General features: G+C 46.8%; 1 pseudogene; it reads right to left on the minus strand.

Moving 5' to 3' along the window:
• Positions 1–24,765: 24,765 nt before the first annotated feature.
• Positions 24,766–108,197, minus strand: LOC138551230 (zinc finger protein 268-like; annotated as a pseudogene).
• Between the last annotated feature and the right edge of the window lie 499 nt (positions 108,198–108,696).

The raw sequence follows: 108,696 nt of genomic DNA on the forward strand, positions 1-108,696 counted from the left end.
CTACTGGAGACCCACCTCCAGTCACTAGAGTTGCGGCATGACTTGAGGCCAGCTTCTTCTTTGCCCTGCGCTTTAGGTCATTCCAGCGCTTGTAGCAATCATTGGCTGTGCGCCTCACGATTCCAAGGGCACTTACGATGTCCGCAACGGTCTGCCAGTGTGCCTGGCGTTGTGCAGGTGTGGTCTTTGATCCTGCAACAATGACCATCTCGTTATCATGTCCGGACACATACTCGACAAGTGCATTCAGTTCGTCATCCGTGAAGCTGGGCTTCCTCGACGGACCGGACTGTGTAGCCGTGTCTGGGGCATCAGCCTGTGCCGGACGAGCACTCTTCCTCTTCCGCTTGGAAGGTGGTGGTGATCCTGAGTGTCCTGCGCCGCTCTGGACACTAGGGGCAGGAGCCCTGGTGGGCTCTGTATCAGGTGTGTGGGATTGCACACTCAGCATGGGAGTTGGTGCAGGCATTGGCTCAAGTGTAATGGTGTCATGGGGGATGTCAGCAGAATGGACTAGGACGGACACTGTCCTGGCTGGGTGTGTGAGAGCTGGGGTGGATGGAGCCGCAGCTGCCCCTGCAGCCTCTCCGCCCTGCCTACTTGGGGCAGCAGATGACCTTGCTGCCCCAGATCCACGTGGCATGATGGCATCAACGTGCACCAGCGCACGTGTGGTAGCCCTGCTGACCTGGAAGTCAGCCATGGAGTCAGCCAGGTGTGGTGCCACAATGGGCTGGTCCAACAAGGGCTGAGCATGGATGGTGTCAGCCACATCAGCCTCAACGGGAGGGGGGGAGGGGGGGGATAATGGGTGCCCTTGACTGGTCCTCCGCACATGGGGGGACAGGCTCACCCTGCAAGTTACGACCACGTCCCCTACCGGATCCACCACGGCCACCACTTGTGGCTCTTCCACCTTTGCCACCCTTACGGAATCCTCGGCTCCCAGCCATGGCACTGATATTAATGTGCGTATGGGAGTGGCTGTAGACTATAGTCCTGGGCAATTGGGGGTCAGAGGGGTTGGGTACCAGATGGTAATTGTACCCTAGTGCTCTAGCAAGGCTGATTGTAACCCCTGGGGAAAGATGACGGGTCACACAACGCACAGGAGGCCCAAAAAAGGGAGATGACGTGCACGCAACCCCTCCTAGACCACGTGTGCAGAAAGAAAAACCTGCACTACGCTGTGGCACCCAGTAACACAAGAATGAAAGTATGCGTGTCACACGCAGCCTAGAATGACCTCTGAAGGGGTAGGCTACACACGGGGCAAGCACAGAAGTTAGATACGTGCGTGACTCACCGTCTGCCAGGTAAAAGAGCGTGAAAAATGAGCGCGTTTGGTTGGCAACACCCCCGCCAAAAGAAGATATGTACACTGTCTGAGGAGACAGGACAACAGTAGAAGGGGACACTGTTTGAGGGAACAGGCCCAGGTAAACCAGTACGAGAGAAAAAAGAGAAAAAGCTGTCAGAGGTAACAGCGAGTACGAACTGGAAACGCCGTGAAGTAAATCGCGTGTGAAACGACAAGAAGTACAGAATTCACCCACTCGCTCTCCACAAAAAGCACGTACAAGGAAATGGTGTTCTACACGTACCTTATATACAGGCCCACACGTACAGCGTCACTTACGCGGCGTGTACGTGCTAGGCCCATTTTCACCAATCACACGCTTTGTCACTTCTGCATGTAGATCCATTTTCACCAATCACACGCTTTGTCACTTCTGCGTGTAGGTCCATTTTAACCATTTACACGCTTTGTGACTTCTGCGTGTAGGTCTATTTTCTCCAATCACACGCTTTGACACTCGGACGTGTCACGCAACATTTTCCTGCACGTGCACGTGACTTCATGGACACGCATATGCTGTTGATGGGTTTACGCGCTAAGGGCCTTTCTTCGATTCACATGCAGACGTGTGGGATTTTCACGTGCAAAATCACTCCCTATCAGGCTGTCCACGCGTTCACACACGAAAGACCACGCTCCTGCCCAGGAGGCCAAATTACTGCCCCCCAGAGCCCTGAGCACGCTCCCACCTGCCATCTGCTGCTGCCTGACTGCCTGCTGGCCACGTGCCCTGCCATTTGCTGCCTGCACATCAGCCAGGGGTGCTGTTGCTGTGACCACCCCTGCTGGAACCAAAGGCTCCCGACTGTCACCCCACAGCCCAGCACCAGGACCCAGTTGCCCACCCACTCCTGCCTCTGGGGTTGCCATGTCGGGCACTACGACATCTGGCACCAGTGGCAACCCCCGGCCAAGGAGGCAGAGGGGCACCAGCTTCAGTGCCAGGGAAGTTGTTGTCCTGGTGGAGCATGTCGTGGGGCAGTATGATGCCCTCTTCGGAAGGTTGCGCGCCGATGGACGTCGTGACTGCCATCAACGCGGAGGAGGGGGCAGTCCGCGACTACTAATGTGTCAGGAAGCGCTGGGAGGTCTTCAGGTCCAGCACCCTCAACAAGACCCGGCGCCTCATGATGGCAGCAGATGCTAAGGGGCGGGCGAGGCCACTTGTCGGAAGATCAGATGAGGGTCCTGGAACGCATATCCCCTGCGCTCCACATCCATGTCCTTGAGAAGCAGACCCGTCTGGAGTCGAGCGGTAAGTGTACATGCATACTGATAGTAAGTTGTGCGTGTGGTGGTGTGCCAGGAGTGTGCAGGTTGAACATGTATTTTTATGTGGCCAAGTAGGGGGGGTGTACAGGGCTGTGAGGGTGACACATGCGAGGGGTCTCATGTGTGACACATGGATGGTGCTTGTGTGTGTGGGCTTGCATGGCACAGGATGTGGAGGAATGATTGTCAGGTGTGACATGGATGTCGATGGAGACACTGCGACAGTTGGCGGAGGTGTACACATGCATGCAGGTTTGGTGTTGTGTGTGCATGTGTAGTGTACTCCCTATGTTGCATGTGATGGGTGGATGACCTTTGGCTGCACATGCTGTTGTATGTGAATGGATGGTGCTGGCTGTTGCATCATGGCTGTGGTATGGCTCATGTGTGCAAGTTGAAATGACATGTGTGTTGGGGATTGTGATGCCATGTCTGAGGTTTACCTATGCCACTCATGTATAACTGTCATGTGTGTATGAGTCCATTTTACAGTGCCCTGATGCCTGTGTTTTCTTTCTCCTGTCTGCACCGTCAACTGATGAAGAGGACGGAGCAGGTGCTGTGGAGCACAGCGGCAGGGGTCGCACCACCAGCCGGAGACGCAAGGGCCAGATCCCCTCCCAAGTTGTGATCTCGTCGGGGAGTGAGGAGTCTGGTGCCGCGTCCCAGGCCGCAGCTGGCAAGGGGAGGTCCAAGAGGCGGAGGTCGGAGTTGGACTCCTCAGCAGCAGAAGAGGCAGCTGGGACCCCACAGGGCCCAACGAGGGAAGATGGCACGGAGTCATCCAGGTTGGTGGGGTGTATGGTGGTGGGTGCCCCTGCACTGCTGGGGGGTGGGGTGGTGGGAGACATGGGTGGGGGCCTGGTGGAGGATGCCCCTGGTGGCTGGGGGGTGGGGGTGATAGGGGACATGAGTGGGGGCCTGGTGGAGGCTGCCCCTGCACTGCTGGGGGTGGGGTGGGTGGGAGACATGGGTGGGGGGCCTGGTGGAGGCTGCCCCGCACTGCTGGGGGTGGGGTGGTGGGAGACATGGGTGTGGGCCTGGTGGAGGCTGCCCCTGCACTGCTGGGGGGTGGGGTGGTGGGAGACATGAGTGGGGGCCTGGTGGAGGCTGCCCCTGCACTGCTGGGGGGTGGGGTGGTGGGAGACATGGGTGGGGTCCTGGTGGAGGCTGCCCCTGCACTGCTGGGGGGTGGGGTGGTGGGAGACATGGGTGGGGGCCTGGTGGAGGCTGCCCCTGCACTGCTGGGGGGTGGGGTGGTGGGAGACATGGGTGCGGGCCTGGTGGTGGGTGCCCCTGGTGGCTGGGGGGTGGGGGTGGTGGGAGACATGAGTGGGGGCCTGGTGGTGGGTGCCCCTGCACTGCTGGGGGGTGGGGGTGGTGGGAGACATGGGTGGGGGCCTGGTGGAGGCTGCCCCTGCACTGCTGGGGGGTGGGGTGGTGGGAGACATGGGTGCGGGCCTGGTGGAGGCTGCCCCTGCACTGCTGGGGGGTGGGGTGGTGGGAGACATGGGTGGGGGCCTGGTGGAGGCTGCCCCTGCACTGCTGGGGGGTGGGGTGGTGGGAGACATGAGTGGGGGCCTGGTGGTGGGTGCCCCTGGTGGCTGGGGGGTGGGGGTGGTGGGAGACATGAGTGGGGGCCTGGTGGTGGATGCCCCTGCACTGCTGGGGGGTGGGGGTGGTGGGAGACATGGGTGGGGGCCTGGTGGAGGCTGCCCCTGCACTGCTGGGGGGTGGGGTGGTGGGAGACATGGGTGCGGGCCTGGTGGAGGCTGCCCCTGCACTGCTGGGGGGTGGGGTGGTGGGAGACATGGGTGGGGGCCTGGTGGAGGCTGCCCCTGCACTGCTGGGGGGTGGGGTGGTGGGAGACATGGGTGCGGGCCTGGTGGAGGCTGCCCCTGCACTGCTGGGGGGTGGGGTGGTGGGAGACATGAGTGAGGGCCTGGTGGAGGCTGCCCCTGCACTGCTGGGGGGTGGGGTGGTGGGAGACATGGGTGGGGGCCTGGTGGAGGCTGCCCCTGCACTGCTGGGGGGTGGGGTGGTGGGAGACATGGGTGGGGGCCTGGTGGAGGCTGCCCCTGCACTGCTGGGGGGTGGGGTGGTGGGAGACATGGGTGCGGGCCTGGTGGTGGGTGCCCCTGGTGGCTGGGGGGTGGGCGTGGTGGGAGACATGAGTGGGGGCCTGGTGGTGGGTGCCCCTACACTGCTGGGGGGTGGGGGTGGTGGGAGACATGGGTGGGGGCCTGGTGGAGGCTGCCCCTGCACTGCTGGGGGGTGGGGTGGTGGGAGACATGGGTGCGGGCCTGGTGGAGGCTGCCCCTGCACTGCTGGGGGGTGGGGTGGTGGGAGACATGGGTGGGGGCCTGGTGGAGGCTGCCCCTGCACTGCTGGGGGGTGGAGTGGTGGGAGACATGAGTGGGGGCCTGGTGGTGGGTGCCCCTGGTGGCTGGGGGGTGGGGGTGGTGGGAGACATGAGTGGGGGCCTGGTGGTGGGTGCCCCTGCACTGCTGGGGGGTGGGGGTGGTGGGAGACATGGGTGGGGGCCTGGTGGAGGCTGCCCCTGCACTGCTGGGGGGTGGGGTGGTGGGAGACATGGGTGCGGGCCTGGTGGAGGCTGCCCCTGCACTGCTGGGGGGTGGGGTGGTGGGAGACATGGGTGGGGGCCTGGTGGAGGCTGCCCCTGCACTGCTGGGGGGTGGGGTGGTGGGAGACATGGGTGCGGGCCTGGTGGAGGCTGCCCCTGCACTGCTGGGGGGTGGGGTGGTGGGAGACATGGGTGGGGGCCTGGTGGAGGCTGCCCCTGCACTGCTGGGGGGTGGGGTGGTGGGAGACATGGGTGCGGGCCTGGTGGTGGGTGCCCCTGGTGGCTGGGGGGTGGGGGTGGTGGGAGACATGAGTGGGGGCCTGGTGGTGGGTGCCCCTGCACTGCTGGGGGGTGGGGGTGGTGGGAGACATGGGTGGGGGCCTGGTGGAGGCTGCCCCTGCACTGCTGGGGGGTGGGGTGGTGGGAGACATGGGTGCGGGCCTGGTGGAGGATGCCCCTGGTGGCTGGGGGGTGGGGGTGTTGGGAGACATGAGTGGGGGCCTGGTGGAGGCTGCCCCTGCACTGCTGGGGGGTGGGGTGGTGGGAGACATGGGTGGGGGCCTGGTGGAGGCTGCCCCTGCACTGCTGGGGGGTGGGGTGGTGGGAGACATGGGCCTGGTGGTGGGTGCCCCTGGTGGCTGGGGGGTGGGGGTGGTGGGAGACATGAGTGGGGGCCTGGTGGTGGGTGCCCCTGGTGGCTGGGGGGTGGGGGTGGTGGGAGACATGAGTGGGGGCCTGGTGGTGGGTGTCCCTGGTGGCTGGGGGGTGGGGGTGGTGGGAGACATGAGTGGGGGCCTGGTGGTGGGTGCCCCTGCACTGCTGGGGGGTGGGGGTGGTGGGAGACATGGGTGGGGGCCTGGTGGAGGATGCCCCTGGTGGCTGGGGGGTGGGGGTGATAGGGGACATGAGTGGGGGCCTGGTGGAGGCTGCCCCTGCACTGCTGGGGGTGGGGTGGTGGGAGACATGGGTGGGGGCCTGGTGGAGGGTGCCCCTGGTGGCTGGGGGGTGGGGGTGGTGGGAGACATGGGTTGGACATGGGTGGGGGCCTGGTGGAGGGTGCCCCTGGTGGCTGGGGGTGGGGGTGATAGGGGACATGAGTGGGGGCCTGGTGGAGGCTGCCCCTGCACTGCTGGGGGGTGTGGGTGGTGGGAGACCTGAGTGGGGGCCTGGTGGTGGGTGCCCCTGCACTGCTGGGGGGTGGGGGTGGTGGGAGACATGGGTGCGGGCCTGGTGGTGGGTGCCCCTGGTGGCTGGGGGGTGGGGGTGGTGGGAGACATGAGTGGGGGCCTGGTGGTGGGTGCCCCTGGTGGCTGGGGGGTGGGGGTGGTGGGAGACATGAGTGGGGGCCTGGTGGTGGGTGCCCCTGGTGGCTGGGGGGTGGGGGTGGTGGGAGACATGAGTGGGGGCCTGGTGGTGGGTGCCCCTGCACTGCTGGGGGGTGGGGGTGGTGGGAGACATGGGTGGGGGCCTGGTGGAGGATGCCCCTGGTGGCTGGGGGGTGGGGGTGATAGGGGACATGAGTGGGGGCCTGGTGGAGGCTGCCCCTGCACTGCTGGGGGGTGGGGTGGTGGGAGACATGGGTGGGGGCCTGGTGGAGGGTGCCCCTGGTGGCTGGGGGGTGGGGGTGGTGGGAGACATGGTTTGACATGGGTGGGGGCCTGGTGGAGGGTGCCCCTGGTGGCTGGGGGGTGGGGGTGATAGGGGACATGAGTGGGGGCCTGGTGGAGGCTGCCCCTGCACTGCTGGGGGGTGGGGGTGGTGGGAGACATGAGTGGGGGCCTGGTGGTGGGTGCCCCTGCACTGCTGGGGGGTGGGGGTGGTGGGAGACATGGGTGGGGGCCTGGTGGAGGCTGCCCCTGCACTGCTGGGGGGTGGGGTGGTGGGAGACATGGGTGCGGGCCTGGTGGTGGGTGCCCCTGGTGGCTGGGGGGTGGGGGTGATAGGGGACATGGGTGGGGGCCTGGTGGAGGGTGCCCCTGCACTGCTGGAGGGTGGGGGTGCAGGGGGACATGAGCAGGTGTGCAGGGTAGTCCCCTGTGGTGTGGGCGGCCTGCAGGGGCTGTGGAGGGTGTACAGGGTACACCTGTGAGGACCCACCCAGCCTAATCGCGTGTTTAACTTCCCACGCACCCCTGTAATACACGTACCCAGCCAAATTGCGTGTGATAATTCCCGCGCACCCCTGTAATACACGTACCCGGCCAAATCGTGTGTGATTATTCCCGTGCACCCCTGTAATACACGTACCCAGCCAAATCGCGTGTAAAACTTCCCGTATACCCCTGTAATACACGTACCCAGCCAAATCGCGTGTGATAATTGCCGCGTACCCCTGTAATACACGTGCCCTGGCTAATCGCATGTAAAACTTCACGCGTACCCCTGTAATACACGTACCCTGGCCAATCGCGTGTTGAACTTCCCGCGTACCCCTGTAATACACGTACCCTGGCAAATCGCGTGTAAAACTTCCCGCGTACCCCTGATATGAACGTTACCCGCTTTGCGTTCCTTGTTTGGCAGCCCTGTAAACTGGTCCAAGGTTAGCGCAGCCCTTTGCGATGATTTTGCGATTTTGATGGCTTTTCCTTGCGCGAGGGCGTTCTTGGGGGCGTTACTGGCGCTGCTGCAGGGTCGCTGCGATACTCTGCGCCACGGCTGGTTTGGGAGCCTAGAATCCATGAATACGCTGTGCGCGGAAATCGGTTTTAGCGCACGTGCCTGGCGCAGACAATCGCACGCGGACACTCTGCGCCAGACGCTTGCGACACTTTTCTGCGAAATTCTATGAATTACCCTGAAAGTCTTGCACTAAAAAGGGTAAGTTAGCCCTCTGAGGAATAGCAAGGGGCACAGGGATTCTCTGGGGCTATATGGACGGATGTAATGCTCACCTGATTCCCACGGAGGCGCGGGTCTGGGCCGGAAGCTGTCTGTGGCTCGAAAAGTGATGTGTAGGACTCGATTGGCTTCTGGGGTCGAACCTCTTCGCACTGTGTGGCGGACTCGAAGAGTGAGATTTCTGCAGGCGAAAGAATATGGGGATTAATGGTCAGGGTTGTCGGATGTCCCTCTCTCTCTCTCTCTCTCTCTCGCTTCCCAGCTTTTTCGTAGAGCCCCCTCCCCCCGGGTTAACGTGCTCACCTTATATAGGTGAATGCTGGGCTCTCCATCTGCGTCTGGTGCAGGGTGCCGTTGCCAGTTTCTTCACTGGTGTAACATAGGCCTCTTAAGTTCAGAGGATGGTTACCGTCGTTATCTTCACGAGCGGTGAGTTTCTGGACACCTTTTGTCCTTATAGTCTTTAATGCTTTTCCCCTTATGTATTGCAGGGCTCCAGAGATGGAGAATGAATTGAAGCGCCTAGAAGTTCGTAAGTATGGCTAGCGCTTTCACTGTCTTTTTCCTTGCAGCTTAGTTCGTGTTACGCAGGAGCATTCGCAGGCGTTTTATTGCGAAGGGCGAGATGGACGTAAGTAAATACCTGTTTAATGTCTTTCTTTTGTCTTGCAGATGTTGATTTGCAGCACCGGAGTTCGCGGAATACCAGTAAGTTGTTAAATATGCTTTGTATTCACAGGTGACGATGCGGAACGAAGAAATCCGGAATTTCCAGCGTGCCGGTGAGTATGACAATGCTTTTGTCTTTGCAGGTGGAGATGCGGCGTGAAGAAGCGGCCGCCGCCGATGAATCAGGTAAGTAAGCTCTGTGTGTTAAGTTCGTCTTGCTAACCTGTTATTTCTGTTCTTTACAGATGCTGATGTAGGCTGGCTTCCAAAATGGTAAGTAGAATTCTTGCAGGTTCAGGATCAGAAGATGAAGGGCCGGAGCAGACTCGGTGAGCGTTCTGCTGCAGATGCAGAATAACGCGAAGCACGCTTCATCTATCGGGTGTGGTTTAAATAGCCTAGGAGTGATGAGGCGTCTTCTTCCCCGGCCCCGCCTAGGTAAGAAAAGAGTTCCAGTTTCCAGAAGAGTTCCAGTGCTGTATCCAGGGAGTGGAGCTGCCCCACCCAGGTAAGAAAGTAGTTCCTGTTCACAGATGACTTCTAAGAGGCTGGTAAGTAAGCAGCATGGTCTGCTGCAGGTAAGTCCACCCAAGCACTCTCACACCTATTATGAGCCCGGCGCTTCCAGTGCCGGGACCCACAGTTTTGATGAGCCTGGTGCCACCGGCGCCAGGACAAGGTCCAAAAGGTCCCAGTGGGGACCGGCTGGTGCCTGGAATTAGGGTTAGTGGCCTGCTTCCAAGGACGTTGGGCTGGTCCTGGCTCCTTGGAAGCAGTGATCATGACACGGATCCTTTCACAGAACATTTGCCCATTCAGGTAGGTACCCAAGGAATAGTGTCCACTTTATTATTCTCAAAAAACGTGCCAGTAAATCTGTAAGAAAGGGATCTTCTCAGTAAATTGAATGACTATTGACAACACCAGGAATCTATCATGCTAGAGCTGTAGCTATAGGGCACACGTTGTACAGTGACAGCGCATTCCAGGGAATACCAGTGCTTCCTGATTTGTTTTTGTATGGAGCAATGATGTTGATTGGATGGGTACCGGGGATAGCAGTAAAGGCATGCAGGGCACCAGCAGAATTTGTGTTCAGGTCTCCCAGTTCACAGGATCCTGGCCCATGTCTTATTCTCACCTTGGATTTGGAAGCAGTGATTGTTCAAACGGATAAAGTGATGTTGTTGGGAACTGATGAGGAGTGGGGAGAATGGTGGACAGTCTTATGTATTGACCCCACCCTGTTCCTGAGGGAGGCGACAGATGAGCAATTGTTTGAGGACCTGGACAGTGAGGTTTAAGATCTGTATCTCCTGCCAGATAATGATTCAGCACAGAGAGGTAGTGTGTTCCTCACTAGTCATCAGGCCAGTTCCATTGTAGATGCAAGAAGACATGGCCAAAGTACCCAATGATCTATGGACAAGCCACCCCCATGATGCAGGCCACCTGAAGAGTATAGGGGCAATCCAGATAACACTAAAGCCAGGGGCAGTGTTACCCAGAGTAAGGCAGTATCTGCTGATTAAAGAAGCAGATGAGGGGATTTATGATACCATAGTAGCGCTGTGGCAACAAGGTATAATTGAAACCTCTCAATTCCCTAGCAACATGGTATATACCCAATATACCCTATAAAAAAAGGACAAGTGGCCTCATTATGAGTTTGGTGGTAGCTGTGCCTGCGATAGCCAAACTTGTGAAAATACTGGCACCCGGCAATGGGCAATTACCAGGGTATGTTGACCCCGGCGGACCCGGTAATTGCCAGGTGCCAGTAAGCATTACTCCCCATACCCATTGAGCCCCATAGGGCTCAATGGGACTGGGGATGTCGGATGCGCTGGCACCATTCATGAATGGTGCCTGTGCATCTGACGAGTTGTGCTCGCAGGTGCCGGTCTGTCCGCCAGGTCAGACCTGGCGGGCAGAATGCATCTGCAAACACAACTCATAGTTTGCTGGTCCGGAAACAACGGCACCGGCAAGCTTACTGGTGCTGTTGTTTCCAGATCGGAAATCTTGTAATGAGCCCCAAGGTTTCAATTTGGAGGATGCTCCAGGATCTCTGCCCTTTTAACAGCATAATGCAGGTGGAGTTTCTGGTTATACCAAACCCAGCTAAAATTCTATGCAATATTCCCACACAAGCTACCCACTTCACTGCCATCAACCTAAAAACGCTTTATTTTCAATTCAATACAATTCTGTTTCACCGTATCTTACCGCGTTTACCTATCGTGGGCAGCAATTTCATCACACTGGACTTCCTCAGGGGTACTGCGAGTTCCCTATTTTTAACAGTATTACACAAGGATTTAGGTAACATACACACCCAGAGCACCATCATTCAATATATGGATGACCTCCTGGTCTGTAGCTTCATGGAACAACAGTGTAGAGAAGACTGTATTACTTTAATGACCTTGTAGAAGAGAAGGGGTACAAGGAGGACACGGAAAAAATGCACTATTGTCACATCGAAGGGCTGCATTTGGGACATTTTAATATCAGTTGCGGGCAAAAAGGTCACCCAAGAAAGAGTAGCAGCAGTACAAAAATCCCCTCAGCTGACTACAGTGGAGGAGATGCAGCAGTTTTTGGACTTATGCAACTACTGTAGAGCATGGCTTTTTGACCACTTTAGACACACTAAGCCCTTGTTACAAGGCCTCGGAGGAGCACACAGGGCAAAAGGGTCTCTTACATGGACTGGAGAAATGATCACCTGTTTCAAGAACTTAAAAAGGCCATCAGTAATGCCCCTGTTCTAGAAACTACTAATTACACCAAGCAATGTTTCTTGATTTTTCAATCTAATGGTGAGTTAATGACAGCAGTGGTAACTCAAAAGACATTGTTGGGCGATAAGCCTTTGGCATATTACAGTGGGATTCCTGATTCAGTGATACAAGACCATGTTTCCATGTGAGCAGGCTTTGGCTGCAGCAGCTTTGCGATTGAGAAGTCATCCACAATTACCATGGGGTGCTCTGTAACTTTTAATATAGAGCATGCTGTTTCTGCAAGTCTGGAAAGGACTTAATCTACACTTAAGACGTACAGGGCAACTGGATACAAGGTCATATTATCCACCCCCTCGATCCACATAGTGTGATACCACACAGTCAATCCAGCTACATTTATTGCAATCCCAGTGCAGGAGAGGGAGTAGGTCATGATTGTGTGATCTATAAAGGACCTCAGGAGGTCCAGATTCATGTAAGAGAGGATGCACAAAGTGAGGGGCAAGTGGTATTTGTTCACGGGTCCTCAACCATTGATCAGGAGACAGGACAGACACACAGGAGCAGCAGTGATATGCCTCATTGATGAAGAATGAGGCTGCTGATACACTATTTGGTGCAAGCTACAGAACTAGTAGCATTGATTGAGGTGCTGAATGCATCATAGGGGGCTTCAGTAACCATCTATTCAGACTCCTCATACATCACATCGATGGTACACTCGGGGTTGAACAGATGGAGTAGGAGAGGGTTCAGGAAATCTGATGGAACGACAGTATAGCATGCAGCCTTGTTGGAAAGATTGATACGTGACCTGTCCTCCCCATCAGTAACACACTTGGGTAATGCAGTAGCAGACCAGGCTACCAAATAAGTATCATATTTAGAGCATTCAGAGGTAAATGTTTACCCCGAAGTAGCAAACCAACATTTTCAGTTAGCAGTCCCTTCAGGCAGTGACTCTTGCACAAATAATTGATTTACAAGGCCAAGCAACTCAGGAGGAGAAGGACTTGTAGGTAAAACCGAGATGTTCCCTCTCTGTGACAGACCTCATTTGGAGACAGAATAATACAGGTAAGGTTGTAATGCCACGAGAATTGCTCATGGTTGCCTTAGAGTATTTGCACTATCGGGAGAATACAACCAAACGGTATGTGGCTGCTGAATTTCAGAAGGACTGGTTTGTCCACAATTTATAGGAGTAGGTCAACAGGTTTGTCGTAAATTGTATGATGTGTCATCTTTACAGCACAGGACACAATCAGAACGTTGCGTGGCACATTGCCCAGGCTGAACGGACCATTCCAGGAGCTTCACATCGACTACGTTGACATGGTTAATAGGTGCAGTAATTATCGCCATGTTGTTGCTATGTTTCCATATTCCCATTGGGTTGAGGATGGGCCGTGTGCACAACAGGGTGCTAAATCAGCGGCTAAATCCTTAGTGCTTGAGGTATTTCCTCGATGGGGGTATGTGAGGTTTTACAATCATATAACGGACCCACTTCTATTGCTATTTATTTGAGGAAAGTGGATTCCTTCTAGGGATCAAGCAAAAGATGTGCTCGATATACGATCCCAAGCCAACGGAATAGTTGTGCCCCTAAATGGCCACTTAAAGCAGAAACTATCTACATGTTGTCATACTTTGGGGAAGAATTGGCTCCATTGACTTCCTTTGGTATAGTTTAGCTTGAGGAATCAGCTGTGCAGGGACTAGCACCTCTCCCTGCATAAAATCGAGAGAGAAGATGGTTGCACACACCTCTCAGACCTACACTCATAGAGCATCAGACATTTTGCGGGAGGAGTTTCAAGAATATTTAAAAATTTAGACAAAATGCATGGTCCTAATCTCTAAACATCTTGCTCCTAGAATAGAAAACACAGCTACCATGCCCACAATCAATACACCTCCTCTGCAACTTTATCCAGGAGATAGGATCTATGTTAGATCCTTCATGAGGCTTTGGAATGAAAGAGGATATGAAGGCCCATTTACTTGTAGTATATTCTATGGCATCTGTGGTATGGGTGTAGCAGCTGAAGTACTGGGTGCACTTGTCAGAGCAAATCCCCCATCCTTCTGAGGAGCCCAGCATGAAGTTATGCGGCCAAGGACGAAGGTAACAGCTGGCCGTGATAACTTTAATTAGTCCCAGATGCAAGGCCAGCTGAGCTGGGAAAGGAATGTGGGTCTGGAAGCTAGGAGTAGGGATGTGCCTTTTGAACATTGCAGAAATTTAGAATCACTGCTGCCCTCACCCATGGTGTGGCCATCTCATTTGAACTGCAGGCTGCTGCCTTCTGAGAACAAATGAATATAAGAAAATCAGATGCAAGAATTATGCAGCAATCACGTCATGCATAGGCATGTGGGTTCTCAGACAAATAAGGACAGGGAGTTCACCAGTGAAGTGCAGGGATTTGGGACGGAAAGAGCCAAAGGGCGATGCCAATACTTTAATGCAATGGTCAAGGAGGAAATATGTGGGTGCCGCAGTGTCTGGTATTGAGAGGGCAATTGTCCAGAACGAGCAGGGTTGGCCTCATTATATTCACTTTGATCATGCTGGGTGGGGTGGGTGCTCATCACATGACAAGATACAGAATTGAATTATTTCCTTTTTAACAAGTTATGCAATAATCAATCAGAGCTTGAGTTTCAATGGTGATGCTATAACAAGTCACATGTGTAGGGGAATGTGTTCAGATAATGCCCGATCAATAGGGCTATGGAATATAAGGAAACATTTGATTTGTAGATAGGTGATAGCCAATGAGCGTGGTGGGATGACGGTGTAACCTTAATTATGTTAATGAGAGCTTTTCTCTCCATAAATGATGTGACACACACTGTTTTCAAGGAGGTCTGTGTCAGTCGGTTCTACGGGACCATCTGAGAGTTTTTGCATGTAATAAACCTTTGTTTTCCTTGCATCTGGTGCCCCAAGCTTTTTATGGAATTGAGTTGTTTTTATTTGTTTGGGTTTTGGGAAACCACCCTACATAGTGCAAACCAAAGACACTATCAGAAGAGATACAGAGGCAGGGGTCTTAGATGGGGCAGACAGATGCAATGCTGGGGCATTCCTATATTAAATGGCCAGGTAAAAGGGGGCCTTCCAGCTTGCCCAACTTGGAGAGTGGGAATTCATAGATCTCATATAGATTCTATCTGCACCTCACATGTATTTGTGAGGCTGGTAGAGCCGTTAGAGGTGTTGCAAACTAGAAAGAATCACCATGCATGTTTGAAATGGATTTTGCAAACTGGATTTCGACCCCCTCTCTCCCTCCGCGGTGATCCAAGATTGGTAAAATGGGAAATAAATCAACAGGGAAATAGGTTTAGGAGATCGCTGGTGTTTAGAGATATTGTACATTTCTGTAGAGATGTACTGTTAAAGCTCAGCCTTGAGAAAGGCTGTTGTCTAGAGGTGTGATGCTATTATGAATCATGTGTTTACATCCAGAGATAGAGCGTTGATGATTCCGTTTTATTTTTAAAAATGCATTCCTTCAATGAAGAGGTAATGTGGCAGAAGAACCTTCTGAGGCGGGCCATTGGGTCTCACAGGAAAACAAATATGGCCCATGGTAAGGAAGCAAAAGGGTAGCTAAGACAAAAGTTCAAGAATTGGATTAAAACGTATCTAGCACAAATGTATATTGCAGATGGTCAAAGCATGTTGTCATTTTGTACTTTAACAATTAAAAACATTTTGGGAATATATTAACTTTATTTATTTGTTCTGGAGAAAGTCTCAGGCAAATCTAATCTCAGAGCAGGTTTGGATCCAAAGTTTTTTTAAAGGTAAAATGTGGACTTATTTCAACTACTAAACCTATTTATTAAACTAGGGGACCTTTCCAATTGGGATGGTTGTGTCTCTATTGAAAAGGTTGAAAGGCTTATAAGGTTTTGGAAGCATTCCTGAGCTAGTGGCCTGGATGGGTTGTCAATTTCATGTCAAAAGGAAATCCTCCCTCTGGTCTAAACTATTGTAGCCGCTTTTTGAACGGATTAAGGTAGAAAATAGACTCACTGACGGTATCAGAGCTAAATGGTTCTTATTTATAAGAACAAGGAATAGAGTGGCCCTCATTACAAGTTTGCTGATCTGGAATTAACTATGCTGGTAAAACCGTACTGGCACCGCTTTCCAGACCGGCAAACTACGAGTTCTGCGGGCAGGTGCCTGCAGACGGACGCCGAAACACCGCACTATTATGACATGGTGCCGGTGTTTCTGCAGTCCCATTCCCGTGGAGTCCCACAGGAATGTGGATTAACAGAATTGCCAGAGACAGATTTACCGGACCACCAGGGTTGCAATGCCGTGGTAAATCTAGCAAGTCCGGTGCCGGTAATTCACTACGGGTCCTACAGGTTTTAACAGCACGGCTACCACCGGACTCGTAATGAGGGCCAGTGTTTAAAAAATAAAAGGGCACACATTTGAATGGATTTTTACTGACATTATTACGAGAACAATCTAGGTCACAGCAGGGGGTTCCTCTCCATGCAGCTTTTTTAGATACTCATGCCGCTTTTGATAACATCAATAGATGTTTGCTATGGAATACATTATTAAGGTGGGGAATCCCAGAGGGTCTCTTGAAAATTATCATCATTCAGACACATGAACGCAAATCAGATTGAACATGGAAGGAAACTTAACCCAAAAAAACCGAAAGAAACTAAAGTTAGGTTAAGTCAGTTTTGCGATTTAGCTCCCTGCTCGTTTAATGTATATTTGGTTGAAGGGGTGGAGGAAATTAAGAGTATTCCCCTTAAAGTCGGACACAAACATTTCAGTTTCCATGTTTTCACAGATAATCATTTTGGATACTGCAGATATTGGTCTCCAGCACCTCAAATATGACAATTGGACTATAAATATGGGCAAAACAGCCATCAGTGTGGGGTATAATTGACATATTGAAAATAATACTTTTGCAACTTGACACCATATGACATACTTAGGGCTCCCTATGGTCAACGCCTTCAATAGAAGTGAGGTTGCAAAAAGTCTTCTTTCAAAGCTTATCTCATTATTGGCTGAAGTTAAACAAAATCAATTCTAGGGTTTTCAAATCCACCCTGATTCCATTGGTACAGTTTTATAGGCAAACACAAAGGGCCTCATTACGACCCGGGTGGTAAGGGATTACCGGTATCGGTAAGGGCACTGGTGCCGGTAATTCCTTACCGCCCAATTCCGAGTTCCCTTTGCAGGTCCTCCCTTAAAAAGACCCACAAAGGGACCTTGGAGGTAATTATGGTACCGCAATTTGGTACCATAATTACCGCCTTCCCCATTTCCATTGAGCCCTTTGGGGGCAAAAATGGGAATGGGGAAGGGCCAATGGTGAATGGGGAATTACCGCCCCGCCAACCTTGGAATGGGACGGTAATTCCACCATTCACCATGGCGGAATCCGGCGTCAACCATGGTGCTAATAGCGCCATAGTTAACGCCTGGGTCGTAATGACCCCCAAAGTGCTACCCTCCTAACTCTATGGGACAGAGAGAGTACATACACCAAATAATAAGGATCTCAATATTTTGGAAGATCTCTTTTGAAAGTGTTTACTGGGCCTGACCAAGTGTACCCCAATGTGGGTCATTCACTTGGAATTGGGGATGCAGTCATTATCACTCGTATGTACTAGGAAAGTAACGCTGCAGAATAAAATACTAGACCCACCAAAGGGTTCTCTTTATGTCTCCCTGAAAGATATTCTCCAAAGAGAAGCCTCTGGGGTACTAAATAGTTTTAGAAATGAATGAAAATCCCAGAGTTAAGCAAAATATACGTTAGTCTGACCTGGTTAAACAGTGCTAGAAAATTAAACATATACTTCCTTGAATACGTAGGTACACTAAGGAAATACGATACTTTGATGGAATATTTTAAATGTTTCCCGAATCACAAATCTTAGTTTGTATTTATGAGATTCAGAGTCAATCAATTGCATACAATGTAATTTTGGGGGCCGAGAAAAGGTTTGTTAAGAGAATGGTGTCGCTTCTGTAATATCCAAGGCATCTTGGAAACATGTAGTAACAGAGTGTGACTATACAGGAAATTTGGTTTATACATTTTTCTCAGATTTTGTTTTAGGATATGTCCTGGTGAGGGTGAATGCATTTGTGATGTCAATGAATTTTGGAAATGGTTGGTAATGGACAATTACCAAAAATGGATTTTTGCACTAGTGCACTTTAATACACGAATTTATGAGGACTGGGGAGAACTTAACTTTTGGGTAAGTTATATTTGTGAATATTACCGGTCAGAGACCAAAGCGAGTAGAGCGCTCACTGTGCCGAGCCAGCCAACACAGGTTTAAATCCCGCAAGGGCCAAACTCAGCCTTTCATCCTTCCGAGGTCAATAAATGAGCACCACACTCCGTGTGTAATAATAAGCAGCGCTCAGATGCCTGAGAGTTTGTAGCACTATATAAATGCAAAATTATTATCATGATTATTAAAGCTGTTGGGGAAATTGAGGCTACTTAAGGTTTCTAATGTGATGGTGCAATTTTAGTGTTGCTATTCTAATGTATATAAGGTTTTTCATTCTTTCAATGTGATTTAATGTAAGTAGATGTCAAGAGCTGGAAACATAAAATAATAATGTGTGTATGTTTGAAACTCCATTTTTTACATAGGCCTTACAAATATCCTATAACTAAATCAAATATAAAGGGTTTTATAGACTATATATACAATAATATATGAAATCAAACTGAAATGGAGATGGTATCCCCACTAATTAAAACAAATGAATTGCCTCTGATCCCGGAACCAGTTTACACAAAAGTGAAGGCAGAGAAAAGAGAGCGATTATACATACATATAGAGGTTAGACATGTATTGTTAATTTTAATATATAATGACAATTTCTCTACAGCTGAACATTTTCATAATCAGCTTTGTATTCAGTTTAGGAACTTAGGCCGTTAGAGGTTAATTTCGACATGTCAGCTTATCCAGGAGCAATTTCATTTGGTTAACATGTGTGTTCACTAGAATGGCTATGATATGGGTTGGCCCTCATTACATGTCTGTCGGTACAGCAAGAAGAAAGCTGGTAGCAACGTACCGGCAGACGACAACTGTGCCTGCCGGTGCCATTGTGTACGGGAGGTCTGACCTGCCGGCTGCAACGGCCGCGGTAGGCAGAGTTGTCACAAAGCACTGGCACCGTTACTAACAGTGCTAGTGCTTCCAAGTCCCTGTTCAAGAATGGGGACAAAAAAGTTCCAGCGCCAAAGACCCCGGCCCACCAGGACGTGTAATGTCCCGGTGGCACTGGGATTTCAGGCGCTGGAACCAGTGTTACAGTCCAGCGGTGACCCGCCAGTAGCACCGGTGCGCTACCGGCAGACTTGTAATGGGGCCTTTATGTCTAAATCCCTTTCATTTAAGGCAGAAATGAGCCATTTCATTTTAAAATGTACACGTTATATTGTCTCACAGTTCAGTGAAGATTTAATGCAACACTTCACATCATCTCCACTCGCCCTTCACACCAAGCAATTCTCTACAAAGTAGTGCTTTAAATGAAATAGTTCTCTGGCCTAGGGGCGGCACATGGAGGTACAATATTCTAAACATAAGCGCTGCAATAAAGACAGGCAATAGTTTTGGACACTAGTGAGGACCCTGCAATTTGCTGCAAAAGGAGAAACACTGCAGTATTGCGCTAGAAGGCATGCATGCCTTGCACATTCTGACTTCCAGAGTAATGCTGGAGATTCAAGGTTCCCCCTTGATGAACATTCCCTTTCTACGTGTATTGTGCCAAGCTTAGTCCAATGTGCTACGTGAGAATACATCCTTCTCCAATTGTATTAAAGAGGGCTCCACATAATTTGAATTTGAAAATTGTTACTCCATGTTGTGAAGTTCACATTAAAACTACTTTGTGAGCATGTAAAAATTGAATTCATTCCCATTTTATTTTACTTAAATAGAATAGTACTGCATCTAAACAAGTTCTATTTGTAATTCACACTTCTTTGCACACTGCAATTAGTGTAAAGTTAAATATGCATTTTTACTTTACAGTTTCGCTACAGTTCAGGCAGTTCTGCCTCTATAACACCTTGCAGAGGTACTGCAGCATGGCTGGCATCACTGTGCTGAACATATCAATGGAGTCGCGTGGGTGAAAGCAGGACGGCTGGCACCTGTGTGTCCATTGTTCCCACGTTTATAGTTGGGAGTATTGCTGCTTATTTGTTGGGAGTATTAGTACATTCTTGGGGAATAAATGTGGCCAGTCACCACCTGTGTGGAAAGCAGGTATTATCAGCTGCCTTCTATTATATTAAAAATAAATCATTTCCTATGGCACGTGTTCACCCAGAGGTGTAAGGGTTTGGACAGCAAGCGACCAGTAACACATAAGAGAATAGAGCAAAAATGAAGCAACGTTATGTCAAAAATGGGGGTCGGGAGCCTTCAGCAAGCATCTGACAGTCACATGATCTGTGGCTGCATGCAATCTTAGACCAAGGGCATTCCAGATATATGGAGTGAGAATCAAAAAGGCTATTCCACCTGGCTACTTCTGAAACAAGAGATTCTCATCTGGAGGGATAGAAATAAAGGAAGGACAAGCGTGGAAGGAATGTGGGACACGCAGGTAGCTGGCTAGAGCACCTAACCCAGAAGGGGTTCAGGGAAGAATTCCAAGTGCAACACAAACACCTAATATCCCAGTGTTGCCAGGGTTGGGATCAGCCAGTGAGATCATATGCACCTGCTCATGGCTGAATGACAGCTCTGAACATTAGTGATGCTTTTGCTGATCTCCAAACCAAGCCTCAGAGGATAACAGTGCCATGACAGTAGAATCTGAAGCTGAGGGAGCCTGGCCATGTGGTGTAACATAATATGTTAAGACGGGGGTTAAGAACCACAAGCCACAACAGGCAGAACCCTGGTAATGTCACATCTTTTAAGCAGAGACTGTGATATCAAATGAGGTGTCATAGACGCTTATGGTCCATTAGCCTAGAATGATTGTAAAAAGGAGTAGGTGGAGTCTCTGATGCAGGCGTCCCTTAGACTAAGTAGGATCTAATGGGCAATGGTGTCAAGGGCACCCGATAGTTCCAAGAGAATACTAAAAGATTGCCACATTCACTGATGCGGTTTTTCATGTGTATATGTTCTGTAACACCGAGTATACAATGATTATCTAGTGCTAGGCAGCCCCTTGGTAATGAATTTGCAGAACAGTACCCCCCGTATATCCAATGAGGGTCTATAGTTGCCTCAGGTTCTGGCACAAAGTGTTCCATTGAATGGGTATCTCAAAACAGAGGGTACACTCTCCCTTCAGAATATTCCAGAAAGGATGCATTTGAAACAAATGATTCAACCAATCATAACCAGCCACTATTTGTGTGCCAAAGGAAACTGTGAACCGCTTTTGTGACAAAATATCCACAGTTTTAATCAATAGACATGCTACCCTCAGCATCATTGAAAGTGTTCCCTCCACTCTGAGGCTTCAATTGCAACAGAGATTTCTCCATGGGCATGTCCTCTCTCATGACAGATCAGAACATCCTGCGTAGCAAGTATTTCCCACATTCACTACCCTGAAATGGACCCTCACAAGCATGTGCTCTCTCATGGCAGATAAGAACATCCTGAAGTGTGTCCCACATTCACTACCCTGAAATAAACCCTTGCATGCATGTCCTCTCTCATGGCAGGTGTTAGGGAGAATTCTCAGAAATGTGCTAATTCCCTTCTACCTTAGAGACCCCCAGCACTTTTGCTGAACTTTAGGACTTTTAATTTGTATCCTGGAGAGTGAGACCTTTTTCCCACTCTCATGTATTTTTATTTAATCTGATCTCTGTGTTTCTTTTGGTTTTGAAGTCTGACAAACTCCATAGGCATCATCTTTGCATTGTGCCACACAGCACCTTCAGTGCAGTGGCACAGGGAAGTCTTTCAGATTTCCCAAAGGTTTAAATACCTTCTCTTGGTTACACTACTGTTTCCAAGAGTAGTGAAGAGAAATTGACTTTACTTACATTGTAACTTTCTAGGCCCAGCACACACTATCTTACCATAGTGTGCTGAAGGGGTTACTTAGTATCCTGTTTGTCTAGTTTCTACAATTAATGGCTGGTGGCAGTGGTTTACTACCATGTGTGTTTTTACCACGGGCTGCAATTGCAGCACCAGTAAAGCACCCATGGATTCCCATTTTGGCCCTGGTCTTATTTTTCCACCATTTTTTGGGGGAAAAGTCCTTCTTGAGATGTGTTCTGCGCGCCAAACCAGGATTGGTCTCTTTGTTCCTTTTGTCTTTGGCAGGGTTCACTGCTGAAGCCCGCCTCTGGCTCCAGTGTGTCTGTCAGGGGCAGAAAGTGAAGGAAACTCCCTGTGCTTAATCTCCTAGATGTCAGGAATGCACTCCTAGGTGATTGGCTGGCTGGCTGTCCTTGGAGGACATCCACCCTGCTGGGTGACTGACAGCTAGGCTGTTAATGAATGGGAGAAGCCTGTATAAAAGGTGAGGCTTTTGGCTTGGAAGGCAGAGTCGACCACTGGAACGAAGGAATTCGAAGAACTTGGAAAAGATGCCTGCTGCAACTCCTGGACTGTTGGTTTGCCCGGTGAAGCACTGCTGCTGAGCTGAAGCTCCAAATTCGTCTCAACTAGAGAAGCCCTGCAAGGACATTTTCTCCCCTTGGGTTGGTGGGACCAATCAACCCCAAAGCAAACTCATCTGGACATCCTCTCAGAGCTGGCTGTACTTCCATTGCTGCTGCAGGAATCGATTGCTAGGGAGAGAAACACCAGAATCAACTATCTCGTTTTTAAGTCGGACCCGAGCTCCAGGAAGATCCTCCGGACTCCCATGAAGCAGGACTGACCAGGCCTGAGCCACCTCAAAAGAGTCCTGGACATCAGATGTGAGGAAAGTCCATTACGGTAGCTGAGAAATGCGGTGGTGCTATTTGTGAGAAATGCGAGGAGCTGAAACCAGGAAATGCCACTGATCTGAAGTTTGTCCATTGCTGCCGCTGACTTTCCATTCGTAGTGCAGGAGTCCCCAGATTGTTAGGCAGAATCCTGTGCAGTTCCCTTAGGGAGCACTACGGAAGATTAGGACTACAGGTGAGAGCAATAAATCCCCTTTGGTATCAGTCTGTACCACAAAGATTTAGTTGGTAGCTGTGGCTGAGCAGTGAGACTTATCTCAAGAGGGAGATGAGCAGTATTATGGGTTTACACATTAGGCCTACAGTACTATGGAACAAGGAAACACTGAACAAAGCCTTGTATTAAAAAGTAGATATATATTTATTTTATACACTTCTAATAAAACACATTTATCACAGTCATCAAGCAAGTTAAAATTATGTGAAGGCAAAATATACACACTCCCTATATAAATTGTAGACCAAGTGAACCAGAGTGAAAACTGAGCAAAACGGCACAGTGACAATTACACACAAGGGTTGCACTAACAATTTTTCAAAAGGGAGGGAAAACACAAGTTATTCAGAAATATCTTCTTACACACCCTAGCAACACTTCCCATCAGTTTGTGAACCAGTTTAAGCAAGACGGTGCATCAGTATAGACAATACTTAAATGAAAACTGAGCAAAATGGCATTTCACAAGGTTTAAAAAAGGGAAGGAAAGTGCAGCTGTAAGAAATAGGTGCACCACACATTTCTAGATGAGAATCAATCTCGAGAAGGCAGATCTAACAAATGTAGCCAGAGTCAGTAGGCCTGTGCCAGAGTCAGTGGTACAGGGCAAGGGCCCAGGAGCAAAATGTTCTTGTGGCTGCAGTCAAGTCTTTGGTTAACGATTTTGAAAAGGTGGATGCAGAAAGCGAAAGACAATGTTAAGAGAGAGGGGTGGCCAACCCAACAGGTAGGCAAAGGATTTAAAACACCTTTAGTGCTACTGCGAAGAAAGGGTGGCCTGGCGGAACAATGTACCTTAAAAATGAAGAAGTGGCTCCTGCGGAGGCAGTTGTTCCTGGTAGTTCCTGCAGTTCGGGTGATCCAGCAGAGGAAGAGAGGCTCTCGCCGTGGAGGAAGGTTCGAGTGACTGCACTACCCAGGGAAGAAACCAGCCGCAGTGCTGCCCGACGAATAAAAGGTACACTCCTTTAAATCGCGGTCCGGGTGGACTGGTGTCTGGCTATCTGGCCTCCGAGTACTGGCTACTGGCGATTCGACCAAGGCAGGTCCAGGAAGGAGATTGGCAAACTGGTTGGCCCCACCAGCTCAAGGGAAGAAGGCTCTTGCAGATGAAGATCTCCTCTTGTCGTGTGGAGAAAAGTGGTGAGACGCTGCAGCAGGGCTTCACCGGTGGTTCAGTCGTTGCAGATGTCTTTGGCTTCTCTCCTCTTCGGCTTCTTAATTCCACTGGCGACGTCTTGCTCTTCCAGTCCTCAGGACCCTGCTTTTATACAAAAAGAACCCCATTCATACAGCCTAGCTGTCACTCACACAGTGGAGTGGTCATCTTGGCGGGACACCCTCCAGCCTATCAGGATAGAGTGCGACATGGGTTGGGGAGGCAACCCTGTCCAGGGGTCCTACTCCCCCTCCCACACAATAGTCCCACCCCAGACTCAGTGGCGCCGAAAGGAGGGCTTCTTGGCAGAAACCCGTCAAAAGGACTAACAAAGGATCCCGACCTGGGTTAGGAGTTTAGAGAAAGACACGAGAAAGAATTTATATTAAAGTTCTGGCAAATAAAACCTACCGGAGTAAAGTTAATATTAAGATACACCGGCGGTATGTTAGAGGCTGTCAGAAAAAGTGGTAGCCTCGAACAATGGGAAAATCCCATAGGGAAATATTTGCGGTCGAATATTTATGGTAGTAACCACTGCCACCAGCCAGAAACCTTTGAGAGAGGGACTGTATGGTACCCTCTCGAAAATGAACATAAGGGAAAAACTATTAACCCTTCTCAGTACCTCCATAGTAAGATGGGTTGTACTGGTTAAGTTCCTAAAAATTGACTAGTAAAGTCAATGGGGACTTTACATGCCCTGGGAGACAGTAGTCAGTCCCAGGGTATGGAGTGTATGTTTGGGGGTCGCTACGACACCCCTGTGTCACTGAACTGAGGGTGCTGTGTAACACATGTGAATAAAGATGGTTCCTATGGGGTTGAGAAAATCCCATAGACATTAAACACAAAAATAGCCTAGAACACACATAGCAAAAATGCCTAAGAGTGGGAAAAAGAGTCTCACTCTTAGCAGGTAAAAAGAAACAAACCCTTCAAATCCAGCAAAGCTGCTGGGGGACTCTATAGGTAAGGGAAATTAGCCATAGTGAGAATTCTCCCTAACACAGATGTCCTCCCTCTTGTCTCCACGACTGAGGCCGAGGAACAAAGGACCTGCAAACCTACACAGGAACTTAAGCCAGCTGGATCCAGTTCTTCAAACCAAAAGGTACTGTAAAACCAAAGGGGACTTAACTCTTGTGGTGTAACCTTACTAGTGCTCAGTTGAGACGTGTTTTGGTTGCCCTTTTGCCGAGTTGCTTGCAGCTCTGCCCCTTACAAGCCTGAACAGCTTGTGGCCCTTCTGTGATTTTAGCTCCACAAACCTTTCTTTTTTTTGTTTTTTTGTTTATTGTTTGGTTTATTTTAAACCTTTACAAAAACGAAAAACATGTTTTCATCAAATTACAAGATTACAATTTAAAACAGACATATAATCTGTAATTCATCTAAACCTTTACAAAGCTAAACAAACATATTTCATCAACATTACAAAGTTTTAGATTAAAACAGACACATATAATCCATAATTCATCTTAAAAAATTCTTGAGTCTATAGGCTAATTAAGTAGCTCCGTAGTGAGCTAAAACCATAATATTCTTTAAGATTTAAAAATCAAGTTTCGGTAACTTTGGTAGTACAAGTCAGGTCCTAAGTTACAGAACATCTTCAGACAGTATCATAATTATAGCAGCAGTTGAACACAGACATTATGTTAGATTATAAATGTTTTTTAGAAAAGCAGTAACTCTTATCTTTAAATTATTTGTACTACCATGTTGCATCTGAAACCACAACAGTTCTCTGTTAACACAATGTAGATAATCAACAAATTGTTCAAGATATGTAATGCATTGGTTCAATAAGGCTGGGCAAGTTAAAAGCAAATGCTGCACTGTCTCTTCCGTACCATCCTTTCTACAAAATCGACACCAGCCCCATTTTTCATCAGACAGTTTCCACCTTTTAAGAACGTAGTTGGTTTTTAAAACATCAAATCTGAATCACATAAAACCATTTCGTAATTCATGAGTAGGATATTTCTCTAGATAAACTTCGAGTGTGGGATAGAATTTCCAGAACGAGTACATTTGATTCAATGTTTTTGATCGCATAACCGACAGCACCGTCTGTTGCCAATCGTATGCTTTAATAATTTTCTTCACTTTCGAGGGATTCGATATGAGTGTATCTAAGGATAGACCGACTTCCAGAGATATTTTTCCATAATTTCTTTTTGTTCGTTACAGTATTTATTATTTCTATAATTTCCAACTATTGGGTATAACATTTCAAGTGAATTAGTTAAGCATTTTCTCCATAGACTTAATTTCTTCCACTTTATTATCGATTTCCATGATTGCAAGCCTAACTCATATCTAATTGCCTCGATTGACACAGATTTGGGTAAAAAGAAGAGTATTCCTTTCCATATAAGGCTCTCTAAGCATTTTAAGAAAGCGGAATCCTCCAAGTCTTGGAATTCCATCCTATACATCAGGCATGGAATTCCTTTCATATTGTAGAAGTTTTTGAGTGGTACAAGAGTATATCGACAGTATTTGGTTTCAAGTTTTCGCATTTGGCGTAAGATACTATCAGCCTTTGTTCTTAGTTGTTTTTTATGATAGCCGGAGAGCTAGATCCCTGAAAGAAATATCCTAAATATTTAAAACCACTTTAGCAGCCAATACCTTTCCATGCGAAATTTAGCCATTTCTTTTTTGGTTTACCTAAGCATATGATGGTAGTCTTGGCGGCATTCATTTTTAAGTGCAAATCAGTTATAAACATGACGAAAGCATTGATCATCCTTTGTAGCCCGATTTTGGTACAGTCGAATAACAAAAAATCATCGTCGTAAGCTAGCCATTGAAATGACATTGTACCAAGCTTTGGTGCGATCAAACCTTTGTTCTTTAATGCTTTGTCAGCTTCACAGACATAGAGATTAAATTTTGTTGCTGCAAGCATACATCCCTGTCGCAAGCCATTTTGAATACATATCTCAGATGTCAGTTGACCTTCAGAGTTCAGTCTTACTTTTATTTTTGTATCTGAGTATAACTCGATAATGATACACAAAAGGTGTTTAGGTATCTTCAAATCATACAATTCTTTCCATAGCATCGGCCTGTCAACAAGGTCAAAGGCCTTGCTTAGATCCATGGCAGCTACAAAAATCGGGTTTCCATCTTTCTTTTTAGCGCCTTAGAGAGCATGCTTTTCATGATCAAACCTCCACAGTCGGTGCCTATACCTTTTTAAAGCCAATCTATTTGATGTCTAGTATATTGTTGGTCTTAATCCATTCCTGTAATTCCTCTAATACGATGGATGCGAAGATTTTCGATTCTGGGTCTGTTATGGCAATTGGTCTATAGCTATCAGGCGAAAGCCTCGATCCCTTTTTAAAAACAGGAATAACTAAAGCAAGTCTCCATGACTCAGGTATGGTTTTAGTTATTTGGTCCTTGCACTCCGGAGTTTTTAGATTTTGCAATAATACGTAAAATGTTTGAGATCGAAATATCTAAGTACCATTCACAAGCTTCATAAGTATCATTTGTTTGCGTTTCATTATTACAATCATATATTTTCAGAAAATGTTCACGCCATCTTCTCTCGCTGATTTGCGTAAATTGTATATCTTTTTGTGTCAGATCAACGTTATTGATAATTTGCCAAAAGTTAGAGATATCTTTGCCCTTAATAGCATTAAGCATTTTTTTCACCATCTTTCTGAGCTCTTATACATTTATGGCCAATCATCCAGTCTTTGTAATATTGTTACATTTTTTAAATCTGATTTGTTGTCTGGATGTTAGGGGTAATATCTCTCATAATCATGCGAATATCTTTCCTCATCTTTGATTTACGATTGTATATCTCGACATCAAACGAATGCTTATGTATCGCCTTGTGCTTCTTTGTAGAATTCTTAGAGTCTATCGCCTGTAGACTAATATGATTAATATGATTGGTAAAAGTATTTGAACCAAAGTAAAAAGTGTACTCTTCATTAGACAAATCATAAAAATCTTGAACTAAAACAGAAGTAAATCTCTTAAGTTTTGGAGTAAGTCCATCTGATACGGTTACTTTTGGGGTTAACAATCAAACCTTCAGTATATTTTGAGGTTTGTTCAGTCAGGGATATGAACATCAGTTCAGTATGTAATAGCTTGTGATCACTAGTCATCATATCAATAGTTTTTAGATCAGACATATATTTGTCAAAGCCAGTAGTCACAATTATATAGTCCGAAATTGAGGAACAGCCTCTAGCAGCCCATGTACATTCATTAGCAATTTTTGACAGTCCCATAATTTCAATAAAATTACACCGAATCGCTCTTCTAAGTTTCAGACTACCTGGATCTGTTTTGGTTTTGTTAGTTTCAGAATTGGTTGACAGAATTGAAACGTCAATCTCTTCATAATTAATATTACAATTAGCATTCAGATCTCCGGCTATAATTACTAGACCATTCGTACATATACATACGTATACATACATACATAATACTTACAGGATAAATTGCAGTGAATATACTAAGTATTTACATTTAGAAAGCTGGAGGCTACATTGGAGGTCATTATGAGTTGGAGTTGATTGATTGATTTATTTATAGAGCGCTTTAAACCAAGGCGCTGTACAATGGAACAACAGATTACAAAAAACCAACAACACTTAACAATGGGAGCAAAATTTACATCTTGAATCATTCAACAAAATAGTGCAAAGAGCAATTAACTGAGGGGGGGTTGAAAGGGTAGAGGGAAGAGGTGGGGAAAGAGAGGGAGTTGGACAGGGCGAGGGAAATTGGAAGAGGAAGGGAGAGGAGTAGGAACGGGGAGAGAGGAATCAGGTGATAGGGGAAGTTTTCAAGGGGGAGAATGGAGGAGGAGGGATTTAAGGGAAGTGCGAAATGAGGCGAAGGTCGTAGTAGAGCGGATTGTAAAAGGGAGTAAGTTCCAGTGCATAGGTGCAAGGAGTTGGAATGAGCGGAAACGGGGGGAAGCGCAGGGGGAAGGAGGAACAGTGAGGAGGAAATGGTCAGCGGAGCAAAGGGGGCGGGATGGGGAGTCGAAGGAGAGAAGGGAGGAGAGATATGGAGGAGCAAGACCATAGAGGGATTTGAAGACAAAGCAGAGAAAGTGGAATTTAAGCTGTGAGTGGAAAGGTAGCCAGCCAAGGTAAGAGAGTGAGGAAGAGATGGAGTCACGAGAGGTAAGGAGACAGAGGGTACGAACAGCAGAGTGGTATATGGATTTAAGAGGGGCAAGTTCAGATGCGGGAAGTCCAAAGATTAGAGAAGAGCAGTAGAAGAGGCGGGAGAAGATGAGAGGAAATAAGGAGTTTGGTGGCGTGGAATGTGAGGGTGGAACGGATTTTGCGTATGTTGTAGAGGTGGTATCGGCAGGTGCGGGAGGTGAGTGAAATGTGTTGAGAGAAGGTGAGAGAGGAATCAAAAAGAACACCTAGATTACGAGCTTGGGGGGAAATCGGGAGATTAGAGGGAGGAAAGTGAATGAAAGGAGGAGGGGAGGGAGGGGGAAGAGAATTAGAGGGGAAGAAAAGGACTTTGGTTTTATCGGTGTTAAGAGAGAGAAAGCGTGAGGACATCCAGTTCTTGATAGCAGTGAGGCAGGTGGAGAGTTTAAGGTGGAGGTCAGGTGTGAAGGAGAAGAAAGAGTTGAGTATCATCAGCATAGAAGTGATGGGAAATGCCAAACGAGGAGATCACGGGCAATGAGAGAGGTGTAAAGAGAGAAAAGGAAAGGACCAAGAACTGAGCCTTGAGGAACACCGTAGATAAGAGGAAAGGAAGGAGAGTACTGGCCTCCCCACGAAACAGCAAAGGAACGGGAGGAGAGGTAGGAGGATAGCCATTTTAGAACAAGGCCTTTAAATCCGAAGGAGGAAAGAGTATGGAGTAGGAGTGGATGGGCGACAGTGTCAAAAGCTGCAGAGAGATCAAGTAGAATAAGGATAGAGGATTGCTTAGCATGGAGAGCAGAGAGGAGTGAGTTAAGGATAGAGGTGAGAGCAGTTTCAGTGGAATGTTTGGGATGGAAGCCAGATTGGAAGGGAGGAAGGAGAGAGGAAGAAGTAACAAAGGATGAGAGTTGAGAGTAGGCAATGCGCTCAAGAAGCTTAGAAACGAAAGGTAGAAGAGAGATAGGTCTGTAATTAGCACTGAGAAGTGGATCGGCGGAGGGTTTCTTTAGAATAGGAATAATTGTTGCGTGTTTGAACATAGAGGGAAAGGTTGATGAGGAGAGGCATGAGTTGAAGAAGGTGGTAAGGTAAGGGATAAGAAGAGGGTAGATCTTGGGGATGAGAACAGAGGAGAGAGGGTCAGAGGGGGCGGACGTGGGGTGGGCTCTGGATAGAAGGGAGTAGACTTCAGAAGGGGAAACAGGTGAGAAGATGGACATAGTAGAAGAGGGAGGAGAGGGGGGAGGAGGAGAGGGGGAGTCAGAGAGGGAGTTCATTTTTTGCCAGAGTGTGAGGATTTTGGAGGAGAAAAAATTGGCAAAGTCAGAAGGAGAGAGTGTGGAGTTGGTCGAGGGATCAGGAGTTGGAGGAGAGAGAAGACGGGAGAGAGTTTAAAAAATCCACCGAGGGTGGGAGGCTTGAGACTGGAGAAGGTTAGAGTAGTAGGAGGATTTAGCTGCTGAGAAATGTGGTTAGCATGTCTTGATCAATAAGCCACAATTTGGCTTTACTGTTGAAGGAGTGGAAAGAGGGTTTTGATATGAGCAGATTGTGAAATTAGTTCCATAATTTGGAGGCAAGGGTTAGGAAACTGGTCCCGCCATCTTCTTGAAGCTTGATTTTAGGTATGGATAGACAATAGCTTGGGCAGCTCTCTGAGGCGGGCAAGAAGCGTGGGGTCTGAACCGGCGCACCAGATAGTTAGGGGCCTGGTTGGCAAGAGAGTTATGTGTGAGAGCAAGAGATTTGAGGGAGACTCTTTGGGCTACTGAGAGCTAATGTAGGCTGTGTCTAGTGTCAGATATGTGCTGATTTCTGGGAATATTCAGTGCTGCCCTGATGGCGTTGTTTTGGGTGACCTGAAGCTTGCTAAGATTTCGTTGGCTAGTCCCTAGGTAGAGTGCATTAAAGTAGTCGGGTTTCGACATAAGGGTTCTCGCAAGGGTGATGCATTTAGTGAGGAATGAGCGGGAGGCTGTAATAAGTTTGTACGTGTAGGCAGAAGCTGAGATTACAGCATTAGTTTGTCTGGAGAGTGATAGTGTAGAATCAAGATAGATGCCCAGTGTTTTAGTATCATTAGATACTTTGATGGTGTTGCCATGGATGAAGGATTTGAAGATGGGATCTAGCCTATTAAGTCGGTAGTGGGAACCCAGGATGAGGAGCTCCGTCTTACCGTCGTTAAGACAGAGCTCGTGTTGAGCCATCCAAGCCTGGATGACCAGATAGATATTGTTTAGGGCTATAGTGTCCAGTGTGTGGTCTCCTGTGATAGGGATGAGTATCTGTGCGTCATCTGCACAGTGTAGGTGACACCCAGACAGTCAAGAATATTGAAGAGTGGTTTCGTGAACACGTTATAGAGTGTAGGTGAAATGCAAGATCCTTGAGGGATCCCACAAGGGACTGGAGAAGGTTCAGCGGAGGCAGACGGGGAGAAGACTCTCATGGATCTATTGGCCAGGAATGAACTAATCCATATGGTAGCTTTGTCTTAAAAATGGGCTGCTGATTTTAGATGTCGGCAGAGAATTTGGTGGTTAACCAAATCAAAAGCAGCCAATAAATAAAATAATAGCAGGGGGGCCAGTTTTCTGTTGTCTTTTAAATCCTCAATTTGGGTTTTTAAATCAATGAGGGCAGTTTCAGTTCAGTGCCTAGGTCGGAAACCAGATTGTATGAGACCGAGTAGTTTTTTAGTTTCCAGGTAGTCCTGGATCTGCAGATAGGCAGCTCGGTCCAAGATTTTTAGCAAAAAGGGAACGGTGGTGATGGGACTATAATTGGTGGGTATGCTAGGGTCCAGGGTAGGTTTTTTACATGCTTATACCAAAGGTTGGGTTAACTATTGCCACAAGGACAAGGCTGGTGCAGTCACCCACAGGGTACTGCATACAATCTTGCCTAACAGCTGATACGAATATCCTGCGTTGTGAAGTATTTCCCACATTCACTACCCTGAAATGGACCCTTGCATGCATGTCCTCTCTGTTGGGAGAAAAGGACATGCTGCGTGGTATTTCCCACATTCACTACCCTGAAATGGACCCTTGCATGCATGTTTGTTTGGTGCCCATTTCGGTTATTGCTCTCACTGATCAGGTTTCTTGCCTGCATGTGTTCTTTGGTGACGAATAAGACTTCTCTTCAGTATAAAGCTCTTCTCGCATTCAGAACACTGATGAGGTTTCTCACCTGTATGTGAGAACTGATGGTAAATAAGACCTCCCTTTTGAATGAAAGCTTTCCCACATTCAGTGCACTCATAAGGTTTCTCACCTGTATGAGTTCTCTGGTGAGAAATAAGATTTCCCTTCGTAATGAAACTTTTACCACATTCAGTACACTGATGAGGTTTCTTGCCTGTATGTGAGAACTGATGGAAAAAAAGACCTCGCTTGCATCTGAAAGCTTTCCCACATTCAGTACACTGATGAGGTTTCTCACTTGTATGAGATCTCTGGTGAAAAATAAGATTTCCCTTCGTAATGAAACTTTTACCACATTCAGTACACTGATGAGGTTTTTCGCCTGTATGTGAGAACTGATGGAAAAAAAGACCTCACTTGCATCTGAAAGATTTCCCACATTCAGTACACTGATGAGGTTTCTCACCTGTATGTGAGAACTGATGGAAAATAAAACCTTGCTTGCTTCTGAAAGTTTTCCCACATTCAGTGCACTCATGAGGTTTCACACCTGTATGTGAGAACTGATGGCAAATAAGAACTTGCTTGCTTCTGAGAGCTTTCCCACATTCAGTGCACACATAAGGTTTCTCACCTGTATGAGTTCTTTGGTGACAAATAAGACGTCCCTTCTGAATAAAGCTCTTCCCACATTCAGTGCACTCATGAGGTTTCCAACCTGTATGTGAGAACTGATGGTAAATGAGACCATCCTGCCGACAGAACCTTTTCCCACATTCAGTGCACACATAAGGTTTCTCACCTGTATGAGTTCTCTGGTGAGAAATAAGACTTCCCTTCAGAATAAAGCTCTTATCGCATTCAGTGCACTGATGAGGTTTCTCACCTGTATGAGTTCTCTGGTGAGAAATAAGATTTCCCTTCGTAATGAATCTCTTTTCGCATTCAGTGCACTGATGAGGTTTTTCACCTGTATGTGAGAACTGATGGAAAAAAAGACCTCGCTTGCATCTGAAAGCTTTCCCACATTCAGTGCATTGATAAGGTTTCTCACCTGTATGTGTTCGCTGGTGGATAGTAAGCGCTCTCTTCTCAGCAAATCCTGTCCCACATTCAGTGCACGCATGAGGTTTCTCACCTGTATGTGTTCTCTGGTGACGAATAAGATCTATCTTCTTAATGAATCTCTTTTCGCATTCAGTGCACTTATGAGGTTTCTCACCTGTATGTGAGAACTGATGACAAATAAACCCTCCCTTTCGCCTGAAAGCTTTCCCACATTCAGTGCATTGATAAGGCTTCTCACCTGTATGTGTTCTCTGGTGAAGACTAAGATTCACCTTGTTAATAAACCCTTTCCCACATTCAGTGCACTTATGAGGTTTGTCACCTGTATGTGCTCTCTGGTGGCACGTCAGATTTCCCTTACTAGCAAATCCTTTCCCACATTCAGTGCACTGATAAGGTTTCTCACCTGAATGTGTTCTCTGGTGCCGAGTAAGCTTTCCCTTCTCAGAAAACCATTTACCACATTCAGTGCACTCATGAGGTTTCTCACCTGTATGAGTTCTTTGGTGACGAATAAGATCCCCCTTCATAATGAAATTCTTACCACATTCAGTGCACTCATGAGGTTTCTCACCTGTATGTGTTCTGTGGTGGCACATCAGCTTTCCCTTACTAGCAAATCCTTTCCCACATTCTGAGCACTGATAAGGTTTCTCGCCTGTATGTGTTCTCTGGTGGCAGGTAAGTTGCCCCTTCTTAGCAAACCATTTCCCACATTCAGTGCACTCATGAGGTTTCAGACCTGAATGTGTCTTCTGGGGTGAAATGGGCATATTTTTATTCCCAAATTCAGTGCATTGATAAGGTTTTTCACTGATGTTCTCACGTAGGTAATGAGTATATTCATTAGGTGACCCCTTGTCAGACATCCTGTTCATTGATAAGGTTCATCACCAGTTTATTCTGTCAGGTTGACTCGTTCCACTGAACTTTTTCCCAGATTCTCAGTGCAGATGAGCTTTCCCATGTGTAGGTCTTTTCTAGTGACAGAAAGATGTTTTTTCTGGCTGAAGATTTTAAAATATTCAGTGCATGGACACTGTTTGACCATTTACAGGTGTTTCGCAAAATCTCATAAACTAATCTCACATTCAGAACGTATATAAAATAGCACTCTCTTGTGTTTTCTCAGGAACAGGCAAGAGAAAAAGTCTTACTGCACATCAAGCTCTGTTGCTATCCTTGCTATGTAAAGCTGGATATGTATTGTAGCTCGTTGTTGCTGGATATTACACGTGTGTTGAATGGATGAAACCCATCATGTATTCTATAGGCTTCTCAATCCCTCAATAATCTAAAAAGAAATTTGGACCACACACGTGTCTGCTTCTAAGATGTTAGGAAATTGCACATTGTATCAATGAAGGTTGGCACTGCATTAGTCCAGGGAATTTAACAATCAATCTTGTGTTTGTTGGGACATCAAAATCCTATAGAAGAAAAAGGAGAAACACATGATTAGTTTCAGCATGTTCACAGTCGCAGGCATCACTAACAGGCCGACTGGTTCTCAGTTCCAATATATTTAGCAGCAGTTATATAATTCTTCAAGCACACAAATATAACATTATAAGCTTCCTGTTTTAGCATTTTTCTGCTTATTAATCGACTAGAAATAAACTGCTCTTATTTCCAAATAGTGATTTAGGTACTGATAGGTGTGGGTATTCTAGTATAACATTTATTTTTATTATTAGCATTTGGTTAAATACAAACCTTTAGCCAATTATTAATCATATGTATACAGATAATAAAAACCACATAAGAAAAATAAAAAAATCTATCACATCAAAGTTAATATCACAATATACATTGAAAACTAAATATTACAGTTACAAGTAAAAAATAAAAGTTCTTTTCCTTCTCTTTTCTTTCTTTCTACAAGGTTAAAGTTAGATTTTCTGCAGGGCCACCTTCCAAATATAGTAAGCTGCACACGTCATAACAATACACTCAGCAATGAATATCACACTCCAAAATTGTAAATATTGCTTTTTGTTTAATAACAGTAGGTTTCAGCTGTTTAGTTATCACTTCCATTATTTATTAAATGGTTTCAATTTCCAAATATCGCAGTGCTTACATCAAAGTCAATGTTCACAGTCATCCTCTTGTTTTCAAATTAATCATTTTGCTCATTTCTAAATCCACAATTGGTCCTTCTTACATCTTATATTATTAAGAAAAATGTTGCTTTCTAGACTAGTCTTTAATAAACCTCATCCTCTTTTAGTTTATTTTTCCAAAGGTTCTTATCCTTGACTTGTGTGTCGCCACAATTTTGGCTTCTAAGAAGGCCATGTATGTTACGAATGAAAAGGACATTTTTATGCCAGCGATGTAAAAGGGGGAGTACAACCCACACTTACCAATGCCTGGCTCTCAGTAGTAGTGATGTGCGTTACTTAGTTACACACAGAGGGCCTCATTACATGGATGGCGGAGAATCATGGCGCTATTAGCGCCATGGTTCATGCCGGTAAAATACCGGCACCGTCTTGGTGGAAAGGGGAATTACCGCCCCATTCCAAGGTCAGCGGGGCGGTAATTCCCCCATCCACCATTGCCCTTCCCCATTCCCATTTTTGCCCCATAGGGCATAATGGGAATGGGGAAGGCGCTAATTACGGTACCGCAAATTGCGGTACCGTAATTAGCTCCCAGGGTCTCTTTGCGGGTTGGTTTTTAACGCCTGCAAAAAGCAGGCGTTAAATTCCCCAACCCGCAAAGGGACCTCGTAGTAAGGCAGTAAGGATTTACCGGTATCGGTAAATCCTTACCGCCATCCGTGTAATGAGGCCTATAGTAACTATTAGGACTTTGAAGTGCCATCTATTGGGAAAGGCACCCTAGTAGCTGTCAGAGTAGTGGGTCTTGAAAGATAAAATATAATGCAATAGAGGTGATATGTGAATCATTTTTATATAGAACCGTTCAGTATCCAAAAGCATGTAAAAAACAAATCATACAGCCTGGGAGAAGAAAACTTTTCATGTGGATACTTTAATCATCAGGACAATGCATATACTTTTCTACCATTTTACTTCCTCACTAATGTACATGAAAGCTCCCAATTTCCCGATACAAACAATAAGGGCAGGTGTTTGACACTAGGTGAGCAGTTTTATCACCAATCAGACACCTCGCTTGACCAGTCTATTATGTCATTAGTGATGACCTCCTTGTAACCTTTGGGGCAAATGTATATTGTCCCAAACACAAATGTATAACCAAGAGCACTATTATTATTTGAAAATAAATATATTGCATACTAAGACTAAAAAAGGCATCTAGGTGCTGGAAGAATAAGAGGGCTGAATTGATATTTAAAGAAAAAACACCAGTCACTTCCCACAGTGAGAATAGCAGTACATTCAAACGTTGACTTTATACCCAAATAAACTCCAAACAAATCATTCTCCCCCAGAATTGACAGAATGATCAAGCTTGTATCAGACAGATAGAATTACATGTTTGGCAATGAGGCAACGTGTTTTAGAGATGCCCCCTCCACCCCATATCCCAACTATCGTCCCATTTCCCTTCCTAATTGTTTCCACAAACACCCTATTGCCATGCACTATAGTTAATGTGCAAAAGGGTGCCACTTGTATTGCCCTGTTCAATATATCACAGGGTAATTTTCAGTAAGGGGGTGGGGGGCTGGAACTCAGCTATATTGTTAAGGGGTGCATTTAAATGGTCATATCACTTGGCAGTTCTCCCTAACCCGATACAGGCCCCCTTCTTTTTGTGGATTCTGATAATGGGAGCCTATATTCATCCTCAACAAGCCCCTGCACCCTCAGTGCTGTGACCAAGAATTCACTGAATCTTATCCTGTGACGCACTTTAGTTACATCTCTAGTGGGGCTGTAGTCCCATCACTGCTAATATCCAAGAACTCTGACTCGTTTCACCATTTACTGATTACACAGATTATTCCTGCAGATTTAATGTGGAGAGACCCCACCCCCGCCACGCCACTTTAGGCGATTTTGCACAGCATAATCCCAAAGTCCATAATCTGAAAAGTAGATAACTCCTATGTCAGCATCTGATGAAAATGTAATGAAGTTTGTTGTGACCCATATGGCATCATATGGTGGGATAAGATATATTCCGTGGGAACAGTATGCATAGTCGGACGCCCAAGGAAGCGCACGCCATCATCCGTCCACCTGCCCGTCAGTCAGTCAGTCCTATGGTATTGGATTTGGATGCGTGTCTAGTAGCAATGATAAACAATTGCCATGTCCACAGGATATACATTTGCAACAAATAGACAAGAATTATGTACAGTAATATTTTCCCCTTGTAGTACCATATTTAGAATCATATAGTGCTGTTATGGGGTGATCTTGAACATACAATGTGGTGAGGTTAGTATACAGTGACTCAGTGTAGTTGCTCTCATTTGAATACACTTTTCAAGTCGACACTGTTGGTGTTTCCAGCATGGGTAGAATCTGTACATTTGTTACAGTAGTTTTCTAATGCTTTCCTGAGGACTGGTGGATAGGGGACTTTGGTGTTGCCTTTGTGTCCAAAACCCTGTAGGTATGCTTCTGCACAAACACTCTTGGTGTGTTGGGCTAATTTCTTTTATCAAGGTGTCTTAAGTACAACACTGGTATCTGGGAGACAGTGGCTTCTTATATCCTGGTGGCGACGTTCCTTGGCGTCATCAATGTGGTTCCTATCTTGTTTCGTCATAGTGAATGCCTATCCATCCATTTAGAAGATAAAAGATCCCAAAATACCATTTATCCCTGTCCTGATGAAGGCCCGGCAAGATTAATGAGAAGACCAAGGTTGGATGCGGTCTATCTTTACCACGTGGGCCGAAACACACCGCGTCAACACTACTTTTTACAATCACATCCATTGCCAATCAATCCCCTAGAGGTGATAGGTAGTAAGCACCTTATAAACAACAAAGAAGCTGTTTTTGACTTTTTCATTTTGGGTCACTTGATATAAGAAGTGTTCAAATAAGGACCATTTTGAAATCCAATGAATTGGTACCCTTTGATGTACTGTAACCAGTTGTTTTGTTACATGAACCCAGACAAAATGTATGTACATGAAAATGTGTCCAATGTGTTTATATCATGTGTGATACCTGTTTAAAGTGTTTTTAAGAAAAAGAAATGGTTTTGTGAAAAACAGGCACTCAAGATGAGTAAAGAATAAAATATGGTTTTCTGTTTAAAATCATTTACAAATTGAGGTTTGGTCAATTAGAAGTTTATATGTTTTACAACGTCAGGGTGTGATCTTGGTTCTGAAAATTGGGAATCAGTTGAAATGCAGGAGCAGGAGGAAGTCTGCATTTCTTTTTGTTGTATACATTGAAGAATGTTACATCAAAAACCGTCAATATATGTTGATACAGGTAAACATAGATTGACTAAAGAGTATTGAAGCATCACTGATTAATCAACGCCTAGAAAATGTGATGAATGAAAGCAAAACTGAAAACAATGGCAAATTCTACAGAGCAAACCAATTGAAAAATAGGGTTTGTGGACAAGCGGGTAGTGCCCCCTGAAGAATTTCCTGATAAATATGTTTTAGAGAATTGAGAGTAGGAATGAAACATGTTGGGCAGAATTGAACGAATGCAAAGAGTATCTAGTGTATGAAGAAGACGTGAAATAACTGTAAAAAAAGGTTTCTATGGAATGAGATTTGTATTTTTAAAAAGTTTAATAAAAATCCCCAAAACATTACAGATTGCAAATCCACTTAGCCCTTTGAATGTGGTAAATGTATGAATGTACTCTGGTAAATATTGATTGAAAAAATAAAAATATTTTTCTACTAAAAATATTGTGCGAACCATCGGGTATAACATTGCCAAAATGCATGCTACAGTCTTGAGTATCATTTTTATTTTAAAAGGGTTTTATAAGTAGTCAATACATTGCTTATCTTGACCGATGTATGACCATCCAAACACATTAGAATAATATGAGTATTGAAAAGGAGGCATTGTTTGGTGGAGTCATTAACAATACCCTCTAGTCTCCATTAAATGTATTGAAGGCTCCAGTATGGCAGCCTGGTCGTGAGACTTGATGGCATTGTTTGTTTGTTTATTGATTTTGTATGGCGCGCCAAACCCAAGGGTAACAGGGCGCTACAGGGAACAGAAAAACAAGATTACTTAAAAACTTAGTTGCAGGCACAGTATAAACATACACATTACATCACATGATAAATCGGCTAAATAATATACATATGTACAGTCAGGTTGGTCGGTGTTGGTTGGGGCATGGTTAATCTTGGGGGTCATTGGAGTGTAGCCATGCGATAATGTTTCGTCTAAAGCTATAGTATGACTGATCTGTTCTGATGTCAAGTGGGAGAGCATTCCAGTATTGGGCTGCCTTAACTGGGAAGCTGCTGCCACCTGTTTTTTTTTCTTCTGAATTTGGCTATCGGAAGGCAGAAGTAATTGGCGGTTCTGGTGGGGCGAGTGGAGGTTTTTCTCACAATTCTTGCTGCCAGGTAGGGGGTATTGAGGCATTTGAAGGTGAGTGATGCTGTCTTGAGTGAGATTCTGTCGCAAATTGTGAGCCATTTGTATTGTCTTCTAGTGTTAGAAATATGATCTTTAGTGGGTAAGTTGAGGGCAGTTCTAAGGGCATTGTTTTGCAATGTTTAAATTTTATCAATGATGTATTTGTTAGCTCCCAAATACAGAGCATTGCAGTAGTCAAGTTTGGAGAGTATTAGGGCATTGGCGATGATGATGCAGCTGGCTTGGGTGAGGAAAGCTCTACTTGCCCTAAGGAGCTTGCACATGTAGGCTGTAGAGGATTCAAGGGAGTGAACTTGTTTTTTTAGTGTTAGGGCTGAGTCGAGGTGAAAGCCTAATGTTTTTATTGATTTGGAAACTGTGATTATGTTGCCATCATTGTTAAATGCTGAAGAGTTGGGGCTGAGTTTTATTAGATTGGTATTGGATCCGAGGAGTAGGATTTCGGTTTTATCATCATTCAGGCATAGTCCATGTGTAGCCATCCATGCCTGAATGATGAGATATATTTTGTTTACCAAGACCGTATCCGTATCAAAATTGCCTGAAAGGGGAATGAGGATCTGAGTGTCATCAGCGTAATTAGTGTAGGTGACACCCAGTCTGTCCAATTCGTCGAATAGGGCTTGGTAAAGATATTGTATAGAGTTGGCGAGGTGCAAGAACCTTGGGGTACACCACAGGTTAATTTGATGGGGTCCGGATGATGACAATGTAGAGAAGACTCATTGTGCGGTTGTCCAGAAATGATTGGATCCAAGCTATAGCCTCCCTAGAGAAGTGGGCAGCCGATGCCAGGTGTTTGCACAAGACTGCATGATCCACCAGGTCAAAGGCTGCCGACAGATCAAGGAGGAGAAGCATGGCGGTGTTTCCCTTGTCATTGAGTTCATCAATATGTACTTTAAGATCAATTAAGGCAGTTTCTGTGCCGTGCTGTGGTCTGAATCCTGATTGGCCGGTACCTAGGAGTTTGTTAGTTTCAAGATAGTGCTGGATTTGTAGGTATGCTACTCTGTCTATTATCTTGAGTAGGAATTGTACCGCGGTGATGGGTCTGTAGTTGGTGGGAATAGCAGGATCTAGAGTTTGTTTCTTGAGAAGGGGTAGGACCCAAGACTCCTTTAGGTTGCTTGGGATGGTATTGGAGGAGAAGGATGCATTCATCAGTTTGGTTATGAATGGGGCTAAGTCTCTTGCGGCATCCTTGATTAGCTGGGTTGGGCAGCTGTCACCCTTACAATTGGAGGGTTTGAGGGATGCAATGATCTTTTCGGTTTCCAAGATGGATATTTTTTTGAATTTGAAAGGGTCAGGGTCAGGTGAGTTGGTAGTCATGGGGATGGATATAGGTGATGTTTCAATGAGTTAGGGAGTCTTTTTTTAAGACAATTTTAGTTTGGAGCGTTTTAATTTTATTTGCTAGGGCATTTTGGTTGCTAGTGCACCATTATTTGTCTTTGGCAATGTTTCAGGTGGTGGTACTGGGGATTCCAGCTCCCTTAGGATGGTAAATAATTCTCTAGTGTTGGAAGTTGCGTTGCAAATTCTTTCATTAAAGAGATTTTTTTTAGTGAGTAGGATTTCTTTTTTGTATTTATTGGCAAAGAGTCTAAGCTTCAGTTTGCTTTCTTCAGATGGGGTATGGCGCCATATAGGGCCTCATTACACGGATGGCGGTAAGGGTTTACCGGTACCGGTATTTTACCGGTACTGGTAAATCCTTACCGCCTTACTACGAGGTCCCTTTTGTGGGTTGGGGAATTTAACGCCTGCTTTTTGCAGGCGTTAAAAACCAACCCGCAAAGGGAGCAGGGAGCTAATTACGGTACCGCAATTTGCGGTACCGTAATTAGCGCCTTCCCCATTCCCATAGAGCCCTATGGGGCAAAAATGGGAATGGGGAAGGGCAATGGTGGAAGGGGGAATTACCGCCCCGCCAACCTTGGAACAGGGTGGTAATTCCCCTTTCCACCAAGGCGGTGCCGGTATTTTACCGGCATGAACCATGGCGCTAATAGCGCCATGGTTCACCGCCATCCGTGTAATGAGGCCCATAGTCTCTAATTTCCTTTTTTTGCAATATTAGTTCTTTTAGATGTGGGGTGAACCAGGCATTTAAATGAGCTTGTTGTTGACTTTTTGAAGTTTTAAAGGGGCAATGGTGTCTAGTGCTATTTTCATAGCATTATTGTAGTTTTCTACCAGGAGCTCAGGGTGCTGGTTATTTGGAAGAGAATTGATAGTAGATAGTAGCAATGGCAGGAGATTATCTGGGGTTATATTTTTTTTTGCTCTAGTGGGTAGGGGGGTGCCACAATTTTCGCTTTGTTGATTTGTTAGTGCAAAGTTGATGAGGTAGTGGTCTGACCAGTGTTGAAGGGTCATTTTGGTGATGACGGTATCACAGTTCAGGGTGGCGACCCAGTCCAGGGTCCTTCCTTTGTTGTGGGTTGAGAACTTTTTGGTTTAGGCCGTGTTTAGCTAACATGGTGGCTATAGATTGGGCTTGTTTGTCATCTGTGTCGTTAAATCCTAGGTTCAGGTCGCCTAGTAATAAGATTTGTGAGGAGTCTTTAGTGTTATTAGCTAAGAGGCTGGATAGATCCTCTTTGAAGGTCCCAATTGGGCCAGGTGGCCTATATATTAGGTAGATTGTTAGTGTGTGACAGTTTGGCTATGAGGATTTCACATGATTTGAGAGGAGATGAGGTTTGTAGTCTAATGGCGAGGTCAGTTTTAGCTATAATAGCTAAAGCCCCTCCTTTGCTGTTGGGTCTGTCCATTCTAATTAATTGGTAACTTTCAGGGATAGCTATGGAAAGTGCAGGGCCTGCAGCTTCATGTAAACACGATTCGGTGACTGCCAGGAGGTCAAGATTTTCGGATAGTAGAGTGTCTGCTATTTCAGTGGCGTGAGCCACTAAGGACCTGGCATTGATCAAGGCGCTAGATAGAATGGTTACCTTAGGTGTATTTTGGATTTTCATTGGGATGAGTTTAGTCTGAGTAATATTGTTGCAAGATGTATTTAGGTTGGGGAACGGTTTGGTGTACCATGAGGTCCATTCATATTGGGGGTTGAAGGCTTTGTTGCTGTGACATACAGGCTCATAGAGGCGGGGTAGTCTGGCTCAAAGACTATTATTTCTGTCCATAGTGAGGCACGGTGCGTGATTGTGGGAGGACATAATGATCACTGTGCTGAATATGGTGAGGCACAGTAGAGATGCTATCTGGGTCTGGGTCTAATTAAGGCACATCGTAATGGGTAGTAGTGGAGAGCAGAGTAATTTATCTCTAGTTAGGCCAGGGCATAGGCTGGTACCAAGTTATGAGAGCAGCTCAGCGACTGGCAGTAGGCTGTTTTCAGTGGGTGCACAAGTCTAGTAATTGGTTATTGCAGATAGGCATGCTCGCAGTAGATAACATTAGCATTAGGCAATCTTGTAGGTCTGCGAAGCTAAACAGTGGGCTCTGTCAGATGAGCATACAGTAGGCAAAGTGGGCTAGTACATGGTATGCAGCTTAGGGTAGGCAAAGTAGGCTAGTACACAATAGGCAGCTCAGGGCAGGCAAAGTAGGCTAGTACACAATAGGCAGCTCAGGGCAGGCAAGGTAGGCTAGTACATGGTATGCAGCTCAGGGCAGGCAAAGTAGGCTAGCACACAATAGGCAGCTCAGGGCAGGCAAGGTAGGCTAGTACATGGTATGCAGCTCAGGGCAGGCAAAGTAGGCTAGTACACAATAGGCAGCTCAGGCCAGGCAAGGTAGGCTAGTACATGGTATGCAGCTCAGGGCAGGCAAAGTAGGCTAGCACACAATAGGCAGCTCAGGGCAGGCAAGGTAGGCTAGTACATGGTATGCAGCTCAGGGCAGGCAAAGTAGGCTAGTACACAATAGGCAGCTCAGGGCAGGCAAGGTAGGCTAGTACATGGTATGCAGCTCAGGGCAGGCAAAGTAGGCTAGTACACAATAGGCAGCTTAGGGCAGGCAAAGTAGGCTAGTACACAATAGGCAGCTTAGGGCAGGCAAAGTAGGCTAGTACACAATAGGCAGCTCAGGGCAGGCAAAGTAGGCCAGTACACAATAGGCAGCTTAGGGCAGGCAAAGTAGGCTAGTACACAATAGGCAGCTCAGGGCAGGCAATGTAGGCTAGTACACAATAGGCATCTCAGGGCAGGCAAGGTAGGCTAGTACACAATAGGCAGCTTAGGGCAGGCAAAGTAGGCTAGTACACAATAGGCAGCTCAGGGCAGGCAAAGTAGGCCAGTACACAATAGGCAGCTTAGGGCAGGCAAAGTAGGCTAGTACACAATAGGCAGCTCAGGGCAGGCAATGTAGGCTAGTACACAATAGGCATCTCAGGGCAGGCAAGGTAGGCTAGTACACAATAGGCAGCTCAGGGCAGGCAAAGTAGGCCAGTACACAATAGGCAGCTTAGGGCAGGCAAGGTAGGCTAGTACACAATAGGCAGCTCAGGGCAGGCAAGGTAGGCTAGTACACAATAGGCATCTCAGGGCAGGCAAGGTAGGCTAGTACACACTAGGTAGCTCAGGGCAGGCAAAGTGGGCTAGTACATGGTATGCAGCTTAGGGCAGACAAAGTAGGCTAGTACACAATAGGCAGCTCAGGGCAGGCAAAGTGGGATAATGCACAATGGGTAGATGTGCACAGGTTAACAAATCTGCATTGCACTGCTGTAGTGAATGGTGTCAGGTAGAGAGTATAGTATGGGCAAAGCAAGGGAATTCATAATACAAAGAATGCTATTATGAGCGTTGAGCTATGGCAAAGTCAGAGGTAGCATCAAAGTCATTTCACTGTAGTGAATCTTGGTGGTTGCTTACCGGGTTACACAACATCACGTGAGGACTGGTGGAGAATGGGCAAGGTTTCAGGCCCTGGCCTCTGCAGCCTCTAGACAGGCTCGAGACAGGCAATGATCCTTACTGTGAGGATGCTTTGTGGGAGGGCCGGCGCTCGCCTGCCGGCGCGTAATTGGCCCTTGGGAGGGGTGGCTGGCCAATCACAGCACATGTGCTCCGGTTTGTGTGCAACACAGGACAACAATGTTAGGCAGCTTCAGAGGAAGATGCCGGCGCCCATTTTGGATAGGGAACACCTCGTGTGTGCCAATGGAGGCACAACTGGTAAGCACAAATCGAGTGCTTCAGGAACAGATTTATTCCTGGGATGCAATTACTGCTTATCACTGCTCGGAATGCGGAATAGTCACGCGATTTCAGTGTGTGTTGGGCGAAGAGGGGCTTCCACTCAGGATGAATAGTAGTGAATAGAAGCATCTGTACACCTCACTCATACCAACTGAAGGAGATAAGTATGGCAGCGGAATGCTGTAAAAGCTATGACGACAGCTACATTACAGAACTACTGACTAACTCCTCCCCCATTAGCCCATCATAGTGCGTGTAATGCATCTCACCTCACTCCAAAGCACCTGGGCGGGTAGACAGGGCTGCCCCCTTCCCAATACTTGCTCTGAATGGAATGTTTGGTGTGTGTGACGGAGCAAGTGATGCTGGGGGTTGTTGGTCTCAATGTTCCATGTCTGTGTTCCTAGTCTGTTAGTTTTGGCAGTGATATCTACCCATCCTGGGTGTGGGATGACCAGTTCTCTGGCTCTTATGTACTTACCTGTCTTACCAACCTGGAATCCAATACCAGTTATCCTGGTCTTCATTAAACCTACTTTTGACTACACACTTGATCCAGCGTGATATGATATGATGATATGATATGGCATTTGTAACGCGCCTATACACAAGTGTTTCAAGGCGCGACGAGGCAGGGAAGGGGGAACAGGGGGGAAAGACAGACAACGATCCTACTAGGCCAGGTGTCATTCAGATCGCGCAAGTGCAGGGGTAGGGGGAAGGGAAAAAGTGCAAGGGGAAGGGGAGAGGGGGAAGTGCTGAACAGGGTAAGTAGAATAAAAAATAAATAATAAATAGGGCCAGCTGGTGGCAAGTGCAAGGTAAGTGCAGACAAGTGCTGGGAGGGGGGGCTGTAAGGGATGCAGAGACAGTCCCGCAGTGCTGGGGTTGCCAGGGAGGCAGTGCAAGTGGAGAGTGGCTGGGCCAAGGACCGAGGTCGGTGAGAGTGGCCCAGGTGCAGGTTCAGTGCAGTTTCAGTGAAGAATTAGCAGGGGAGAGGGAGAGAGAAAGCAGAAGCAAAGAGGAAGGTTTTGAGGTGCTTCCAGAACCGAAGATGGTTCTCCTCAAGTTTCAGGGAGGCAGGAAGGCTGTTCCAGAGGGAGGCCCCTGCCGCAGAGAGAGATCTACCCCCAGCTCGTTGCTTCGAGAAGCGGCTGACCCTGAGGGAGTTGGAGACAGATGAGCGAAGGGCTCGGGAAGGAAGATATTTAGGAAGAGAGAGTTGAAGGTATTTAGGCCCCAGGCCCCAGAAGGCCTTGTGGACAATGCAGAGGGTTTTGAACTTAATCCTCGCAGCCACAGGGAGCCAGTGTAGAGATTTCAGTCCTGGAGAGATACGGTCCCTGGGCTTGAGGCCAAGGACAAGTCTCGCAGTCCTGTTCTGGATGAGTTGCAGAGGGCGGAGAGTAGAGGCAGGCAGATTAAGATAGAGGCTGTTACAGTAGTCCAGCTTCGAGAGAACCAGGGCTCTGGAGACCGTGAGCTTCTGGGGGAAGGAGAGGAAGGGAAGAATACCTCTGAGGAGGTGCAGCTGGTAGTGAGACTTCTTAGAGACGTCAGTTATATGAGGAGAGAAGGAGAGTGTGGAGTCGAAGATGACCCCGAGGTTTTTTGCCTTGCAAGTAGGAGCAGGAAGCGGGCCAAGATAGGCTGGCCAGAGCGCTGCAGGGAAGGAGGAAGTGGGTGTGCCGATGAGTAGAATCTCAGTCTTACTGGCATTAAGGCAGAGGTCATTGGCGGCACACCATTCCTGGATAGCAGACAGACAGTCGGAGATGAGGGAAGGAGAGGAGGAGGCCGAGGGTAGCCTGAAGATGAGCTGGGTATCATCCGCATAGCACTGAAAGTTGGGGCAGAGAGTGGCGATGCGGTGGGCAAGGAGTGCCAGATACTGGTTAAACAGCCAGTTTAATAAATCATGTATTAACAGTGTTAACTGAAACACCAGCCCTCGATGCAACACTTTTGTTATACAAAAGACAAGCCAACAGGCATTAGAGGAAATAGCCACTTTATTGCCTGGAGAAAGGCAACCATAGGCCACAAATAACTTGTCAGATTTTCTAAATGCTTTGGTACACTCTATGTAGTACTTTGGAGCCCTTGAACCGTCCAGACTGTGTCAAGCATCTTCTGCCAAAGAAGAATGAGGGCCAAGATGGAAAACCAGCAGGTAAATGTCCTGACCCAAATGAAACTCAGAAATGACCTTCCGTAAGTAGGAAGGAACGGATTGCAGGGCACCTTTATTCCTGGTAGAGAGTTTTTCCAAATTCCACTTGGGGGTTGGACTGTGGAAAACTGATCCCTTGATGTACAGGACCAACTCTAAGTCTAGGCCTACACTACCCAAAAGGTTGGTAGTGTTGGGAAGGGGGCAGCCCTCCCTAGGCTATTTACAGTGAGGTGAGATGCATTTGAAGCACTATGGTGGGCCGGGGGGAGGGAGGAAGGTGAGAGGGACACCTCCCAGTTTAACAGGATCCCACCCCAATATAACCAAATATAGTCTATCCACATAGTACAGCATAAGGCACAAGCAGCATTGCTATTTTTCCATAGATATTAGTAACCATAAGTAGAAGGGTAGGCCTGCATGGTAAATGCGGAATTGCATGCACTAGGCCCAAAACCGTGAGACAAGAGAAATCCCTAGCCATGTCCGAGCTCCCATGAGGGCAGCCTACCCGCCAACCGCCACAACGCATATTCATTGTTCTAACAGTGTTGCAAAGATGTTTCAGAGGAATGTGCCTTACAAGGCTGCAATCACAGACCGGCGCCTGGTGTGCATGTTATCTCACACTGGCCAAAGCATGATCCCCCCCATTCCCAGGTGACCACGAGTTATAGCCCATATAACTGACTAAGTGCCTCATCACGAGTTAGCGGTAACCCCAGCGGTATTACTGCCAGCGCTATTAGCCCTACTACCAAACTCCCCAGTGCTTTTAGTGCCGGATCACGGGTTTGGCGGAACGGTGAGTCCCCATTGGGCCCATTCGGGAATTTCCCATTCCCCATTGGGCCCAATGGGGAATGTCTGGCGCCATTACCGCCAGCAGTACTAGCGCTGGCGGTAATAGCGCTGGGAATCGGCGGAATTGCAGCGGATTTGCCCCCAGCTCTGAGGTGGAAGCAAATCTGCAAAACCCGTGATTTGGCGGACCCTTAAATTCAGCGGTATTAGCATTACCGCTGCATTTAAGGGGTACCACCAAACTCGTGATGAGGCCGTAAAACGTAGGACCTTTTACTTCCATGGCACTAGGTACTATTTGACCACAAACCCCACGGTAACAAGTCCTGAGATGTTCAAAGAGGACGGACAGGGCACATTGTTGAAGCAACAAACGTGTGATTTTTATTGCGAGGTGCTAGGAGGGATACATTATAGTTTCAAACAAGGGTCGAGACCGTGGAGCCAGATGGCGCGGAAGGGAATGAGTGAAATCTATGTGTGAAGGTTAGAGTGCCCCAGAACCTCCTGTGTGCCTGTCGTAAGGTCTGCCTTGCACAGTATGAGTGATAAAATAGTTGTATGGTAGGAGTATAATTAATTTGTTCTTTGACCTCCGACATGAGAAGACGATCACCGCAGCACCCAGGTGATGGAACAGGCGGATCCTGTATAGGTGCACACCAACCAGCCACTCAGGAATTTACCTTATGTATTGCATCATGTATGACAATGTTTTACTTTATAAGATTATGCTTGTACTACTTTTCGGAAAGAAGGCTCTTAGCAGCAGAGTTCTTTGCTGTTGTACTCATCTGCGAGTGAGATTAAACACGTGTTATCCTTACAAGATCGGCTTGGGCCTTTCTTTCTTAGCGGGTATGTTCAAATTCCCTTCTACCTTAGAGACCCGAAGCTCTTTTGCTGGACTTTATGACTTTTAATTTGTATCCTGAAGAGAGTGAGACCTTTTTCCCACTCTCTCATGTGTTTTTCTTTGATTTGTACACTGTGTTTCGTTTGGCTTCGGAATCTGACAAACTCCATAGTCATCGGCCCTCATTACGACCCAGGCGTTGGACCATGGTGCTAATAGCACCATGGTCCATGCCGGTAACTTACCGACTCCGCATGGCAGAATGGGGAATTACCGCCCCATTCCGAGGTTGGCAGGGCGGTAATTCCCCATGCCGCCATGGCCCTTCCCCATTCCCATTTTTGCCCCATAGGGCTCAATGGGAATGGGGAAGGCGCTAAGTACGCAAATTGCGGCAGCGTACGTAGCACCAAGGTCCCTTTGCGGGTTGGTCAAGGGTTTAACGGCGCCGCCACCTTTTACGGCGCCGTTAACCCCTTAACACCTGGGTTGTAATGAGGGCCATCATATTTTTACATTGTGACACACAGCACCTTCAGTGCAGTGGCACAGGGAAGTCTTTTAGATTTCCCAAAGATTTAAATACCTTCTCTTGGATAAACTACTGTTTCTAAGAGCAGTAAAGTGAAATTTACTTTACTTACCATTTGTAACTTTGTAGACCCAGAACACACTATCTTCCATAGAATGCTGCAGGGGTTACTTAGTATCCACTTTGCCTACTTTCTCATGTAACATTTATTTGTTACCCTTTCTAAAATAATGGCGAATGGCAGTGGTTTACTTTTTCCTACCATTATTATTGTCAAAATGGCCCAGTCTTCTTTTTTCGCAATTTCTGGTTGGAAAGGTCATTCTTAAGATTTACTCTGCGCGCCAAACCAGGTTTGGTCCCTTTGTTCATTTTGTTTTTGGCAGGGTTCACTGGTGAAGCCCGCCTCTGGCTCCAGTGTGTCTGGCAGGGCAGGAAGCGAGGGAGGTGCCCAAAACTCCCTGTGTTTGGTCTCCTTGGTTACAGAAATGCACCCAAAGGTGATCGGCTGGCTGGCTGTCCTTGGATGACAGCCACCCTGCTGTGTGAGTGACAGCCAGGATGCAAATGAATGGGAGAAACCTGCATAAAAGGCAAGGGGCCTCATTACACGGACGGCGGTAAGGGTTTACCGATACCGGTCATGGCACCGGTACCGGTAAACCCTTACCGCCTTACTACGAGGTCTCTTTGCGGGTAGGTACTTTAACGCCTGCTGTTTAGCAGGCGTTAAAAACCAACCCGCAAAGGGACCAAGGTGCTAATTACGGTACCGCAATTTGCGGCACCGTAATTAGCGCCTTCCCCATTCCCATAGAGCCCTATGGGGCAAAAATGGGAATGGGGAAGGGCAATGGGGGAAGGGGGAATTACCGCCCCGCCAACCTTGGAATAGGGCGGTAATTCCCCTTTCCACCAAGGCAGTGCCGGTATTTTACCGGCATGGACCAAGGTGCTAAAAGCACCTTGGTCCTCCGCCTACCGTGTAATGAAGCCCAAGGTCTTTTCAAGGAAGACAGAGTCGACTACTGGACGAAGGAACTGAACAAAGAAACTGGAAGAGAAGCCTGCTGCACCTCCTGCTCCTGGTCCGTTGGTTTGCCCATTAAAGCCCTGCTGCAGTGCTGAAGCTCCTATTTCGACATCGACTAGAGAAGCCCGTAAAGGAGGACTTCTCCCCTTGGGTTGTTGGGACCAACTGACCCCAAGACGAACTCGACTGAAAACCCTCTCTCTGCTGGCTGTACTCCCATTGTTGCTGCAGGAACCAAGTGCCAGGGGACAGGAACACCAGAATCGAGTGCATAATTTTTAAGCCAGAACTGAGCTCCAGGAAGATCCTCCAGACTCCCTCAAAGCAGGGCTGACCAAGCCTTAGCCACCTCAACAGAGTGCTGGACCCCAGAAGCAAGAAAAGTCCACAAGGTGTCCAAGAACCGCGGAGGTGCTATTTGCGAATAGCTGGAACTATGAAGTGCTGCTGATCTGAACTGTGCCCATTGCTGCCGCCGACCTTCGAACCGTAGTGCAGGAGTCCCCAGACGTCCTCCCTCGTGTTCCTGGGACTCAGTCATGGGGACAACCGGATCTGCAGGAACTACAACAGGAACAGAAGCCAGCAGGAAACAATTTAATCAAACCTAAGGTACCTTACCTCTTGCAATGTAGTTTGCTTGCTCTCAGTTTAGACCTGCCTTACTGCCTTTTGTATAGTTGCAGCAGATGTGCCTTTCACAAGCCTCCCAACTTGTGGCCCAACAGTGATTTAATTTACAACAAAAATCTCTTTAACATTGTGCAAGACTTTTTACCAACCTGCAAGAAGAACTTCAGCTCCCCTAAACTTTGTGTTTTGACTGTCCCTCCAGAAAGTCATACATTCTTTACTTGTATAGTTGGGAAAGGGTTGATCTACATTGCATTGGGGGGTTCAAAAGTACTTACCAGTTTAAGAAACGTTTCCTTCCCTAACCTTTTCCTTTTTGCCACAACTCCAGTATTACCATTGAAGTGTGAAAAGTGATATATTAATGTCCACAGTGTCCTCACTATTCAAGTCACCCAGGGTGTAGGTACATCTGTGTGCCATCCCCTAAAGGGTATCTACTTACTTTATTGAACTGAAGGAGTGTATTTTGAAGTGTATTTTTATTGTTGCCAATTGCTCCCTTCTAAAGAAGGCTTATTTTAAAACTGACTGTTAAATTAATAAATAATTATTTAATCAAAAAACCTTGAGTGTAAGTGTTATTTGGATACTTGTTGCAACCCTACAGTTCACATTGACCCCTCTTGAGATAAGCCTGGCTGCTCAGTCACACTACCCACTTGTGTAGTACAGGCCTATACCAAAGGTTGGGTTACCTATTGCGAAGAGGACTAGGCTGGTGTAGTCTCCCATAGGGTTAATACATACAATCTTGCCTAACACGGGATGTATTGTCTTTGGTGTGAGCGTTCAGGGACTTGCCTTCAGTAGCGATGGCAGAGCAGCCAGGCTTATCTTAAGAGAGAGAGAAGGGTTTGTAGTAGAGCACAAAGGCCTTTGAGCACAGATAGTCAAGACTTCACTTACCTACTTGAAGTTATATAAAAATAGGCTCTTTATTATATATACTAGGCAAGGATAACTTCACTACTATTCAGGTAAGAGACACTTTGTACATATATACAGTAAGTCCTTTGCAGTTTAACTCAATTCAACAGAGAACCTTAAGGCAAATTTCAGCTAACAGAGAGTTTGTTCAGGTATGCAAAAAGCATTCATCTACCAACAATTACTGAATGTAATATAGGTAGGTAAAAACACATTGCAGTCACTTGAAGACCAGTTGCAGGTAATTTAAAGGAAAGTAAAGCATTCACATTCAATACGTGGAATTCATGTTTCAGGAAAATGAATAAAGACCAACAGAAATCAGGTAAGACTTGCAATTTAACGCACAGTTGCCTGAGGCTTTAGAGGAGTCCTTCTCTATCTAGGATTGAGTGTCTCAAAATGAGATTGGAGGATCAAAGAGGCTAGGCACAAGCTGAAGAAAGTCAAGAGTTCCAGAAGAAGACTTGGTGCAAGTAAGTACTTTCTTTGTTGGAAAGATGGCTCTGGGAAGCCGTCAGGATCTCCTTATAGGCGCACACGCGTTATGCCTGGGTGAACGGGTATAGGCAAACTGCCAAACACCCGAATTAGCACTCCAGCAATGTAGGAGTGGAACAACAGTTTTATGTTTATGTTTATGTTTAGCATTTGTATAGTGCGCCAGGTACCCTAAGGCTTAAGGGCGCTTAGAAACGACAACACACAAACAGTACAGAAACAAAAAAGAACAGAACCAAATCCAAGACAGGCTCATAAGCAGTAATCATACACATGTCAGGTCCAGCCTACGGAGGAGGTATTTTATAAAAAAAAGAGTGTGTTTTTCAGCCCCTTTTTAAAAATGTCCACGGACGTGGTGGTCCTCAATGTAGCTGCCAGCGAGTTCCAATTAAGAGGAGCTGCGAGATGAAGGCTGAGTCTCTGGATTTTTTAGTTTTCAAGCGTGGCCTGGCCAGGGTATTTGTTTCATCCGATCGAAGGGGTCGGATGTTATTTTTTACTGAGACTAATTCTTTCAAGTAAAGTGGCATGACTCTGTGTATACATTTATGAGTAATAAGGAGAAGCCTAAGCACGATCCTGGCCTGCACCGGTAACTAGTGTAGGCTGCGCCGGATCTCCGACACGTGGTCTCTTCTTGATAGGCCTTTCACTACCCTAACTGCGCCATTCTGTATGACCTGTAGCGATGAACATCCGATAGCGGCAACCCCACAAGTAGACTACAACAATAGTCGATCTTAGAGCCAATTATGGCTCTTGCCAGGGTTTCGGCATTGGATTCTGATATAAAAGGTCTGAGGCAGCGAAACAACTTGAGAAAATATGAAGCCGATGAGACCAGATTATTCACTTGTGCATTCATATTCAAATTTTTGTCAAGGTAGATGCCTAGCGTTTTCACCTTACTCATAACCTCAATATGGCAGCCATCTATGATGAAAGATTTATAGCTGGATCCTAGCTTATCTAATTTAGCCTTTGAGCCAGTGAGTAAAAGCTCAGTTTTGGAACTATTGATGGCTAAACCGTTCAATACCATCCAATCCTGAATTTTCTTGTGTATTTCATTAATCCTTGCTTCGTCTTCCGCCTGGGATCCAGATATGGGGATGACACATTGAGTGTCATCCGCATAATTTGCAAATGTGATCCCCTCTTTCTCAAGCATCTGGAAAAAGGGAATCATTAATATATTATAGATGCACGGCGACACACAGGCTACTTGAGGGACCCCATACGTAAGTACAGTCGGTTCTGCTTCTGCAATGTCACTGGCCACTCGGTTTTGTCTGTTCTTCAAAAAGGAGATGACCCAATTTGTTGGCATTCTTCTTTAGCCTGGTGGACAGTATGTTATGGTCCACCAGGTCAAAGGCAGCCGACAAGTCTAAGATCATAAGGAGTGAGATGTGACCGCCATCCATCCTCTGTAGGAGATGGGATTTAAGTGCCAACAGGGCCGTCTCGGTGCCGTGATTCAGACGGAACCCTGATTGATATTTATGATAAATCTGGTTTTGTTCCAAAAAAATTGCGATCTGATTATAGGCCACTCTATCCAAGATCTTCAACAGGAACGGAGTGTTGGTGATGGGCCTGTAATTAGAAGCAGTGAGGGGGCAGAGATTAGGTTTTTTTAACAGTGGAGTAATCCATGCTTTTTTGATGTTGCCGGGAACTTCATTCGCTAAAAGAGAAGCATTAACAAACTTGGTTAAGGCTGGAATGAGAACAGGGGAGCACTCTTTAATTATAAGAGAGGAGCAGGGATCTCCTTTACATCTCGTGCTTTTCAAATTGGAGATTACCTTGGACAAGTCTTGCTCTGAGATGGGTTAAAAGCTGAACATGGCTTGATCCTCCAGTTTTCTGGTGGGAGACAAGGGACTATTTTCTAGACCCTGGATCGGTAGATTGAGTTTCTTCGACTAAATCCCCCTCTCTAATTTTATCAAGTTTGTTGGATAAGGCGGATTGAATCTCCGTACACCATGCCTCATCCTTGTTAAAAGTTGCTTGAGCAGATCTGGGTGCTTGAGCCTGTTCTTTTAAGATTTTAAATAATTCTCGGCTGCCTGATTTGGTCTCTATAATCATGGTGTTGAAGGATTCCTTCTTGGCTGAGTAAATCGCTGTCTTATAGACCTTTGCAGCTTTTTTATAAGCGACGAGGTCCGTGCAATTTTTATTTTTGCGCCAGGTATGTAGAAGATTAGTTTTCTTAGATTTAAGTATCTGAAGTTCTTTACTAAACCATGTGTTGCGTACCTCTGCAGGTATTGATTTATTTTTCAATGGTGCTAAATTCTCTGTAATAGAGCCTAATGCCTCGGAAAGGGTGGTGGACATTTCATCAAGATTGTCCATAATGCTAATCTGTTCGTTGAGAGATACAGCCCAATCCGCCATGTGTGTAAGGTTTAACTTCTGGTGGTTACGAGTCATGATAGATATTTTAGGAAGAGGCGCTTTCTTTTCATAATAATCCGTCTGAATTAAGAAATGGATACAAAAATGATCAGACCAGGGGCACGCAAGCACCTGTTGATTAACAAGGCTAAGGTTAAGAGTAGAAACCCAATGAAGAGTATGGCCCTTGATACGAGTCGGAACTCGAATATGTTGAGACATCTTAAGGGAGTCGAGGATAATTACCATGTTCTTGGCTAGAACATCAGTAGCACAGCCCAACCATAAATTGAAATCACCCACAAGAAGTAGTTTAGTTTTCGGTTTAAGGAATGCTAGTAGTGATCTGTTAAAAGATGCTGCAAAGGTAGAGTCAGTTGAGGGTGCTCTGTATAATACCACAACATTCAAGGTAGTTTCTGCATTAATAGATACTTTAACCCTCAAAGGTTCTGTGCCCTGTATGGAGTCAATCTTACATTCCCAGGTTTTAAAATGAGATTTAATAATGAGCGCAACCCCCCCTCCCCTGCTCGAGGTCCTATCCAGTCTAATGATATGATACCCTACAGGGGAGGCCAATTCCAATATGGGATCTGCTGCGTCATGTCCCCCGGTCTCAGTAAGGGCACATATGTCCAAATCTGAATCCTGAATCATGGCAGCTACCTGGGTGGCATGTTTTACCAGAGATCTCGTATTAAGCAGCATACATTTAAGAGACCAGGTAGTCGCGTTAAGGGAGTCCACACATAATTGGGCCTTTTTTGATGGTAGGCGGCTCAAGATTCAACGTAGTTTCATGTGTATCTGGCTCCTGTGATGTTATTGGTATGAGGCATTACATCTATACTTGGGCTATTCATTAGCACATTTGAGAATTTGGGGGGGATCTGACATGAGAAAGATGTGTTTACCACGTTTTTTGGTGCCTGAAAGGTAAGGCTGGTTTTGATTCTAGACGCCCATTCCGCACTAAGAGCATCCATGCGGTCTCTGGCTTGTTGTATAGCCTCCAGGGCCTCCTTAATACCCATGTTAAGAGGAAATAATAGGAACAAATATAGAAGTAAATAAGACACTCACCTAGCAGTGTAAATAACAGAGCTAGATCCTAGCTTCTGTGGTGAAACGGGGTAAACCGGCTTAGACGCGCCGGCGCTGATGCGCCTTACGTGTCTATAAGAGCGCGGGGAACTACAGATATCAAGGGAGTTGTAGTTCAGAGCATCCCTTAACACGTGCCCGGTGTAGATAAAAGAACCTAAATTCACTCGTTCAAGCCTTAAATGTACTTCTAACTATGATAACGTAAAAAGCAGTACGAAATACAATTTAAAATGCAATTAGCGTAAAGTAGAACACGATTTGCTATTCCCTGTTAAAATGAGAGCTGAGCTCAATTAAAATTCAAATTCTACGCAACAATCCTAGTGCTCCTAATAAAGTGGCATCAATCACTTAGGTGGATATCCCCAGAGCCCAACAGTACCTTTCAGCTAAAGAGGTTGCAGCACAACATCCCCATGCCACGATGCAGCAGCAGCGACCCAGTCACCGGATTCTTGGTCAGGCAGACAGAAGAAGGGACACTTTGAGGAATCTCCCAGCAGCAGTCGAGTGAAGAGGCTCAGGACAATGGATTCTTGTCCGTTCTGGTGCCCTTTTCAAGGTACCAACGAGGAACGGTTACTGCTGTTAGATTCTTCTTGCTCAGTCAGTCCAGCCCTTGGTGGAGGCGACTTCGGGGAGCGGAATCTTGTCTCTGGTGGTCCATCAGGAGATCACCAAAGTTTCAGACAGATTAGTTCATGGGAAGCCGATACAGCGCACGATGGCCAGAGGTCCATGCTATTGGAGGTTTGCAGCGCAGAATGATCACAGCTCGTACAGGGATGGTTCAAATTGCAGTTTGTCTTCAGACTGGTTGGTCCCAACAGCCTAAGGGAGGAAGTCATCCTCTTCAGAGCTTCCCTGATGCTTGGAAAGGAGGGCTGTAGCAGCAGTGATCACTGAGATGCTCTGGAGGTTGCTGCAGACATCCTTCTCTTCTGAATGGATCTTCCAGTGGTCGACTCAGGCTTCAGCTTCAAGACTTATGGAGGATTTCAGCCAATCAGCATGTATGCTACATTCAAACTTTGAGTGGTGGCTATCCTTGCAGGACAGTCAGGCACCCAGTTAGCACTGAATCCAAGCAGACACACTGGAGGACAAAGACCTGAGGAGTTTCGGTTGCCTCCCAGTTTCCATACACACTGGTGCCCCCAGTGAAGACAATAGAAAAACCAGGACCTCCCTCCCCTACCCAGAATGTTATAAAAAGGACCAAGAAAGAACAAACAATTGTGTGTTGGCAAAAAAAAGAAGGCAGGAGCCATTTTGAGAAAATGGTGTCCATGTGTCCCATACAGCAGCTACGACAGCAGCCTGCGATGTACGTTTCACAAAACATTCACTGCCACCTGTCACTCGGATAGGTTTGTTACTGTAACTTTTAAGTGAGAAAAGGGTTACAAAGTATCCCCTCAGCACTCCACATAAGATGGGGTGTGCTAATCTCACAAAGTATAAGTATAGGTAGGATAAAAAGCATCCCCCTATCCTTGGGAACAGCAGTTCTCACAAGGAAAAATAATAAAACCAAAGAGGGAAGCTCACGGAGCTTCCAGTAGTACTGCACTGAAAGTGCTGTGTGTTAGGGAGAATTCTCTTATAAGGCTAATTTCCCAAACCTAGTGAGTACCCCAGCAGCTTTGCTGGATTTTTGGGGTTTGTGTTTTTCTCCTGCTAAGAGTGAGACTCTTTTCCTCCCACTCTTAGGCATGATTTGAGGTATGTCTTTGATTCTTTGTGTCCTTATGGGCTATGGGGTTTTCTTTTTACTCCATAGGGTATCATCTAGTTTTTATGTGTGTGTTACACAGCACCCTCAGTGCAGTAACACAGGGGTGTCATAGTGACCCCCAAACATAGACTCCATACCCTGGGACTGACTACTGTCTCCCAGGGCATGTAAAATCACCATTGACTTTACTAGTCCTAAATTGTGAACAGAACCAGTACAAACCATCATATTGTGGAAGTACTGGAAGGGGTTAATTATATTGCCCCTGGGTCTGTTTTCAAGGGGGCACTGTCCAGTCCCCCATTGTTGAGTTTCTGGCTGGTGGCAGTGGTTACCACGCAAAATATTCCACCAGAATATTTCCTAGGGGATTTTCCCATTGATTTTAAACGCACCACTTTTTGGTGCAATGTTAAAGATACCGCCGGTTTATTTATTTGATATTAAATCAACGGTTGGGTCTTTTTGCCAGAACTCTTTTCTAAAATGGCGTTTGTGTCCGTCTCTGTAACTCTAACCAAGGTCGAGTCCTTTGTTCCACTTTTTGGCGGGCTTCAAAATGGTGCCCTCCAAATGGTGCCACTCTGTCTGGGTTCCACAGGATGTGTGGGGAGGGGAATTGGCACCCTTGACTGTGTTGCCTTAGCAACCCAAGTCACACTCTATTCTGCTTGGCCCAGTGGTGAGCCGCCCGGCTCACCACTTAGCATGTTTGAGTGACAGCTAGGCTGTTGAATGGGGGGTTTTCTGCATAAAAGCAGGGCCTTTGGGACTGGAACTTCAGAAGTCGCCACAGGACCTAAGAATCCAAAGAGGGAAGAAGCTGAGCCATCTGCAATGACGACACCACCAGTGGAGCCCTGCTGCAACGACCTCACCACTTTCCCGACGACAAGAGAAGATCTTCTGCTGGACGAGCCTTCTTCCTCTGAGCTGGTGGGACCAACCAGTTTGCCTCTTTCGCCTTCCAAAGACGTCTCTTGGTCGAATCGCCCGTGCCAAGTACCCCGGCGGCCGGATAGCCAAGCTTCACCACTTTGACCGCGAATAAAAGGAACGCACCTTTTACCGACGAACTCCACGGTTGGTTTCATCCCTGTGCAGTGCAACGACTCCAAGTTTCCTCCTCGACGAGATCCTCTCTTCCCCTGGTAGAAACAACGAACTGCGACCACTGCCAGGAACAACTGCCACCGCTGGAGCTTCCTCTCTTTTTAAGGTACTGTGTCCTGCCTGGCCTCCCTTTGTTCGGTTTGCCCAAGGTGACCCTTAAATCCTTGGCTTTCCAACTGGGTTGGCAACAGACGTTCTAACATCACCTTCTTGAATCACCACAACCTCTTTTGAACATTCTGCAAAGACTTTTAGTGCATTTTAAACCGTGTGATCATGGGCACATTTCGCTTTGCTCCATTTAAAGTGGGCCTGGCCTATGAACTTTGGCTCTAGAGTATATACTGCCTTTATGCCCTTACTGAGAACTCCTAAAAGTGTTGGGACTTGTTTTATTTCTATGCTCTGCCTTTTCTCTCCCTTTAACTGAACTATTGGAGTGCCATCAGGTTACGCGCTCACATCTGTTTTAACAAATTGTGGTGTTTTAACTCTGACTTTTCTGATAGTTATCAAGGGAGGTGTGTATACTTTACCTGACTGTGTTTTAACTTGCTTTTTATTTAGAGTGCTAGTATATTGCCTAAAGTGTGTTTTAAATAAATAATTTAAAAAAACAGAGCCAGAGGAGGTGGCGGGCACCCCACCTGAGAAGAACGGGCAGGGGGAGCCCGACAGAGAGCTGCACACTGCAAGGGCATCACCGCCGTATTCACTAGCGGAAGCGAGAGTGAAAGTGGTGGCTCTCATTCACAAAGAGGCGGATGAAAGTGCAGAGACCAGTCTGGTCGCAGAAAAAATCAACGAACAAGGGCAATCCAACCCTAACAAAAAGAAAAGACAGAGAACAAGCTCTTTGCCTCTCAAGAAACTTAAGAGCCGCAAAACAACGAAAAATAAGATCAGCATCAGAACGAAAGAAATGCCCCAGAAGCTCGAACAGCAACAAAAAACACCAGAACAATTGATGGACAAAATAAATGAAAATGAGCCACAGAGAGGAGAAGGAGGGGCACTTAAAAATTCTATAAAGGATTATTTTTACGCAAACATAAGGCAAAAAGCAACAAAAGAATACTCACAGAGGGAATTTACAGATCTCGAAATACTGGAAGCTTTAAATGATTGCTTACCGGTAGCAAAACTATGCAGAGTTGAGCACTATGTTAGTGATAACCTGTCATACAGTAAAAGATTGGCCTCAGAAGGCAGTAATAAGGCACAAGGACAGCCGAGTGTCAAAGAGAGGGCTGAGGGGGAATCACCGAGCTCGATGCTACCCCAAAAGAGTCCCATGAATTCACCAAGAGGCCAGTTAAATCCGGAGCCGACAAAAGACACAGAGAAGGGGGAACATAAGAGAAATGCGGGCAAAGAGTCAGAAATGGGGGCTGTCATGTCCCAGCGCAAAGGAAACCCCCATACCATCCAAGAGGAGAGCCTCACTATAGTTGACACGGAAGGTCCAAATGATTCAACAACAGAAACTGAGGAAGGCTCCTGCAAGCTAAACCCTGCAATACCCTCACTCCTTGAGGGCACAGCCCCGAACGTAGACAACTTCACAGGAACAGACAGAGACAAAGTCCATAAAACTCCAAATAAAACGCTGGTGCCTGAAAAACTCAACCAACTAGGGCTCTCCAAAGCCCAAAAAGAGAGCATGACAATAGAAAGGCCATCCACAGCAGGCATAGACGAGCTAAATCAAGAAAATCTTATGAGACCCCAAATCAATCAAAACTTGAATATGGGAGGAAATGACAATCGAAGTTCCCATATCGACAAAAATCGAAAAGGAAGAGCCTCATCAGAAACAACAAGGCCAACTCGAGGCAGCTGGACAAATCAGACAACAATGTTAACCGAATCACCTTTCAGAAGAACCTCTCCACATCAATTGACCAGCCCGACGGATTCCTCAAATAAAATTTTTTTTTACTTATTGTCAATTATCAGTGAACATTGCATTGGCACCATTTATGAAGCTTTACGAAACTATTGCTGACTCCTTGAAAGACCATACAAGCATCCAAGCGATGATTCACAGCAAAGTTATCTTCCTAGAAGCATATGTCATGGCTTTGGAAGCCAGAAAATCAAGCACAGTTATAACAAACGACGAGGGTTCGTCTTCCCGACAAAAAGAGCAGTATGGAGAAAAAGAACAAAGACCGGTGAGCAAAACTACGGGGACTCAAACTATAGCTACAATAGACCTCACAACAAATAACTTACCAACAGAGGGTGCAAATAAAGAGGGGAATTTAAAACAAACTGGGAACCAACCAGCAAAGAGACCACCACCTAGACAACCCACAATTGGAAACCAAACTGCAGAAGGTATTTTTCAACTTTTCACACGGCCAGTAAAACACAAGGAAATATCACTAATGAAAGTCAAAGAACCAGAGTCGAGGCAAACAAAAAACCCTAAAGCATCAGAAAAAAGAACCTTCAGCCTATCACCAACAATCATTGATCGCATTGAAAATGAAGAACTGATGAACCTGAGCCAACACCTGGCAGAAAACTCTCCTATGAGCCTAAAGGCACAAAGCCCCAGCGAAGCTTTAACTTCACAATCACACAAAGAAAAAGAAAATACAGAATTCGCAGGGAGACACGAAGAAGTGACTGGAGAAAAAGCAGCAAAAAATTCTAGGGAAAATGCAAAAAACACAAAGAACAAGGGCGTTAGTTCAACTGAAACAGACAGACAGACAAAGCTAAAAAGGATGATGAAAGAAACAAAAAAAGAAAACGAAAGGACGAAATCGAGACCCAGAGACAATCAGACCCCAAGAAATCGGAAAAAAGAACAAAGACATAACTCCTTCAAACAGAAAGATGGTGAACGTGGTAAATCGAGAAGGAGATCAGAAGACAGATGGGACGAACAAAAACACAAAAGAAAACCGTACAGAAATACATCACCAGGCAGACCTCGTTCTCAATCCAGGAATGCCCACAACAAAACCAACGTTGAAAAGCGACTCAGCCCATCACAAGATAAAGGAGAAACGATCTTTCGGTATAGATCCAGAACACAGAAATACAACTTAAAACCGAGAAAAGTGGACAAAGCTAAATGGCGCATAAAGCTGACACAAGTGAAAGAAAACAGAGATGAAATAACCTTGAACCGAAATTCGGTGTTAAAACTTTTTAAACACATTCAAAGGCTGAATCAAATAAAATCAGAAGACCTGCTTGTGGTAGAGCCAAGCCATGTAAACGCAAAAGCAAAAACGGTACTCTACGTAACATCAACAACGTTGAAAAACCTGATTCTCGACTGTAGTGAAGAGCTGGACGAAATGGGCTATGAAGTCAAAGTGCAATCAACCACAAGCGAAGAAGATAATAAAAGGGAGGCTGAAAACAAAGGGCGCAATACGCCCAGCAGAAAGCAAGTAGGCAGACACCTAAAAAGCACCATAGGAACAACCGGTCGTAAGAAATCTCCTGTAAAAAACAAGGAAAGAGCAAGAGCCCTGGAACCTGAAGAGAAACTGAGGGAAAACCGACAAACCTCCAAAGAAAACAAAAACTATGAAAGTTCCACAAAAACCAAAGATACAAAAAAACTTAACAATGCCAGGGCAATCCCAGAAACAGCGGCCAAACTTTCAACAGAAAAAGTTTCACAAAAAAGATGCGAACCCATGAAAGGCATATGGTCCTGGCTGCCTAAAACTCTGAGGGAAAAAAGCAAATATAGCAACTCGCGAGAGACGAGCAAATTTTTCAAGACAGACATCGCTCGACCCCCCAAAAGTGCGAACTAAAAATGTACTCATGGAACACGAGAGGACACATCCACCTACTGTCTCCAAATGACATGGATCTGGGGTCATATGACCTATTATGCCTCCAAGAGACCTGGCTGACTGAACCCCCTGCAATAAGGGGGTTCAAAGTCATCCTTGCACCAGCCAAACAAGGACGTCGAGGAAGACCTTCATCGGGTTTATTGATTGCGTCTAAAAAAGACTCAGGGATCAAATTAGAAGAAACATTGATCAGCAACCAATTGATTCTGATGGTCAAGGCGGCGTGGACCCGTTGGAATACCGACAAAAATGCCTATGAGAAAGTCACCTTAATCGTAGCAAACACCTACTGGAACCCCGCAAGCATAGAGCCTACCACCTACATAGAAAAAATGGAGGACGCGATAGATGAGGCACTATCCGAACATCTGGTAAAATACTTCCTCATTTGCGGAGACCTGAACGCTACGTGCATGAGCTCGGACGAAAGAGAGGCGGACCAAGGTCACAACTCAACAGGCAAACAACGTGGCAATCTATGGGTCAAATTGATGAATTCAAGAAACCTTCACAATTTGCACGAAGCATTCCCAGACTCAGATCGCCCGCCATCATGGGAAAGAAATGAATCGACAGGTACCATAGATTACATCTTCGTCACCGAACCATTACTGGCAATAACGAAAGACTTTGAAATTACACGAGTAACAGTAAGTGACCACAACCCCCTGTCAACAACTTGGATGTCAACAAGGCCCGGAATGATTACGCTGAGCACCAAGTCATAGTCAACACGAAGGGAAACCGTCTACATCTTACAACAGATTCCATTGTGGAAATAGAAAAAGGATTCAGCTCAATGTCAAACCATTTGGGCAAAAATAAAACAGACTATACGCCACTTCTGACGAAGTTCAAGAAGAACCGTAAAATAAAAACAAACAGTGGACATCCCCCAAGACACGTGTATGACCTAACACTGGTGGAGAAACGCCGGGAAATGCGTAAAATACAACGCAAAGCAAAATCTTCCGGATCTCCAGGGGCTGTGAGAGCAGCGGAAGTGGAAACCAAACTCTACAAAGCATGGGTAAAAGGCCATAGACTGTCCCTCTACCAACAAGATGCTGAAAATATCCTAAAAGCGATAAGTGGCAAAAACATAAAAGAATTTTGGAAAATCTTGAGAGCGGTTAATGAAACCCAAGAAAACACAATCATAACTGAGATTGGAGAAACTACGTGGACAAAACATTACACTACTATGTACCTGGCACCAACTACCAACTTAAAATTACAGGGCGAAATGTCTTCAGAGCCATGGATAAACATAGATGACCCACAGGAAATCCGATTAAAGATCAGAGGCTTAAAAAACTCTCATGCCCCAGGACCCGATGGGATTACGAACATTGATTTAAAAACAAATCAAAATGAGTGGGCAAGTCTGCTAAGTAAAATCTTCGGCAGAAGCTGCAACTTGAAAACGATACCACCCTCATGGAAACAAGCAACAATGGTACCAATATTCAAGAAAGGAGACAAAAAGGACCCGACAAATTACAGACCCATTGCGCTCCTGGATGTTATAGGTAAAGTGTTGGGCTCAATGCTTCTTGACCGCTTTAAGATCTGGGCGGAGGAATCACCTTGCAACGACCCACTCCAAACTGGATTTTAAGAAAATCTGGGCACGACAGCTAACATTCTAATGCTAAACGTGCTGAAAAACAGAGTACTGGAAGGGGGAACGAGAATTTTTGTGGCGTTCATCGACCTGACCCAAGCATTCGACCGGATTGACAGGGCCCGCCTATGGTCCAAACTTGAAGCCTGGGACTGTCCACCTTCTATACTAAATCCGATTAAGGCACTGTACACTGACACTTCAATACGCATTAGACTTGACCAAAACGGTCTCTTATCATCACCCATTCCAACAGCGCGGGGAGTGAAGCAGGGGTGCCCGTTGGCCCCGGCCTTATTTCTGGCATTCATTGGCGACATCCAAGATGAGGATCCAGAAATTCGAGCATTTCCTCCAAAAATCTGCAAAACCCCGATAACGCGATTGCTTTACGCAGACGACTTGGTCCTAATGGATCACACACCAATAGGTCTGCAGCGCCAATTGACAAAGCTCCAAGGGTATATGCAAGAAAACAAACTGGAAATAAATGCAAAGAAAACAAAATTCCTAGTACTAGAAAAATCGACCAGGAAAACAGAAAAACTGAAACTAAAACTGGAAGGATCACTGATCGAGCGAGTGTTCGATTTCAAATACCTAGGAGTAATTCTGGACTCCTCTTCGCAAGACAAAGCCATGCAATTGGCCCTGGTGACTAAAGTCAACAAATTGGCAGCTCAAGCTAGGGCCATAGATAAAAAGTTCGGGAGATTCTCGCTGATCCCTGTGCTAGAACACTACAAGAAAAAGGTGATGCCGACATTAACATATGGGGGAGACGCAATGCTGAACCTACCACCATCCATCTGGACAAAAATTGAGGCAAAGTTTTGGCGAAAAGTACTTAGACTCCCAAACTCGACCCCAATAGCCTCAATTCGACGAGAGCTCAGCTTACCATCTCTCAGAAGTTCAGTCTCACAATCGTCTCTAAGGCTGTTCAGGAAATGCCGGATGGCCGAGCCACCGTCAATATATTTTCTCATCAACCTCGAAATAGAAAGCAACACAAGCAAATCCCTTAATAAATGGAAAGAAGAAAACATCAGCTTGCTAGAACAGGTCAAGGCAGATGAAGAACAACTAACAAAGTACCCAAAGAGAACCTTCACCAAAATCAAAGAACTCGACTGGATAAACACCCTGGAGACAGCAGGAAAAAACAAACTAACCTTACACCTGCCTCCAAACACGAAAAAGCTCAATGAACTCCAGGAGTATATAAAGAAGTTCCCATCCAGGAAAGGGAGAGACATGCTGATGAGGGCCCGTTTAAACGTACTGCAGACAAACGAGATCTTGTCAATCAGAGGCCAGTCAGAAAATAATTGTTGTCGATTTTGTGAGATACAAGAAAAGGAAACAATCCGCCATTTGCTCCTAAAATGTGCCTCAAACCAACATATAAGAAGCCGATATTTAAAATCAACCTTCACAGACTTCATCATAGAGGACGAAGAAATATGTTGGTCTCGTCTGATTGGAGGCGACAAAACACAATGGCAAATAGCCACTTATAAAATCTTGGAAGCCATAAACTGGCCGACAAAGGCACATTTTTAGAGAGCTGTTCTCTTTTTCTTTTCTTCTTCACGACCGTAGACAAAAGACAGAAACCTCAAATTTTGTAAAAATCTTTTTGATTAAACACAAATAAAAATAAATAAATAATAATAAAAAAATAATTATATACATTTTATACAAAGTTCTGGTCAGTGTTTGTTTGCTCTACTGTGTTTTTAGCCCTATTGTGTATACTCTATATACTGCCCTACTCTTCTTGAGAGAAGTCTGACTGCTCAGCCACAGCTACCAGGTAAATCTGGGTGGTATAGACTGCTACCAATTGGGTTTACTGCTTACACCTGTAGTCTTCATCTTTTGGCAGTGTTCCCCAAGGGAACTGCACAGGATCCTGCCTAACACTGTGCACTGCAATAGTAAATTACAGATCCCATGAAGGATTGTATGCTTCATTAAAAACACCCAAAAAGGGGTGCCCAGAGAACAAAACAAGAAGGGGTGAGTGAGGAAAAAGTTCCCACTCAACCACAAGAGTCAGAAAAATCCAATAGTCCAGCAGAAAGTGCTGCAGGTCTCAGCAGGCGAGGAGATACCACGCAAAAATGAGATTCTACCTAACAATCCCTAAGGCAGATTAGATGGAGTTTATTCTATGACAGCGCTTGGAGCTCTCCCACTCTGCGATTGTCACCAGGAAGGTGATTTACCAGGTTAACAAATCCATTTCACAAGTAGCCATAGATTCAAAAGATGTGTGCACGGGTGCAGCTAAAACCAATACAAATCCCAGAGGGGAAGGCCCAGTAATGGGTAAATGCATATGCAGAAGAACGTTAAACTAATGCCAAATAACCCTATTCAATAAAGAATAGTATGTGTGCTCCTTAGGTCAGCACCTATCACCAAGAGATAATGCTTACACATATCAATCGTACCCGGTGTAGGGGCTAGGAATGATATGAAAGTCATAAAGTCCAGTGAAGCTTGGAGCAGATTCAAGCTCAGATCATCAAGAGCCCAGTAACAGAAACACAACCATTTGCTCCTATGCTGTTTGCTTGTGGACTCTTTCCTGGATGCCAGAATTAGCTTTAGCTCATGTGCTTATTTTGAAACAAAATGTAATGATTATACATTTTATTCCTAAATAGGCACATGAGCAAAAGCTAATTCTTCAGGAACCAGGCTTTCGAGATCATCAAATGTGTAGAGCACCTGCCCCCCTAAGAGATCTCTCGTTAGAGGCAAGTCTGGTTGTCTTGTAGATGAAGGGAAGCAGAAGAAAGACTTACACACAGTAGCAGAGAGAGGTAAACCATAGGTGTCCACAGGTAGATATGTTCAGAATAGCTTTTAGGGTAACAAGTCACTCAGTAAATCAGCCGGAAAAATATGTAAACTTTCCAAACCCTACTTTTTATAACTTTATCCCCAACCTGTCTTAAGAGTCCAACCCAACCTTGATCTGCAACATAGGGGGGCTCATGTTACATTAGCTATTCACATGCTCACAAGGTAATGAGCAACCTTATCCAAAGGTGTGCTGTCCCCATGTTTTGATATAAAATCCAATTACCTCGCCGCTCATCAGTCTCCCTTTGGCAAGGTAAGCCTCTTGTAGTACAACGGTCTTATGGGTAGTGCCCCTGGGGGAGTCCTGCGGAAGGAAAAATGCAGAACCCAAGTCACGTCAGTTATCCCAGATTGTGATACTTTTATTATGCACTACCTATATTCAGTACATTGTGCCTGCACGAAGGTTGCATCCACAAAGTGCTTTTCGGTAAGTTACGATGTCAGTGCCCCCCGAGCGCCCATTTCGACCCCCGATTCAAGTGGCCTGATCTAGCAGCAAAGGTTAATACAGCCTTTTTAGAGAACTGCTAAAATAGCTAACAACCCATTTGGAATTGCTTTGTGACTTTAATGCACGCGTGTTCAATTCCGCATGTGCTACTCGCTCTTACTTGTTGCTTCCTAGTTTTCCCCGTCTGGACTTCTCATGTTGCATTCGCGATGGGAAATTCCTCGCGCTGGATGCTGTTTTTTGCCTACGCGTATTATGTAAACAATGGCGGCGGAGGATGTCTTGTCAACAACCAATGGACACCCGAAGCCGGATCACGTGCCCCGGCGGCCATTTTAGTTTGGGCATATCCGCACGCCAGTAATCTCGGTGCATGGGAAAGCATTCTGTCTCCATCGAGTCTCCCACATGGGGGAGAGAGCTATAGTTTTGGCATGTACTTCGGCGGCCATCATGAACAGGTCAATTCACACTAATTCGCCCTGGGCATATTACTTAAACAATGGATTGCAACCGTTAACATGATCGTTACTTGCTCTAAAGCGGAAATTGCTATTTTTGTCAGCAATTTTGTAAATCCACGGTTTCATAATTGCTGAACGTGGTAAAACACGCCTTATACAGAGGGGGGCTCTGTAAAAAGGTGAAGGGGGAGGAAAAGGGAAGGGGGGTATGAGGATAGGGCGGGAATGGGGAAAGGGGGACCACTCATAGCCCATTCAACAAATCTTTTCGGGTATCACATGACACCGGTCTAGGCCATAATGCCCATAATGGATGTATTATCCAAAGGCCAATGTAGGGGCTTGTGGCTAGCGAAGGTTATCAAAGATTCCCATGCGGGGCACCTACATGTAGCCCGGGATGGGTACCTAATGTTGGGGGGTGGCCCTTGTATTGGATCTACTTCATCAAGGCTAGTGTATTCCACTGAATTTCCTCATTTAACCCATGTCTGACTGTGTCCAAACAGAAAATCCACTGTTGTTCTTTTTTGAAAAGTATGTCATGAAAATTGCCTCCTCTACGAGGTGGCCATACTTTCTCAAGGATAGTCCATTTGAAATCATCCTCTGTATGGTGTTCTGAATCGAAGTGGACAACAAGTGGTGCAGTCATTTTTTTAGTCCTTATACAAGATTTATGTTCGATCAGACGTATTTTGATTGGGCGAGTTGTCATCCCAATATATTTCAAATTGCAAGGGCCCTATGTCAATGGACAGACTTCTTACGGTCTGTCTGCACACACTGCACATCCCACATGGAGTATGTCCAACTGCAGTGGGTGCATCCCAAAGGGTGTTAACATTTGCAGCATGCTTCGGTTCTGTCAAAGTGTGGACCAGGCTATCCCGGATATTCCTTCTCCGTTTTATGGCAAAAGTTGGCGGCGCCAGTTCCAGTTTACCGGTGTTTAGGATGGGCCACAGCCTCTTGATTTCTCTTTTCAAGGTGTTAAAAATTGGGGAGTAACTTTGAACTGCCGTGATCATCGACCCTAGGGTGTTTTTTTCATGTTGTTGTAAGGTAGTGGCACGTGGTATATTCCTTGCCCGTTTCTGGGTGTCTTTGACAATTTTTTTGGGGTACCCTCTCCGCAGTAATTGAGATTTCAGCTCTCCCGATTGTCGTTGATAGTCGGCAACTTTCGTGCAAGTACGCCTGTAACGTAAAAATTGCCCAAATGGCAGATTGTCTCGTAAAGCACGTGGGTGGTAACTCCCATAGCTGAGTAGTGCATTACGGTCAGTGGATTTCTTATAAACCTTAGAAATTAAACCCACGCCTTCTGCTACCACATGGAGGTCCAAGAAGTGTGTTTCTGTTTTACTACAGTCCAAAGTGAACTTAAGAAAAGGATTTTGTTCATTAATCCATTGATGGAACTCGTGTAGTGTCACCTCATTGCCCTCAAAGATGATAAAAATATCATCGATGTACCTCCGCCACACTTTGATGTTATTCAAAAATGGATTGGTGGTGGAGTGGATATGTTCTTTCTCAAAATGATCTACATTAAGATTCGCCAGGCTGGGGGCAAATGTAGCCCCCCATAGCTGTCCCAGAAATGTGTTGATAAAATTGTTCATTACATAGAAAGACATTTTTCGTTAATGCTATTTCTGTGAGGGCCATAATGAATTCAACATGGCCCCTCCCAAGGTCAGCTTTGCGTGAGAGATGTCGTCTTACCATTTCAGTGGTCTCCAATTGAGGTATACTTGTATACAGTGACTCCACATCCATGGTTACTAGCCACTGCTCAGTGCTGTTAAAAGGCAGATTATCAACAAGGACAAGCATTGCTGTTGAATCCTTGACATACGACGTCATCTTTGGTATGTCATCCCGCAGGAACCAACCCACATATTGTGATAGGGGTTCCAAGATTGATAATATTCCTGACACAATGGGTCTCCCAGGAATTGGGGAGACACCCTTGTGAACCTTGGGTAATGCATAGAAGGCCGGGATTCTTGGATGTGACTGTATGAGGAAAGCGGCTTCTTTGCTGGTGACTAGTTCTTCTACTAGTGCTTCTTCGACCAGAGGCGCAATTAGATTACAAATTGCTTGCGTGGGATCTCCTGGTAGTTTGCGATAACTTCTGCCATCTTTCAGGAGATTGTCGACCATGATCCCATAGTCTTCCTGGTTCATTATCACCGTCCCACCACCTTTGTCGGCCGGTTTTATTATGATGGCATCATTCTTGGCCAAATCGTTCAATGCTAGCAATTGCTCCTTTGTGCAGTTGTTATTAATAAATGGGAGACTATGTTCCAATTCTTCTAGCTTTTTCATTAGGGCTTGCTCGAAAGTTATTGACTCAGGTGTATTGCTGTATGTCGGAGACCAGTGTCTTCAGCCGGTTGTGATTCATCATGGTCCGCAAAAAATTGTTTCAACCGTATTTTCCGCATGAGCTGTGTTATCTCTATGCGGGTCATACCTGGCCGTTGGAACAAACGACAAACCCTTCTGTAATATTTGTTCTTCTGCATCAGTTAGTTGATGTCGTGAGAAATTCATAATTAGGGAAATGCTGGCTGTGGGAAGTTCTGCCCCCTGCTCCGCGTCACCCTCGGTGAGAACATCTGCCACCTGGGCCTGCCTCTGTTGCCCCAGCGCGGGCCTAAAAAATGGGGTGCTTGTTGTTGTGGTTGGATAAAACCTCCTCCGTAGTTTCCTTGGAAACCTTGTGCATTGAAGTGTACTTGCTGTCTCGGTCGGCCTTGGCCTCTGCCACACTGTCCCTGGGCACCACTGTTGGACCCGTTACTGGAATTGTTGGAGGAAGCAGAGCTATTATTTCTCTGGTTCCTATATCCACCTGAAGGGTTGGCTAAATAGGCATTGTGTCTCGCCAATTTGGCTTCCGGTGTATAATAATCCTCAGTTGTATAAGGGTATACTTTTGAGTGTTCAAATACTGAAAGGTCTTTTTTCAGTTTGAGGATTTTCCTTGCCATATTCATTTCTTTGAATTCTTTAAGGGTAGCATCTAGTGCAGCCATCTTGGTCTTAAAGGCCTCAATGTCAATCAAATCTTTGATTGCAGAGAGTTTGGTTTCCAATTCCTTTACCAAATTATCTGCAATGGATTTTGCAGTATTAATTATCAGTATAAACCAATCGCGCGTACATTTATTGGCAATAAACGACCAGTCCTTACGGAACTGCAGGTGTTCCAGAAAGATCTGGGGTTCAATCCTAATAATAAGGCTGTTTGGTGCTGCATGCGCCCGAAGATAGTCGGTCATAAGAGCCCCATGTAGTTCGGCCCTTATGATCTTTTGTCTCAGGATCTCAACCTTGTTCCATTCATCTTAATCAGTGTTTCTCTGTCCTGGTACATTCAACCCCAGGAGGGATGGATTAGCCAATATCCCTTCCACCAGGTCCTCTGCATAAGCGAGATAATTAGTATCTGCCATCTTGGGTGTCTTGATGGTGTTAGAGATGGAAATTGATATCAGTCTCAAGGGACGGGAGGGGTGTAGGTAAAGAACGCCTCTGAGTTCTTTAAGAACACAAAATGTTCACAGGACTGAGGCCCAGCTCGTCCTGTATCTAATTGTATAATTCTAATCCCAGCAATGAAACCATTGCACGAAGATCATCTAACACACAGGGATTTTACTGAAATACACATTACCTCTAGCACCGGGTATGTGTCCTTTCTGTTAACAGATATACTGTAACACACAAAACAGAATAAGGAACAAAAGCTTCACTGGAGCTAATTGCTTTATTGTGCCATTAATGCAGCCCTAACACTCTCCCTACAAGGAACACACTATCCTAGCCCTTCATGATGTTCCTCACCCTAGAGAGCGCTGATGCACCGACTAAGAGCGGGGGATGCATGGGGGCTATTCTCACTCTATATCAGCTTGCAATGAGATAATTTTCACAATACATTTTTTCACATAAATTTCATACAACAATGGGTAATTAGGCTAAACAAGTTAAGACAATGGCCCTCATTAGGACCCTGGCGCTAAGGGGTTTGCGCCAGCGTTAGCTGCGCCGACCCCTTACCGCCAACTACGAGTTCCCATAGCGCCATGGTCATTTTTCCGCCCGCTTTTTGCGGGCGTAAAAATCCATGGCGCTATGGGACCTCGGTGTTAATTACGCCACCATAGTGTACGGTGGCGTAATTAACACCTTCCCCACTCCCATTGAGCCCTATGGGGCCGAAATGGGAATGGGGAAGGGTAAATGGGTCAATGGGGACTTACCGCCCCGCCGACCTCGGAATGGGGCGGTAAGTCCGCCATCCGCCATGGCGTAAAGGGACTTTGCGCCATGGCGGAAAAGTCCGCCGATGGCGGAAAAAATCCGCCAGGGTCGTAATGAGGGCCAATAGCAGTTACGGGAAAAACCATTTCCCGACTGCACACTTGGGTCAAACAGGCAGGTCACGTGGGACTCGGCGTCAGATGATCTGACAATTTAATTGCCCTCCGTGAGGTGTGTCTGGTTGACCCAGGAGTAAATTCTAAAACATCTTTAAGAATATAAGTATCACAAGCCACTCTCGTCGCGTAGTGATGCACCCGATGCTAAGCTCTTTCTTTAAGGTGCATGAACAATTCAATTGTGCGGGAGGGCATGACACATCTATAAAATGAATCAGAATATCTGCAACATCGATTCAAACAATTCTTTCTAAAAATGCACCACCAATCCACCAATCACCATTCAAACTTCGGCGCTTGCTGTCCAATGGGGACAGCCAGTCTCCATTCAAACTTCGGCGCTTGCTGTCCAATGGGGACAGCCAGTCTCCCAGTGCAAACTGGTTCCAGGCAGGCACACTACCGGATAAAGGCAGAGGAGTTTTGGTCACCTCCCCCACTTCCTGTCCTGTCAGTCACTCAGAGCAGTTTTGCAGGCTTTCCTTGAGAAGCCCTCCGAAGACAAAGAGACCAGGGAAACCTCCCCCACCCAGAAAGGTAGAAGGTGTGATAAAAATGCAAGTTCAGCACGGTATGAAGGAATGCACTTATCAGCTGAGAGAGTAGCACTCTAGAGGGGGTAAGGGAGTCCTTTCTCATTAATGTGAAAAGAAATCTTAATAAAACGAATCCATAAATCCTGAGGCACAGGTAAGCATAATAAACCTTAGTGGCAGAATGAAGTGCAGTAAATAAGCCCCAAAAGCCTGTTTTGTTTTTAACGTGTGAGAGCATTTTGTTCGTGGCGAGTGCAAACGCAGACAGTTCATTAGCACATAGCATGCGATCTCTCGCCAAGTGTACTGAGAAGCACACAGAGGTTATTTTCCAAGGTGAATTGATTAGAATGCAGAGGGGTTGCCAGTGAAAAAGGAATATATGACAATTTTATAATTCAAAATCATTCATGAAATGTGATTTTCTAGTGAGGCCGGCAAGTCCCACAGCAGTTTTAAATCACCTGCAGACCATTTTCGCTGGGAAGAGGGTTAGACTGTTCCCAATATGCAACTATCATTTAAAAGTATGTCCGTGGGTTAAGGCTCTGATGTTGTGATGGGTATCCGTTCTCATGGGAGACAGGAAGAGGTGACTTATTATACAGCCCACGAGGAAAACACACAATGGTATGATACATGGGGGTGCCTCGCCAGCAGTCTAGAGAACATGGGTAACACTACTCGTATTGAGATGTATATCCATATGGGGTGAACCTCACCCTCAAAGGGAACCTCAATATTGCAACCAAAGAAGCTGCTGTGATATTCATTAAACAGTTATAATGTCCAAAGGTTAAACAGTTACAAGGTCCAGCATCCGTAACTAGAGAAGCTGCTGTGATATCCATTAATTAAACAGTTATAATGTCCAAAGGTTAAACATTTACCATTTCCAGCATCAATAATCATCAATTCATCCTTTAAAAATAGTCATTTTGGCAAAGAACAGCTCTACTGCCACAATACAGTGTACAACGTGTGATAGTGCTTCATAGATGGTGCCACATGGTCAGTGGCGGCTGGTGAGTTTGAAACCTGGGGGGGGGGGGGGCGTAAATTTCCCCGAGCGCGCGAGCCCACAACACCCAGAAGGGGTGCAGGGGGGGTTTGTCCCCCGCAAACATTTTTGAAAAATGCCAATTTACTGTCCAAAAAACCCGCCGAAATATGACAAAAAGCATTAGGTTTTCCATCCTAATGGTGGTACATTACTGGGACGTGTGCAAGTGTGACGGTGTATTTTACAGCAGCTTGTATTGAGAATAGCTGGTACTATAGTGTATGCATAACGAAATTCATTATATACCCAGTAATGATGAAAACATATATGTTTGTCATGATGTGACTGGCAATAAGGAAAGTTCCAAGAAGCTTTCCCAGCCGAGCCGAGCCAGGAAGGCCTCCGGTGGAGGAGGGAAGGTGTGTCACGCATGTATAGGTATGCAATTATTCTGGCATAGGTGCAGCGTGCCGAATCACCTTGTCAAAGCAATCCCAATGGTGTAAATTGCCTTGTGGTAATGGGGGCTGCTGGTGGGTAACACTAGTTGCGCAGTGCCTGCTCGTAATGCAGTGCAGTGAAAAAATGTGCAATATTATTCAGCAGCTAAAAAGAGCACAGCACTAAAACTGAAAACTGCGTCTAGCACTACCATCAAATGGCAGCAGCAAATAGCACTGCCAGCAACCCCTAGAAGTGCACACTACTGCAACCAAGCACCAACCAGCATCCAGAACTGCCATCAGCCCCATGAAATACACTGCACAGCAATCTAGCAGCATCAAACATGACTATCCTCAAGCCAAGTGACCAGCATTGCCATTGTGCTCCAGCAGCACCACACAGCACTCACCACCTTGGACTGCCACCACCCTGCTGGCAGTACAAGGTAGCACTGTGTGGTACTGGCCAGTGGTCGAAGTGAGCGGGAGCGGTCAGGAGCGGTGCTCCTCTACTTTTTTTAATTCAGTTTTACAGCTCCTATACTTTTATTTTAAAAAAAACCCTTCCGGAATGGTTTCGTTTTAAAATAAAAGTGTAGGAAGACGTTGAAACTTGCACTTTCCGTGCACTGCACTAAATGTTCCCTTAAAAAGCAGATGCAAGAGTTTGGGGGTTTGTATTGTGCGTGGGAGGGGGCGTGGTGATGGGGTTTGTGGGGAGTGGGTGAAGGCCAACAGGGAACATAGTTCCACTACTTCTTTTTGTACATTTTGATCACTGGTGCTGGCAGTCCATTGTAGTGCTGTGTGGTGCTTCTGCGGCAGCACCACAAAGCCCTGTTCGACACAAGCAGCATACAGAGACATACCATGAAGCCTTGGCTAGCATAACACACCACCGCAAACTCATCACTACATGCAAATACCTGCATTGCCACTGAACTCATCAACATACAGCACTCTCACTGTGCAAAAGCAACATCTGCATACAGCACTACCACTGAAGCCCTGAAACCAGCAGTCGACAGCCCTACAGTCCAGCCTGAGGACCCAATCAATCACAGTACTGCTAGTGAGCCCCAGAGCCGACAGCACAAAGGACAACCATGGAGCCACCACTACACACAGCACTGCAATTCAACCCTGGCAACAGACACACCTACCGTCACCACAGCAGAACCGAGCAGTGCTATATCAAGCCGGAGCCACATGCAGCACCACAGGCCAGACACTGCCGCACTGCCTCTGATCCCCAAAGTCCACTGCACACAACACCTACACCTCAATGGAGCGGAGCACCACACATCCCACTGCCATAGTCCATAAGTAAACACCGCCGGGGGCCCAGCATAAGCAAAATGCATACAATGGTCACTGAGCAATAAAATGACCAGCCACAGGTCGGTGCCACTGCCATCGCTGCACAGCCGCACACAAGTACCCAAAGAGACTGAAGCTCAGGCCAGCATAAGCAAAATGCATACCTGAGTAGCCACGGGTGCAGTGCCACCCCAGAACAGGAGTCCATTAATGTATTAATAATACATTTGCCAGCCCAGCTGGCTCACTGGCGGAGATGCTGCATTTTATGTTTAGGCGCTAACAGTACATTGCGCAGCACTGCAGTCCAAGGCACAACGAGAATTAATCGGCCATGCAAGAAAGTTTTTAAAAAATCATATTGTACCAGAATTTTCGGCCATAAACCCTCAAAATCAATGATACATGACAGGACCAGCCAATATCATGTGCCACATTCACAGGTAGAAATATTTCATACATTTGATCCAATTGAATTGATTCCAGTTCTGTGCTCGGGTCGTTCATGCACTTGGCACTATTTGGAAAGTGATGAATTTGATATTTTGGGGTTCTGCTTCCTGGTGGAATCGGCGCTATTCAAGCACTCACCAAGCCAGTTCCAGGTGCCACGACTCGGGAGAGGACTGCGGGCCAGGGAGTCAGTCGTCGTCGTCGACTGTGCAGATTTTGGGGGTAACGGCCTGGAACTGGCTTGGTGAACACTTGTTTACTTTGTTACGGTAACGCAGTAAACGAGCACTCAAGCCAGTTCCAGGCACCACGACGAGAGGACTGTGGGCCAGGGACCACCGGACCGGTGCAGAGTAGTGGGGGCAGCGGGGCTGGCAGCGAGGCTTATCTGCTGCGAGGTGGGAGGGCTAGTAGAGACTAGGGGCGAAGTGGCTCAATCAAGCAAAGCGGGTGGGCGAGAGAATACACCACCACCGGACCCCCATTGCAGACTTGCAGTGTATGCTTCTCCCTTGTGTAAGCTTGTAGGCCTGAACTTACAAGCTTACAAACTTAAGCATAGACTGAAAGTTGCAACCCCGCGTCCCACACAAGTACACGACCAGCATTGTGCGGGCCGCAGCGCATATTCAGGCAGGCAGGAATCTCGCAGTTACTATTAAATTAACTTACATTTGCGAATCAATCTGGGCTGGACTCCGTCAGGAGGAGGGCAGGCAGCAGGCGAGCAGAGACAGCACGTCCGGTGACCAGTCTCGTCTGTGGATGGGCCTGGTCCCTGGCTGGAAGAAGTCCACATCGACCAGCAACAGGGCTCGGAGAGAAACAACTAGAACGGAAGGCGAGGCACCATGTGCCCATGACCCGACTCAACCCACCACACACCCCACAGATTGTCATTGGCTGGCAAACAGCCAATGACAATCCGTCCATAATCTGTTGTTGCTATGCGTGCTCCATAGCCCACAAGGAGGAGAGGACACTCTACGCTGTTTGCGTAGAATGCCAAGAGTGCAGGGCCACCCCTCCAGCGCCCCGCCAGCTTCTTGAATGAGTGAATGGTTAAGTAGAGTGCGTGGAGCTACAAGCTCCACGCACTCTATATTGCCGAAAAGCTACTAAATCGAGACGCGCCCCGCCGCAATAGCAGGCCTGGTGGGTCAGGCCAGCAGCCCAGGCTGCAAGGCTGCAGAGCGGCAGATTAATAAATAAATAATTAATCTGCCACTCTGCACAGGTTTTAAATGTGTAAGTTAACTTTAAGAAGAGAAAGAGAGACTCTCTTCTCTTCTTCTTCTCTCTGTGGTGAGGGGGGGCGGCGCCCCCCCCGCCCAATGTAAGCAGCCGCCACTGCACATGGTAGTGTACAAGCTCTCCAGGACAATGTTTTTGACATTTTCATGAGTTAACAAGTGAGTGCTGAGTTACAGAACATCGCCCCTAACATCAAATCTGCAATTCATAAGTCTAGTAACACAGATCATCACTTACAAATAGTCATTGGGCCTCATTATGAGTTTGGCTGTAGCCGTACCTGTAAGACCGGCACGGCTACCGCCAAACTCGACTCCGGGACCGGCACCCGCGAATGGGCAATTAACGGTCCATTGCAAGTTCGGCAGACCGGTAATTGCCCATTCACGGGTGCCAGTAATGCAGCACTCCCCATCCCCATTCTGCCCCATAGGGTGGAATGGGGTGCATTCATGCACCGGCACCGTTAATAACATGAGACCTGGCGGGCTGTCAGGCAGCCGCGAGCACAACTAGTATTTTGCAGGTACGGTGACAACGGTGCTGGTTCCTTGCCGGCACCATTGTCACCGTAACGCCAAAATTGTAATGACCCCCCATTGTGTGTGTAACATGTCAACTGAAGTAGCTCAGACAAAACACTCAAATCTGATTCACAATTCATTACCCTGGGATGGATAGAATCCAGGAGGTCAAACCATAGAACCTCCCTTTGTAACAGCTTCCTGTTTAAATCACCTCCTCTACTTCCCAATGTGACTTTTTTCAGAATCACACATTTTAATTGGGCAACTGTGTGCCTAGCCTCTAAAAAATGCATTGCTACAGGAGACCTGAGGTTCTTTGTGCGTATATTTGATTTATGTTCCGTCCATCAGAGTTTAGCTTTTCTCGTTGTGATGCCAACATAATAGTATCCAAAAGGGTGGTTTAGTGCATAAACCACATTCTTAGCATCACAAGTGCATGAGTGCTTCAATAAGATGGCTTTTCCAGAATGAGGGTGTGCAATGTTGTTTCCTGTAATAATATTACCACAGTGCTGGCAATTGTGGCACGGTTGTGTCCCATTATGTTTATTGTTACTTGCTGCGGTCGATTGCATCTCTGCCTTAAACGAGACTGTTTCGTTACTACTGCAGTAAGCAAAAGATGGTGGTGGCCTAAATAGTGGTTGCAGTGCCGGAACCATCTGCAGCATAGGCCCATTTTTCTTGATGATTCCCTTGATCTTGCAACTCTGGAGTGAGTGTGTTGTCACGTAGACTAGTAACTGTACTTGTTTAGGGGCTTTTGGTGTTAGGCGGGTGTCTCTTTCGATGGTATCAACTTTCGCAGCAATATCGGAGAAAAGCGTGGGATTGTAGCCTCTCTTCTTCCAAGGAGGAGAGGACACTCTACGCTGTTTGCGTAGAATGCCAAGAGTGCAGGGCCACCCCTCCAGCGCCCCGCCGGCTTCTTGAATGAGTGAATGGTTACGTAGAGTGCGTGGAGCTACAAGCTCCACGCACTCTATATTGCCGAAAAGCTACTAAATCGAGACGCGCCCGCCGCAATAGCAGGCCTGGTGGGTCAGGCCAGCAGCCCAGGCTGCAAGGCTGCAGAGCGGCAGATTAATAAATAAATAATTAATCTGCCACTCTGCACAGGTTTTAAATGTGTAAGTTAACTTTAAGAAGAGAAAGAGAGACTCTCTTCTCTTCTTCTTCTCTCTGTGGTGAGGGGGGGGGCGGCGCCCCCCCCGCCCAATGTAAGCAGCCGCCACTGCACATGGTAGTGTACAAGCTCTCCAGGACAATGTTTTTGACATTTAGTTAACAAGTGAGTGCTGAGTTACAGAACATCGCCCCTAACATCAAATATGCAATTCATAAGTCTAGTAACACAGATCATCACTTACAAATAGTCATTGGGCCTCATTATGAGTTTGGCTGTAGCCGTACCTGTAAGACCGGCACGGCTACCGCCAAACTCGACTCCGGGACCGGCACCCGCGAATGGGCAATTAACGGTCCATTGCAAGTTCGGCAGACCGGTAATTGCCCATTCGCGGGTGCCAGTAATGCAGCACTCCCCATCCCCATTCTGCCCCATAGGGCGGAATGGGGTGCATGCATGCACCGGCACCGTTAATAACATGAGACCTGGCGGGCTGTCAGGCAGCCGCGAGCACAACTCGTATTTTGCCGGTACGGTGACAACGGTGCTGGTTCCTTGCCGGCACCATTGTCACCGTAACGCCAAAATTGTAATGACCCCCCATTGTGTGTGTAACATGTCAACTCAAGTAGCTCAGACAAAACACTCAAATCTGATTCACAATTCATTACCCTGGGATGGATAGAATCCAGGAGGTCAAACCATAGAACCTCCCTTTGTAACAGCTTCCTGTTTAAATCACCTCCTCTACTTCCCAATGTGACTTTTTCCAGAATCACACATTTTAATTGGGCAACTGTGTGCCTAGCCTCTAAAAAATGCATTGCTACAGGAGACCTGAGGTTCTTTGTGCGTATATTTGATTTATGTTCCGTCCATCGGAGTTTAGCTTTTCTCGTTGTGATGCCAACATAATAGTATCCAAAAGTGCGGTTTAGTGCATAAACCACATTCTTAGCATCACAAGTGCATGAGTGCTTCAATAAGATGGCTTTTCCAGAATGAGGGTATGTAATGTTGTTTCCTGTAATAATATTACCACAGTGCTGGCAATTGTGGCACGGTTGTGTCCCATTATGTTTATTGTTACTTGCTGCGGTCGATTGCATCTCTGCCTTAAACGAGACTGTTTCGTTACTACTGCAGTAAGCAAAAGATGGTGGTGGCCTAAATAGTGGTTGCAGTGCCGGAACCATCTGCAGCATAGGCCCATTTTTCTTGATTATTCCCTTGATCTTGCAACTCTGGAGTTAGTGTGTTGTCACGTAGACTAGTAACTGTACTTGTTTAGGGGCTTTTGGTATTAGGCGGGTGTCTCTTTCGATGGTATCAACTTTCGCAGCAATATCGGAGAAAAGCGTGGGATTGAAGCCTCTCTTGTGGAACTTCGTCCGTAATGCATTCGACTGTGTTCTATACTCATCAGGTTCCGAGATATTCCACCTATATCGGAGGAACTGGCTTAAGGGAACACTCACAATGGTATGCTTCGGATGAAAACCTGTTGCCAATAAAAGGCTATTTCGATATGTGACCTTGGTGTAAATCCTTGTTGCCAAGTTGTTGTCTTTAAAATGAACCTCTACATCCAAAACAATTGATCTTCGTCCTGCTGACGGTGTTAGTGAACTTCATTCGTGGGTGCATATTATTCATTATGCCAAAGAAGTTTGTAGCTCATCTTCTGGGCCAGAGCAAATTCCAAATACATTGTCAATATATCTGACAAAGATTAGGAGGTGGTGTGTCCATCTTGGTGATGTCAGCACATGCTCATGCTCCAGATGGAACATGTATGCGTTGGCGTATGCAGGGGCCATCGCCGCGCCCATACTTGTGCAGGATAGCTGTAAGTAATACATGTCCTGGAATCTGAAGAAGTTGTTCATCAGAACTAGTTTCAAGAGTGTGAGTATAAAGATCCTGCCTCCCTTGCAGTCCGGTGAACATAATAACAACCACTCAATTGCTTCCAAACCTGCCTTGTGTGCGATGTTGGTGTGGAGGGAGGTTACGTCCATTGTGAAGAGAATGTCCCTCCCTTCTACAAATTGGATATCATTGAGTTTGCATAGACAATGCATTGTGTCTTTAATATAAGTCTCTGTCTTCTGGATCAGTGGTTGTAGCACTCTGTCGAGATATTACGCTAGAGGTTCCAGGATGCTGTCTGTGGCTGCTATGATGGGACGCCCTGGGGGTTTGACAAGTCTCTTGAGGATTTTCGGAAGAATATATAGGACCGGAGTAATGGGATGTTTGTTCTCAAGAAACTTGCGTGCTTTGTCAGAGATGACTCTTTTGTCCGTTGCCTCAACCAGAACCTCCTCAATAAGCATACGAATTCGGTCAGTTGGGTTAAATTTAATTTCTCTACAGGTCTCTAGGTCCGCCAGCTGTGGTTCTATTTCTTCAAGATAGTCTGCTTTATCCATTAGGACAAGTGCCCCTCTTGTCGGCAGGTTTAAAAATGATATCCTCGTTATCAAGTAGATTTCGTAGAATGTGTCTATCTCTGTTGGAGAAGTTGCTATGTCTCTTCGAATTGAACAGCAATCTCTTCAAGTCTTCCAATACTGTTTTCTCAAATACCGTTAGAACGTGGTTTTGCACTGGTGGGTTAAAAGTACTCTTGGGGAGCATCTCCAGATATTCAGATGGTTGTTCTTACTCTACAGAGTATGATAAGCTATCATGAGCAACAAAAGTCCTCTTTTTAGGGGCTGTGTGGGTGAGGACAGTAAAGCGCAAAGACTACAAAATCCCACAAAACAGCTTCCTTCCCTTTCTGCTCAGAGTGAGTAGTTATAGATGCATATGCAGTTCGTCATGTTCACCCCTAGCCAAAAAAGGGTGAATTACCATGCAATTATCAAAAATATACATATTTTAATATTCATCAAACACACATAACACATTACAATATATCTCTCTAAAAAAGCTTGAAGTTATAATCAGAACACATATCTATGTATATGTATTGTCCACCTGACAAAAGAACACTTCAATCCCTTTCTGTGTCTAACTATAGGGTGTGTATCTATCTTGAACACTACTGTTGTTAATATTGCCCCTCCTGATTTGTACGGGCAACACACTGTGCCAACATTTCAAAAATAGGTTTCTAGAACCAACATGAATCTTGATCAAAAGAATACACATAGAAATCAATCCACATTGTATATCCTGTTGGTGATGTCTTCAGGGCACTTAATCTTTGTTATATATTCTCTGGTTTTCAGGTATATCATCACGTGCTAGTAGCCATAGTTTCAATAATCTAAAAAATAAACAAACATTTGGTCTAAAAAACATGGTTTTGTGACTTTAAGCATAACAAGTCGTACATAGCATCCATATTGACTTCATCTCTATTTACAATATAAGCAGAGGGATGTGTTTATTCGTGGTTTCATTAGTGACCACTACTACTAAATTTTTCAACATTATACATATCCTAATCTTTTACAAACAATTTCATCTAGGTGTCTCAGATACACCATTCATACCATCACATGTGTCTCTTAGCCGTTAGTGTTGGATCATAAGAATGTTTGTGATTAAACCAGCAGAAAAGGGTGGCGGTGTGGTATTGTGGGGCATAGAGAAATACTGTGCCGAAGTTAAGAAACAACTGGAAAGAGTGATTTTTTATAAACCATTACCCAGCGACCTTACTCCCAGAATTCGGGAGGAAATTGAGAGTCTCATGAATCATGTAGAGAGTGAAGGGTGAATAGATGCTGATGAAAAAGCATTTTTGACACAGCATCATCCTATCACACCTGCCTTCTACTGTTTACCTAAAATTCATAAACATCGGCAGGATCCTCCTGGTCGTCCCATCGTGGCAGCGATTGGCTCAATTTTAGAGCCTTTATCGGTATATACTGACTTTTTTCTAAGACCTTTTGTAAAAACGATGCGCTCTTTCATCCAAGATACGACACAGATGATTAAGGTGTTAGACACCATAAATGTGGGAGCAGATGACATCTTAGTTACCCTAGATGTCGAGGCGTTATATACGAGCATTCCCCAAATGAAATGTGTCAATATAATGGGAAAGTACCTAGAAAAGAAAGAGGACAGGACAGTCCCATCAGCATTTATTTTGGAATGCATTAGACTCGCCCAGCCTGGCTCACTCTTTTAAAGAAATATATTAAATCTGGTAATAGGTCCTTGAAGAAATTTGATAGCGCACAAATCAACTTCAAATCATTTCCGCAGTAGAATCGTTCCCACCATTCATCTGCATCTACCAACGGGGCGGGGCGTTCATAATTAAATCCCCCAAGTGTTTTGATCTCGGTGCTCTAAGCAACAAACATTCCAGGAGTAGGTGTTGTAGACTTTCTGAATGGTCCTTGAAGAATCTACAAATTGAGTCCATGGCCCCATTTTGGCCTCTTACAAATAGAACCTCTCTAGTGTGTAGGAGGGTCAGCCCGAATCCAAGGAATACATTTCTCTAAACCGGACCTGGGACATTTATCAAATATTTGGGCACTGTATTCAGAGATCTGGTGTTCGTAGCCAAAGACCCCATTTTGGCAATTCCCGTTGATCTTCCTGTGTGGATCCAGTGTGAGCACCACATGTTTTGCTTCACCTTTCCCGGGTTGGTCTTAAGCTGTTTGTCGCAAGAGTCAATGTTATTTAAGATTAGTCTGAAATTTGAAGACCAGGATCTCATTACCTCTTCCAGGGTGAATCCTGGCGTTTCCTTGAAGATCTCAAATTGTGCAGGGCTGTCTTCCATGTATAGAGGGAAGGAATTCCAATGGCCTCTCCCATACATACAGACAATGGCCTCTCCCATACATACAGACAAGGTCCAATTACCATCCTATGGCAGCGATGGGTAACGGGTTTGGTAGGCCCAGTAACCTTTTCCAGAAGAGACCTTCTAACAGGTCTCATATCTTCCAAGATGTATTAAAGGCCGTTTCTGCACCATAGGTCAGAACAGGAATAACCGTCTGCTTGTAAAATAGTATGGTCGGTGATAGAGACAATTTCCCATACTTCCTGTTGCCCTTAGGTTCTTTGTTTTCCTCTGTAGTTCCTTGGTCCAAGTATTGTCCTCTCTGTTCTCGTTGCTAAGCATACCGAGGTATTTCGTAACCCCCCACTACTTGCATCAACTCCTTTCCCAGGCACCAGCATCTGCATTTGCACCCTATTCATTTTGCACTGCCTTTGCCTAAATGCCTAGTATATGTATTTGCACCCTATCGGTTTGGTACTGCCTTTGCCTAAATGCCTATATCTGTATTTGCACCCTATCGGTTTTGTACTGCCTTTGCCTAAATGCCTAGTATTTGTATTTGCACCCTATCTGTTTTGTATTGCTTTTGCCGTTTGCTTAGTATTTGCATTAGCACCCCACTGGTCCCTGCATTGCCAATGCCCTTTCTCCATATTAGCATCACATAAGTACTGCCTATACCTAAACTATGTCATTGACTGTACCTAAACTATATTAGACAATCCCACTCAGCCATCCTATTGTCAACTTAGCATACACAATTGACTCAGAAGTGTCACCACTTGAGCCGTGTCTGTCCACAGACCATACCCACCTACTCCAGTATGCTGGCCACTAGTCATCTCACCTGCGCCTTTAGTCTCCAACTCTCACTTATAAGCATTGCAGCCCTCACCTGGCTTTGCCCGCCCCACCTCCGAGGCCAACCTAACTTAACGCACACGAAGACAGGAAACCCTTCCAATATGATATACTCAAGTACTCCCACCCCGGGTCCAACCTTAAAATACCCCTGCAATTTAGCTACCAGGAACGCTAGATTACGCTATAGACTAACAAAGCTTTATGAACCTACTAATAGATCTATGTACCTAGTCAATCAGAAAACAAATTGCCGCTCGAATGGTAAAGCTACCAGCACTGACCCTACCACTAACAGGCTTAGTACCCACACTACTACACTGAAGATCCGGCCCCCAGGAACACCTTGTTCGGTCGCTAATGTAATCCCCAACTTTACAGGTGCCTTAATAAACGCCAGATCTTTGGTCGCTCACGCTATTGAGATTTCCGACCTTATCCAATCGGAGAATTACGACTTTTTGTCTGTCACCGAATCTTGGCTACATGCTGCCGCAGGTCCTGCCCTCATGATGACTATTCCCAATGGCTATACAATCCTTAGAGCTGTTTGAAATGAAGCACGTGAAAGTGGCATAGCCCTCATTGCCAAAGCAAATCTTGCGATAAGATTCGCACCCTCCCTTGATCTTAAATCATGCGAAAATCTCAATGCTAAACTATCCATTGACAAAACCGAGACCCTCACCATCCATTTAATCTACAGAGCCCCAGGTCCCATTGGAATATTTGAGGAGGAACTTTATAATATCTTCTCTAACCAACTAAAAAATTCTTCCTAAATTATCATACTCTGGGACATTAACCTGGGCTTTAATGACCCCAAACACCCATACGAGTCAAGCGTTGCCAATATCCTAACTGACCTTGGCTTTTCCCAGAGAGTGCTCCAGCCCACCCACATTAAAGGGAGAACATTGGTTGGATTGGGTTGCAGACTACAATTGCAACGCCTCTATCTCATCTATCTCCCCTCAAATCTGGACTGACCACCACCTTGTGACCTTCTCACTAGCAACCAAACAACAAACCCCTACCACCTCCAAGCTCGCCCCACCTATACCAATTAGGAACAAAAAGAATATTCCCCCGGATAACCTACTCCCTCTGATTCTCCCCACTCTCAAATCTTTAGCAGAAAATTGGGGCCCAGAGGCCTTGGTGAATGAGTACAGCCTTCCAAGCCAAAAGACTCGCCTTTTATTCAGTTCTCGCCATTCATTCCAGCACGAATCAGAATTTTCACACACCGCTTATTCACGGATTTCCCGATCCATCACCAGCAGTGGCGCAGTAAACCTCCAGCAGTGCCAGTTACGTCCCCCACACCGTCCATTGCGCATGAAAAAGCCATCGAATTCCCCAATACGGCGCAAAGGCCCGTGCTATCTGTGGCCCAGCATATAGCCCCCTACATCGTAATTGCGTGAAGAATGGCATATACCCCGCTCGCGCCAGCCAAATTGCGTGAAAAGGGCCTAGTGAAACCGAGCGAAATGGCGTTCCCTGCTCGCGCCATCCAAATTGCGTGAAAATATCCTTGCGTACCCCCGTGAATATGCATACCCAGCTTGCGCCAGCCAAAGCGTGTGAAAAGTGCATACCGTAACCCAGCAAATACGCGTACCCCGCTCGCGCAAGCCAAATCGCATGAAAATGCCCTCACGTACCCCCGTGAATATGCGCACCCCGCTCAGGCAAGCCAAATCGTGTGAAAGGTGCCTACTGTAACCCTGCGAATACACGTACCCCGCTTGCACAAGCCAAATTTGGTGAAAATGCCCTTGCGTACCACCTTGAATAGGCGCTCTTCGCTCGCACCAGCCAAATCGCGTGAAAAGTGCCAACCGTAAACCCACGAATACGAGTACGACGCTCGCACAATCCAAATCGCATGAAAATGTCCTTGTGTACCCCCGTGATTATGCAGACCCCGCTTGCGCCAGCCAAATCGCATGAAAAGGGCTGCACATGTTGGCATCACCCACAAACACACCCCGCAGGCAGCCCACACCACAAGGGACCCCCATCACTCGTGACCATGCCGGCAGGCAACTCACACCACAAGGGAGCCCCCCCAATCACCCGTGACCATGCCAGCAGTCAGCCCACACCACAATGGACCCTCCCATCACCTGTGACCATGCTGGCAGGCAGCCCACACTATTAAAAATAGAAATCCACACCAAACGAAAAATGTTCATGATAATGGAAATGAAATCAATGAAAATCAAAACGAAATGCAAAATCAAAAGCAATCCTAAAATTCAAAAAGCAAAAATCCAGAAAGTGGTCCATGTCCAAATGAAGTCCTCATGTCCAAACTGTAAAATTAAAAATTAAACCATTTCCTCATGGTGAATAAAAAATCCCAAAAATCCAACACAGTTCAACTATGTACAAGGATGAAGGGTCCTTGATCCCAAAAGTCAAATAATTCCACAGAAAAACAGCAAAAAAACTAACTATATAGAAAAAGTGGAGCAATGTCCATGGACTCCAAATAGAAAAAAAAGAAAGGAAACCTAACACTACAGAACTATAAACAAGGGCGGCGGGCTAGTCCTATGACTCACTGCTGTTACAAACAGTCTTGGCCAGGGCATCATCGAACTCTGTGTCTATAGCCCAGAGGCGGGACTCAGCTCTATCCTCGAGGGCTCGCAGGGACTCTGCCATGCTCCTCTCCATCTCCCTGCCAGTCACTCTGCCCACCTCTCTGCCCGCTGCATAGAGTTCTCCACCCTGGCTATGGTGAGTCGAGCCCTTTTTGCCTGCTGCCGCTCTGCACCCATTTGCTGGCCCATCCGCTGCCACCCGGAAGACACACTTGTTCCTGGGTCCTCCTGCCCATCGGACGATGCCTGCCCACTTGATGTTGTTGGCCCTGAGTCCTGACGCCTCCTACGTCGAGCCTGCTGCTGCCTTGATGCCATGTGCCTGAGACACCACGACTGCCTCCGGGACGATGACAGCATCTGGGGTAGTCATGCACGTGCTCTGCTCCAAGGTGCCTGCACAACCTCCATTGCCAGTGGTCCTGTTGCTGGGGTGACCACCTCTGCTGAACCTCTGACACCCGACTGTGGCAGGGATGGGACCTCCACCAGACTGGCCACGGTGGCTGGGACAGGTCCACAGGGGGCCCTGGTGGCATCTGGCCCGGAAGACGGCAGGGAGGATGACTCGTGCATAGTGGAGGAAGAGGAGGAGGGTGGGGTCACAGAAAGCCCCAGCACATGTTTCAAAGCCGTGACAATGAGCTGTACTAGCCAGGTGAGGATGGCACAGACCTCTTCGTGACGACATGCATGGTCCCGCCAGGAATGACGGTTGTGCGCATCCCGACACCGACTAGCATGAGCTCGACCCTGTCACGGATTGCAAGTTCCGCAGGTAGAGGTGGGTCAGTTGACGTGGACCCCTCCACTACCTGCGGATCGGCCTGGACTGAGGCATGCCTGCAGATGCCCAATGATGCAGATGCAGGATCAGGAACAGGATTAGACACAGGCCCCTCCGTGAGGACCTGTGCTGCCTCCTGCCCCTCCCCCCTGGACTGCACCAATTGCACCTGTGGCATCACCCCCTCCAGGACCCATGTGCGTGTCTGATGCGGCCGCATCCTCCATCTCGCACACCACCAAACTGGATGCCTCTGCACCATCTTCCGCATTAGATTGCCCCTGTGGGGGCACACCTATCCCTTCCGATGCTGAGGAGCCCACGTACAACCTCGCCCTCTTGGACCTCCCCTCGCGGACACGGCACCAGTCCCCTCGCTCCCGGAAGATGTTGAAACCTGGGAGGGTGACTGGGCCATGCATCTCCTCCTGGTGGAGGCATCCCCACCGCTTTGCTCCACAGCGCCGTCTCTGCCCTCTTCATCCATCGGCGCTGTAGATAGGGAGACATTGAACACATGCATCAGGGTACCACACAAAAGTCTGCTACACACAAAGAAAACACACATGAGTGCCACTGTCAAACGTCATAATCATCATCACCCTCCACAACACACGGATCAGTGAAAGCAACATACATACACAAACAAGCATATCACGTGAAACAGACATTCGCATCCATGTCCTTACCAGTGTGTTAAGAAGAGGGGCTGAACCACACATGTATCACAATATATGCACATCACAAGCGCACACACACCACCGGACAGTAGTCATGCATCTGGCCATGTCTACCTCCTGTCACAGTGCATTCGTGGACAACTGGGCTGCATCAGTCAATCACACATCGTGATGCTCATGTGACAGGCAAGCAAACATGTGTGCGTTGCCATATGCAGATGCACATCATGCATTGCAATATAGACACCCTTGATGTGGAACACGCTTCGGTGGACTCACATGCAGCATTGTCATGGCCCTGCACACAGACATCCATACATGAGGAATGCCAGACATAAGGCCAAGGTACACACTTCAGCCACACCTCAATACAAGAACACATGGGCCCTCATTACAACACCAGCGCTAAACCATGGCGCTATTAGCTCCATGGTTGGTGCCGGTGTTGTAACGAGTCCGCCATGGTGAAATGGGGAAATACCGCCCCATTCCAATAGGGCTCAATGGGAATGGGGAAGGCAGCAATTACGGTACCGCAAATTGCGGTACCGTAATTGCCTGCGAGGTCCCTTTACGGGTCCCTACTTTAACGGCGGGTCCAGACCAGCCATTCAGGCCAGATCCTGCAAAGGGACCTCATAGTAAGGCGCTAAGTGGTTAACGGCGCCGCAGCCTTTTACGACGCCGTTAACCACTTAGCGTCTGGGTCGTAATGAGGCCCATGGACACTTACCACTCGACTCTGGATGGAGCTCCAACTCCAGGATCTGGGTGTGAAGTGCTGGGTGTATGCAATCCAGGACCCTCACCTCATTGTTGGTCAACCGGCCCCAGCGCCCCACTGCATCACCAGCCACGAGGAGGTGCCGGGCCTTGCTGAGGGTCCTGGAACTGAAGTCCTCCCAGCGCCTCAGGAGGTGCTTGTAGTCGTGAGGTGCCACCCCCTCCTTGTTGATGGCACCCACAATGTCCTCACAGTTCCTGCTCTGTCCATCCTTGTCGAGGCGCAATGTCGTGGAGAAGAGGGCATAATGCCCCAGGACTTGCTCCACCAGGATGCCAACTTCATTGGGACTGAGCTGGCTGCCCTCTGCCTCTCTGCCGGGGGGTTGCCACTAGCCCCAGATGTTGCTTGGTCTGATATGGCAACCCCAGAGGCAGGTGTGGGTGGGCAACTGGGTCCTGGGACTGGGCTATGGAGTGATGGTACAGCAGTTGGGAGTCTTCTGTGTCAGCAGAGGTGGTCGCAACAACAGGATCCCTGGCAATGGCTTCTGTGCAGGCACCAAATAGCAGGGCACATAGGCACCAGGCACACTGAGTGGGCTGGCAGCAGCAGATGGCTTGTAGGGGGCAGCTCGGGCGTTGGGGGGCAGGTAAATGGCCATCTGGGCAGGAGCGTGGTCTTCCGCGTGTTGTCGCGTGGTCAGCTTGATGCAGAGTGACTCCGCATATGCAAAAACAGCGCGAAAGTGTGGAATTCGAGGAAAGGCCCTTAATGCATAAGTTACATGACGTGCGCAGGCGTTGCCTTCAATACAGGTTAAAGTTCTGCGTAGGGCAGCAGTTCGCTGTGCATGCCTTTCGTGGGGACTGACACGTGAAATTCTGCTTTTTGTGGGTTCACACGCGATTTCTTCACTACGGTTGCAATGCGTACTCCTTGTTTTGGCAGTGGAGCTGCCTACTTGTGTGTTTTTCTTCTTATATCAAGGCAGACGGTGAGTCATGCACGTATTTTTGCCAATGTGGTTGCCCCTGTGTGTCACGTACCCCATTTTCGAGGTCAGAATAGCCTGCGTTTCCCACGCGTACGCCTTTTGGGTGTTCCTGGGTGCCTTGGTGTACTGAGGGAAAATTTTTCCACACACCTACCGAGGGGTGGCATGCATGTCGTCAGGCCGAGTACGATAGTTAATTTCACATCCTTACTGTTCATGGCCTGTAAGAATGTGGTTGTATTTTCCCTTGTTCCCTCCCTTGCCTTGAAGCGCTTTGCAACACATTGTGTATAGGCGCTATATAAATAAAAGATCATATCATATATCATATCATATCATGCACGTTTTTGGTTTTTTTTGGGGTGCCTGAGCGTTGCATGACCCGTCATTTTACCCCAGGGGTCACAGACAGCCTCGCAGGAGCACAGGGGTACTCATTCCATCCAGTACCCTGCTCCCTTCACCCCAATTGCCCAGGACAATTGTTGTGTGCACCTCCCATTCGCACTAGTCCATCAGTGACATGGTTGGGAGGCCACCAAGTGGTAAGGGAGGCAAAGCAGGGCAACCTCCCAGAGGAAGCCGCGGTGGGGCACATGGCCAGGGTGGCCAGGGTGGGGAACCTGGGAAGGGTGGTCCACGAGGGCAGGATGTCCAGGCACATGCTGGGACAGGTATGCCGCCCACCCTCCCCCAACAGGTCAGGGACATGCTGCTGCTGCAGACATCCCCAGCACCCGTCTGACCCGACAATCAATGTCATCTACTGTCAAGGGCAGCCAGGTTGTGGAAGTTGCAGGTGCAGCTGTGGAAACCACCACCCAGGATCGGGGACAGCCAGCGCAGGCTGCATTGGAACAGGGTGACTCCCACGCAGATTTGCGTGTTGTGAAGTCCAAGACACGTGTGGCTAAGGTGGTTGTGACCAAGTCACGTGTATCTGGGGCAGTAGTGACATCTGCTGCCCCGAGTATCCAGGTTGTGGAAGCTGTAGGGGCAGATGCAGCTAACACCACCCCGCCTGTGAGTCAGCCAGCCAGGACTGTGCTGGTCCCAGCCCTTGGCACTGAGGCAGTTGTGGTGCTGGGTCCTGGCGACAGCACCCAGCAGCCAATGCCTCCAGTCAGACCTTGGGCCTCATTACAACCCTGGCGTTAAGGGGTTAACGGCGCCGTAAAAGGCTGCGGCGCCGTTAAAACCTTAACGCCAGATTCCCACTTTAACGCCTGCTTTTTGCAGGCGTTAAAGTCCAAGGCGCTAAGCGACCTTGGTGCTAATTACGGCACCGTAATTTACGGTGCCGTAATTAGCGCCTTCCCCATTCCCATTGAGCCCTATGGGCCAAAAATGGGAATGGGGAAGGGGCCATGGTGAATGGGGATTTACCGTCCCGCCAACCTTGGAATGGGGCGGTAAATCCGCCATCCACCATGGCGGAATCCGGCATGGACCATGGTGCTAATAGCACCATGGTCCTACGCCAGGGTTGTAATGAGGCCCCTTATGTTGTCTTGCCATTGCTTGTTCCCATTGTCCTGTCCACCTGCGCACCTACCCCTACTGACCTTAGCGGCAGGAGCCACTCAGAGTCTGCACAACTTCCCAAGAGGAGGAAGGCTGTTCCAGCGCAAGAAGCTGGGACCCCAGACACGGCTCAGGCCTCCGGCACATCAAGGAAGAAGAGTTTCAATGAAGTGGAACTGGACTCTCTTGTGGGCTACGTGTCGGGACACAAACGCAACATGCTGGTGACGGCAGGGTGCAATACTACACCTGCCCAGCGTAAGGCCCACTGGCCATGCATCACGGAAAGTGGAAAGCGTCAGTGCCATGGGATTTGAATAGCGCACAGCTGATGATTGCTATAAGCGTTGGACTGACCTCTGACGCCGAGCAATGAACAAGCGGGCTTCTAATTACGCCTCTACTCTGGTGAGTGGCAGTGGGCCACCAGCAGAGGACGATATACTCACTACGCACGAGGAGATCGCTTCTGCGTTCATCGATGAGGCACAGATCCAAGGAGTGGGAGACATGATGGATTATGATGCAATGTCTGCTGAGTGTTGATGCGTGTGTGTCCAGGCCATGTGTATTTTGCTTGGGTGATGTGTTGTGATTGACTGCCAGTTCAGGCTATGTAGTCATGACTGCCATCTGTGACCCATGCAATGCTTGACAGATACATGCTTGTTGTGATGCAGTCTGCATACAGGCCATGAGCTACACACGGAGGCTATCCTCATCACCACACCTGCGGCCTGCTTACATGCCAATCACTCAGCAGCCTCTCTTTTCTATGATCTTTCTTACAGACATGTTTTGGATAGCCTGTGATGATCTTCTACTCCACAGTGGGCCCTGTCGTCACATGACTGACGTCTCTGTGAGGATACCATGAAAGCTGGTCCTCCTCAGGGGCATCCTTCCTTGCCGCTCTATCCACCAGCAGCTCAATGTCTCCATGGTAATGGTGTTTCACATGTTGTACTGCTGCAACAGGCTGTTCCCAATTGTCTGTGGATATACTCTCTTCCCTCTGCAACTCTGCCATACCTGGACTGTGTGGTACATCCTCTGTCTTTGATGCAGGGTGTGTCACTGGGACTGTGCAGATGGTACAGGCTCACAGTGGTCATGAATGTTCATTCATGGACCATGTGCATTCCCAGAAAGTCCATATGAGTCTGTGGCAAGCTACTCATTCCACTCCATCGTATAGTATTTGATCATTCCTTTCATGCTGACTCAGGGTCAGTTCATCATCACATCCATTTTTTGGGTGCCCTCGTCTGTGTCGAGCGAGTCCTCTGGTCGTCTGGTACAGCCTCCCTGCCTCTAGGCAACTGCTGTTGTTGCTCCTCCATGTATGTGTGAACTTTTGATGCTTCTTCATGTGTTGTGCTTCACGTCCTCCTCTCGTCTGCTGTAGTCTCAGATGACTGGGATGGTGCATTTGACACCTGGCCACACTGTCTGCTACAACACAGTACTCGGTTGCACAATTCTGAGCCATGCACTGCCTCCAAGCTATTCCCTGCACTTGGGGGCGGGCGGTACTGTATCCCTAAAAAACACTGCCAACACTTTGGACTTGATGACTGCACTTGCCCTTACACTGCCATCATGACACGACATTGACATTTCTGCTTTTGTGTTGTAATGGATAGCTGAGGCTGTACATGTGTACTGCACTGCACCCACACACTGCAGAGCCCTGTTTCACCCTTCAACATGCCTATGCACTTGTGTCATGTCAAAGTGACCTAGCATTGATGTATCCATGTGCCTTCCTTCACTGTATTGCAACACACTAGCGTTGTTGCATCCTGTGTCACATGTGTCCTTTTTGTCGTTGTTATTTCCATGTACTGTCTAATGTCACGGACAGTGCTACTTAACTTCACAGTTTGGCCATGGCTATGCTACGTGCCAGCTGTTAGTTATAATCTGGCAATTTGATGTTAGGTCTATGCCAGGCAGGAGCTCGTGTGTGATGCAGGTGCCATGCAGCATGCAGTACATGTGTTGGCTTCATATTTGACACACATACATGTCTCCTTACAGTGTCCTCTTCCATTACATTGGCACTGCGTGCATGCATGAGTTTGTGTCATGTGTGACATGGCTGCTTCATGTGTTGGCTGTCAACATTGTGATGCCTACGTGTGTGTTAAGTGCTGTTGACATGTGTGCTCATTTGTTTTTTTGCTTTTTTGAGATGATGAGGCACCGGGAGCGGAGGAGGAGATAGCGGAGGTAGTGGAGTGTTCTGAACACCAACCAGGCACCAATGGACGGCGTGGTGTGTTTGCCCATGAGCATCCATTGGTGGTCCAGACCATTGTTTCCATGGGTGGCTCTGGGTACACCACTGAAGATCTCTATGCCTCTGATGCTGAATCAGATGTTGATCGATCTATGCCGTTGCAGGTGAGTGATTCTGCAGTGGATGCTGTTCTGTCCAACACACCTGCAGAGGTGGTAGAGCCCTCAAGGGGCCAGTCAGTGTTGGTATGTCCACCTGTGGTGGTTACGGATGCAGGGTCACACTCCACACCAGTTGCTTCTGTTCCTGGGGCAGCAGATCAATGGAGGAATGCAGTCCTGCAGCCACAGGCAGCGTCAGCACAGCAAGGACCAGGGATCCTTGGGCCCAGTGGTTGTGCTGTCAGGCAACGGGGTGGCCGTGCGCCACCCGGTAATACTGTGTGGGAGAATTCCATGTATGCCATTGCACAGCAACAACGGGCATCAATTGAGATGATGGCTCCGGGCATGGAACGTGTGGCCGATTACATTCTCCCCCCTGGACGGCAGGTGGAGCTCATGCAGCAGGCAACGCGGTCCATGTGCCGCTCACACAGGCAGGACATTGTGGCAGCCAACAGGGCCTGACAGGCTGAACTGGAGGCTCTGCGCACAGCCATTTCTGCTGAGGCAGAAGCTCACAGGGAGGTCCTGAGGGAAGAGAACATCTCCCTCAGAACTACTCTGGCTACACCTATGATGAGCCAGAGGACATGGGCGGAACAGCAGATGGAGCAGCTGACTAACACCATCTCGGCTGAACACCATGCGAAACATGAGGAAGTCTGTGTGTCAATTGAGGCCTTGCAGGCACAACTCCGTATTACACATGAGACCTTGCAGGAGGAACTCTGTGCTAAACGTGAGGTACTGCATTGGGACCTCCGTTCCATTATCCTGCAGAACCAGACCTTCCACACCTGCATGCTTGCTGCCATGGAGGGGCATGCTGGGGCTATGCGTGGGCAAGCACCCTTACCACACACACCTCCTGATATTCAAGCAGAGGGTGACGACACTTCTCCCACTATGGCCGGGCCGTGCAGACCATGAGCCCATGGAGGATATTTTTTATATTTCTCAATATCCACACATGTGGGTGTTGAGGTGCACCCTGCACCGCCCCCCTCCTGGGTGTTCCCCTCTCCCCCGGTCAACCCTGGCCATTTTTATTTTGTCTATTGTGCATTCATATGACAGTGTGTTGCTTTGTGTGGCATTGGAAGGCATCCACTGTGTGTTCTGGCTGGGCCCATACAGGCATGTCTCGTGTTTGTGTTTGAGGCTTGGGGTTCAGACACATATGCCACTCCTGCTTCCCCTTTCCATGGGCTCGCAAGGATGGCACCGTGTGACAGTGACTTATACAGAGGCATTGGGCTTCCATAAGTTGTGTAGCCAGTCTGAGGTCCAACCTGTGTATACACCCCTCATGGAGATTCATGATGGTTTCTCCAGTGCATGGTTGGCCTGCATTTTGGTTTGTATATTGTGAAATGTGCATGTTATCATGTTGCTTATTCATGTATTTCCTTGCATGTCTCCATTGTCGATGCACTTCATGCTGTATGTGGTACCCGGCACACTTTGGCTGGAAACGACACATTAAAATTGGAAGTGTGCCGTGTGGTGGCAACGTCACATTGGGACACTTGTGCTATAGTGATTGGTCATTTTGTGACATTGTCACTGTTGGGTCCTGTGTTCATGATATCTTATGCTGGTGAATAGATATTCCTGTGTTGGGTTTGCTTTTGATGTGTCAGGGAATCTGCAAGATTTCTCCATTGAGGAGTAGTCTGCAACGGCAAATTATGCATGGTGAATGTACGCAACACCTAAGGTTCATAATTTTCACATGCAAACATACATTCAAAAACCCTGCAAACCCCCACCCACAACACGCCCCCACACCCAACACCCCCACAACATAACCCCATGCACACCATACTCACCTTCTGAGATGCGCTGGGTCCCTGCTACACCAGTTCCCTTTCACTTACGTGATCAGTGAGCGAAGCACCAGGGTCCTTGGATTTCTTTTTGTTTGGGGTGCAGCAGCAGGGGTTTCCACTCCGCAACCACCGCTCACTATACTGTGTACTATGGGGAGCAGGGTTTTGCAAGGGACACACCCGCAGCCACCCGTTTTTGCAAACTGGTTATCTGATTTATTTTCTCAGGTGTGCTGTGGGGGTGTTCCCTGCAACACTAGCTCAATGGGCCTCTTTCCGGGTTTGGAGGTAACCATGGAGTAAATTACTCCATGGTTGCCTCCAATACCGCTCCGACTCCTCCATGGTGAATGGAGTAATTTCCGGTCCATTCCAGGGTTGGAGGGACCGGAAATTCCCCATTCACCTTTTGCCCTTCCCCATTCCCATTTCAGCCCCATAGGGCTCAATGGGAATGGGGAAGGAGTAAATTACGGCACCGTAATTTACTCCAAGGTCACTTTGCGGGTCCCGTAATTTACTCCTGCTAAAAGCAGGAGGTAAAGTGGGACCCGCAAAGGGAACTCGGAATACGGAGGTAAGGGATTACCGCCATCGGTGCCCTTACAGGCGCCGGTAATCCCTTACCTCCAACCTCGGAATGACCCCCAATGTACTGTATGGTGTGGTGAGCGGGGTGTTGCAGGAGACACACCCGCTGCACTCGCATTAATTTTTGTATATTTCTTTTTATTACCTAAGGTGCATGGCACCAAAGGTTTGGACATTTGGTGTACAAACCTTTGGTGGCATGCATTTCCATACTTTTAGTATGGTTTGGATCTTTTTTGTTGATCATTTCATCAGATTCCGTGTTGGAGGGAATTGTCTCTGGGCTGTTTCCATTTGTCACGGTCCACCTTGTCACTGTTGTGTCATATGTTGTGCATTTATTTTTGAGTTTTCACATTGCATGCCATGGCATGGTGTGTAGGGCGGGTGACAAGGGGTTTGGGAAGGTTTAGGTGACATATTTAGTATTTGGAGGTGCTGTTTTGCATGGGGCAGAGGGTTCTGCACCTTGCATGTGTGCCTTTTGGTCACACGGGATTGGTTTTGTTTTAGTAGCTAGGGATGCACACAATGTAGCACTTCCAAAGACCTATTCTCAGGGTGGTAAGGTTGTGACAGTTGACTGTCCATTTGTCATCATCGATTGCCACCTGGAATGTGGCAGGCCTGTGTGCACTCCTCAGGAATGGGATTTTAGGTGAAAAATGTTGTGACAAGCTGGGTACGGGCTGCCTTGCCACGTGCCTTGCTATCCTCCTCCTCCTCCTCTTCCTCCTGCTCCTCCTCCTACGCCTCCTGCGGTATGCCACGATCACTGCTGCGTGTAATGGTACATTCATCGTAGCTGTATACGGTTGTTTGCTGTTTGCGCGCACTTTTATACTGCGCAGGGGTGCTTACGCCTGCTTTCGAGTGGCGTACGTGTTTCCGGCTTTGCACGTCTTTTGGCGCACACAGATTATACCTGTTTGATTCCACGAATACGTGTTGTTGGCACGTGTGTGGGCGTTGCAAGGATTTCGCTGCAGTACTTCTCCCGTAATGCCCCCATTTCCGCATGTTCTTCCCCATTCCATATGTTACGCCCCCTTTTTAGGTATGTACGCTGAGCGTTGTGCGCCTTCACTGGCCGTCTCACGCACAGCATTCGGGATGTCGCAATGATGTGGGACACACGCGCGGATTCGGCGCAGGTCCCAGGTAAGCCACGCGCAATGTGTTCCATGAATAGGGAAATGGGTGCTTGTGTGCGATTCGCAAGCGTGCGCTGCCTTTTTCACGCTTGCATCCCGTTTTCGGCGCACATTGATTCCATGAATTACCCCGTAAAAGTCCTAAAATCCAGCAAAGTTGCTGGGGGTCTCTAAGGCAGAGAGAAATTAGCACATTTCTGAGAATTCTTCCTAACACCTAGAGCTCACATTTGAGCCCTCTTGAGATAAGCCTGACTGCTCAGTCACTCTACCAATTTGTGTAGTACATGCTCATACCAAAGGTTGGGTTAACTATTGCCATGAGGACAAGGCTGGTGCATTTTCCCACAGGGTACCGCATTCAATCTTGCCTACCACGGACATATAAGGGCCCTGGACACCAATCTCAGCGGTAAGCGACAGTTAAGGAAATGGGCCTCATTACGACCCAGGCGGTAAGTTACCGCCTGGGTCGTACCTTTACCACCATGGCGTAAACTACGTTTACGCCATGGTGGTTGGCGGACTTACCGCCCCATTCTGAGGTTGGCGGGGCGGTAAGTCCCCAATCCCCATTTACCCTTCCCCATTCCCATTTTTGCCCCATAGGGCATAATGGGAGTGGGGAAGGCGTTAATTACGCCACCGTAAATTACGGTGGCGTAATTAACAACAAGGTCCCTTAGCGCCATGGATTTAGGTGTTAAAACCTCCATGGCGCTAAGGGACCTCGTAATCAGGCGGTAAGGGTCGGCGCTGTTTACGCCGCCGTAAACCCCTTACCGCCTGGGTCATAATGAGGCCCAATGTGTTGTTTCTTTGCATTCAGGGAGAGTAAAATATATCAACGGTCTAAGAAACTGCACCTTCTGTTTCTGCATTATGTGCCCAGTCCTTTCACTTCATATGTAAGGTTTACAAGTATGATTCTGGTCCGATTTTACTCCCGAATTGAAATCAAATGATTTTTTATGAAGTAAAAAAGTAATTAGCTTTGCTAAAAGGGATACTTTATACTTATTAAAAGATGTTCTTTCCCCTTAGAAAGCCGCTTGAGATCGGGCAGCTCCTTCATATGCCACTGTTGTGCTGGTAAATATCAGTAGAACTTCATGGGTAGAGGCAGTGGGCAGGTACCAATGTGTTTACTGATTCCCATTTTTGTTGGGCTTATTTGTACTCCTTGTTTTCTTGTTCTGCAAACATTCTGTTTTTAGTAAGTACAACTGAGTGCTGTGTATGCCTCTTAAGAGTAGGGCTGGTCTCAAAGCAGTGCTGCCACAGCTCTCCTCACGGGACACTCTACTGTTCATGCTAAGCAGTAGCACAGGGATTCCGATTATCATACTCTTGAGTAGTTATCATCCTGACACATGATGAGAGGCGTATTCTCCTGGCCGTTGATTTACTTCACTAAAGGGGCACATGAACTCTTATGGGTATGCTTTCTGGTACACTCCTTTTAGCTGCCATTGTTTGATCTGGAAAATTATGTATCATGTCTGAATTGTTTTCCAGCCGCATCGGTTGTGATGATCAATATTTGTTTTTTGTAATACAGAAGTGTTTTGTTTTCCTAATGTTATAAATCACGTTCTGCATTGTCTCTGAGCAGTGTCAACACATTATTAGCTGTACCTGAAACTATTGTTTATACTGAGCACAGGTTGTGGGACCATGTGTGGCCTAAGCGCTTTGCGCAACAGGAGGCGGATTGAGGCACAGACACATTGAAAAAAAACTCAAGAACCCCCCCCCCGGACCCGATGGGATTTCAAACATGGACCTAAACCCCTCTCGCCGAAGTCTGGGCTCCACTCAGTGAAGTGATAATTATCACCTGCTTGCAGTCAGAATCACTCCCAGACTCATGGAAAACATCAAACGTGGTCCCCATTTACAAAAAGGGTGACAAAGGGAACCCAGGAAACTGTCGTCCGATAGCCCTGTTGGATGTCCTTGGAAAACTCTTTGGGGCTTTGAACAAATTTGAAACCTGGGCCATATCCTTGCAATGCACGAATACCTTCCAAGCCGGATTCGTTAAGAACTTGGGAACCTCAGCAAACATCATGCTTTTAAGTACATTAAAAGCAGAAGTATTGGAAGGAAGCCTTAGAGTTTATTTGGTGTTCACAGACTTACAACCGAGTAAATCGAGAAAAACTGTGGTCGAAGCTGACAAATTGGAAATGTCCCACTTCAATCTTAGAACCCATTAAAGTGCTACACACTGGAACAACCATGAGAGTACGGCTCAGTGAGGCGGGACTCCTCTCCGATGAAATAGCGACGTTCAGAGGGGTAAAGCAAGGCTGTCCATTGGCTCCAGCATTGCATAATTCCTATATGGGCGACTTCATGGCAACAGAAAAAACTATTAGATCATTTCCTCCAAAGATAGCAAAAGACGCTGTACGCTGATGACATCATTCTGCTTGACCAGACAGCAATAGGCTTACAGCGAAAACTGGATGGTCTGCTCGCACACCTGCAAGAGAACGACTAGAACTGAATTCCAGCAAAAACAAAATCATGATCTTTGAGAGAACCATCAAGAGACACGAAAAAGCTCAATGGCACATTGCAGGAGAGTGACAAGAGAAAGTCAAAAGTTTTAAATATCTGGGTATAACAATAAACGGCAGTCATCAGGAGACAGCACTGCAGGAAACTCTCTGCGTTAAAACCAAGAGCTTGACGTGACAAATGAAGATCCTGGACAAAGAATGTGGATGTTTTTCTCTGAAGCCAGCAATAAACCTTTACAAAGCAAAGGTCGTACCATCAATTACCTACGGAGCAGAAGCACTGCCCTCAATCCCTGATAACATCTGGATAAAACTTGAGGGATACTTTTGGAGGAAAGTGCTAAACCTACCTTTGTCTACTCCAATGGCTCCAATTAGGAGAGAATTAAGCCTGGTGTCTTTGAAAGGTACTGTTGACCTAAATGGTATCATGTTGTTCCGAATTCCTAGACAACAAATATTTGAGATCATCCATGATGAGATGAACGGCAGAAAAAACCAAAATGTTGCCCTGATGGGCGAAAAAGAACCAGACACTACTGGAAAAGATAGGAAGCACAGAGGAGGAACTTGAAAATAACACCATGAAAACAAAAATAAATCTGACAGAGTGGGACTGGATCCAAAAGCTAGAGGCAGCCACCAAGAACAAACTTACTACTCATCTACCAATAAACACACACAAATTAAATATCCCAATGCAATATTTGGGTAAATTTCCAAACAAGAATTTGAGAACAACTTTCTTGAGAGCTCTGCTACTTCTATTGAAAACAAATGAGATTTTGGCAGTAAGGGGCAGGTCAAAGCAAAATACCTGCCGGTACTGTGACCATAAAGACACAGCGGAAACAATTAGACATCGGCTGCTTTCCTGTCCAGGAACGTCAACAAAAAGACAGATGGATATGGGCCATCTCTTTAAAGATGCACGGATCAACTAAGAGGAGTATTGGTGGAACCACCTGATAAGCGGACAAAGCACAAAAGCAGTCATCGCGGTGGGATCAATTCTTTCAGAACATTGGCCTGGATACAAACTGGGAATAGGCAGACTGAATGGCAGTTAATGTGAGAATGTCACACATTAACTTTGATGACTTTCGACTATAACTTTTAAAGTAAATGAAGATAAGGAAAACAATGAACTTTTTGCACCTTTTTCTGTTACAGAAGTCAAAGTCTTGCAAACATTGTATAAAAACAATGGAGTCAAGTAATAAAAGAAACAAATAATGCAGCAGCAATTCTTCTTCTACCAGCTGGGCTTCAAGGATGAGCTTCAAGTTTCAACTTCTGAAGAAATTGGTAAGTGAGAGGTCCCCAGATATACACATCTGTCCCTCGTTCACTCTGGCTGAGACAGGCTCAGTCAGCCAATCACACAGAAGGGCATTCAGGCAGGCAGGCAGACAATCAGGCACACATGCATTCAGGCCATTCACTTCCACCCAGGCACCCATAACACTGAATGGGTATTGGGGCAATCACCCAGCCTTTCAGCACACCACACTGCATTCATGTCAGTTTCAAGCAGAGCTGTCTCATTTATTGTGTCACACACAGAGAAACCAGACACCCACCCATAACATAGAATGCATATTGGTCACACACTAATGATAATGATAATAATGATAATGATGTGTTATTTATAAAGCGCCTTAATCCAGAGAGCTTTACAGAGCACATATTTACATACAATATCACACAACCGAAATTGGTACTCATTTATCGACATCGGAAGGATGGAAGGGTGAGTTGGCCTTGCTGGGTTCGAACCTGCGACCTGCAGATCACGCTCAGATCGCAGGTCCCACCCAAAGGGTGTACCCACAACATACAGTCACTAGGAAGGCTCCAGCCAGTCTGGTCGAGACTTTCCCACAATATCATATACGGTTCTTCCACCCAGTCAGGGGAAGGGACAGGGCTTCCCAGGAATTTGGGAAAACAGGGTAACAGGCAATAGAAACCAAGAAGCCCCAGGGGCCACCTTGCCTTCTAACAGCAATCCACTGATTCCTATGGCAGGGCCTGGGTATCCCAAAATGGAGGATACTCAGAGCTCCTGTCATATCAGCATGAAGCTGCCACCAGCTCATACCTTGCTCTGTGGGCAACACACAGGTGCCCAAACATATAAACTAGGGATGCAGTGGTGCAATCCCACCCATGGGTGTCAAAAGGTTATCCCAAGGGTCTATGTTCACCATGACCAAAAATAGGAAGAGCTGCTCTGCCAGGGGTTCCACTGGACTCCTGTGCAGAAAATAACAGAACAGACATAAGGAAGTACAGGACAAGGACATGGAGGCCCTGTCCCTCCAAGGCATTTCCAGCATCACAGTAACCCATTTGCATCATCCGTGAAGACTTTTCCCCCAATAGGGGGGCCCACAGAGAGTATGAGTGTGTCCTGTTCTAGCAGTAACCGAAGACCCTGAGGAAGAACCGGTGGTAGCAGTTCAGATGGGACCGGGGCAAGGGGATTTTCCGTTATTTATTTATTGTATTTGATTACACGGCCAAACCGTTGGGTATCACGGCGTAGGTTACATATATCTTAGTTTTCATTGATTTTCAATGCAAAAGTAGTTGTAGGTTACAAGTATCATGGCATAGGTTACACATATATCTGTTAACATATCAAAGTTCAAGGTTTGAGGGCTGTTAATGCAGTATTGATCACTTCATTCCCAGTGGTGCCAAACCCTGCCACTATTCTTCCATGCGTCCCAAACACCCCTCCCCAACCCCCCATGCCACCCACTGGATCTTTGTTCCACGCTCTTCTCTGCCCCCATACATAAAGATAGTAAACATTGCTTTGCATTTTGGCTTACAGGAGCCCAACACACCTGATCACCCAAAGGATATACAGAGGGCCCCACCCTCTTCTCACAACAGCTAAAGGAGCATTTAGATGAGAACATTACCTGGCATGCCACTGTTAATCCAGTACGTCGATGACTTGTTGATGGTGTCACCATCATATGTTGCCTGTAAGCAAGACACAAAGGTACCAATGACTTCCCTGGCTGAGGGAGGATATAAAGCATCCAAATAGGAGTTACAATTATGTCCAGAGAGTTCATTATCCAGGAAATTATATTATGAAAGGTTATCACTTCACATAATCCTCCCGTAAATAGGCCGTTAATAAAATCCCTAAACCTCAGACTATGACCTAAAGGAGCTAAATACCCTCCTCTGAAAGAAATGCCTCCTCCCCGACACCTAGGACCACACACCCTCCACTCCCCATTCTACCCGAGACTGGGTTATTTGACCCCACTGTATCCTCCCATGGTTGCTTGTAGATACTTTGCTGAGGAATTGCCCTCCTTCCTCTCTAGTGTTACCTCACTGCACACTTGTTTTTCTGCTTCCCTCACAGTGTTCTTCTTTCCCCTCCTCTAGTGTTCTCACTGTCCACTTGTTTTTCTGCTTCCCTCACAGTGTTCTTCTTTCCCCTCCTCTAGTGTTCTCACTGCACACTTGTTTTTCTGCTTTCGTCACTGTGGTCTTCATTCCCCTCCTCTAGTGTTCTCACTGCACGCTTGTTTTTCTGCTTCCCTCAATGGGGTCTTCCTTCCCCTCCAGTGTTCTCACTGCACACTTGTTTTTCTGCATCCCTCGCTGTGTTCTTCCTTCCCCTCCTCTAGTGCTATCTTCCTGCACACTTGTTTTTCTGCTTCCCTCACTGTATTCTTCCTGCCCCTCCTCTAGTGTTAACTCACTGCACACTTGTTTTTCTGCTTCCCTCACAGTTTTCTTCTTTCCTATCCTCTAGTGTTCTCACTACACGCTTGTTTTTCTGCTTCCCTCACCATGTTCCTCCTTAACCTCCTCTAGTGTTCTCACTGCACGCTTGTTTTTCTGCTTCCCTCAGTGTTCTTCTTTCCCCTCCTGTAGTGTTCTCACTGCACGCTTGTTTTTCTGCTTACCTCACTGTGTTCTTCCATCCCCTCCGCTATGGTTATCTCACTGCGCACTTGTTTTTCTGCTTCCAATAAGTACCATCATAATAAAGAAAAACTAAATGTGAGCATTTTTGGGGATAGTTTGTTACTGGTGGTAGTGGATTGTAGGTTATGCTGAAATAGTCAAACCGCTTAAATAGTTTACCCTCAAAATGAACTCCAGAAGCTGAGGAAGGCTTTGCAGTGATAAAAAGCCTGTGTACTTGAACCTCCTGCTTTGGAACTTCAGATTATAGAAAGGGATTTACTTTCTATTGCCATGTGAAGGGTTTGCTTTGGATTTTCCATTACAGGCCCACTGCTTAATACAGTAAGGAACTAGATTATGTAGCCACAGGAATGCTGCTGGGTCTGAAATCTGTGGTTGCACCGGAATCAGCAGTAGAGCAGAGTGTGTGCATTGTGTGAGGATCTGCCCACATGCTGGAGTTTACCAGCTATTGAAAACACAACCTCAGTACATGTTTTGCCCAATGCCAGCTGCAAGGTGTGTCCTACCCTCCACCCCCAGCCTGATAACTCCCTTTACCCTCAGCAGAGCTCCACACCAACCTTATTCTTTATGCAGAGAGCACCAAGGGTTGGTATTCAGTGCCCAGAGACATGCAGTCCCAAAGAATGATTTAGTTGTCAGTCCTAATGATCACTCTGTGTTAAACTGGCAATAGTGTTGCTACATATATAATAGCTCACATATGTGTTTATGTTGCACTTGAAAAGCCATCTGTTCATTATTCTGTGTCCAGCATAGATGAGGGGGACTTAGAGAGCTGGTTGCAACCAGGTCAGCTTATCAAGCTATGGGCTGTGACAGAGGCGAAGGGGGGCAAATTTGTCTGTTTCAGCCCCTACAAAATATATTTTTGAATTACATTTTAATCACTGTATATGGATAATGTGCTTTGAAGTGCACATGTTTACCCCCATTTAAAGTCTTGTTAAGGGGCTGGGATTGCTTCTTATGCTTCTATATTCAGTGCGACATGGGGCCACTTTGAAAACATTTTCCAGGGCTTCTTATGATTCTTAGTTCAGCGATTGGCACAAGGGGAGAAGAAGAGTAGAGAAATGGAAGTGGTAACAGGGAGGGCACGGGCAGGCAGGAGACAACATATATCACAGCAGTTATTTTCCTTTTGTTGTCCGTGCTTCTTACTTTTGCTAAACACTACGACACACCAATAATGTATTCAATCCTGTGGAAAGCAAACAGTTTCATATGATTAATTCATCTAAATACTGCAAGAATTGAGATGATGGAGAAAACATACAATCAAAATTTCCAAAGAAAGAGCTGAGTATCTCATCCCCAACCATCAAAACCCGTTCTCCATCACATACACAGGAGAAATGCTTAATGGAAGAGTTGCATTGGAAAAGCAGAGACAAGTCAACATTTTGCTAAAAAAAACTCCCTTTTTACTACAAGGGTGTGAACTAGCCATACTGCTTAGTTTGTGTTGCATTTTCACCATACAGCATTTGAGATGTAAATGAGCAAGAGAGAGGGCCAGAGGTTTCAGGAACACACCACCGCTCAGAACTTCGCAGAGTGACTGAGGATACCCGAGCTGCATCTTCACCAGCAAAGCCGGACCACAGAGCTGGTAAACAGACATACTCAGTGCTGAGAACGGGCCCTGTGCCTATCCTGGGGTAGATTCGCCTGCTCTGTGTCCTGCATCTGTACTAAAGCTAGTAAACCAGCCTCATGCCTGCTATGATTAGATCAGGCCTTGAGCCTATGCCGGGGTAGATGCACCTACCATGTGTCCTGCATCTAAACCAAAGGTATTAAACCAGCCTTGTGCCTGCTATTATTAGATCAGGCCTTGAGCCTATGCTGGGGTAGATGTACCTACCCTGTGTCCTGCATCTATACTAAAGGCAGTAAGCCAGCCTCGTGCCTGCTATTATTAGATCAGGCCTTGACCCTATGCTGGGGTAGATGTACCTGCTCTGTGTCCTACATCTATAATAAAGGTAGTAAACCAGCCTTGTGCCTGCTATTATTAGATCAGGCCTTGAGCCTATGCTGGGGTAGATGTACTTGCTCTGTGTCCTGCATCTATAATAAGGTAGTAAACCAGCCTGCTATTCTTATATCAGGCCTTGACCCTATACTGGGGTAGATGCACCTGCTCTGTGTCCTTTATCTATAATAAAGGTAGTAAGCCAGCCTCGTGCCTGCTATTATTAGATCAGGCCTTGGGCCTATGCTGGGGTAGATGTACCTGCTCGGTATCCTACATCTATACTAAAGGTATTAAACTAGCCTCGTTCCTGCTATTATTAGATCAGGCCTTGAGCCTATGCTCGGGTAGATGTGCCTGCTCGGTGTCCTGCATCTGTACTAAAGCTAGTAAACCAGCCTTGTGCCTGCTATTATTAGATCATGTCTTGAGCCTATGCTAGAATGCAAATACCATCAATGTGGAATGCTGATGTTGCCCTTGAAAAGGCATCTATTCATTATTGTGTCCAGCGTTGATGGGGAGACATCAAGGGAGCTGGTTTTGATCACTGCCAGGTTAGCTTATCAAGCTATGAGTTATGAAAGGGGCAAAGGTGGCGGGGAACAGAGATTATTGGATATCTATAGGTTGTTGGCTTGGATGGAAAGGCACATTTGTCTGCATCAGCTCTAAAATAAAGTTTAAAACATGATTTTGTATTACTTTTTGGAGATAATGTGCATTGAAATGCACACTTTTGCCCCCATTCAAACTCTCCATTAAGTTTTGGATTTTCTTGTTATGCTTCTCTCCTCAGTGCAACAGGGGACCACTTTGAAAACATTCTCCAGGGCCACTTCTGGTTCAGCACTTGGTCCGAGAGGAGGAAAAAGAGTAGAGAAATGGAAGAGGCAAGGAGTGGGCTGGGGGCACAGGTAGGCAGGGCAGGAGGCAAGCTGCCTCACAAGCAAAGCACAATGTGTGCAGAGACACAGCAGTTACTTACCTTTTGTAGTCTGTGCTTCTTACTTATTGATGAACACGAGGTCACACCAGTAGAGTGTTCAGGTCTGGAGGAAGCAAACATTATCATATGATTAATTCATTGACAACAAGAATGATCTCAAGTAAATACTGCAAGCATTTACATATATAATCAAAATGCTGTCTGTCACCCCCCTACTCCCAGTATATCACCCTCCTTCCTCCCAGTACACCACCCCCTTCCTACCAGTATATCACCCCAGCCCTTCCTGCCAGTATAACACCCCCTCCCTCACAGTAGATCACACCCCTTCTTACCAGTATAACACCCCCCTTCCCCCAGTATATCACCCCCTTCCTCCCAGTATAACACCCCCTTTCCTCACAGTATACCGCACCCCCCCCATAACACAAACAGGAGAAAGACTCTTTTCACCCCAGGGGTGTGTAGACTGGCCCCGTGACTCATCTGCAGTAACTTATGGCAAAATGACTGCTTCCTCGCTGCTGCGGTCTTTTCACCCTAGATCATGAGCTAAGGAAGAGGGGGGGCTGGGGGCCCCAAGAAGACACCCACAGAAGGACTCGCCTTCAGCAACAAAGCAACGAGCATGCGCAGTGCATAGATACTCATTAACCGAGCATGCGCAGTACAGAGATATTAATCAACCGAGCATGCGCACTGCAGAGATACTGATCACTCAAGCATGCTCGCTCGGAGACATCGATTTATGGAGCACGAGTAATCGGGAGTTCTAGAGCGAGCATGCGCACAAACGAGGGACAGGAAAGAGCGTGCTCAGAAGACCCATATTATCGAGCGGAGAAGACGCACAAGGGAAATGCAGTACAAGGCAGGCGCATCACAGCGAAAGTGCGCATGACTCGGAGGCGCCCACTACGGTGCAGAGAAAAAAACATGCGCAATGATGATCTAATTTCTAGACTCAATACTGCATTATTTGCAGGAATAAAAAGAAAACAAGTGCTCCCAAGCTAAAGAGAGCCGTTTCATTCTCAGAATTCTTCAATATTTTTAAAGTAGTTTTACATTTTGTGCATATTTTTAAGAGCGCCAGGGGACCACTCCGG

The sequence above is a fragment of the Ambystoma mexicanum genome, chromosome 1q, assembly GCF_040938575.1.
Source record: "Ambystoma mexicanum isolate Mex_15411 chromosome 1q, UKY_AmexF1_1, whole genome shotgun sequence".
Classification (NCBI taxonomy): domain Eukaryota; kingdom Metazoa; phylum Chordata; class Amphibia; order Caudata; family Ambystomatidae; genus Ambystoma; species Ambystoma mexicanum.